The sequence below is a fragment of the Schistocerca gregaria genome, chromosome 5 (assembly GCF_023897955.1).
Source record: "Schistocerca gregaria isolate iqSchGreg1 chromosome 5, iqSchGreg1.2, whole genome shotgun sequence".
NCBI classification, from domain to species: Eukaryota; Metazoa; Arthropoda; class Insecta; order Orthoptera; family Acrididae; genus Schistocerca; species Schistocerca gregaria.
Genome location: NC_064924.1, coordinates 452,453,995 through 452,598,173, shown reverse-complemented (window position 1 = coordinate 452,598,173; position 144,179 = coordinate 452,453,995). Strand labels below are relative to the sequence as shown.

At 43.0% G+C, this 144,179-nt stretch overlaps 1 protein-coding gene across 1 annotated transcript; it reads left to right on the top strand.

Moving 5' to 3' along the window:
- The first annotated feature begins 58,385 nt into the window (after positions 1–58,385).
- LOC126272311 (cuticle protein 19-like) lies at positions 58,386–129,940 on the top strand. The gene is made up of 3 exons (XM_049975091.1): positions 58,386–58,541; positions 79,595–79,891; positions 129,093–129,940. Exons 1-3 carry the CDS (start codon positions 58,527–58,529, stop codon positions 129,402–129,404), a joined length of 624 nt encoding a protein of 207 aa, XP_049831048.1. The 5' UTR covers positions 58,386–58,526; the 3' UTR covers positions 129,405–129,940.
- The last annotated feature ends 14,239 nt before the right edge of the window (positions 129,941–144,179 follow it).

Sequence of the window (144,179 nt, the reverse complement as noted above, 5' to 3'; positions counted from 1 at the left end):
TCGTAGGCTGCGTTGTGTAACAAACGAAGAACAAATGTTCAAGGTGGCCAACTCAGGGAGCTGAACGCTGACGCGGCATCTCAAAGAGCTGAGTGTCGGGCCTGTTTTCCGGTGAACCCATGGGACTACATTTGCTGACCTCGCTTCGAGTTTGAAACAGGACCCCCTATCGACAGATATCAAATTCCACGTTCCAATAAACTTACAAAAATGACAAGTGCAGGGTGTAACAAAAAGAATCACCCGATTAAGAAAAATCACAACTACTATGTTATTTGAGATATTTGCATGAACAACGTAGCGTTGAAAAGAGCAAACTCTCTAGTTTTACATGGCTCCCTCTAGGTAGCAGCAGTGTGCGCCCAATTCAGTTCAAGTAAAAATGGTGTCGGGACAACAGAAAACGGTATGTGTTCTACGCTTTGCGCAGTGGGGATCAGTAATAACTATTCAGCGTGACTCGTACGAGGGATGTTGTGGACCCTGTTGCAGTATAGAGCATTAGACTATAGCATGAACATTCCAAGAAACAAATTGTCTGTGTAAAGGAAAATCGCCCGGCCTTCCCCGAGTGTCTGGCATAGACGCCGAACGCATCCGCCATAGTTTTACAAGGAGTGTGTCGAAATCCGTTCGCCGTGCAGCTCGACAGCTCAACATAACCCCCCCCCCCATCCCCCCCCTTTCCCCCCGACTCCCGTCTGGCGCTTGTTGCGTCGACGATTGCACACGAAACCATACAAAATTCAGCTTTTGAAGCTCTTCGTGAAGTTGACAAACAACAACGTGTAGAGTTCTGTAATTTCGTTGTTGGCAAGATGGAGGATGACTGTTTTCTTCCACGCTTAGTGTTAAGCGACGAGGTAACATTCCATTTACTTGGAAAGGTGAACCGTCATAATATGAGAATATGGAGCACGGAACAACCACATGAAGTTGTGCAACGTGAGAGGGACTCTCCAAAATGTAATATGTTTTGTGCAATTTCACGGGAAAAGGTGTATGGTCAATTTTTCTTTGCCGAGATCACTGTTACAGGAAGGAGGAACTTTCTTTTCCCACAGCTGGACACTAATTCGAACGACTTTATTTAACAACAGGATGGGGCACCATCACACTGACATATGGAAGTGCGGGAATTTTTAAATCAAAGAATTACTAAAGGATGGATTGGTCGCACTAATTCAGATGATTCAGTCTTACATTACTGGCCTCCAAGGTCACCGGACCTGCCTATGTGTTATTATTTGTTGATGGGGTTTTCAGTAACAATGAATTAACTGAGATATCGCATAACAGCGGCTGTGAAGGCTATATCTCAAGTCATGCACGCTGCAGTGTGCGAACAATTTGAATACCGTATTGATATATGCCGTGCATCTCAATGGGGGCATACTGAACACCTATGAAAAGGTATGAAGAAAATACTTTTTGAGTTTCCCATTCATCAAAAAACAAAATTCAGTGTATGTTTATTAGTTTCAGAAAAAAGGCGTTCAGAATCGGATGATTCCTTTTTATACTCCCTGTATATTCATGTAAGTGAGGTAAATCCATTGCCGATTTTCAGAAATTGTACTACGAAAATTCAGTCTGGACAGTTTGCATAAATCAATGCTTACACTAAATACTTGTAAAAATTAACAGTAAACAGAGGCATAAAGTTACATCAAATGCGCTATGTCAACGACAACAGAACGTTTCGTTCTGTATCACCAACCACTTCGAATCACCATCCCAAACACATCAGCACTGCTGGAGAATTCAGTTATGTCTATTTATGACAAACTACGACAGCGAGGAATCCCGCACATAGACATTTTGTAGCTACAATCAATTCCTCTCTCCTAATCTATCAGGTTTGAAATGTATTTAATAGTTGATTAAGCAAGTACTCATTTCGGCCAAGAGTAGAGACGCGTATTATATTGATAGGAAGACATTCATGTAAAATCTGGAAGAAACATTTCAAAGACCTCAAAAAGACGCGCAATCTAAGCAGTCCACATTTGTTTAAAGATAAAGAGTTAATGATGTTTTTATTGTTCAAACGGATGATTATGTATGTTTAATTATCAATTTTATTAACGCCGGCGAGCGGTTATAGGCGCTTCAGTCTGGAAACGCGTGACAGATTCAAATCCTGCCTCGGGCATGGATGTGTGTGATGTCCCTAGGTTAGTTATGTTAAAGTAGTTCTAAGTTCTAGGGGACTGATGACCTCAGATGTTAAGTCCCATAGTACTCAGAGCCATTTTTTGAACCATTTATTACAGTTAATTGACCAGTAGGTATAGGACAAAACTGGAGATTGGAAACTCGACAACGTCGCTTGTTTCAGTGAGATAACTGCTCGAGTGACTAACTGCAAATATTAACGGTAAACCGTTTCAATATTATTCAGCACATTCTTTAGTCGGTCTAATCCGTGTTTATATAGAGCGAGGTAAGTAAGACAGATCACCCAAAATAAATCAAGAAAATAGGTAGAGATGATGGAGTAAGTGCGAACTTTCTGTCATACAAAAGTAATTTTTAGCGTTAACAGGTGCTAAATTAAAACACCTACTTCGAAAATGTCAACGACATAACGTGTGTGGAACTTGATTAACGTAACAGCGCTATGGGTCTGTCTTATGTTAAGTCCAGATTAAACCATCGTGCAGTATCGTCGGCCAAAGACAGCTTTATAACATGTATCATTGTTCAACATCATCATTTTCAGCACTTCATACTAAAATCACATTAGTAAATACTGGTGCAGTAACTAAGTAATGTATCTGGTTCCGAACGGCAGACGTACGTGGGACCTCCCTGACTCTGGGGCAATGGTTTACGTTGCTGTTACCTTCTTGCATGTGATGACGTTCCTCTCCACACATGTTACGGCACAGAAGTCTTTTTCGATATTACCTTCCATTACCACGGAATACAGTATACAGTTTCATTGGAAACATATATCGACAGTTATAAACATTAACATATAATTTGTGTAGGCCACATTGTCTGCTTTAACTTAGCGGAAACCCCATCTCGATATATCGTTCTGGGTACATTTCCGATGGTCAGTCTTACCTGCATTACCCTGCAGACAAGGAATAGGTGTGTTGCTCGCAGTTTTTCGAGCCGGCCACGGTGGCAGAGCGGTTCTAGGCGCTTCAGTCCGGAACCACGCGGCCGCTACGGTCGCAGGTTCGCATCTTGCCTCGGGCACGGATGTGTGATGTCGTTAGGTTAGTTAGGTTTAAGTAGTTCTAAGTTCTAGAGGACTGATGACCTCACCTGTTATGTCCCATAGTGCTCAGAGGCATTGGAGCAGTCTTTCGCAGTTTTCCTCTCGTTGAGGAGGAACCTGTGGCACCCGGTGCAGTCTTCAGTTGATAGGTTAGCAAACTTTTAGATTACCAAAAGGAATGGGTTAGCGACATGCACATATTCAGATGGCGATAGTATCGTATACACTAGGTATAAGAAAATAGTACATTGGCGGAACTTATAGCAATACTGGCTACTATTAAATAATTTGATAGTGATATGCTGACAACGTTATTCCTGTAAGAGGACCTTTCTTTGACCATGACTGTGGGCAATGGAAAGATATCGGACTGTTTCTCGACTCTGGAAAGATAGTTTTTGAGAGGAAACAATAGCAAAACAACAGGACTCAAACCAAGGTTATATTAGTAATGAATTAAACTGTAATTATGTAAGAGAAAATGCTCGTCAACCTAGTTAGGCAAAGTTGTACCCAGTACAAGCATGGTCCATGAAGAAAGTTAGCTGTTAGGACTGACTTTACTTGATGCGGTGCTTCTGTTTTACTGATAAGATACAAGGCAGTAACACAATTTAGCAAGTAATGTACCAGTGATTTGACTTGAACTACACAGGAGGAGTAATAATACGCTTTGGCAACAACTGCATCTCAGCAACGCTTAGTGTCTATAGATTACAGTAGGAAGATAATGACGAGTGTAGGTAAATGACAACCAATGGTGTAGAACTACTGACTTGGACAGATGGTTCTTTTGTCAGTTTAATTATAGGAAATTACTACTATTGACATAGTTATGAAGTGATTCTATCTTTTATACTTCTTATTATTTGCATTCTGAGGGAACATTCACTTACTTATTTAGCTCAAGTGGAACATGTGATACACGGATCTACACTACTAGCCATTAAAATTACTACACCACGACAATGACGTGCTACAGACGCGAAATTTAACCGACAGGGAGAAGATGCTGTGATATGCAAATGATTAGCTACTCATAGCATTCACACAAGGTTGGCGTCGGTGGCGACACCTAAAATGTGCTGACATCAGGAAAGTTTCGAACCGATTTCTCATACACAAACAGCAGTTCACTGGCGTTGCCTTGTGAAACATTGTTATAATGGCTCGTGTAAGGAGGAGAAATGCGTACCATCATGTTTCCGACTTTGATAAAGGTCGGATTGTAGCCTATCGCGATTGCGGTTTATCGTATCGCGACATTGCTGCTCGCTTTGGTCATGATCCAATGACTGTTAGCAGAATACGGAATCGGTGGTTCAGGAGGGTAATTGGAACGCCGTACTGGATCCCAACGGCCTCGTATCACTAGCAGTCGAGATGACAGGCATCTTATCCGCATGGTTGTAACGGATCGTGCAGCCACGTCTCGATCCCCGAGTCAACAGATGGAGACGTTTGCAAGACATCAACCATCTGCACAAACAGTTGGACGACGTTTGCAGCAACATGGATTATCAGCTCCGTGACCATGGCTGCGGTTACCCTTGACGCTTCATCACAGACAGGAGCGCCTGCGACGGTATACTCAACGACGAACCTGGGTGGGGTGCACGAATGGCAAAACGTCATGTTTTCGAATGAATCCAGCTTCTGTTTACGGCATCATGATTGTCGCATCCGTGTTTGGCGACATCCCGGTGAACGCACATTGGAAGCGTGTATTCGTCGTCGCCAGACTGGCGTATCACCCGGCGTGATGATATGGGGCTCCATTAGTTACACGACTCTGTGACATCTTGTTCGCATTGACGGCACTTTGCACAGTGGACGTTACATTTCAGATGTGTAACGACCCTTGGCTCTACCCTTCATTCGATCCCTGCGAAACCCTGCATTTCAGCAGGATAATGTACGACCGCATGTTGCAGGTCCTGTACGGGCCTTTCTGGATACAGAAAATGTTCGACTGCTGCCCTGGCCAGCACATTCTCCAGATCTCTCACCAACTGAAAACGTCTCGCCAATGGTGGCCGAGCAACTGGCTCGTTACAATTCGCCAGGCACTCTTCTTGATGAACTGTGGTACCGTGTTGAAGCTGCATGGGCAGCTGTGCCTGTACACGCCACTCACGCTCTGTTTGACTCAATGCCCGGGCGTACAAAGGCCGTTATTACGGCCAGAGGTGGTTGTTCTGGGTACTGATTTCTCAGGATTTATGCACTCAAAATGCATGAAAATGTAATCACGTGTCAGTTCTAGTATATTATCTTTGCCCAATGAATACCTGTTTATCTTCTGCATTTCTTCTTGGTGTAGCAATTTTAATGGCCAGTAGTGTACTATAGGTCATATATTTGTTGCTTACTGTTGATTGTTGTTTTTCTAATATGACCTTTAAATGTGGCTCAGCTGTTAATATTGGAACCCATAAATTAATCCGTCGATAGACTCGGATCGAGACTGAACACGTTAGTCACAACACAATGTGGAAACGTTGTTATCTACATAACAGACGAAAATGTAAACGCCACTATTTCAGCAAGAAAAATCTTTGAAGTGAATACTTTAAATCTTCTCTTAGTAACTGTACCTTGATGAAACTTTACTATCCATTCATGAGAAGTACGTCGAGTATTTCAAAATTTGTGCTAACTAAGTAATTATGTACTATACAACTCCACAAAGTTTGTTAACTTTTGGTAAAGAAGCTATTTGCTTTTCACTACAGTAAAACAGGATGCTCTGATTCATTGTAACACTTCTTTAGGAGCCTGTCTATGTAAATGACATGGTGGGTCAACACAGGGTTTACAGAACACAAAATTACGATCGAAAACGATACCACGCAACTGGTTCCTGCCGTTATACAATACTCAGCTGACAATTTGCTATGAAGACGATGGCATAGTCGATCGCTTGTGCTATTCAAAAATGTGAGCAAAAGTATCCATGGCTCTTCCTGCACAACAAGCTCTGAAAATTCTCTTCGTAGCGTCGGATTTTCATAGTACGGAGCATATCAAAGTACGTCATGAATAATAATCCGAAATACTTGCACATCCGAGGCTGTATTATATAATCTTGCAGTTCCTCTCACCACTTTCAGTTCACAAGATGCGAACAATTTGCCTGCTAACCACTGTCTGCCTCATATCACAAAAGAGCTTTGCAATTCGACCGCCAAATCTACCTTTCCTATTCCCGCCTAGCCAGTTACGTTGTGGAGGGACTTAGGTCCTGGTTTTACATGGCTACAAACCTACTTTCTCTACACATGAACCAGTATTACAATTGCAGTATTTACTTTTCTTTTACAGCGCACTGTATTTGAAATTACATTCAAATATTATTTACAACTAAATTATCATAAATAATGAATAAAACATTTAAATCGATGTTACATCAAAGAAAATGGTTATACACGAGTCACATTAAGCAAAGACAAACAAAGAAGTCAGATAAAACAGTTATTGGCAATATCGATAGCAGTGTTACTAGCTGCCATTTTTACTCAGGTGATACATGTGAAACGATTTCTGACGTGATTGTAGCCGCAAGACGGGAATTAACAGGCTATGAATGCGGAATGGTAGTTGGAGCTAGACGCATTGAACATTCCATTTCGGAAATCGTTAGAGAATTCAGTATTCTGAGATTCACAGTGTCAAGAGTGAATCGAGAATTCCCAGCTTCAGGTATTACCTGCCACCACAGACTACGCACTGTCTGACGGCCTTCACTTAACGACCGAGAGCAGCGGCGTTTACGTAGAGCTGACAGAGCTAACAGACAAGCAACACTGTGTGAAATAACCTCAGAAATCAACGTGGAACCTACGACGAACGTATCCGTTAGGACAGTGCGGCGAAATAGACGACCGACACGAGTGCCGTTTCTAACAGAACGACATCGCATGTAGCGCCTCTCCTGGGCTCTTGACCATATCGGTCGGACCCTAGACACTGGAAAACCGTGGCCTTATCAGATGAGCCCCGATTTCAGATGATAAGAGCTGATGGTTGGGTGGGAGTGTGGCACAGGCCCAACGAAGTCATGGACCTAACTTGTCAAGAAGGCACTGTTCAAACTGATGGAGGCTCCATAATGGTATACACTACGTTTAAGGGAATAGACTAGGTCCTCTGGCACAACTGAACCGATAACTAACAGGAAATTATTACGTTTGGCTACTTGGAAACCATTTGTTGGGTTTCATGGACTTCATGGACCACCCAGATTGTCCGACATCATCCCCATTTATGAGACATAATCGAGTGGTCAGTTAGTACACAACATCCTACTGCGGCAACAGTATCGCAGTTAAGAAGGACTATAGAGGTAGCAGGGCTCAGCATTTTTGCAGGGGACTTCCAGTGACTTGTTGAATCCATACCACCCCAAACTACTGCACATGCGTCGGGCAAAAGGATGTCGGACACAACATGAGGTGGTATCCCACGACTTTCGTCATTGCAGTGTATGACCACTTGTCAAAACTCGTGCGTGGTTTAGATAATCTAATGTTTCGTGTATGGACTGTAAGACGATGCTGTGAGACATAGAACTGCATTTTAGGGTATTCAGTGTTAGACGTTTTACTGATGTCAGCTGTCATAACATTCTTTAAGTAAACAATAGTTTCAGGGAATCTGCTAGCGCTTATCCACGTACACGAAATCTTAGCGGCACTTGTATTATTTCTTATGTGTAGACAGCGATTTATGAGACCACCATTCAGAAGTTTTATTTCTGTAATCGTATATTTTGTGTTGGCAGTCGTCATTCATCATCCACGATAACTTTCGAATAATCACTATTTGATTTACAGTAGTGGTTGATCACTTGTAAAACTTATCGTTATCTCAACTAAACCAGTTGCAGGACACAAATGTAGTGGCGTACGATCTAATCCTCTGACGATGTAAATAATCTGCTGTAATTCCAGGACGTACATTTGTCCAAACCGTGTTTTTGGGGATAGTTTTAGACCTCATACCACATGACGTGTATTTTCTCAAAGGTTGCTTTTCTTATCACTTTCAGAATGTGTTTAGTTATTCTTAGTAATTAGATAGATAAATATGTTTACAATAAATATGTTTAGAACTCTTGCAAAATTTTTTAAAATTTATATTTACCATACATAACAATACTTATTTCACAGAATTTTAAAGAAGGTTGACAGTAACCCACTTTGAAAAAGTTTGTACCACAAAAATTTGTGCTTTAGCATGTACAAAGTCTATAGCAAATTTCAACTTATTATTTGCTGTGGCTCAGCAAAAGATGTTCCTTACACACCGAAAAATGAAAGTTGGGGTAAATGCCGAAAAAAGATTTTATTAGAATTTATGCAGGAAACAGGTACCTTAATGGTGGCGATTATCATACGATTGCTCTTTTTGGTATTCATTTACATTCTTTTTTCTGGTCTGATTCTTCTGGCATGGCCTTTTGCCAATGTTCTTTATTGACAACTCGAAGCTAGCAAAATGCACATCATGAATCTTCTTCAGTAGGTTTTCACTGAAGCACCCTGCATCAAATCCTATCCTCATAAGGGTTCAGATTTTTCCAATGTTACTGTCACCCAACATCAGACAAGTACTATATGACGAAATTTTGACAGTAGTAGATGAGCAAATGTTGTCTTTGGGCGTCTCTTCTAAGTGAAGTTATTACGGTGCCTCTTCTAAGTGAGGTTGTTCAGGATTTCGTTCAGATTTTGTGTTACATTATGTGTGGTTTTCTTAATAAAATGTAATTAATCATATTCACAAGGATAATCTCGTGTACAGAAGGGATCATGGCACAGCTAATTGGTTGAAACAAAATTGTTTTTACATCATTTGTAGCACGAATGAAAAACTGAAAACTGAAGCCAATGTTTCTAACATACTGCACAACTGTCTGGTGGCAAAAAAATTTGAAACCTTTCGACCAACTTTACATACATCTCCTTAACGTACTTCTGGTTGGCTTCAAATGGCTGTGAGCACTATGCAAATTAACTTCTGAGGTCATCAGTCACCTAGAACTTAGAACTAATTAAACCTATCTAACCTAAGGACATCACACACATCCATGCTCGAGGCATGATTCGAACCTGCGACCGTAGCGGTCTCTCGGCTCCAGACCGTAGTGCGTAAAACCGCACGGCCACTCCGACCGACTTCTGGTTCTGTAGTTTGTTAGAAGTAATCAATTAGCAGACCTTAGGTGGGAACACTACATCATTAAGAGAATTTGTGCGAGGTCAGTGTTAAATGAGATCTTCTAAAACACTAATCATAAGAAGTAATTAAAGCAAAGAACTGTTAAGATGAAAATGGGAATATTCTCAAGGTTCTCGAAAGGAAAAGAAAAGCAATAAATCAACATACACTCTGATGCAGGGACAAATCCCAAGGCTGAAACATAGTGAAACGAACGTCGCTTTACCGTTTTATTCCCCGGAATTAAATAACTGGATTGTATCCAGAAAGAAATGTATTACCGTTACGGTGATGCGAATGATGCACGAAGGACAAACAAACCTTTAGCGTGCACTTCCTCGCTCGGCGCGTTCTGAATTACAGATGCCTGCAGAAATAAACATGGGATCACCGCTGCCGCCGCCGCCTACCGCCTTCCTCCTGCTTACCACCAGGCGCAGTCCGGCGCCCCTTAATGAGGCGTTCGGTCGCTCGTTTGCCTTGCGATAGTCGATTCCCCTCAGAAGCCGTGCGCATATTTACTGCCCACAGCGCATCACCCGCTGTTTTAAGTGCAGTTAAAGTCATCCGCGCTGTTGGTCCGCAGTAACTCCTGAGCGGCTGTTCCCGCGTGTACGATGCCGGCGGCATTCTAAGCAGGTCCCTGGTGTCCAAAAGGGCACTCACTGGACGTAGCGCAAAACCGGTTTCATACTCCCTCATATTATTTATGTATCGCTCATTACCGTTCCGCTATTACTGGAAACATATGTTGCAATGATGTGGTCGGTTAGACCGATCTGCATGACTAAAATACACAACCAGGGCCATTTGGAAAGTAAGGTCCGATTGATGGCGAAATGGAAACGACAGCGAAAATCCGATGAAAGCTCTCACCAGACCCTCACAATCGGCTGGAGACACTTTTTTGTAGACTTTTTATGTGCTCACTGTGCACTCAAAACTGAAAAAAACGACATATATGTTGAGCAGTGTATCTAGTATGCCCATCGATCGCGTCATGTCGTTTTTTTCAGTTTTGAGCGCACAGTGAGCACATAAAATGTCTACAAAAAAGTGTCTCCAGCCGATTGTGAGGGTCTGGTGAGATCTTTCGTCGGAAGCTATTTATACCACATAATGTGTCTGTCATCAGTTTCCTTTTCCGTGACAATTCTCTCCCGCATTCTTCAGGAGCAATGAAGATGCTCCTGCAACGTTTTCGATGGGAAGTGTTTGATTTCCAACAACACAGCCAGTAATTTGCTGCCACTGAGTTTCGTTTCTACTCACATGAACCGTTGGGTATGAGGACAACATTTTGGTACAGACAACTAGCTGTAGACCAGCGTAGACATTTGGCAGAATGCACAGGCGGGTGCCTTTTACGACGAGGGCATTGGAAACTTGGTTCGACGCTACGACAAATGTTTAAGTCTGAACGGTGACTAGGTATAGAAGTAGATGGGAGGTGTAGCTAATTGTATGTAATAAAATAATTTTGAATTTCACAATGGTTTCCAATTAGCGGCTGGTCGGACCTTACTTATCGAACCCGCCAGGTTAGCTGAGAGCGCTAATGCGCTGCTTCCTGGACTCGGGAAGGCGCGACTGCCCCGGATCGAATCCGCCCGCGTTATTACCGACGAGGGCCAGTGTGCCGGCCAGCCTAGATGTGGTTTTTAGGCGGTTTTCCACATCCCTCTAGGTGAATACCGGGCTGATCCCCACGTCCCGCCTCAGTTACACGACTGACAGACATTTGAAACACATCCGCACTTTTCGATGATTTACACTACACGCAGAGAGTTGGGGTACTCTGATTCCGTTCTGGGGGGTACTGGGTGGCAGCAGGAAGGGCATCCGGCTACCCCTTCACATTAACATGCCAAATCTGATTTAACCACGCCAACCCCGTGCAAAATATGGGACAAAGGCGCAAGTGACGAGCGATAGGTAGGACCTTACTTATCGAATAGCCCTCATATTACAGTACGTGTAGTACCTTCATCTTGTATGGTACAGAGCTCATTAGCTTTTCATCATTGTGTGATTTAGTTTCTTCCACAATTAATAGTGGCTTCAAGATTTACTACGTGTAGCAAACAGCCAGTTTCCGTACTTGCACTTAACAAGCTTCAACGCGAGTTGTTGTCTTTAGTTACTCAACCACTAGAACTAAAACTACTTGCAACTAATAACAGCAATTTCTGGTAACCCAGAGTCAAGAAGCATCTTACTATACATCATGTGGCGTTGATAGCTAAGCTTCTCAAGTGCAAAGGATAGGAAACTTTGTAAAAAATGATTAGTTGGTATTCCAAGAGGAGTAAATGGAATTAAATGTGTGCAAAGATTATGAAATGTAATTATAACGGAGAGCGCCTTGTACGAGGACATGATGGAAACTAATGCCTCCGAGTGTTGTATGTGAAAAATCTTAAAGCCTTATAAATACAACAAACTTTATTAATATTAAACAAATCTGTTCTTCACGTCTAGACATCTGCAGACCTTTGCCGTTAGAGGTCTCGTAGTTGTAGCGTGTACCATGACGGTATGTAACGCAATTACGTCATGTCGGAGAGTGAGAAACAGAGTGCCATAATTTGAAGAGTTCGTGCACACATAGAACAACGTAGCCATGACACAAAAACGACGTCTGTATCATTCCGGCACTTTGGATTTACTGTTACCGGTCATCCGCCATAAAGTTCCGACCTGGCTCCATTCTATTTTTATCCGTATCCAGAACTTTCGAGGACTTCACTTTGACAGTGATGAAACGGTGCCAGCTGGGGTAGGTTACGACACCGTCAACAAAGTCAAACATTCTACAGTGACGCTATCAACAAACTAGTCTTTCTTTGGGACAAATGTGTTCGTCCACAGAGTAACTATTTTGAGAAATAAATAATTAGACATGAAAAATACAGATGTGGAATTTAAAAACGTTTGTTTTATTTAGAAACCGTTAAGAATTTTCACGGAGGCATTAGTTTTCACCGCGCCGCCTTGGTGATCTTCCGTGAAATACATATGTGTAGGAAGTTCGCATAATCTGAAACAATTCCGAACCGTACTTAAGTAGAAAATCAACGATCTCTGGGCACAAAAAGAGTGATGGGATGGCGAGGCGCGGCGACTCGAGCGCACTGAGAATTCCCCGAGCCTCTAGTTGTCAAGCATTTCTCGATAAGCTCACGAGAAACTGCTCGGCGGCGTGTGCCGTTGCGCGCCAGTTGGCTGCGACAACATCGCCGCGCCGCTGTTGTTTTATGAACTGAATGCCGCCGCTTGACAAACACACTCGCTGCTCGCTGTGATCGTAACTGGTATGTCTCAGGTTTCATTCGAGTAAAGTTGTTATTGAAATCAATATGCACACTCAAAAACGAACATCATGGTGCTGGCAACACTTTGCAGAGGATGAAGATAACGTTATTTGCAACATTTGTCGTAAAAATCTCCGTAATGTATCAAAAAATACAATGGGCATGATTAGACATCTTAAACTGCACAATTTATCGAGCAATAAAACAGCGACGTCCGTGGATGCAGAGGCTCATTCTTCCAATAGTGCGAGGCAGCAAAATATCCAGGAACGTATGGTACGAAAGTTCGGATAGTGTCCGCAGCGGTCCGCGACGCTTAAAAAACACAGATTTTTTTAATCGTACTCCGATAACATACAACATACCCCAAAATAAAACCTAAACTATCCTAGCTTTTGCACGACACGATACGTAATTTTACTGGACTAGTTGTGGAGCATAAGGTATGCCCTTGCAGGAGCACTGGCCTAAATCTAACGTTTCTCTTCATAGAGGGAAGTAAACGGCAACAACAGCTAGATGAAGCACTAGTGGACATGATAACAGATGATTTTCAACCGCTTTCAATCGTCTAGGACACTGGTTTTCGTCGTTTTTTTTTTTTTCACTGTTGGACCCACAATATTCGACCAAATCGAAGAAAGTTGTGCCTCGTGATTGAGAACAATTACTATAAACAGAAAGAGGCTGTAAACTTGGCCTTGGAAGACTCTATTCGTGTTTATTTAACGACTGATATTTGGACCTCACTTAATAGTGAGGCATATACACTCCTGGAAATGGAAATAAGAACACCGTGAATTCATTGTCCCAGGAAGGGGAAACTTTATTGACACATTCCTGGGGTCAGATACATCACATGATCACACTGACAGAACCACAGGCACATAGACACAGGCAACAGAGCATGCACAATGTCGGCACTAGTACAGTGTATATCCACCTTTCGCAGCAATGCAGGCTGCTATTCTCCCATGGAGACGATCGTAGAGATGCTGGATGTAGTCCTGTGGAACGGCTTGCCATGCCATTTCCACCTGGCGCCTCAGTTGGACCAGCGTTCGTGCTGGACGTGCAGACCGCATGAGACGACGCTTCATCCAGTCCCAAACATGCTCAATGGGGGACAGATCCGGAGATCTTGCTGGCCAGGGTAGTTGACTTACACCTTCTAGAGCACGTTGGGTGGCACGGGATACATGCGGACGTGCATTGTCCTGTTGGAACAGCAAGTTCCCTTGCCGGTCTAGGAATGGTAGAACGATGGGTTCGATGACGGTATGGATGTACCGTGCACTATTCAGTGCCCCCTCGACGATCACCAGAGGTGTACGGCCAGTGTAGGAGATCGCTCCCCACACCATGATGCCGGGTGTTGGCCCTGTGTACCTCGGTCGGATGCAGTCCTGATTGTGGCGCTCACCTGCACGGCGCCAAACACGCATACGACCATCACTGGCACCAAGGCACAAGCGACTCTCATCGCTGAAGACGACACGTCTCCATTCTTCCCTCCATTCACGCCTGTCGCGACTCCACTGGAGGCGGGCTGCACGATGTTGGGGCGTGAGCGGAAGACGGCCTAACGGTGTGCGGGACCGTAGACCAGCTTCATGGAGACGGTTGCGAATGGTCCTCGCCGATACCCCAGGAGCAACAGTGTCCCTGATTTGCTGGGAAGTGGCGGTGCGGTCCCCTACGGCACTGCGTAGGATCCTACGGTCATGGGGTGCATCCATGCGTCGCTGCGGTCCGGTCCCAGATCGACGGGCACGTGCACCTTCCGCCGACCACTGGCGACAACATCGATGTACTGTGGAGACCTCACGCCCCACGTGTTGAGCATTTCGGCGGTACGTCCATCCGGCCTCAGGCATGCCCACTATACGCCCTCGCTCAAAGTCCGTCAACTGCCCATACGGTTCACGTCCACGCTGTCGCGGAATGCTACCAGTGTTAAAGACTGCGATGGAGCTCCGTATGCCACGGCAAACTGGCTGACACTGACGGCGGCGGTGCACAAATGCTGCGCAGCTAGCGCCATTCGACGGCCAACACCGCGGTTCCTGGTGTGTCCGCTGTGCCGTGTGTGTGATCGTTGCTTGTACAGCCCTCTCGCAGTGTCCGGAGCAAGTATGGTGGGTCTGACACACCGGTGTCAATGTGTTCTTTTTTCCATTTCCAGGAGTGTATATATAGGGGAATTTTCAAAAGATACACTACAAATTTAAACGTGTGATAGCTTCCAAACTAATTAATATATTCACACCACGTTAGGCTTATGTGAGAGAAATGGTACACAAACTCAGACTCGGTCACGTCTTTTTCAAACAAAACATCCTGGCGTGCTTTTCGGTGCTCTGCTCGCACAGTGCTCACTGCGCCGAAAAATTTGATACGTTTGAAAATATTCCAATTACGTTAATCACTTGTCAGCAACTAGTGATCTCCCTTCTGTACTCCTAACAGTAATGAGACGGTCATCATTCGCTAAGGCCACCAACTCAGCGACATTTGTGGTCACTCATTTAGATAACGACATTTAATCACAACGTTGTACTTCGGAGCTTTCCTCCAGACACTACACTCAGATCATTATGTAACAGCATGAGCGTTTCTTCTAAAAATGGCGAAATTTAAGAGGCGAACGCTACATTGTAGCGTAAAGTTAGTGTTTATTGCTGCCCTAGCGCCATTCGAGCCCTGCGAATCTCTACATTTCAGTAGGATAATGCACGACCGCATGTTGCAGGTCCTGTACGGGCATTTCTGGATACAGACAATGTTCGACTGCTGCCCTGGCTAGCACATTCTAAAGTTCCCTCGCCAATTGAAAACGTCTGGTCGATGGTGGCCTAGCAAGTGGCTCATCACAATACGCTAGTTACTACTCTTGATGAACTGTGGTATCGTGTTGAATCTTTTATTTAGCTGGCAGTAGTGGCGCTCACTGACTAGCAGTATTTCAAGTAACGAAGATTTTTGGTGAGGTACGTGATTTGTGAAAGGTATAGGTTAATGTTAGTCAGAGCCATTCTTCTGTAGGGATTATTGAAAGTCAGATTGCGTTGCGCTAAAAATATTGTGTGTCAGTTTAAGCACAGTCATGTATAATTTTTCTAATGGGACGTTTCATATGTCGAAACTTAGTCGAGGATGCCTCACTGGAATCTTCTGATTTTTTCTTGTAGTTTGTGTAATTAGTGTAGCTTTTGTTTATTGCTAGCACGTAATTATAGAGAGAATTTCCTTTGTAGTTGTAGTTTTTCATTGTTGTACAGTAAAACATGCATGTAGATTTGCACCAAGTATTTCGCAGCTGCGGTTGCAATTAACTAGATATTATTTGCTATGTTAATGTGTTCTCTTCTTTTTGCTCTTCAAATGGTGTTTTTCCGTGTTGTCGTGTGAAATATTGTGACAATAATGGCATGTGAAAAACGTAATACTAGTCTCCAAAGTAAACTGCGAAATGACAGTGAAGACGAAAGCAGTGTGTTGGCGCCATCGAGTAATGAATTAACTAATGTTCAAAGTAGTAATTTGGTAATTATACATAGGGAAATGGAGCGGGCTGCAAATAATGGTGTAGACAGTGAAACAATTAGTGAACAGGGAAGCATTATCGATCGATCGGTCGGCAACACCTCGCCTCAGGAATCCGAAATTACAGAACACAATCTTGCAAAAACTGTACATTCAGGTTTTGCGACCTCACCGTTTTCTCAAATAAGTCAAGACACATTTTCTGCTTGTCAAAATGTGAATGTTGCCGGTGTAAATGCACTGCCAAAAGCATAGAGGAACAGATTCCAGACATCAGTGCATTGTTATTACAATTAATGCAACAAATGGGACAAAATCTTCAAAAGTTAGACACAATGGAACAAAATCTTCGGAAGTTAGACACCACACGTGAACAAACACGTGAAGATTTAACTACTGAGTTACATAACATTGAATCGAAATGTAATGACGTAAAAACACAAATTTGTGAGCATTTCCGGCCTATTTTTTCGCGGCATGAAAATGCATTACAGAATCACGAATGAGCCATAAAAAAACTGCAAACTATAGTCGTGAAAATCACGACACCTTGCAAGCTAAAATGGACTCAGTCGCATCCACCGATTCGGTTACGCAACTTGCAAGAACTCAGGAAAACTTAAAGGACACAGTAGATTCGATTTCGACACAAATGGACACTCTGAAACTTGGTTCAGAAAACCACACTGAGGAAATAAGTACACTATCGGAAAAGTAGCCGAACTTTCGGATCAGTTCATTAACTAATCTGCAAAGGTAGATGATGATCTGAATGATACACACGAGTGCGAACAAATTAGGAAATTCAAACAAAAACAGAATCAAATTAATACACAACACCAAATAGAAATCCGGCAAGTACAAGATCAGCTGACACATGTAATACAAGAATTACGTATTTCAGAGGACACTCGCGCTCCAACACGGGAAGAGGGACTTAGAAATACGGAAAAGACAGAAAATAATGACACAAGGCATTTCGGAAATTATGAAAGAAATTGGCAAGGTGCACCGAATTTTGAGATGGAACCGCCGACACGACGTAACAATGACCGATATGCTACCCGCCGACACGATGATTTTGACTATAAGCTGTTCATTACTGCCCGTAAATTCAAAACATTTAAGAATTCTGGCAACGACATTCATCCACAAGCGTGGCTCCATCAATTCTCTCATTGTTTTCCTCCCAACTGGTCATTAGAGCACAGATTAGAATTTATGTGTGGCTACTTGGAGACTGAACCAGCCGTAAGAATGCGATCGGTCGTTCACGATTGTCACAGTGAAGGAGAATTTTATCATGGCTTCCTCTCAGCATATTGGTCTCAAGCTACACAAGACCGAGTAAAACATAGCATAATTATGAGGAAACATTTCGAACAATCTGAATTTTCCAGTCTTGTGAAATATTTTGAAGACATGTTACATAAGAACCAGTATCTTTCAAACCCATACAGCCCCTCAGAACTCATCCGCATTTGCTTAATCAAATTACCTGAACATTTGCGACATATTATTTTAGCAGGACGATGCAAAGACGACATTGAAGCTTTTCAGGGATTGTTACAAGAACTGGAAATTGACACTGTCAATCTCGGAACGCGAAAACAGGAGCACAACAATTACAGGTCACATCTGTCACAATTCCGCGATGACAGAAATAATACACGACAAGGCTATTCGTACAACGTAAATCGCGACCAAAACAGACACCACCCATATGACAACCACTGGCAGATTAATAGTTACAGAGAAAGATCGCATTTCCGTAGTAATGTATATGACACAGACAATCATAGAAACAGACAATATGGCAACCAGAACTATTATTATCACGGGAGACAGAATAACTTCAGACACAACAGTCCACCGTGCAGTGATAATTCCGGGAGAAATTCTACACCACTTAACCGACAAGAAAGAAATTACAGGTACTACCGACATGACGACAGATGATATAGTCATAACGACAGACCTGAATTTCATCAGAATTGGCAGGATCCAAACAGGGCTCGGCCCTCTCGGCAAGTGAGGTCTCCTAATCCCAATGACGGAGCGCGCCAACAAAGAGACAGACAATGACTCACACTGCACGCACCCGCGTGCGCCGGCTGGCTCAGAGAAAACTAACTTAGACGCTAACCTTGAGAAAAGTTTTAGCATTCCTTACCGACGTATACAACATGATAATTGCGTTGAAGTTGAAACTTTGCGTACTAGAAAGAGTAAAGGATTGCACCACATTTCACATGTAAAACCGTTTCTTGAGAGATAATCTGCTTTTTAACTTAGCCTCTGCCATAAAATTTTTCGCTTCACATTACTAGTACTCTTTTCTCACACTTACAAACTGTTAACATGCAACAATGTTTAAAATTATCTACCCAGTCTAGAAACTAGGGAACATTTTTAAACAGAAATTACGAATGCATTGTTTTAGTGAACAGACGACACAGTGTTATTGTGTACGTACATTCTTGCTTGTTAGTTGCACGATTACGTAACGACTATAAGGCTTACATACTTAGAACATATACTGTTAATGAGATTGTAATGCAACATTTTGTTTAGTAGAAAAGACATTCTTTATTTGAAGTACTTTCTGTGCGATGAAAGATGACTTAACATTTGGGTTCTTTGATAGCTACACGATTATATCACGACGCTACTAATGTGTGACACAATTTACATTGTGCTTTTGCGGTGTATCTGTTTTATATCTGCACAGTTTTTTCTGAATTCTTCTGGAAAGGAAAACATGTTTTAGTAGTAACTTTGTGGTATAGCTACAATGAGACAGCCTTTTCTGTAGCACAATAATACGTTACAGTACAGTACTTACTTCATCAAGGCAATAAGCGTAGTAACTACGATACCTATACGCAAAGCATTTCACTTTTGTTTATCATGAGATAAGTACATTGACTTCTGCAGAACTTAGCTTTCGGAGGACGAGAACTACGACACTTCCACAGAGATTATCTTACAACAAGACGCACAGTTTAGCGCTACACTACACGTATTTGAGTGATTAATTTTGTACTTAAAACATTTATTTTTAAAGATATTTGAACTACAATGATACAAAGGTTTTCTGTGATACATTTCATTCCATTGCTGTAATCTGAACACCAGAGGATATAATTACATTAATCCTCAGGGGGTACACGCTTACTTTGTGTACCATGTGTTTGGCAAGCACAAGGAGCCCCAGCTAATATGGTATTTGCTTATACAACTTTACACATCGGTACCATATTTCTCTAACACAGAATTACACAGAAATCTGATTATTTAACTAAGAAACATATTTTTTTCTACATCAGTGACACATTTTTTACACAATTACACAGTAGGATCACTTCACACTTATGAAATTGTATTTTGTCTATACTTTGTGAAATGTTCATATTTTTTCGGAAACATTGTGATACTATGACAGCTTTGAATGTCGCATTTGGTATGGGGTCATGATTTTTAAGGTACGTTTGAGGTAGATGACACTTTTGACATGAGCAGAGAATTTTTTGTGTTTTGAAATTATTGAAGGAAGCTACGACGATTTTGAGATTTGGCTGAGGTTTTATGATGTTATGATTACGATGTGTATTACGCTGTTGCGGTATGTTTAAGATCAATTGGCTGGTGCTATGTGAGGAATTTGATTATGCTACGTATTTATTATGATGATATATTGAAGAAGTGTCTATGAATATGTATAATAAGGTAAGGAATAATGAGTAGTGGCTAGGGACTCTGATTTGTGGAAAAGGATGTTGGAAACCAAGAATAGTACTTTAAGAATTATGAAATGTGTGTACATGCGTGAATGTATTACAAAGTTGTCGAAAATTTTTTGAACGCTGTTATTTTTATAGGATTTTATTTTCTACACATTTGTAACGCAAATTCTCAACCTGTGAGAGTATTTTTATATGAGACTACCACTATAGCGGAAACTGGTGTCGTAAATATTTCGGTAAGAAAGTTAAGTGACCCCCTGGACGTAATGCGTCGTGGGCACCCAGCTGCGCGACAGACGCCTGGAGAAAAGCCATTAGTGTGTGCCTTTCAGAGGCACAGGAAAAAAAAGAGGCCATCATCCTCGCTATTGACATTTCTTTGTAGAAAGCATCGTAAATACGACACCCTCAAACATGAAAACAGGATTACACTGTAGGGTTCTTAATTTATGATATTTACTGAAATGAAATGATGAGCAACGTTTCACGTATATGGTCTTGCTAGTTGGAAGATTATTTACTGCATTATGAAATGCCTTATGGCTAGCGAATGACGTTTCACGCCTTGCTTTGCCTATTTTGTTTAATATCTAGTTTCTAGCTGCACTGCAGCATTGGTTACAATAAAATTTAATGGATGTACTAATATGTATATTTTATGCCTACAGATCCAGTAAATAATAACTTTATGATGAACTTAGAAAAACGAAGGAGCACAAAAAGATTTCCCTTCACTGCATACATAATTTTCTTTTCGAGTACTTGGTAGTTTTTATGGTAGAATAACTTCTTGTGGTGCACCACTTTAATGACATAGATATTAATATGTGAATAGACATTTTCCTTTTCTGCATTGTTGTCTTCACTGTAATATTTTTTCTGCTTGGGCTTTGTCATGTTTAGTTACAAGCTATTGCATTTGCTGCTACTGTTTGCCAGGCATAGTGTTACTGAATTTCACTTTGCATTACTCTGTTAAGCCAGTTTTACTACTGATTTATTTTTCTTGTTGCTGTTTATTGCTTCATATTAGTTTTAATGTTGCATTTGTTTTTCTAAGTCTTATATTGCTGCTTTTTTTGCCAATTTGCATTTTCTTGTCATTGGTGTTTGTGTAAATTGTTTTGTGCTGCTGCATTGCTTCGTCCCTTAGTTTAGCATCTGAGCTCAGTAGATTTTAGTTAGCTTAAGAGGGGGTAGACTATATAAGAAACTAACTATGATGAATTGGAAGAAATGCATTGAGAAGTTGTAAGAAAATGGTTTGGCCAAAAAAGTAGTGTACAGTGGAGAAAAACTATTTTTGAAAGAGGATGTGAACAGAACACAGAAAGCATGCTTGTATAGGATTTTCCTTGGCTGGAGCAACTGTTGAAATAAGAGGGATGATCTATGGAATGAAGTTTTGGGTTGGACTGCAGTACCAAATGTTACCCTGAAAACAAACCCTGTCCTTTCCTTTTGTGTTATCCCACTATGTGTTTGTGTACTCTTGTGTATTTGTTTTCTTCCCGTCTCTGTGTACTGTTTCATAGATTTTTTCTCTTCTAATACTAAGCTACATTCACTATGATGAGGAATACTGTTATCCTCAAATATAATTTGCATTAATAACATGTTATTTACTTTGTAAATATGTTTAGAAATTATTTATTATGTTTTGTTTTAATGCTCATGTGTGAAGTTGATGTTTCAAAAGTTATTCTGATCGTTTATGAATTTACTTATGTCATAATTCCCGTAACACTGATGTATATGTTAATTTCTATTGTTTTGTAAAGCCTGTATCACTACCAATGTTATCTGTATTGTTATGTTCTTTAATGATGTGTTTTGTACCTTAGTTATTGTATTCTCGTGTTATAAAATTGTAATTGACACCAGTTCATCAAATTAAGTAACTTGTAAATTACATTTCACTGCACACATTTCTGTTGGTCGTAGTATATGGACAGTATGTGAGGAGTAGGGACTGATTGTATTTACACGTGTGTTACTAATTCAGCAATGGGCTAGTTAACAGCATTGCTGGTTCTAAGGACAATTAGAAAAAAACTTTGTGAGTGCACAAGTGGTGGTTCAAGGACTTGCGATATTGTCTTGAAGACTCTTCAGTGGTGATTGTGCACCTGCACAGTTGCAACAGATGGCTGCTGGCCGTCTCTACAAGGACTATGGTGGGTCTGCAACTTTCATGACCCACCAATACCATTATTTCTACAAGGACTGCAGTGGGTCAGCACCTTTGATGACCCACCAATACCATTATTTTCACAAGGACTCAGTGGGTCTGCACCTCTGGTGGCCCACCAATAACATTATCTCAACAAGGACTACATTGGGTCTGTTCTGTGATAACCAACCTACCAATATTCTTCAAAACTTCGACTGACTCTGCTGTGGATTTGCTCTGTTGTGGCCCATTACCTGTTTGCATGTCAAGAGTCAGCACTGTCTTTCTGTTGGAAGGACAACACTACTTCAAGACTGCATGGAAATCCACTACTTCCGTGTGCATTTTCTTTTACTGCTCAGACTTTGAGAAAAACACTGCTATTTTACTGTGATGAATGATCAGGACTATCTTTATGGACTGTGAGAAAATTTTAGCTTTTGACCAACATTGTATGAATACGTGTGTGCATTTGATTTCTTTGTTATTGTAATTATAATTACGAAAAAAAATTTCAAATCTGTATTGGCCAGTGCCCAAAACAATTTGTAAAATTTTTTGTGGGGAGCGTGGGGGCTATGTGAGTAGGCTGTTTAGGTTTTTTTATTTGTAACACCAACTCTGTATGAAAATCACTGGCTGTGCCGTGTGCAGTCTGTGGCTGGTTTGCATTGTTGTCTGCCATTGTAGTGTTGGGCAGCGGCAGCTGGATGCTAACAGCACGTAGCGTTGCGCAGTTGGAGGTGAGCCGCCAGCAGTGGTGGACGTGGGGAGAGAGATGGCTGAGTTTTGAAATTTGTAAGACTGGATGTCATGAACTGCTATATATATTATGACTATTAAGGTAAATACATCGTTTGTTCTCTATTAAAATCTTTCATTTGCTAACTATGCCTATCAGTAGTTATTGCCTTCAGTAGTTTGAATCTTTTATTTAGCTGACAGTAGTGGCGCTCGCTGTATGGCAGTAGTTCGAGTAACGAAGATTTTTGGTGAGGTAAGTGATTTGTGAAAGGTATAGGTTAACGTTAGTCAGGGCCATTCGTTCGTAGGGATTTTTGAAAGTCAGATTGTGTTGCGCTAAAAATATTGTGTGTCAGTTTAAGCACATTCGTGTATAATAGTTCAAAGAGGACGTTTCAGCTTGTGTCGCCATCATGTCACATGTAGAGGGTTTGCCATTCACGGAAGTAGCTAAGTGCATGTACTTGTTTCAAATTGGTGTGGTGTGGACATGGATTCGGTACACATTGACAGGCAGAGTTGAGGCCTTACACCGCGCAGGCGTCCACGTTCGACAGGTTGCGAGGATGATGGATATCTACGACTTTTGAGTCAAGGAAACTATGGACTGAGTGCTCCAGAACGTCATGTATTGCACCAAATTGTTGGGAGACGTTTGCATGATGCGACTCTCCATTACCAACGACTAATGTGATGACCATGTCGTACACCACATATCAAGCACATCATGTGCGTCCCAGAGAAGCGTTGGGCGTTGTTTCCGAACGAAATTCCGATCTCTTTGTATCCTGATAATCGCAGACAACGAGTTTAGAGGCAACCTGGTACTATCGAAAGTATCTAGCACTACGTCCCACGTGTGCAGCATGGTGATGGTGAAGTGAAGTTCTGGGGTGGCATTACATGGGTCCACCGTACACCTCTTGTGGTTGTTGAGGGCACTTTCAGTACTCTACAGTACCAGGACGAGAATCTGCAACCAATAATGGGAACTATCCGACAACGTTTTGATAGTTTCATTTTGATGAACGAAAACTCGAATGGTTATCGTGCTGGTCTCTTGAACATGTTTCTGCGGCATGTTAGGATCACCAGAATGAATTGGCCTACCTGTTCCCTGGACAAGAAGCGAATCGAACAATTGTAATATCTTTTGAAACGAGCTGTTTTTGGACGTCTATAACGACCACGTACTCTACACGAATTATGCAGAATTTCGATTGAAGTTTGGGGCAATATGGACCAGAGCTTGCATGATGGTCTCATCGATGGTATACCACGACAGATTCAAAGCTGCATCAGAGGAAGAGCTCATTCATTGCTCAGGAATGTTATGAAAAACCGCCCCTGAGTTTTAGACGATTTTATCACTAAACAAATTTTTGTTTTCATGATTCGGTGATTTGGACACACGGTAAATGAATATAAATGCATGACTCACACTTAGTGTTTGGTTTCTGTGCCTTGAATTTCGAAATAAAAGTGTGATATGAAATTTTTGGTGTGTGTAGATCTCTTTACAGGATACGTAAAACGATGATGCTGCAGATGTGAACAGCTATGTTATTGAATGCGAGCGGGATTTTGTAGCTAGTCTGATCATGGATGGCGAGAGAATGCTTTAAAATTCTGGTCCACGAATGCTCAGGACTGAAACTTGTCCGTAAAGCGGTAAGTTGCTTTTTCAATTGGAATGGCAAGTGAAAGAAAAGAATGTAATGTGCTAACCGCTACATCAGCAAAATAAGTTCGTTTTACTTGAATGGAACCGATTACAATTGCAGGGCATTGCTGAAGCCAGTAGCATGTAGCGATCTCGCAAACACGTTTACAGCATTACGAAACGAAATAGCAAACGACTGTGGATGGCGCAGCAGAATAACGCCTACAACAGACGTAACTGGGTCTCACACCTCGCCCAGCTCAGATGAAAGAAAAACCGTTGTGCCACACGGAACTTTTATTAATGCCGCAAGTGCCGGACGTCGTCTAAAATAAAGCCAGAAGTTTCCTATGAGGTGTGTCATATTTACAGCTAGAGCAAAGAACTACAGGAAACCCAGACTGTATTTAAAATTTCCTTTTCCTTGCACCACATGGACGTGTCGTGTACAATGTCATTGGAGAACGTGGCAATTCTTTAAATTTAAAAATATACTTTTATCGACGTTTTTTGCGAACTTCAAACAGCGCTAGGACACTAAAATTTTAACGCCGTTAAGGCAGCATGCAACAAATGTCGCATTTGCATCAATTGTGCTACAGAAAGACGTCCGCTTATTTGAGAACTTCTTCCATTAGATTATAGTCTATCAACTAGATATGGTATTTATCATTTTCATATACCATCTTCACCATTTTATACCCAGATCAATGCCTATGAGAAGTGATCTGTGGAGTATATGCTTTACTTTAACACTGTCTCTCCCTTTATGATCAACAGTCTGTGTCCACAGCTCGTGGACGTGCGGTAACGTACTCGCTTCCCGGTTCCCAGGTTCGATTCCCGGTGGGGTCAGGGGTTTTTTCTGCCTCGTGATGACTGGGTGTTGTGTGATATCCCTAGGTTAGTTAGGTTTAAGTAGTTCTAGGGGACTGATGACAATAGTTGTTAAGTCCCATAGTGGTCAGAGACATTCTTTTCTACAGTCTGTATTTCATGAGCTCTCCCTGTCTTGCATGAAATCCGTTCTGTTAGTTTGGCTGTGGGCTAAGGCGAATTTTCTGCTCTCTCAGAGCTTAGAAAGAGGGCTGAACAACTGGAATGCACAGAACAATAACGAAAGGGGGGGGGGGATATAATCGAAGAACAAGGAGAGAGATGCAGGCAGAGGTAACCAGACCTATCTGTCTGGCAGTACGTGACTGGAGTCACGTAGTTGAAGTCATCGACCCCATCCTGTGCGTGTGTTTCAATTGGTTGCTCGAAGTTTGCAGTAGAAGTTCCAAGATCTTTCGAGGTAGCCTGTCCGTTAAAATGGGCAAAGAAGGAATCCACAGGCCGCGATTTGACGCGAGAAGGTTAGGCTCTCGTTTTGAGCCCAGAATCTAGAGCTGTGATTGGCCGGAAGGTGCACCAAAAAATGTGTCGTCCCGGGGGTGTAGTGGAGCGAACGAGGCAGTTGAAGGCTGGGTAAGCTACAGACTGAACCTGTTGGAGATGCTGTTTGCCAGTGGGGACAAGCTGAGCAACTGTACCACAAGGCAATGATGGTGAAACGCAATGAAACCGCTTGCAGGTTTATCGTAGTTAGCCCGTGGCCAGAGCTGGTTAACAGTCCCAGTTATTTGTACCACACTCTTCCCCAGTTGCTGAACTTTTTGCCACATTTGCCGTAAGCTAATTTTTTTACACCACACTGTTTTAGTTGGAAATAAGAGATACGGCTAAACCTTGTGTTCGTCTCCTTAAGTCCATATTGTGCTGCTTGTTCCCGTTGCGGAATAGTAAAGAAATTGTTTTATCTTTTCAGAGCAGAAATTCCTCCTACTATAATTACCCACACGGAGGCAATTTCAGTTATGGGGTACGACACCTTCATCAGTGTGTGTCATAAGAAGACAATAGGGGGTAGTAGCTGAATATATTCAAGTGTAAGTATTGCATATTTTTTATCAGAAACACAGACTGAGATCACTAGTTTACCGACATAGCATTCCATGCTACCACGTATAGACACACAACTGTCAGAATATACTAAGTACACTTGTATACTTGTGTATGCACATTAGTAGAATTTCAAGCAACCGCCTAAATCAGGTGGGAATAACAATAACTGAAATCTGTACGCAAGGAAACACTACGGAGCACGTTTCTCATTCAGAAATCGCATTTCAATGTTAGTTTTATGTGGGAAGATCGTACTATGCTTCATGTGAGAAGGAGAAAAGTCTCCAGCTCGTTTCGGAATTCGTCTGCAGCAGAATTATGGCCAATCACTCTGGGTTTTTACCGTTCGGCAATATTACTGCTTTCGTTGATAGAGCTCTCACCACTGTTATGCCAATATGGCATGTACTGTTGGAGCTGGGCAATACTGTAGCCATGCACGATATAGCCCTCGAGGGCCAGACATATCATTCCCTCGACTGAGCACAAGTGAGCAGCCACGTCACCTTCTTTACTGCCAGATAAGCATCCACATGGGCAGTGCGACGACTTACGTTGCACTGACGACGGTTAACCAGGAGTCATCGCCGCAACTTGACTTGACCGACAGCATAATGAGGCTCGCTGACAGTGGTGCGCCCAATGACAGCCCTGGCCACAGGAGAGACACCATGTCATCTTTTCAGACGAGTCGAGGCTCTGACTACTACACCGCTATGGATGTATCCATGTCTCATGCTCCTAGGCAACTGACGTTGACAAAATGCAGTCGCTATCCTCATGCAAGTCCAGCACTTAACGTGATGCTGTGGGGTGCCAGTGGGTAGACACAACTACCAACTCTGCCGGCCGCGGTGGTCTCGCGGTTCTAGGCGTGCAGTCCGGAACGGTGCGACTGCTACGGTCGCAGGTTCGAATCCTGCCTCGGGCATGGAAGTGTGTGATGTCCTTAGGTTAGTTAGGTTTAAGTAGTTCTAAGTCCTAGGGAACTAATGACTACAGCAGTTGAGTCCCATAGTGCTCAGAGCCATTTGAACTATTTGAACTACCAACTCTGGTTCTTATAATTCGTAAAATTGAGAGCAGTGGTTACATTCTGCACACGTTAATGTTGGTGGCAGTGCTCTGTTTTGGACACTCCCATGACGCTTTCTTTCAACGACACACGAGACATCCTATTGCCCATGCAGTCCTTAACAGCCTTGATGCAGAGAACGTTCCACGGTTGCCCTGGTCAGCACGTTCTCCATAGTTCTCACCCAGTGAAATCATCTGGTCGTGAGAAATGTTTCTCCTCGTCCGTCGGTTCAGAGTTTCTGCAGCTCCTGGTGAAGTCCTATCGTTCCATCGGTCAGAGTCGACGAACTCTCAGATCGGAAATAGAATTATATTATTACCTTCAGCTGTTGACAGGCGTTGATATATAGCATCGGGGACAAGTGAAAATGTGTCCTCCGACCGGAACTTGAACACGGAATGTCCTGCTTACATGGAAGACGCTCTCCCCATCTGAGCCAACGAGGACGTAGAGGATAGTGCGACTGCAAGGACTATCTCGCGCATGCCTCCCGCGAGACCCACATTCTCACCTTGTATGTCCACACACTACATTCGTAGTGTGCCATCCCAGGACACTCATTACTCATGGAAGACATTCTTACCAAGTTCCGTAAGAGTTTGGGGACATGTCCGAAAGAACAGACACCATATCCATATAAGTATAGAACTCTCAGGACCGTGCATTACGCGAGAGAAATCATGCGACCGTCTGCTCCGCAGGCTTGCACCATAACGTTTTCCGGTAGACCTGTATAATTTCTAGCCCTTGCTACACCTTCCCTATACAGCCAAATAAGGGTTGCCAGCATCGCTTAGTACCGCGAGACACAATACTATTTAGTGCCCTGAAGCCTTCTGAGTGCCATCAAAAGCTCCCAAGTCCGATCACTGAATTGGAGAACAATCACCACAATCACTGCTCCGACACCAATCGCTTTCCTCCGTCACTCCTGTAAACAACACACGACCGCAATTTAAAGTTAAATGGCGTAAGGCCACCCACAAGAACACCACACTTCAAACTCCTATTGCGGCAAATCTCAAGTTGTTCTTCTTCTAGCAATCCTCGCTAAATCAGCTGCTTCGTTCAATGCACAACGCCTGCAGCTAGCCAGCTGCTCTACACTCTGTTAGGCGGCCTCTTCTTCAACATACCGTGTATGCTCGCTAACATCAACACCCTTCTTGAAAACCGGCGACAGTTTAAGACGTTTCCCGCACGCATGAAAAGTAGCGCACTACTAATCACATCTAGAGAACAACCTTACTGGTCTCTGGCTACGAACTTTCGAAACAAGACTCCAGACCAGCCCCAGAGGGATTCAAATCGTCACCTGCAACACCTACTAGGCCGCCAACAGACCAGATGATCTTGCGAGGCGCCCACGGCTCACGACACTCCTTTCACGGCTGACATTTCGGCCAATTAGCCTCCAGAGCAGAAAGTAGACACTAAAATTGGCTATTTCCTGTTCACACTCTTGGTATTATTGTAAAGTGCTGCAGCCTGCTGACACTATCAGTAGTTTGCTTCCCAAAGGACATCAGGAAAGGCCAGCTACTCTGCTGGAAATACCCTCCGCCCTGGCAGATCACCGAAACGGGTCAGGTCAGCACTCGACACCTGAGTTAAGAAACTAAGGAGTAGCCGTAATCCCACAGACACTGAGGTGTCCACTGTCAATCACAATAGCGATCGGCCGCGGACCGTAAATCGTCTGTTAACACGTTGACTGGCGAAAGACTGCCACTACATGAACTCTGTCGTAGAGCTGGAACAGTGATGTCTTGGTGAGGCTCACTGCTCAGTCAGGCTACTACAGCCATCGTTGCTGCCAGAAGTGGAAAATCCACCTATAAAATTTCGCGCTCTGATTACTTCTAAATCACCTACAAATTCCTTCTATATTTGATTCGCAGAATAACTAAATTTTCATTATTTGCTATCGTTCCAGATATTGCGATTTATAATGACAGGCAATGTAGTACTTTCTAACAATTAGTCTCCGATCTATTGTTAATATTAAGTGCAAAACATGTATTTTACTCCGTCTTTTGTATGTATAAATGGTGAAATTCTTTGCAGATTTTAATGTAGATTCTTGAAGATTGAAGATGGATGATTCGAAAAAAACGTTTACGAAACGACAGGGCACATCGGGCATACAACAAGGATCAGTAAACCACGTAGGAAGTGGGGGCCGAAATTTCAATCCGCGGCTTCTACATTGCATTGCAGTTATTTAGTCACGAACTACAAATGGACGCCAAGATTTGTCCAGATGCATCGAGACACGCCCGACATCGACACAGCATTGAACGACGCACCCTCTCAAAGATACCTGGTGTATCTCGAAGACAGCCTCCAGACAACAAGACAACCCACTAAGTCCTCCACAAATGTAACAAGTGTATCTTACTCAAGGTCCTCCAGATACACCTACAGAAAAAAGTCTGTTGGGGACAGGTCGGGTGGTAGTGATGGTAGTGCGACTGCCCAACCTCGACCGATCCAGAGGCCGGGAAAGGTGGCCTCCAGACGTGTCCTCACCTTTCTCCTGAAATGCGCGGAGGCTCTGTAGTGCTGAAATCGAATGCGGTAACAAATAGGTACGGGAACATCATCATCATGCAACGTGTCCGGTAGAACCTCACAAGAATAAGAATCAAACCGGTTCGGGAAAATGTATTACCCGATTAAACAGTCGGTTTCAGCCCACACTTAAAGGGTACATTTGTGTTGTTAGGCAAGCGTATGTGTAGCACGTGCATTCACATCCACTCATCTATGCACGTAGAGAGTTTTCGTCACACCCTCGAGTGAGAACGCAACCTCATCGGTGAAGAGGACACTCGGTGTGAAGCTTTGTTCTCGTGACCGTAGCGCCCTCTCGCGGCTGTTGTGTCCCCCGGTTCTATGTGGTTACTGATCATTATTGTATGCCCAATGTGTCATGTCAGTGCGTGTTTTTTTTTTTTTAGTCACCCTGTATATGTGAAACAGAGGACGATTAATAACTTAATCTGGGATTGTGACGAGAAGACATAAAAAGAAGTATATAGACTAACTGTCCCTTTTTGAAAATGTTGAACGCAGAATTTACTCCGCTGAAGAGTAAGAAAAAAATGCATTTGATATCGTGGATCAACATTCCACAGACGACATCTATATAAATATGTACAGAAGGATTTTGATATTTGTAGAAGGATTTTGCTGTTTAGGTGAATCGTGGTGTTATTTGTCCGACTAAGATGGAAGCAACTTCGTCTAAATGAGACAGTGGCGTACATAAGGCGAGAAATAGTCGAACTGGGCGTTACGTCTCGCTCGTGGCGTGGATTCGAAGTCACGTAACATGCATTCCTGGAAGCATCAGTAAATATTTATATGGTAGAAGCTATAAATATACCGGGTACATTAAATGTGAAAGAATTTTCATCACTCACATGAGAGAATTGTAGTCCGTATCGGCTGTATACCATCGAAGTTCTTCGGAAGTAGGCTACAGGGGCAGATTTTGCGAAAACGTAAGGGTTCGGTAAATCTGAACACAAAGATCTGACTCCTTGTTCAATCTCTCACAATGATATTCCTCGTTTCGAAAAAGAATTTTTACTTAAAAACGCTTCAAGTCTAATCTGACACTGTCCTTTACTGAAAACAATAATTATGGACTCATGTATCAGGAGGAAACTATTATCCAGAAGATATTGAGAATTTGTAAGGTATGTAAGACAACTATTTTGGAAGTATATCAGAAAAAGCTTTCTGAACTAGAGAACACAATAAAAAAATTATTACTATTCATACAGCAACGGAACCTGAATTATGATTTTTTTGAAACCGCAATTTATTTACAGTAATTGTGCACATAAAACCTATTACAAATAACATGCACGAGCTGACGTCAACAACTGGTTCGTGCTAGAATAATTCTGTCTGCTTTCCTCCAACTTGGGAGACAACCTGCATTGTTATGAGGTTTCCATGAAATTTAGAAAGGCAAGGAAATTTCTCTGCCCATGAAAAAGCTGGTTTTCAATAACATGTTAACTAGGTACCAGTCTGAAAATCAGGGAAATTGCCCATAAGACTTCAGCAACTATTCAAAAGGAAACTAGAGGTGGGCAGTGCTGTTTCAGTTATATGTAAGACCAATTAATGTGACGGCTGAGGATAAGTCCAATTACTATTTTAAAAATATTTTCAATTATTTTATTTATACTTTTTGGCAGTCTTCGAGCTTTTTAAAAGAGACTAGAATTTTGCTTCGTCGACGTTACAGTCAAAGGAGATAGGACACTTGCTCACAATAGGATGTGTGGAGCAGGGATTGTGAAGGGATTTCTTCCAACTAATTTAAGGAAAACGAAGGAAACTAAATCACGATTGCTGGACGTCCCTGTTCCTCAAGAACACGCTTCTTGTGAGTTGTCTAATGCAGTGCCTTGTTCGACTTCAGAGGAAAAGTAGGGGCGGCCACTAGTTCTTTCAGTCACTGACGTAAGGGGATAGGGGCGAAGTTTAAGTTATCAGTTGTTCCAGTTCCCCAGACTGATGTTTCTATTGTTATTTTCATAAACTTCCTTCTCAATGAAATGAAATCCTTGACACCTTACACCCCGGTAAAATCATTTTTATTTGGGTACAACGATACATATAAATCAAAATAGAAGGTGTTTCCTTTAAAATCCAAAATGTCATTTACCGTTATTGTGGTTCAAACATTTCTTGGAACGAATAAAAACAAATTAATTCGGTTTACCAATAATTTCACGTCAAAAAGGGAACACTGCTGGGCCGCTTCAGGCTATGTAAGGCGTCAGAGTTTGCTCTCGACAAGAACAGCGGGGAAGGAAAGAAACTAATGGACACTTTCGTTGGTACTTTTGACACTGTACCTTTCCAGCAACACTACGTTACATTTCACGTAAATACTCCTACAATAGTCTCCCCACCTGTACAAACGATTTGGAAGTATATTGTAAAGCTATCTACTGCAGCAGGAAGCAAACGGCACGAACTACCATAAGTTTTTCGTACAGTCTTTCGTGTGCTGTCACCACCTTAAAAAAAGAGGGGGTTTGTCTGACAATTATTTACGACGTTGTGTAGCAACCTGGCGAAATTTGGAGAGCGAAGTTATTGCTGTGTATGAGAAAACGAGCAAGACAGCATGTACGGTGAGCCAAACGTGGTTTTCATCATTATCCTAAAATCATGCCTTCAGTATGGCCATAAAGACTCTCAGTAACTGTAATCGTGGTTTGGGAAAGCTAGCTTGAACCCTTTCAACATTCCAAATTGTGTGGCTGCACGGAAATCATCTGAAGGTCAGTATCACGAGGGAAGAGATGGCTATTTGAGTTACTGCAGTGTAAGCATTGTAAATTAAATAAACGCGCAACATAATTTTCATTTAGCCAGTATGAAGGCGATTGAATTAAGTCCTTGAACGCTCTGAAAAACCTCCGGCAGTCTTGAAGTTTCACTTTTTCTCTTGCTATGAGGAACTGTATTGTTACAAAGGAACATTTGATCGCGATATATCCGGTGACTTCTTCCTGGTTAGACACACAAGTATGAGTGAGATACTTATTGCTGTTGCTCTTGTAATATTTCTGCTTTCAGTCTTGGTTCCCCATTTTCTGAACAAAAATAACATATTTGAATGGGGTTAATTTTTCGTCAGTCGTAGTGAATTATTGTTTTTCTAGATGAGGAAAAATACATTAATTGCTTTGACATATTTGTCCCTTCATTTTTAAGCACGTCTTCAGTGACGTACGTAATAATTATGATGATGTAGCTCCGTGCAGTACGTCAATACGAATTTCGTAAATCTTACGTGACATGATAAGCTCGAAGTAAAAAAGAAATTTAACTTATCTTTCAACATATTAGTTGCTCCCGCATACATCTCGAGAAATGATTATGACGACAAAATTCGAGAAAATGCACCTAACAAAGAGGTTTCCCGACAATTATTCTTCCCACGCACCATTCGCAAGTGTAACAGGGAAGGGAGGACCTGTTAGTTGTACCAGAAATACCCTCCGCCACGCGCCGTCAGTGGCTTGCGTAGTACTAGCGTGGATGTAAATTAAGAGGTACTTAAGAAACATCTGTAAGACTGAATAGTTATATCGGTCATACAGAAAATGTACGAATTGTCATCTTCATGAATGGTTATCTTCTATAGCAACCGAAATTTATAGTGTATTACAGACTGACGCAGTCATGAATTCATGACATTTTCTGAAACTAATTCTCTCTTTAGTATAATCTGTAATGTTTCGTCCGATATTGAATAAAGATCATTCACCCCCTTTCGTGTTAGCTATTAATTTCTGTGTCAGTAAAGCCACTCTCAGGTATCTCTTCGTTTATCGATGATGAATTTCGCATGCAGACTTGACTCCTAAGCTTCTTCTGTACACCCACCTACTCTTCGGCCTTGCCCTAGACCGTTCGTTATCATTAGTATTTCCGTAAGCAATCTTCTTCCATCAGTTCGTTTAGGTATATGCTCAGACTAATAATATTTCACTTTGTTAAGAATCAGTACGACATCGTCTGCTTTTACTCATATCAATTTATTTGTTTTCCTGGCTTTATTCCGAATACGCCTTTTTCCTTTTCATTGTTTGCAATTCTCAGTTTCTGTCAAATCTGAAATAAACTTCCACGTAGCTGGGATACAAACTAGAAAGTATTTGTTTGTTTTTTTCTTTTGTTGCATGTACGTCGTTGGGCTCTAGTGCGGCATGGGGTTATCACGTCATCGCATTCGTTATATTCCTAGCCGACAATCAGTCCACCTTTATAAGCCAGAAGCTCTGCCCCATCTCTTGTGAAGATAATGATGATGCCATAAACATAACTGAAACAAAAGGAAAGTAACGAATGTAATTTATATGGCACACAGTCTCTTCTTGGCCACGATAATATCAAGTTCACTTTCAGTTAATGATTTAAGATTTTTAATATGCGTATCATTTTAATCTCTGATGGTACATAAATCCTATTCATATGAATGTGAAAATAATGTATAAGTAATTCATTTCACTTGATTACGAAGAAGTGGTGTACCCGTGGTCTAAGGGTCCCCCGGGCCTCATCGACACCCTACGGCGTCTTTGGACCGCAGCCAGCTCACACGTCCTGGTCAATGGAAGGACGGTAGGACCAGTACCCATTAAGAGGTCTCTACGACAGGGTTGTTCCCTTTCTACCTACCTTTATGTCATCGCACTCGAGCTACTCCTAGGGGGCCTTAACCACCGCCTATCTGGCATCACGCTGCGGGACGTCACCTTTCGCTATAGGACATACGCTGACGACCTGCTACTGCTGGTTCGTTCCAATGACGAAGTTCAAAGCGTACTAACCTGGATTGAGCGATACGGACAGGCCGCAGGCAGTCTTCTGAACATCAACAAGTCGGCGGCGTTGGATATTGGGCGTGGTCTCGGACCGGAAGCCCTCGCTCCCCTCCCACCAGTTTCTGATCTGCGATATTTGGGAATCACTTTCAAGAAAGATGAACGTAAAACAGCTGCAGCAAACTACCGACGGTTATTACAGATCATACGCGCAATGGTGCGACAGAACCTGCTCCGGGACTTGAATCAGCTACAACGTGTTGAATACCTGAATCTCTACGTGGCATCAAAACTCAACCACGTGGCACAAGTCCTCCCACTACCGATGCAGATAGGTCGCCGGTTTCAGGCGGCCTTCAGTTACTACGTTTCCGCAGGTCATATCTTTAAAGTACGATACGACACTCTTACCCTCCCAGTGCACAAAGGAGGGCTGGGATTGGTCAACGTCAGGGCGAGAGCAGCTAACCTTTTCATGAGCAACATGAGGAAACGATGGAAAAGTCAGTATACCTCTCTCACGGGTCGTTTACTACAGTTTCTGAGGCCAGTCTCTAACGTCCCGCCGGTGTCGGTTGCGCACGTCGCACCACATCTCTCCCATGTGTCGACCTTCATTCTTGATTACAGCTATGTCAGCTCGAACCTCTCCGCCACGCGTCCACCAAAGGCGAAAGATTTTTATAGCAACCTTCTGCGTGCTGTTCCCCATAACGTGGTGGAAAACAAGTACCCTACGGTTCACTGGCCAAGAGTGTGGAAAACGATACACCACAACTTTCTGTCCTCCACGGTGCGTTCGAAGTGGTATCAGATCGCCAACAAAAAATATGCCACACTACAGCGACTTCACACTATTGGACTGGCAGACTCCCCTTATTGCCCAGATTGTCATCTTTTGGATACTGATGAACATCGTTTTACTTGCGCATCATCGTTCGGAGTTTGGCGACTAACACAGAAGATATTGGCTTGTTACCTCCGGGTGACACCTGATATGATTGACCCTCAGACCCTACTCTGTCCCGATGGAACTTACTTTCCGTCTGCAAAATATCATGCGCTTACATGGTTCAAAGGACTTACCGTCGCCTATATCTTTAGCGACGGAGAGAAAGAGCAGCTTGATTACTGGTGGTTCCTGCAAAATGCTCACAATGCCCTCGAACGCCCACCGAAATACCGTACGCTCTTCGCAAATTATTTACGCAGCGTTTTCGTTAACCCCCCACTCAGCTGGGGAGTGCCGAGCTGCGGTTAATGTTCTGTGCCGCATCACACAAACGGCTGAACGTTCTGCCTTGTCAGTCATGAGCGAAGGAAGAGACAAGCTGCTGCAAGGATGCTGTTTTCCTTGAGGCACTAGCGACGCTGAATGCGTCCGTTGCAGATGCCCTTGAAAGGCGCAATTGGAGATATCAGATAACGATGACGAGGCTCCAAGTGGAACCAGTTACATTATTGAAGAACCTTTTAGTTGGAATTACATCAGTGATTTATGTTTTTATTTCTGGATTACTCTTTTATGCCACCTTTGTTGTTGTAACACTTACTTGTAATACTTAGTTACTAGAATTCTCATTTGTACACGTTCCCTAAATGTAACCATGTAAAAAAAAAAAAAAAGAGTGGCAAAGGATAGCCCTAACCTTGATTTTCCATATTTCCCCTGATATATAGGCACCTCTCTGGGATGGGTTTACTCAGGAGCCAACGCCTGAAGTGGATCAGATTTTTTGTTATAGGATGAAAAGTGGCGGTGGCACTTAGGGTTTTTTTAGTTCCATTTTCCTAAGGGGCTTTTTAAGGGAAATTACTAAAAAAAGTATTAAAAAGGGGTAGTAAAGAAAAACAAAAAAAGACAAAAAATAATAAAAAAAGAAAATAAAAAACAAAGAAATAAAGGGGAAAAAATAAAAAACAAAAAAAGAAAGAAAAAAAGAGTAGTGTCTAAAAACAAAAAAAATAAAAAAAGAGGGTAGCGTCTTTGATTCATAATCAAAATGTCTTCAGTCCCGGGTTCGATCCCCCCCCCCCCCCACTGCCTAAATTTTGATAAATAATCAGAATTGGCGGTCGAAGACTTCCGGCATAAGAAGTCAGCCTCATTCTGCCAACGGCCTTGTCAAAGAGGGCGGAGGAGCGGATAGAGGTTCAGGGCACTCTCTTGTCCTAGGGGTGGGAAAATTACCCTTAAAGGCGGAAGAATTAGCAATGATCAACGACATGAGGATGCAGAAGGCAATGGAAACCACTGCATTAAAGACACGTAACGTGTATCCACAGGACATGTGGCCTGTAGTTGAAGAAGTGTCATGATGATCTCTCCATTGACAAAAGATTCCGGAATAGTCCCCCATTCGGATCTCCGGGAGGGGACTGCCAAGGGGGAGGTTACCATGAGAAAATGATTGAATAATCAACGAAAGGATAATGTTCTACGAGTCGGGGCGTGGAATGTCAGAAGCTTGAACGTGGTAGGGAAGCTAGAAAATCTGAAAAGGGGAAATGCAAAGGCTCAATCTAGATATAGTAGGGGTCAGTGAAGTGAAGTGGAAGGAAGACAAGGATTTCTGGTCAGATGAATAGCGGGTAATATCAACAGCAGCAGAAAATGGTATAACAGGTGTGGGATTCGTTATGAATAGGAAGGTAGGGCAGAGGGTGTGTTAGTGTAAACAGTTCAGTGACCGGGTTGTTCTAATGAGAATCGACAGCAGACTAACACCGACAACGAAAGTTCAGGTATACATGCCGACGTCGCAAGCTGAAGATGAACAGATAGAGTGTATGAGGATATTGAAAGGGTAATGCAGTATGTAAGGGGGGACGAAAATCTAATAGTCATGGGCGACTGGAATGCAGTTGTAGGGGAAGGAGTAGAAGAAAAGGTTAAAGGAGAATATGGGCTTGGGACAAGGAATGAAAGAGGAGAAAGACTAATTGAGTTCTGTAACAAGTTTCAGCTAGTAATAGCGAATACCCTGTTCAAGAATCACAAGAGGAGAAGGTATACTTGGAAATGGCCAGGAGATACGGGAAGATTTCAATTAGATTACATCATGGTCAGACAGAGATTCCGAAATCAGATACTGGATTGTAAGGCGTACCCAGGAGCAGATATAGACTCAGATCACAATATAGTAGTGATGAAGAGTAGGCTGAAGTTCAAGACATTAGTCAGGAAGAATCAATACGCAAAGAAGTGGGTTACGGGAGTTCTAAGGAATGACGAGATACGTTTGAAGTTCTCTAACGGTGTAGATACAGCAGTAAGGAATAGCGCAGTAGGCAGTACAGTTGACGAGGTATGGACATCTCTAAAAAGGGCTATCACAGAAGTTGGGAAGGAAAACATAGGTACAAAGAAGGTAGCTGCTAAGAAACCACGGGTAAGAGAAGAAATACTTCAGTTGATTGATGAAAGAAGGAAGTACAAACATGTTCCGGGAAAATCACGAATACAGAAATACAAGTCGCTGAGAAATGTAATAAATAGCAAGTGCAGGGAAGCTAAGATGAAATGGCTGCAGGAAAAATGTGAAGAAATCGAAAAAGATATGATTGTCGGAAGGACACTCAGCATACAGGAAAGTCAAAACAACCTTTGGTGACATTAAAAGCACAGAATCGAAGAGGAAAGGAATATGTGGAAAACACTGAAAAGGAGAAGGGACAGGATGATAGGACATCTGCTAAGACATGCTGGAATGAGTTCCATGGTACTAGAGGGAACTGTAGAGAGTAAAAACTGTAGAGGAAGACAGAGATGGGAATACGTCAAGCAAATAATTGAGGACGTAGGTTGCAAGTGCTACTCTGAGATGAAAAAACAGCAACGTATAATCCTCGGCAGGATTACAGTGCACTGGTGAATATATTGTTAAAAAAAGGACTTTTGTGGGGGTTTCTGAGGAAGGAAACCTTTAGAATGAATTACCTGGTAACCATGTTGGGGATCGTGCACTGGGACAGCTCCACATTCACATGAAAAAATTGAAAATGCTAAAAAACTTAATAATATGCATCGTAGAAACTGGAATCTTGGACGATGAACTGGAGAAGAAGAAAGGAGAGTGATATTTGGATACTGGAATGTGTAAGGTATCTGCACAAAACTGAATATATTTCCAACAGAACTTGACAGACCCAAAACGAAAGTTGTCGTACTCTCTGAGCCCAAGACGAATGGCAAAGGAGAAGATGAACTTGGTAATTATGTATATATTTGGAGTGGTGTGTTCAAAGTGATAACAGCCAAAGCAGAATTCTGCATTATCATAAAACAATCATGGAAAAAGAGAATCACAAATAGTAACTTTATTAATGAGCGTATTATCCTGGTAGAAATGACTATTTGTCTTGGAGGTTGTAATTATTGGTGTATATGGACCCACGAATTATGCAAGAGACCAGGAGAAATATATTTTCTGGACAATCCTTAGGGAGATCACAGAAAAAATCGCTAGGAGGATGGGAATGACTATCATGGTGGTCATGAACGGAAGAACAGGAATTAGAGACTCATAGCGGGAAAACACGGAGACGTACAGTATAATGACAATGGTGAACAATTTATTGAAATTTGTAAACAGTTTAATCTGAAAATAGTCTATGTATTTTTTTTTTCACGGGTAGTTTCAAGGAAGCAGATGTCAGATCTTGTAGAGGATCCTAGTGTGGATCATACCATTAGATAATAAAGGTGGAGAGTTTTTGGCCATGGAAGAACGTAAATAATGATTCTAACGACATTAAAACGAATTTTGCTGAGAAAGCTCAAAATCTACACTCCGGTATCGACAGCCTACAGGATAAAAGTATACGAACATTCCTTGCTGCCGTAATTGAAAGAACATTGGCAGTATCATTTCAAGGAATAGTAGGGGATGTACATGAATACATAAAATCCGGTGTTATAAATATAGCAACAGATGTGCTGTACAGAAGGGGAAACAACCACAGCCGTACAGCACAATGGTGGACGGAGGAAATAGTGGTGACAGTTAAAGAAAAGAGAAACGCATTCAACTAATGTTTGAACGATAAATCGGAATTAACAAGAACAATCTACAAGGAAAAGAAGAATGAAGTGGCAAAAAATAAGGATAGTAAAGAATGAAGCATGCGAAAGGACGTGTGCCAATGTCAATAGCAAATTAGGGTTTGGGAGAGCGAAAGAAGCATGGTCAGTATTAAGAGGGCTTCGACAAGGGACAAGAGCAACTGATAACAACAGAGGAATGACAAGAAAATTTCCGGGAATTATTAAATTAGGTTAGAGAAGAGTATCTATACAGTGGAAGAAAAGGGACAGGAACAGGAGGAGATCCGAATTTTAGAAAGCGAGGTGAGTAAGGTATTAAGGACAGGGAAGACTGACAAATCACATGGACCAGACAGTATCAATCTGGAGTTCTTAAGATATGCTGGTGACAAAACTGTGAATCTAATAACACGGTTATTCAGTAAAATGTTATATGGAGATTCAGTACCCATGGAAATGAAGCTGGGCTATATCAATACCACATTTAAGAAAGGAAATCGCAAAAGCTGCTCGCAGTATCGAGGAATTTGTGTTAACACATTAATTTGAATTTCTGTGAAAATAATTACAGATACACTGGTAATAAATTTTAAAACCCAGGAAGAACAATATGGTTTCACAGCTGATGGATCATGTGAAGACCAAATTTTCACATTGCAACAGATCTTAGAAAAACGTAGAGAAATATCAAAACACTTAGGATTAATTTTCATAGGTTTAGAAAAAGAATATGATACAGTTTCGAGAAAACTACATTGCAGAGCATTACACATGCCGAACATAAAGGGCGCTCAAATTAAAATAATACAAGAAATATACAAAGACAAAACACGTCAAACGAAACCTTGTAGTGTACTTCCACAGATATTTGGAACAAGCAAGGTCTGTTACGTGGCTGTCCCATGTCACCTACATTATTTAAAATCTAAATAGACATAAGTCTTAAGACATCGTCTCGTAACGGCAATGCGATCTGGCTAGAAATTAGAGAAGGAGTTTATTTACTCCATAAACTATTTGCTGATGATCGAGTAGTCATAGCACAAGATAGGGAGGATGCAAATTATATTCGTAGCCAGTTAGCAATGGTATTACAGAAACTGGGAATTAAAGATTAATTATCAGGAAACACAATACTTCACCAATGATACGGATAAGTTATACATAGAGGGAACGAAAATTAAGTAGGTCAATACTTTCGCTTATTTGGGATCCATTTTAGAGCTGAATGGAAAATCAGGGGGAGAAATTATTAAAAAAAAATAGCAGTGGAAGGAAGGTCTTTGGGATGCTCCACTCAGTCTTGTGGAGCAGAAATGTAATAAACCGAACCAAAAGAATCGTATGAATATCGATAGTAGAGAGCATAGTAATGCATGGAGTGAAGACATGAGCTCCTACTCTAAAACAAAAGAAAAACCTGTCAGCTGTAGAAAAAGACTTCTGGAGAAGATCAGCAAGAATTTATAGGAAAAAGAAAATAAGAATCGACGATATAATAAAGAGAATGGAAGTAAGGGAAAGAATACATGACGTAATGGATAGAAGGAAGCTACAATGATACGGGCTCGTTAGAAGAATGGAGGAAACCGGAATACCGACAAGATCTAAACACCTGAAGGGATATGCTGAGGAGATAAATTAAGGTCTTTTGTAACAGATGTCATAATTTCGGGGCATTTGTTATGTTGGAGAAAACCTTTGTATAGAGGAAAATCTCAATAAATAAAAAATTCTGTTGATAATAACTAAATTTACGTTATTTGTTTACCACTCTGGAGTCGCATCCTGGAGTAGTGTAACATAAACAGAATAATGGAAAATGTACAACGGTGTTAGGCTGAACCGTCAAAATTGTAAGTACTTCAGAATTTCCAGATCTAAGTCACATGTTTACTCCTTCGGCTGTTCGCGCTGCGCCATTCCAATGGCCGAATTACTCACGGCAATCGTCAGAGCAGGAATTCCTCCATCCACAATTGTCACAAACTGTTCTCGACAATCGAAAATATATGACCATATCATTAGATATTTTAAAGAAACGAACATTCCACTGCAAATCTGAAGGTGACAAGACTCCGTGACTGAGACCGAAAGACCTAATTTTGTCGAAGAAAAATAATCAGAATTATCGGATTACTGTACGATTATTTGCAAGGAATTATTTCTTCCGAGACAAGGAGGACCCTGACATTGTTTGAGTGTACATGTAAATTGAAAAGAGTGGAATCGTATTTTCTGTGGTGTGAACAGGTGATGATTACTGACGTTGCAGATGTCTTGTAATTACAGGTCGTTATAGTCTGGCAAATAAAGTATGGCCATCTGTTTGTCACATAAATCAAAGCTCGTGAAGAAATATGCAGTTCTCTAATGATGTTTCTCGTTTATTAAGTACACATGTTAGTGGGAGACAATCATTACGGTCCGCTAAACGATCTGGTGATGAAATGATGAAAACGATGAACGAAAACGTGTCCCTGACATTCAGACACAAGGACTGGACCGCTCTCGAAAAACATGGGTTAAATTGGCTGTGTAATTTGCGGTCTGGTTAGTGAAGCTCGTTTTCTCCTAATTCAATCTGATACGACATGTGAGAGAGGAAGAAGGCAGACGCATGGCCTTCACTCCTTAACAGTTAGCGGATGCGCGATGAGTTAGTGACGCACGCAGAACACAGACTGACGAGAGACAACGCTGACAACCGCACAGCTAAAGACCCTCATTTGACGACTTCCACTCGTAAGGGACTTTCACTGTCAAGTCCAATAACAGTTTATTTATTTATTTATTTACTTATTGATCCGTGGGACCAAATTAAGGAGAAGTCTCCATGGTTATGAAATTATAACACGATAGTAGAAACAGATAAAACGAAATTTAAGAAACATATTCAGGCGACAAGCCGTAAGTTAAAATAAAGAAAATCAACAATGTAACAGTGGAATTTGCTTCATTTTTTTAGCTCTTCCAGGAGCTCCTCGACAGAATAGAAGGAGTGAGCCATGAGGAAACTCTTCAGTTTAGACTTAAAAGAGTTTGGGCTACTGCTAAGATTTTTGAGTTCTTGTTGTAGTTTATTGAAAATGGATGCAGCAGAATACTTCACTCCTTTCCGCATAAGAGTCAAGGAAGTGCAATCCACGTACATATTTGATTTCTGCCTAGCACTAACTGAGTGAAAGCTGCTAACTCTCGGGAATAAGCTAATATTGCTAAGAACAAACGACATTAAAGAAAATATATACTGTGAGGGCAATGTCAGAATTCCCAGACTATTGAATAGGGGTCGACAAGAGGTCCTCGAACTTACACCACATATAGCTCGAACAGCCCGTTTTGAGCCAAAACTACCCTTTTTGAATCAGAAGAATTACTCCAAAAGATAATACCACACGACATAAGCGTATGAAAATATGCGAAGTAGACTACTTTTCGTGTTGAACTGTCACTTATTTCAGGTACTGTTCTAATGGTAAATAAAGCAGCATTTAGTTTCTGAACAATATCCTGGACATAGGCTTTCCACGACAGCTTACTATCTATCCGAACGCTTAGGAACTTGAACTGTTCCGTCTCGCTTATAATATGCCCATTCTGTCTGATCTAAATATCGGTTCTTGTTGAATTGTGAGTTAGAAACTGTAAAAACTGAGTCTTACTGTGATTTAGCAACTAACTATTTTCCACAGGCCTCGAACTTATTTTATGAACTACATTACTTGATACTGTTTCACTATTACACACAAGATCCCTCACTACCAAGGTGGTATCATTCGAAAACAGAAATGTTTTAGAATCACCTGTAATACTAGAAGGCATATCATTTATGTAAATAAGAAACAGCAGTGGCCCCAGCACCGACCCTTGGGGAATGCCCCACTTAACAGTGCTCCATTGGGACTGGACATTACTACCAGTCTTAATATTGCGGCCAACTACCTTCTGCTTTCTGTTCTTAAAGTAAGAGGCGAACTAATTGTAAGCTACTCCTCTTACAACATTTTGTTCAGAACCGGGACTCGAACGCGGAACCCTGAAGCTGTGATGACTGGGTGTGGAAGTGATCAGACAACTCATTCGGAAATAGCAATGCCCGCGATATGGAAGGTTCTGGGTATAGTTTTGATCTGTCAGGTAGCTTTCAAACAGTACACAAACTATTTATACATTGAAAAATTCATTCTGGAGACAATAATATCTCAAAAGAGGAACGGTGAACTGTGGATAGTATCTAAAGAGCAAAAATCATCTACGCCAATAAGAAACGCTGATTTAATGTCCTCCATATCAGTCCATAGGAGTAACTGGACGTTGTTAAGAGAAGGCTGTCGATCATTGGTTGTTGTTGGTGGTGATACGTAATGCCTGAAATGTGGTATTCTAACTTTTGACACTTTGAATTTCCTCACGATTTCCAAAATTAAATGTCCCATGTGTTTAGTTCCAGCTACCACTCTTCGTTCAGTGTCTGTTAATTCCCGTCGTACGGCCATAATCACGATGTAAATCTTTTTTTTTTTTGTGTAAGCGATACAACCGCCATCTGTATATGTGCATATCGGCATCCCATGACCTTTGTCCCCTGAGTGAATACTATCGCGTTTCGTGCAAACTGTTAACGGCAGTATAAGAGTTCGTGAGTAGTTTGTATTAGGGCCTATACTAAGTGTCTCACCTATATAGCAACTATAATACAAAACAAAAATACGTACTGTAAAGAAAAAAAAAACCAAAAGGAGAAAGGAGGAGGTAGCAAATTGTAAAACGTCTAAAACGCTGCATATTGTCGTACTCGGTGAGCAGTAAATTGAGGGCCATAATTATTTCAAGTTGTGTGTTTCGGTTACTTTTTGTTCCTACTCATATAACACAATGATCAGCATACTAGCTTGCGAGACAAGAAGGTGGGCCGTATCCGGAGAGGATCCGCGTGTTGGGTTATGGGTCCAGTCTCCTTAATCACACCATAATATAATAGATCCTTGTGACTTTGTTTTTTAAGAGACTAATGAAGCACATAATATAAATAATTCTGCACAATATTTATTGATTCTTTGACAACACTTTCTAATATTTTAAAGAAAGCGAATCATCATTAAACCTCAAAGCTGAGGAGTTAAACTTGCTCTGACCATAATAAGGTATGAACATGGTGGAAGTCCTGCTACCTACAAATATTGTCTTGAATAAAAATACAAAGCATTTTATTGATCTGTACGTTATTTCAAGCTGATGGAATGCATTATGAGCGCACTAGTAAAGATACATTTCTGGAATTTGACTGAGCTACTCCTCGGGCATGAACGTACGGAATAACAAGCCATTATTTTATTTTCATTAATTCATTAGTTACTGCAGAAAACGTGACCAAAAACACACGACACAACTATATTTTTGTTTCATTAGCCGCCATTTTAATATTTTTTTATATTTCAAAAAACTGCGCAATTAAGTGCTCGTGTCCACTATCCCATATATGAAGAAAATAGTTTGTTCTTTGATTTCAGGTAAGCTTCGCAGATTGCAGGACTTCCGTCATGGATACATTTCGTTTTGGACACAGAAACTTCAACGCTGTGGATTGGGGCTTAATGAACACCGAGTTTCTTTTAAGAAAATCAGAAAATGTTGTCCAAGACTCAAAGTAATGTGAAAAAACATTTAAGTTGACTGCTTCATTAGTTTTTTCCCCCAAAAATCGTGAAACCCGCTTATTTTACAAGCTGACTGTGGAGAATGGATCCTTAAGGACCATTGGCCTGGTACTCTGGGACGCCTGAATATGGTTTCTACTAAGTTTCCAGCATTCATTATGCTCGCTACCATCTACGATACACAAACAATTGAAATACAAGAAATTATAGATCGTAGTACACGGTTTTCAGATAGGTGGTGCAATTTGGCGACTGGAAGAACATCTGCGGGGCGGAGAAAAAAAATGCCGCACCATGAAACGGCGGATACTATATGATGGTATTAATACTGGCTAAGAGAAAAAAAGCCATTAACTTATATATGAAATGGAGGGGATGCTAGAAAACAGGCTATTCTACAACTGAATTTTTGAAACGTAGGACTTGAAATGAACGCTTGTGATGGGTTGATTCAGGAGTGCTTTATTGATGAACTACGGATAAATATTTGTGGTTATCATTACTAAAACCAAAGGCGCGCTAACTGAAGAGTGGTCCCGTGTTCCTGGTGAGGGTGGGAGGTTTGAGGGGTGGGGCAGGGGGAGTGTGACGCATAGGGCTGAGAACACCATCGACCCATCGACACGTAGCCTATTTGTTAATCTGTACTCAAAGTTACTCTAGTACTAATTATATTCTACAGAAAAAGGGCAGCAGAACACGTCAGTCATGTCCAAAGTGCTCAGTCAGGATTTCATTCATTTTGTGGGTCATAAAATTGAAAATGAAATTATTCAGTTATGGGGAAAAGAATCTTGAAAATGTTATTGTTTTTTATTTGAAACAATTCAAACATTTTTTTATTATTTTAGATTGCCTACTTGACTTCGGAGATGAACAGATTTCAATTTCAAATGTTCGATGGTTTTTCTTAATTTCTTCACAGATAAATATAAACCAAAGAACTGAAATTCTGTGGAAGACCCTAAATGCAAAAGATAGCGGATAACGCTTGGATGGTGGCAGATGACGTCGTCGGACAACAAAAGGAAAATTACTGAATGAATCTACCACAACCAACCATCAAGCATTCCAGAATGGACCAGCAAAATCGATGTGTAAGCGTTGCCAAAGGGATGTGGCTTTTGGCCATGCAAAGAATTTCCGCGGTGGTGCTGATTATTGTTCGGCACACACCATGCAAGAGAGCACATATTCGTAATCGCGGCATCGATTCCGAACCAAGTACAGTGCTGACGAGCAAGTTGTGTCGTTCTCAGTACACCCCAATATCCTTGGTGGAGAAGCTGTAAGACAGAGGACTGTAGCGAACGTGGCACCACGACCCTGGACTGATCATTATCAGAACGCAACAGCAAAACACCACGTCGTACAAAAAGTCTGTCCTTGTGAGCAAAAAATCGGCGAACCAACGGGTCCCCGATCCGTGTCTTTGACAAGGGCCATTGCGTAGCAACAAAACGCAGAACGGGAGAAAGGACAGGGTCGGCAGATGTGGCTGTAGCTACACGACGAAAATCAATCGGAAACGATTCGACCACATCATCGGTTTCCGCATCAATGAACATGCAAGCAAGTTCGGAGGAATCGAATGCCCTATCCTCAGCAACAGGCAAGCGGGACAACGCATCGGCGTTTCCGTGCTTAGCAGTGGACCGATACAAGATGTCGTAGCGGTACTGCGAGAGGAAAATAGACCAGCGAATGAATTTCAGCGCTGTACGTGGAGGTACAGGATTGGTCGGATGAAAAAGCGAAATCAAAGGTTTGTGGTCTGTGATTATGATAAAGTGACGACCATACAAGAAATCGTGAAACTTTGTAACACCAAATACGAGAGCCAATGCTTTTTTCTCGATCTGTGAATAATTTCTTTGAGCAGACGAGACCAATTTGGACGCAAAGGCAATAGGGCGATCGTGCGATCCATCTTTGTGCGCAAGCACAGCACCGATCCCGAAATCCGATACATCCACCATCAACAAGAGGGGCTTCTGGGCATCGAATGGCGTAAGGCAAGTATTGGAAAGCAACGCTGATTTCAACTGGCGAAAGGCGCGTTCGCATTCCGTCGTCCAGACGAACGGAACACCTTTACGGTGTAAGCGATGAAGCGGAGCTGAAATGGAAGAGGCGTGTGGAAATCATTTATGATAATAGTTCATTTTCCCAGCACACTCTGTAGCTGCTTCAAATTCTGCGGCGACGGCAAGTTTTGTATGGCACGGAGGTGCTCGGGACTGGGATGTATGCCTTGGGCATTGAGTACATGTCCCAAGTATGGCAAGTCCCGAGCAAAAAAGACACATTTGTCCTTCCGCAAGCCAAGATCTGAAATAATTTTCTGAGGTTGGCCAAATGTTCTTCTTCCGTCTTTCCGGCGATCACAATATCGTCCAGATAATTTGCTGCAGTTGGGACCGACGCACAACCAGTTTGTAGATATTGCTGAAACAATGCAGGGGCGACGCACACCCGAATGGCAGTCACTTGAATCGATACAAACCAAGATGTGTGTTAACCACCAAAACGCGCTGCGATTCTTCATCCACGGGTATTTGCAAGCACGCATCTGCGAGGTCCAACTTTGAAATATATTTACCCGGCCACAGTTTGTCAAAAAGATCTTCCGGGCGGGGTAAAGGAAAATTCTGCAATCACTAGTTGTGGATTCACTGTTGCCTTGAAGTCCACACCAAGTCTCAACTTTCCGGAAGATTTTGGCAAAAGTACTAAGGGTGATGCCCACAGAGAAGCCTGCACACGTTCAATTACACCTTGTGATTCCTAATCGTGTAATGTTTTTGCGACCTCATCACGCAATGCGTGGGGAACATTGCGCGCTCTGAAAAATTTCGGTTGCATGTTTACTTTCAGTTCCAAATGTGCTTCGCACGCGTGGGTTCGAATCCCATCCTCGTCGCCAATGTTGTGGTTGGCAGGAGAGCCAACACCGTTTTATTAAAGAAGGCCGAAATGCACGCGTTTAGCTCACGCAGGCTGGCGTGAGGTCTGGAACATGACAACGGAATTAGAATTGAGAAAAACAGACGCAGCTGGTTGAATAAATAACTTTAATCCATTAATGACGAACGTCGCTCTTGACATTATACGATTTACAATATCAATAGAAACTGATCATAGCGCCTTGCTAGGTCGTAGCAAATAACGTAGCTGAAGGCTATGCTAACTATCGGCTCGGCCAATGAGAGCGTAATTTGTCTGTGAACCATCGCTAGCGAAGTCGGCTGTACAACTGGGGCGAGTGCTAGAAAGTCACTCTAGACCTGCCGTGTGGCTGCGCTCGGTCTGCAATCACTGATAGTGGCGACACGCGGGTCTGACGTATACTACCGGACCGCGGCCGATTTAAAGGCTACCACCTAGCAAGTGTGGTGTCTGGCGGTGACACCACAATACCTACAACCGTGAAACCACAATGGAGGGGTAGCACGCAGGCCATAGAAACCTTTGGTTCCTGAAGATATGCAGCGACATTTTCAATAGTTGCGGGGCAACAGTCTGGATGACTAACTGATGTGGCCCCGTAACATCAACCAAGTGCGAACGACTGAAAGCAAGCGGAAACCAAAAACGCTATATTTTCCGAGGACATGTAGCATTAACTCTAGGGCTTAACGATGCTGGCGTCCTCTTCGGTAAAGTCTTCCAGAAGTAACGACGTGAAATGGGTAGTGTTTTGAAAATAGCCCATCAACATCAACGAAAGTAAAATAGGGATAATGGAATTTAGTCGAATTAAATCAGGAGACGCTGTGGGAATTGGGACACTGATAGTCGTAGATGAGTTTCGTTATTTGGTCAGCAAAATTTCTAATAATGGCCGAAGTGTCGATAGGTCGTTGCATGAAAAGCCTTTCTGAAGAAGAGAATTCTGTTAACATGGAACGCAAATGTAAATGCTAGGAATATTTTCTGAAGATATTGGTCTGGTGTGTAGCCTTTTTATGGAAAAGAAACTTGGACGACAAACAGTTCAGACAGCAAGAGAACAGAAGCTTTTGAAATGTGGTGCTGTGGAGGTATACTGAAGAACAGATGGGTACGTCGATAGAGATGATACATCCAGAGGCGCCATGAAATCGCCTGTCAATGGGGACGTTTGTGGGCAAAAATTGTAAAGAAATTCCAGGCCTGAGTGTAGTAAGCAGATTCAAGTGGATGTAGGTTGCAGTGGTTATGAAAACAGGAGAAAGTGAGACGAAGAACGGTAGACAGCCTACGGAGTTTAGGTACGTGAAATACGTAAGTGACGGGCAACAAACTGTCATATACTTGTGTAAGGGATGTGACATCTACATCTACATCTACATTGATACTCTGCAAATCACATTTAAGTGTCTGGTAGAGGGTTCACCGAACCACCTTCACAATTCTCTAGTATTCCAATGTAGTACAGCGCACGGAGAGAAAGAGCACCTATATCTTTCCGTAAGAGCTCTGATTTTCCTTATTTCGTCGTGGTGATCGACTCTCCCTATGTGGGTCGGTGTCAACAAAATATTTTCGCATTCGCAGGAGAAAGTTGGTGATTGGAATTCCGTCGCAACGAAAAACGTCTTTCTTTTAATGATGTCCAGCCCAAATCCTGTTCCATTTCTGTGACACACTCTCCCATATTTCGCGATGATTCAAAAGGTGCGGGCCTTCTTTGAACTTTTTAGATATACTCCGTCAGTCCTATCTGGCAACGATCCCATACCACGCAGCAGTATTCTAAAAGAATGCGGACAGGCGGGGTGTCGCCAGTCTCCTTAGTAGATCTGTTACGTTTTCTAAGTGTCCTGACAATAAAACGCAGTGTTTGGTTAGCCTTCCCCATAACATTTTCTATGTGTTACTTCCAATTTAACTTGTTCATAATTGTAATACTTAGGTATTTAATTGAATTTACGGGTTTTAGATTAGACTGATTTATCGTGTAAACTAAGTTTAACGAATTCCTTTCAGCACTCATGTGGATGACCTCACACTTTTCGCTATTTTGGGCCAACTGCCAATTTTCGCATCATTTAGATATCTATTCTAGGTAGTTTTCCAATTTGTTTTGATCTTCTGATGACTTTATTAGTTGATAAACGACAGCGTCATCTGCAAACAAGCGATGACGGCTGCTCAGATTGTCCCCCAAATCGTTAATATCGATGAGGAACAGCAAAGGGCCTATAAAACTACCTTGGGGAACGCAAGATATCACTTCTGTTTTACTACTAACTGTGAACTCTCTGACAGGAAATCACTAATCCAGTCACGTAACTGACACGACATTCCATAAGCACCCAATTTTGTGTGGTGCAGTGTAAAAAGCCTTCCGGAAATGCAGACAGTCGGAATCGATATGAAATCAGGAAACGTATTCAGAAAGGCTGTGATCTGGAAAATCTGGAAAACTCGGTCCCTCCTATAGCTATGCAGGTGTTTGCATGCTGAGAAATCATAGATATACAAGAACGATCATAATTAATAGGGAAAACCGACACCGGCGAAACTATTCCACAATATTCGAAAAGAACGGTGTAGCGAAGAAGGGTCCCGAGACGAACCTTTTGCGGAATAACTGTGAAGTGTGGTTACATTCAGCCATTGACTTCAATATGAAGATGTGTCTTACTGCACATGACACGAAATCTAAAGTTGTCGATTAAGTCCCCATCTAATTGGGCTCAAATTTCTCTCTGGGCCCATCTTGCTGAATGTCTTAAATGCGTGATAGGGCAGTGACATATTTTCCTGCTGTTTAAAGACGAAATCTTACGTTTCAACATTGAACAACATGTATAGGTCATGCAGGGCCTGCAACCTACCTCCCCTCCTCCCCCTCCCCCTCCCCCCCCCCCCCCCCCCAAGATCACCTGCCAGTAACCAAATGTTTCAAATGGCTCAGAACACTATGGGACTTAACATCTGACGTCAGTAGTCCCCTAGAACTTAGAACTACTTAAACCTAACTAACCTAAGCAGGATTCGAACCTGCGACCGAAGCGGTCGCACGGATCCAGACTGAAGCGCCTAGAACCGCTCGGCCACACCAACCGGCTGCCCGTAATCCTCTGGATTTTTCTGGGTGGGGTGATTGCAGAAAGTGAGAAAGTGAAATGTGCAGTGCACTCCAGTTGGTAAAATGGAGGAACTGTAGCAACGAATTATACAGTCTTCTCAAGACCTATGGGATACTACGGGAGTGTTTAAAATTACCGGTGACTAGCTGTAGAGAAGAGCATCCAAATAAAGGGATGATATGTCAAAACAACTCGTTTAAGAAGTACGCGTAATGGCGCGACTGCTACGGTCGCAGGTTCGAATCCTGCCTCGGGCATGGATGTGTGTGATATCCTTAGGTTACCAGAATGAGATTTTCACTCTGCAGCGGAGTGAGCGCTGATATGAAACTTCCTGGCAGATTAAAACTGTGTGCCGGACCGAGACTCGGACTCGGGACCTTTGCCTTTCGCGGGCAAGTGCTCTACCATCTGAGCTACCCAAGCACGATTCACGCCCCGTCCTCGCAGCTTTACTTCTGCCAGTACCTCGTCTATTACCTTCCAAACAGTACAGAAGCTCTCCTGCGAATCTTGCAGAACTAGCACTCCTGAAAGATGGAAGGACGGGGCGCGAGTCGTGCTTGGGTAGCTCAGTTGGTAGAGCACTTGCCCGCGAAAGGCAAAGGTCCCGAGTTCGAGTCTCGGGCCGGCACACAGTTTTAATCTGCCAGGAAGTTTCATATCAGCACACACTCTACTGCAGAGTAAAAATCTCATTCTGGAAACTTCCCCCAGGCTGTGGCTAAGGCCGGTATTACCCTATCAAATTTCTTTGTCAAAGATTTGATCAAAGATGTGATCAAATATTCCTTCAAATATATTTAACAAAGATCTTTGACGTAGCAATAGAAGGGGTATTACACTGTCATCGAATTTTTCGTCAAAGTTCAAGATGGCTGACAACTTGTTATTAACCGCAACACTTGCACGTACCGCAATTGCATTGTGTGCACCTGCGGTAAAGAAGTGGGGGAAAAAAAGGAACCTTACATACGAAGTTGACAGTTAAATTTACAACTTGATAATAAATTCAGTTGAGAGGAGCACACCACAGAACTGCAGAAACGCCTTCACAAATCTGTATTTGCAATTCGAGTGTTAGCAGACAGGCAACATAAAAATGAAAAAGCTTGCATACTTTCCCTACTTTCATTACATGATGGCATTTGGGATAATATTTTGGGGTAAATCTTCAAGACAAACAAAAGTTTTCAGAGTCCAAAAGCGTGTAATACGTATTATTTGTGGAGTAAATTCACGGACGTCCTGCAGAAACCTCTTCAAAGAACTGGGTATACTAACTACTGCCTCTCAGTATATTTACTCCTTAATGAAATTTGCCCTAAATAATATATCTCTTTTTCCAACAAACAGCTCAGTTCATACATACAATACCAGGAACAAAAATGATCTGCACAAGGACTTAAAAGCACTTACTTTAGTTCAAAAAGGGGTCCACTACTCAGAAACACTCGTCTTCGATAATTTGCCAGCAAACATAAAAAATTTAGTTATAAATAAAGATCAGTTTAAAAGGAGCCTGAAACACTTACTAGTGGCCAAATCCTTCTATTCCAATAACGAAATTTTTAATAGAAACAAATGACGTATTGTATTTATTCATTCTATTAGTATTGTTATTTCAGCTTAAAAAAATTGACATGTTCCACATCCACCAGGATCTCCTCAGCACGGTTTTATGGAACGAAAACTAATCTAATCTGGGTGAAGCCGTGGGTTTTACGACGACACGAAAAAAGCATTCAACAAAACTTGTTACGTGAGCTTACAGTGGAAGACGCCAAGTCGTACATCAATTACTTAAGAATGGATGAGCATACATTTCTGTATGTGTTCAGTGATGTGTATTCTCATATCACAAAGCACAATATTCACTTAAGAACTGCTACATCTTCAGAAGACAGGCTAACTGTAACACTCCGATTCCTTGCTACGGGAGAGGGTTATGTTATGTTAGGTTAGGTCTCCAATATTCTTAATCTATTTTTGTATTCAGGGTGCCTCACGTTGTAAAGCGCCTCATCAGCTTCATACATCTCCATTAATTTTTACACATCAATTCTATTTACAGGCAATGTTTATAAAAGCACTACAGACGACAGAACGCTGCAGCGACGCTAGCGCTCCATGTGGTAACATGTCACATTGCAGTGAACAGAAGACAAGCGATTTCTTTGATCAAATCTACAGCGAGGCCCTAGATTTGATCAAATAGTAGACGACACTTGACAAAGTCCCTATTACACCAACAAATATCTTTGGCAACAAAGATATTGGACAAAGAATTTTGATAGTGTAATACCCGCCCAAGCCATGTCTCCGCAATATCCTTTCTTTCAGGAGTGCTAGTTCTGCAGGGTTCGCTGGAGAACTTCTGTATAGTTTGGAAGGTAGGAGACGAGGTACTGGACGGGGCGTGAGTCGTGCTTGGGTAGCTCAGTTGGCAGAACACTTGCCCGCGAAAGGCAAAGGTCCGGAGTTCGAGTCTCGCCCTGGCACACAGTTTTAATCTGCCAGGAAGTTTCATCTTTAGGTTACTTAGGTTTAACTAGTTCTACGTTCTAGGGGACTGATGACCTCAGATGTTAAGTTCCATAGTGCTCTGAATCATTTGTACAAGTGTGGATGAACACTAAATTACAAAAATGTAACTTGCTGAAATAGTACTGCATGTCTTGTTAAGGTGGGACAAAGGTGAAAACAGAGACCAATCAGATGGAGACTCAATAGGAAAGTTTGCGGACCTGTCTTTACTGCTACAATTTTTCTGTCATCATATACTTTAATCTGTTAAAATTTTCGCTATTTATTTTAATTCTCCCTGAACAGACGGTGGACAAAAATATGAAAATGCCAAAGTCACAACACATTACCAAGCGCAATGCCGTGTAATAAAACCCTTTCCATTCCAAACAGCTTCCAGTCGTCTAGGAATGGATATACACAGGTATTGTGTTCAAAAATGGTTCAAATGGCTCTGGGCACTATGTGACTTAACAGCTGAGGTCATCAGTCCTTTAGAACTTAGAACTACTTAAACCTTACTAACCTAAGGACATCACATACATCCATTCCCGAGGCAGGATTCGAACCTGCGGCTGTAGATGTCGCGCGGTTCCAGACTGAAACGCCTAGAACCGCTCGGCCACTTCGGCCGGCAGGTATTGTGTGGTTTTCTTCCTGCAATATAGTGGCAAGTTCACGTAACAATGGATGCAGTTGGATAGCTACTACGCATTCTTCTCTCCAAAGTAGACCACAAAGCTTCAATAGTACCGAGATCTGGTGACCATGGTGGCCAGCTGAGACGTGATAATTCAGTCTCGTCCTCACAAAACGAGTCTTGGACAATGCGAATCGGTATGAACAAGGGCCTTATCGTCTTTGGGCAAAGCATCACCATTGGGAAACAACCATTGTACAAGACAACTGAAACGGTCACATAATCTTTCGCAACAATGCGACATTGCAGCGTACCCTTGGAGTCTATGGAATGCTACGACATGGCTGCCCGAATCATCAACGAACCCCCATCATTATTCACTGTTGCGAAAGAAACTCGGTCAGAAGTTGGAAACAGCGCGTGACAAGACTCATACAATCAAATAACTTTCTTCCTTTGGTCTACGGTACAGTCCGTGTTTTCTAACTTAGGCACCAAGTCTTCCCGTTACGGGCAGTTGCAACACTGATGAGTGAGTCTGGAATTCCAGTTCGCCCGGAAATTCCCTGCTTACGGAGCTCCTTTCCAGTTCTTTTGTTGTTGACAGGGTTCACGAGTGTGACATTCAGTCCTACAATGACTTTAACAACTATTGTCCCCTCATTTTTAGTCAATAACTGTCCGTCATGATCAGTCAACACACACCTTCGTCCGCGTTGACATAGCGGATGATATCTTTTCGCTTTTGCTGCATGTGGAGTAAATGTTCGATTTCGGCTACCTTGGTAACGGAAGCGCCTTTACACGTACAACAACACTTTCACCACTTAGCCCCGATGTAATCCACTCCCAACTGCACAGAAAACTGTGTTGACCACAACGAGACTTGAAACATATTAAAGATATTGCACAAGTGCCGTTCGTGGTCAGTTACGACAGCAGGCTTATCTATTACCTACATTTCTGTGCAAGCAATCATTTTTAGCGATGTTTTCTTATTTTAGTGTTCTTGTGCATATACAGGTCGTGCGTATTTTTGTGATCATGTGGAGAGTATTTTTTAACCTGCTGTGGCCCATTCACTTCCGTGAATGAGAAAAGTCACACCCCTAAGAATCCTAGATGATCAAGAGACTACTGTCGTGGCAGAAGAAATTAACTTGCCACAAAAAAAAAAAAGGTTCAAATGGCCCTGAGCAGTATGGGACTTTAATTCCGAGGTCATCAGTCCCCTAGAACTTAGAACTACTTAGACCTAACTAACCTAAGGACATCACACACATCCATGCCCGGGGAAGGATTCGAACCTGCGACCGTAGCGGTCGCGCGGTTACAGACTGCAGCGCCTAGAACCGATCGGCCACCCTGGCCGGAAACGTGTCGCAGATAACAGTTTACTATCTGACGAAAGGATGCACACAAGGCTCTGTTTGTGGATCTGGCTTTTATGTCGTTGCCGTCGACCAACTGCTTGGAAAGCTAGAAGCAATGTGACTAGCTAAATGATGTAGTGCATATGCAGGGAACCCTTACGTTGAGCGTGCGAGGGGTGATCATAAAATTTCAATTCACACATAGGTCAGAGTAAGCACGTAATTAATTTTTTGTTCACATTCCCCGATGTTATTCAATCTGTATATTGAGCAAGCAGTAAAGGAAACAAAAGAAAAATTCGTAGTGGGTGTCAAAATCCATGGAGAAGAAATAAAAACTTTGACGTTCGCCGATGACATTGTAATTCTGTCAGACACAGCAAAGGACTTGGAAGAGCAGTTGAAAGGAATGGATAGTGTCTTGAAAGTAGGATATAAGATGAACATCAACAAAAGCAAAACGAGGATAATGGAATGTAGTCGAATTGAGTCTGGTGATGCTGAGGGAATTAGATTAGGAAATGAGACACTTAAAGTAGTAAAGGAGTTTTGCTATTTGGGTAGCAAAATAACTGATGATGGTCGAAGTAGAGAGGATATAAAACGTAGACTGGCTATGGCAAGGAAAGCGTTTCTGGAGAAGAGAAATTTGTTAACATCGAATATAGATTTAAGTGTCAGGAAGTCGTTTCTGAAAGTATTTGTATGGAGTGTAGCCATGTATGGAAGTGAAACATGGACGATTAATAGTTTAGACAAGAAGAGAATAGAAGCTTTCGACATATGGTGCTACAGAATACTGCTGAGGATTAGATTGGTAGATCACATAACTAATGAGGAGGTACTGAATAGAATTCGGGAGAAGAGGAGTTTGTGGCACAACTTGACAAGAAGAAGGGACCGGTTGGTAGGACATGCTCTGAGGCATCAAGGGATCACATATTTAGCATTGGAGGGCAGAGTGGAGGGTAAAAATCGTAGAGGGAGACCAAGAGATGAATACACTAAGCAGATTCAGAAGGATTTAGGTAGCAGTAGGTACTGGGAGATGAAGAAGCTTGCACAGGATAGGGTAGCGTGGAGAGCTGCTTCAAAACAGTCTCAAGACTGAAGACCACAACAACAACGTTTAAATGCCTATAATCCCGGTACACACCGAAAACCCGCGCTTCAATATCGCAGCACTTCGTTATAAGAGCCAAAACGACATGAAATCTCCATTTCATAAATGAACTGCTACGCTACTTTCGCACGGGAATTCCAGTGCATGCCACTTTATGACTAGCCTCCTACGGCGTGAGGAAACTAGAAAGCAACTGCAATTAAGTGTGATGTACGCTGCAATAAACCGCAGAGAAAAAAAGTCTGTAGTTGACCGCCCGCAACACAACGTACATTTACATGAGATGTCAATTATAGCTGTAGAAATCATGTTCCGGCACCCTTAGAACTCTTTTATTTGGTATCGAATCCCAGTTGGTCTAAGGGTCCGATAGCAGCTGTACTGGACGTGTGGGAAGAGCGTCTTCGGAAGCTAGACTCGGGCGCTGCCTGCGCCGCGCTCGCACAACGGGAACGGTTGTAAGGTCAGTGGGTGAAGAAGGCGCCCCCGCAGCCGCGAGGAAACGGAACAAGCGGGATGAAAGCGAGAGCGCAGAGCGTGGTTGCTCTCACGTCACCAGCAGCGGCGGGACGGGCCGAGAGGCGTAGAGAAGAACGCAGGTAGAGGGGAGGGGAGGCCGGGCCGGCAACGGGACGCAGCTGCGTTGCGTCACGGCGTCGCGTGCTCCACCCTCCCACCCCACCATCGCGCGCTCCCCCGCCCATCTCTGCAGCCGCCACATCCTCGCCACTTCGCGACTCCGCTGCCACTGGATGCCGATCTTCCTCAGTCCGTCTATCCTTCTCGCCTCGCCTTCCTCCTCCTCCTCCTCCTCATCCTTCATCGCTACTCCTCCCCAACCCCCACCCCCGGACTGGTGTTGGGCGTGAAGGAAAAGGGGCGAGCGCGCATGTGGGCCCTCGAGAGCAGCGGAAGGATTTTCGGCTGCCGCAGGGACCACCCCAGCAGAGTATATAAGACACCGCGGAGACGCCGGCGAGTCACCAGTTGTGTGTGAAATTGTGTTGGGAGAGGTAGACGGGCAGCTCAACGTATCGTGGCGATGAATCTGCTCAAGGTGTGTTTTTATGTATGCTCTCTGGTGGTGGATCTTGTGACGCGCAGTGTAACGATTGATTATCCGATCCAAATATTAGACGTATTTCTGGAGCAGTTCACTGTTTGGTGCATGACTGCGTTTTCCATTTGGTGTTATCTCCATTGGACATCCTCGCGTAAAAATTTTTGAGAAGTTACCGAACACACTCAACCATGAAACGTTTGGGGTGAAATGCATGGACTTCATATAACTGAATTGCTTCCACTAATAAACTATATCTTACAACTACATTTCTTTTTCTCTGATGATTCTTTTGGTAATTATCAAGCTTATAACGAACGTGACACTTGTGTTACATTCTTAATGGATTAGGACTATATTTCATTATATCAGCATGTTTCTTAAAAAAATTAATTGCCTTGATTGCAGTAATACATTAATTTACAATTTTTTTGAATACTATTTTGGGTTGCTACACCATCATCTTCAGATCAGTGTTGCTTGAGATTCAGTATCTATATGCTTGCAGGCTACAAAATCATCATCAGTAATGTTCTGTAGCTTACATGTAAATAGAAACTGACTCTCCGGTAAGACCCTGATAGTGGTTGTCTAGCAACAGAAACTAGTAAAGAACAAATTCCAAATTAATGTAGTAATGCACTCAAGACAATTAAAATTTTTGAAGAAATATATCACATGCATTATCTCCATCACCTGACGATGTCAAGTCTTACAAAGATCTGCACGTGTTAAATAAAAGAGGTTCCTATGCAGTTAAGTAAGGCACCAAACCGGCTTTGGCATCTGATGCATCTTCACAACGAATCGGTGATGATTAACAACAAAAGTAGACTCACTGTTGATTTCCCGGGTTCTAAAGTAAATTATATTACAATTAAGTATACAGGAGGGAAGACAAGATTATTAAATCTCCTAATAATCGAATCACGTTTTAGTTTCAAAATGTATTACGTTCTTTTCAAATGTGGGACACTTGGCAGAATATATCATTTAAACACTTAAGCGTACATTGATTCTTAATTATAGGAATAAAAGATGCAAGACAGGACGTTGTCAAAAATGCTATATCGCACATTCTAGTTTCAGGCCAGACTACTAATGCTCATTCCTCGTTAACTCTACCGCTAAGACTACTAACCAATACTATTAAAACCATTAATATTGGTTGGTGCTGTCTTTATTATGGGTGTCCTTGAATATCCATAATTTACAAACACTCATGAAGAATCCTACATTGCAGCATAGATGTGTGTAAGATAATTTATGACTCTAGTTGCGGATTACATGTTGTGTCAACAATCAATAGCCCCAATGTGACGCCGGACACTGGAAGTTCCATGTACAAAGTACTATGAACTTACTTGTTTCTGCAAAGTATACTCAGAATAAGTTATGACGTTATAACTTCAATTATGACGTTAGGACTTTTACGTTCTAACCAATAGCTGTCGATTTTGTGAGGAAAAGCTGATGTTGCTGATAATGACAGTATCGACAATGAACTTATTTCTGCACACTGAACTAGTATGGTTCAGAAATCTTCCAAACAATTAGATATTGGATAATAATGAGTGAAACATTTTTCAGTCTGAGGAATTAACCGTTTCCATATATTAATAAAGAAACGGAGCAAAAATTATTTTCGTGTCATTATTGCCAAAACAAGATACACGAGTAAATTTAAGGCTACTTTTTAATACATGTTAGCGAGACAGAGGCGGTAAATGGTATATTACATTCCGATCACATCTTCCTCTTCTTCTCTTATCTACAAAGTTGGATGAAAGGTAATTTAACTGTGACTGTTTCTTTCAGCACGAAAAGAGACTACTCGATTCAGTGTAGGATAATTAAGACGAAGCATGCGTAGAGAAAAACCACAGAAAACATTCTTCTAGTGTCTTGAATGAATCACACTAAAGAAGGAAGAATTAATTCATCTCAGAGACATATCCAGTACCGAACAAATTTTGGCACTATCACATTCAAGTCAACACCTCGGCGTTTTGAAAGAGTATTAGAATAGGCAAAAATAAGGAAACCAATAAACATTTATTGAGATATACCTGCCAATTAATAATTTCTGATATGTATTTTGACGACATAATGTCTACAAAACGCAAGAACGTTTCGTATACGCTCAGCAAACTTCAGAGAGACGCTACAAGAGAGGCATTGTGCACCACGGAGAGGTTTACTATCGAAGTTCCGAGAGAGAGCCTATCAGGAACATTTGGGCAACGTATTATTTCCTCTCAAATAGCTCTCGTAAAATAAGCACGACGAGATTGTTAGATAAATTATAAGTTATATGGAAACTTATCAATAGTCTTTCACCCACGCACCATCGCGAATGAAGCAGAAAATGGAGAGAAATGATAGGGGTCAAGAAAGTACCCTCCACCAGAGGCCCTAAGCTCGTGATATATAGATTAAGAGCATATACGAGAAGCTCGACTGTCGTTATTCGCATAATATCTGATGCCGAACCTAACGAGATGACGTAGTGATCAGACTGAGTACGACAGAAACTGAAATCCCCGACCGACCATCCAGATTTAGGTTTATCTTGGGTTTTATAAATCAGTGAATGCCAGGATGGTTTCCTTGAAGCTCACCAACGATTTACTTCCCCAATCCAAGCTCGGCCTCTAATGACCTCCTTGCGGATAGGACGTTTAAATCTAGTATGCAGACTTTCTGCCACCTGTCTACTGAACAAAAGCGGGTGATGATACCCTTATGAGATGGATTTCGTAGTAATAATTTTTAAATTTACATGGTTATCATTTCTTTTCAACGTGCGCAGTCCTTGGCTCTTTCCTTGGTTATCGTACATGATCCGATTACCTTATATCGATCAACTGAATATATTTAGTGTTGAAATCAGTTCCAGAAGCAATTGACTACTTTTCAGACAAGACGTCAGAATGAAGATTCATAGACGTAATTAGAGAGGGAGCACGAACTGAATTAGACAACAGTGGGGCAACGAACTGAGTGTTGCCTTTTCGTCACATCCAACCCGTTATTCGTTTACGCCTACCAGGGGCACACGGCCAGCATGTTATCTGACGTCTTCTCCTCCAGAACACGAATCGAATGTCATAATGACAGTGTCACCGTACTTGGATACCTTATAGCCGATCTTTCACGAGCAAGAGAAGAACAGTTACATAAACAAGCAATTGGGCGCATAATTCCAACGGACTGTCTTCACACATCACGTTTCGAGCACGTACCTGTCGTGCGGTTGAAGGCTTCGCGCCGCTTTCTGCTGATGTAGTCTCATTAGTCAAAATGAAAACGAACGCCTCAGGTGGAGGTCATCAGCCGCGTACTTCTTTTCTCTCACTATTAATATGAACGCTCAAGGCTCTTCCTGGCTCCTAATCATAGTCTGCCAATGTGCAGTACGTCATCCTGCTTCTTGCAGCGTCACCATTTTGTATGACGTACGAATCTTTCCAAGGAGGGCCAGCAGTTATCACAGTAGGCAATTCTGACACTCGGTGCTGCAGGCCAGTTGTAATACCTCTTAGGAAAGGGCACCAAAGATCCTTGAGCAACCTTCGCCTCGAGTGGTGATATTTTTATTTACAGAAAATAATGCAATAAAAATTTATAAAATTACATATTTTTAGCCCCACTTTTCACTGATAATTCTATTCATCAGACAGCAGCTTTGTCTTTTATTTCTTATGACGACATACTTGCAAAATGGAGTTCAGAGCCGGCCGGGGTGACCGAGCGATTCTAGGCGCTGCAGACTGGAACCGCGCGACCGTTACGGTCGCAGGTTCGAATCCTGTCTAGGGCATGGATGTGTGTGATGTCCTTAAGTTAGTTAGGTTTAAGTAGTTGTAAGTTCTAGGGATCTGATGACCTCAGAAGTTAAGTCTCATAGTGCTCAGAGTAATTTGAATCATTTTGGAATTCAGACGACCAGGAAACGAGAAAGAGTGGAAGCATTTGGAACTTGTTGCAGAAGGAAAATGAAAGTGAGCAGTTACGGAATGCAATGAATATTTAGGTATCACCAAAATAAGGTAAAGCTGTTACGCTATCTAAGACTTTATGTATGTGTCAGACCAGTAGAGGAAAGGAGTACATAGTGGGAACAATATGGAATAAAACAAAATTTGCAATAAACAGCACAGATTAATGACAATGTTCGGTAATGTATGTACACAGGGATGAAGAATTTTCTAGTGAATTGGTGAAACTCGAAGTCGACGCTAAAACAGTCTAAAAAGTTTTCAGTAAAAAGAATATCTACGTCGATAGGAGTTACATTTAGTTATCTATTTAAAAACACAACTCTGCTGAAAGAAGTAAAAAAGTAGAACGTTAGTATCAATTCATGTCTTCTGCAAAAATCTTTCCTTATCACAAACACTGGAATGACTAACTGAGCAGGGAAGGATGGAAACCTCAGAAATGGTCAGCGAACCAGCCTGAGTGCGAGGAAAAGAGGGGATTGGACGTCAGCTCTACATGACATACTGTCCCCTTTCACTCGGAACATTTCTTTATGTACTATTCAGAGAGCTCGCTTTAGCACAAAGGCTCCAGTTAAGTTGATTATTGTGAGCATTAATGTTAACAGAAGAAGCAATAAAAAATTTGTGGGAACTGCACAATATTCTTCTTCAAATCCTTTAACTCGTACTACTTCCTAACAGCGCTGGCTTGAATCTCGATCGCTGAATGGAGTGCAGAATATGAATATTCAGTTCGCGAAGCATTTACACTCATTAGATTGACAGTAAGGTCTCCATTAGCGACAGAAATTTAATAATCGGAATCTCCAGTGCGTAACCATAAATGAAAAGCCATACGCAAAAGAGACCGTAAAGTAAATGCATAAAATCATTCCTCTGGTGTATTAAAATGAAGTGCAGATTCTAAACATAGTAACGAATACACAAGTGTTGTTATCTGCAGTTCCTTTGTCAACCCTTAGGATATTCTGTGGCAATTTCTGTATTAACTATGCTTTATGGCGTTGATATATCGATAGTTTACGACAAAAAACTAGAAAATTAGAAATTCTTTATTAACATCAGAAATACGTACGTTAGTTTCGCACTTTTACAGTGGGATAAGACAAGTTGTGCATGCCAATAATAAGATGAGTTGTAAGGCTATATACTATCCCCCCCCCCCCCCTCCGCCCCCTTCTGAGTTTGGAGTCCTCCCTCGGGCACGGGTGTGTGTGATGTCGTTAGCTTAAGTTAGTTAGATTAAGTAGTGTGTAAGTCTAGGGGCCGATAACCTCAGCAGCTTGATCCCATAGTCTTTACTACAAATTTCCGTAAGGTCACAGAGCGTCCTAAACTAGTAAAGTATACAAATAAACTCTGGTAGATCTTTAACTCCCAAGACCGATAAAGTGGAAGGTCTTTGGTGTCTTTCTGCTGACAGCACATGGATTTTTATCATTTTCATAACAGAGTCTACTACGGTCTCCTTTATGGAACTGCAAGTACGGACGGCTCACCTGTTCTTAATCTGGCTTCCTGCCGTTCTCGAATCACTTCAAGTGAATTCCCGGATGGATTCTTTTCAGTAATGGACCACTCCCACTGTGACACTTGTCCGACTAATATTAGGGTCTGCCTAATGATCTCAGTACAACAATAGCGTTAATTCACTTTTGCAATGAAACTGAAACCTCGTGGAGACAGTTAAGGGTCATATATCAGGCTACAGGGATGTGCCATACTGTTCGAAGTATTTCCCCCGCCCCCCCCTCCCCCACTGAAAATCTCGTCTCGCATCCTACGTTAACACCTCAGACATAATACTGCACTCGATTCTTACCAATCACTTCTCTTCAAATAGCTGTACATCAAGTGGTCTCGTGATGATTGTGATAAGGTTCTATGCTACTATGGATCTCAAGCTATTTATATTGACGGCTTTATTTCTCAAATGTGTCATCAATCAGCCGGTTTAGCGAACACCCTCGGTTACTTACAATCGTTAAATGCTCAACTGTAATGGTCAAGCTAGTACCCATGGTACTTCGTCCGCCGCTACATTCACGAGAGTGTGGCGCAGAACAAACCTATAGCTATAATATCTCTGAGTCAACGGTTCCGGACATTTCACAAGGTATACGAGTATGTGGGAGGAAGTAATGCGTAGCATGACTGTTATTTGAAGGTATGAACGATGAATTTCAACAGAAAACCTATACGCGATGCAACAACGTCTTCCTTGTAACATCTGCCACTGCAATTGGATGAATACCCTCATACTTAGAAAATGAAATCGTGACAAAACGTGCAGTGCTTCTTTCGATCATCTGCATTTCCTCTATAAATTCTACATGGAAAATATCCCAGACTATAGTTAATTATCGGCTGAAACTGAATTTTGTAAGAAACATATTAAGTGAATGAATTACAGTCCATTAAGACTCTTCATTCGAATCTGTCTACGGAGACCACATTTACTGTAGCTAGTTATTTATAGTCGCTTCACTATAAATTTTTGCACACATTAACTATTTATTGACTACAACTTTTCACACTCACTGATAGCCAATCGTGTAATTATTCATTAGTATATCCTTCCTAGAATTTATGCGTAGCAAGTGTTCATACTGTAAGTTGACTGCTAATCTCTGCACCCAGCGTCTGTCCTTACCAAGGTTACAAGCGTTTGTGAAGAATTTTCTGGAGCTGCTACGACATCGTCCGCGAGTCGCTTCGTCGATCTTCCGACTTGATCAGCCAAATCTTTTACATTTGCAGTGAACAATAATGGTCCTTTAGAGGATTCCGAGGTATGTGACATCTGTCGATTGCACCACGTTTAGTTCTATTTACTAAGACATCCTGAGTCCGTCATAGGGCCGGTCCAGTACTTCATAAGTTTTAGTTTGTTCACTAGACTGCTGTATCACATACTTTGGGCAGGAAAGGAGCGCAGAATCAGCATGGGCGCCGCCATCTGAGGTCTTCATGTTGTCTTGGGAGCACATAGTGAAGCGGATTTCACAATATCACTGTTTGCCTAATTCATGTTGAGGCCTTCGGAGGATATTGCTGGTCTCCGGGAAAATCATTCCACACCATCAAAGAGTTAGTTCCGTAGTTCTGCAAGAAGTCAAACGCCAGTGGTACAGGCCTATATTTGTAGTTAGGCAATACACCTCTTCAAATCGAAAAACGGCTAAGCACTGTGTAGTCTTTTTTTTCTCTCAAGACGTGATTTAAATATGAAATGTAATACTTAAGTTCATTGGACTAAATAACTTCAGAAGTTTTTACAGAGGACGTGATAGGAGTGAAGATTTGTAATTAGAAATGGACTTAGTTCAGCGAAACTTATTTTCCTTCGCCGAGACAAGAGACAGGGAGGAATACTGTTACGTATAATGTAGGGCTGCAATGAAATCCCTCTTACTTATTGTTTTTGACGATATGTTGGTCGTTTGACGGTGAAGTGCGATCTCCACGGGCAGCAGAAGAGATCTCGTCCTTCCCCAGCTGCAAAGTCATTACGCAAGACAATTTCGCCCCGGAGGCTGAAATTGAAGCGGCCTCAGTAGTGATGTAGGGCGCTTTCGCCCGTGAGGAACAGTTATCTCGGTCTCGGGACGGCACTGGTTTCCGCCTCAATAGCACTCAGTCATGCCCTTTCATTCTCCATTTCTCTCACAGTGCCGAGTGCAATCCGGTGTCGACATTCCAAGCACTTTTGCTGTTAGAGTTCACAACGAGCCACACTTGAACTAACAGATTGGCCTTTCAGCTGAAAACATGTTTACCTTTAATTTGTCTAACTTCTTAACGGGGAAGGTCGACGTGTGGAAGCAAGAAATTAATGCGAGAAGAGCAGTCCTAAACCATGGATTTTTCGGCAAAGTATGTATTGGGCCATATATGCAATTTTCAATACATACCTAGCCTTAATTTTTACTACAGCAAATGTATGACATGCCTTCTGTATTACGTCACGAAATAGGCAATGCAACTATTACATTAGAAGAAGTCTGTATGTAATACATCGGCCTTTAGTCTCCACCAACACTAAGAAATGTGGAATCCATCTAATCGTCCTTAGTCATCCGTAAATCTTTTATGGCACTTTCTAGCTTACTGCTTACTTACATACGTACTTGCCTGTTTAGTATCAGTGTCCCATCAACATTTTATCACTGGCGTGTACGGGAACAGTTCCTATTGCGGCAAGCATCCCGAGCGTGTATACAAAAGAAGATAAATAATATGCTTCATATATATTGCAGCACATTTTGCCTTTGAACGAATGTTCACGCTACATGTGCACCTGATTGTGATCCATTCGGGCCGGCCCGTGTGACCGTGCGGTTCTAGGCGCTACAGTCTGGAACCGCGTGACCGCTACGGTCGCAGGTTCGAATCCTACCTCGGGCATGGAGGTGTGTGATGTCCTTAGGTTAGTTAGGTTTAAGTAGTTCTAAGTTCTAGGGGACTGATGACCACAGATGTTAAGTCCCATAGTGTTCAGAGCCATTTGAACCATTTGATACACTCGGAACTATCTCGCAGTGGGGACATGTGTCCGTCAACGAGTCGTCATATCCCATTTCCAAGAGAGTAACAACCGAAACTCATAGAACTGACGCATCTTTTACAGCAGTTGATGGTGTTTTGAAATTTATAGGAATACTTTCATAGATTGGTATAGCGCTTTATAGCAAAACAGTATTCTCTCTCATCACAAGAAAAGGTTTTCAGACAGGAACCAGAACCTTAAGTAGATTTTAATCCTCAATGGCTTCGATCGCAAGTAAGACATAAAATTTCCTATCCATAACTAACGCAAATAGGGAAGAAGTGCAGTAGTTGTTTTATCAAAATCATATGCACTAGGCCGTCATGGAACTAAGTATTGCATTAAAATATGCGATGCCTCACAGACCGAACTACTCATTGCTGCGGCAAGCAACGTGTCGTGATACTAACGCAGACACGTATTTTTCTCTGATGTCGAAGGTTAAATACATTTTAATAGTGTGAAATACATTTTTCTATGAAACGCTGCATCTAAGAAAAGCATACAAGATTGAAGTCTATGATCATGTCGACGATCTCATACAAATAATGACACGTGCATGAGTAGCTCCGAGAGGAGTGGAGCAGGAAAGCCGGTATGTCTCGTTTTAGGAAGCGTCCCGAAAATAGTCTCAAGTCATCTCGGGAAACCAGTACAAAGGGAATCAAGATGGGCGAAGAATATTTTGAAACAACACACCTCTCTATTGCGACACCAGTGGTGGACCATAACAAGTAACAGAAATTCGTATTAGCGGCTGCTAATGATTGATGCAAGGAAGATTTTTAGTCTCGTGTAACGATAGATTCACCAAAAATTACCAAAACGCAAGTCTTGTGCCTTGGAATTTGGTGAGCATGTGAAGACGCAGTGAGAACGTGCCTAAAACCAGGTAAAGGATTTTGAACTGTAATGAAGCGACGTACTATCGAAACCATACACCAATTAGATTGATGATAGTTTGCTTTTCCCAAGTAACATGACATCATCGTCTTCTTGCTTAAAAACGCAGTTGTTTTCAGAATCATCCTAAAATGATTTTTCACCGAATTTTGGAAATTTTCTGTCTCATTCCCTTTTTCCGAACAGTTGCGGAAAAACGTCCACTCATAGAATACAGACAAGCTATCCATTTCAGTGTATCTCAGAAAACAAAAGGAGCTAAGTAACATTTCTGTAGGCTTTAAGGGTGAAACATTTTACAGACCAATTCAATATGTTTCTGCACTTGAATGACTGTCGATACATCGCACGATATCCTCACCAACTGCAGAAACTTGAATTTCCGCCTTTATCTAGGTCCTATGAGGGCAAAGGAAATGTATCAGAAATGCAAATTATAGTCTTTCGTTCACATTTCGTATACGAAATAGCAAGTAGCTGCACAGAGCTTCACATTTCAGTAGTTCAAGACGCTCTATCTGAACTGTATGAGACAAATAAAATTGCATAATTTGTTAGTTTTAATCAAAATGGTTGAAATGCTCTGAGCACTATGCGACTTAGCTTCTGAGGTCATCAGTCCCCTAGAACTTAGAACTACTTAAACCTAACTAAGCTAAGGGCATCACACACATCCATGCCAGGGCCAGGATTCGAACTTGCGACAGTAGAGTTGGTTTTAATTGTGTAAGACTAGAGCCAAAGATATATTTACCGATGTTAAATATTCATATTGGATAAAAATGATGAAGACGTCGACACGTATCATGCATTTGTGTGAATATCTGTGACACTGATTACATGATAACGAATATTTCAGATTGTCACGTGCATTGTCAGGAACAGGAAACATATCACCAGCCCAGTGATGCACGATTGAAATTCATTTAAATGTTAGACGGTACATTCTACCGGAACGTTCATGAAAAATTATTTATGTAGTGATATTAACGTAATGTATAAATTAATGCTTCCAAGCATTTTAAATGAAGCTTTGTTTAGATGACGACTTGTTCAGGCTACCAGGAGCTTCAGTACTGAATTTGTACTAATCAGGCGCTTATGCTGCACTGTCAAAGTTTTGCACCGTTAGACGTCACAGTATTATTAGTCAGTACTTCAGCGGCGTAAAACAGAAAGCTTTTTGCTAATACCATAAATTCCCGAATGTTTCCTGCCAATCGTTTGTGCGACACGATTCAAAATATATAACTTTCAAAGCAGTGAGATGGAGAGCACTAGATTTTTATATCTTAAACACACTCCTTGTCGTATCGTCAACAACTTGTCACACAACATCTCGTCAGTTCAAATCGTAGAAATGTAGCAGCATCCATAGTATTTGAGCAACTTCACTAGTTTTCAAAACATAACGACACTTCCTTACACCACCAAATATTGCTAGTGATCTGGGTGTAGGTGACGACTGCTGTGAAGAGAGGTTTTAAAGACCAAAGAAATCAAAACCGGAAAAGGAATATAAAAATGTGTGTCACAGTAAGTCAAACGCAGCAGTAGTCGAGACGCATCCTCGTGAAGCGTTGCGTGCTGCCGAGAAGTAAAAGACACAAAGGACGGCTTCGACAAAGGCTGTGGAGCGCAGTCCCAGTTCCGCTGTGAGAATAACAAGGTCGCAGCGACACACACAGCAGCTGCAGCGGCCACCGTGCTAGAACGGACCGCACGCTCCGTCGGAAGCCGGCCGGGTACTAACTAATCTAAAAGGCGAGCTAACTGGAGCAGCGGCCGCGACACCAGCGCCAGAGGTGGGCGTGGCCATGGGCGGCGGGTTCAGCGGCCTTCTGCTTGCACTCGTTTCCCGCCACCAGGAGCAGATCAAGGCCGCCAGCCAGCTGGCGAGCACGAGAGACTACACAGTGTTGTTAGTTCATTCTCCTCCGGTGCGGAGGCCAACGACCCGTAGAGAATCTATCCACTTAAGAGAAACCAGCGATGCTGTAGCGAACTCTTTGCACTGTTGACGACGACTCCATCAAGAATCTTACTCACTACCTGGTTTGTCTTCAAAGTGGCTCTGAGCACTATGAGACTTAATATCTGAGGTTATCAGTCCCCACGAACTCAGAACTACTTAACCCTTACTAATCTAAGGACATCACATACATCCATGCCCGAGGCCGGATTCGAGCCTGCGACCGTAGCGGTCGCGCCGTTCCAGACTGAAACGCCTAGAACCGCTTGGCCACACCGGCCAGCCTGGTTTGTGTGGTAGAGTTGATAGCAAAAAGGAATGAAATACAGGGTCATTCCACTGTGATATTAAAAATTTTCAGGAATGTTGGAGAAGAGTAAACGTATCAATTAGAGGGAAAGCACACTGATCCAGAAACGACCGACTCAAATCTTGCATGCTAAAATTATTCTGATATGACTGACAGTGGAACACATGTACAGGTACTGTTGTTGCTAGAACTGTAGAGTAGGTAACTTTCAGAGGACCAAAAGAAGGCAACATGGCCGGTAAACATGGGTTCTAAAACATGTACCTTAAGAGCTAGGAGCACTTGATCAGTAAAAGATATCTCTTTCACAGTACCAAAGATGAACAAGTGCTCACAGCTTCTCATGTGTGCATTTTAGAGGTTATATTCACTAGAATTTTTTTTCTTGTTTTGGTCCACACTGCCGTCTCTCAAAGTTGCCTACCTTTCAATCTTAGCAAGAACGGTACCGGTGCACGTAGAATCACCCTGTATATCTACAGTGAATGGAGACATAGGTTATTCGTATTTTTTAAAAGTACAGATACAGTATAAACATTACAAAGTAAGGTCTTTTATAGATTCATCCTGTTGACACTCATTTAAGAATTTTACTGGTGTCTTACTCTCAACAGTATTTAATTTAGGTGGAATTCACACTCATAACGAAACTGATTAAAACTTCCCAAACATTCCGCAGTTACATGTTACCAATGTCCGCGTTTTCCTTCCCATCACTTCAAATATGTGGGCGAGGGATGTCCTAACCTAGATAGTCGGCGCTATCTCTACTAAAGTAGGTTGAAATTTCTACATGCCCTCCAGAGTTATGCTTTTCCTTTTTTTTCCTCCCACCCTCATCATTAGGTATTTTAGGAGTATCTTGACACCAAAGTATATTTTCATCTAGTAATTCATAGGTGAAGTAAGTTTGGTAAAAATTACTCAGTGCGTTCCAAAGCTGTGCTTATTGTTCCATCCTTTCCTAGGGTCAACATCACCCCAGAGGATTAAATGACATTGGGACTATCATCCCAACAACCCCGAGTTATAATGGAGATTAGTGCAGTTCGTATTCACCTATTTTTCCATGTCGTGTTTTCACGCTCTCACCCGACTCCCGAGAATGTAACGGTGTCTTATAAGCTCACATCCGGCATTCTGGCCTTAGATGGGGCAATGGAGACAGATCTCCGGTCATGTCATCCTCAGCCAATGACGTCATTAGGATGTGGTATGGAAGGCCGTGTAGTCCGCAAACCGCTCTTCCAGCTGTACAGACCTCTGCGCCGATTCTGCTCGGTCATGTAGCTCCTCAGTTGGTATCTCGAGGCTCAGTCGCCCCTGTTCTGGCCCTCCAACAAGGAAAAATCCTTAGCTGTTGTGGCAATTAATTCTGGCTCCTCCGTATGGCAGTCAGCCACTCTGGGCACTCAGCTACTCAGATAGAAGTGTGTTATTCTAGCAATATAGTCAGATAACAGGTCATATCTAAGTCACATGCTGGAATGTTTTGTTGTTCTCAATTCCATTAATATTTTTCGATAAGCATTCCCTTCTTGCAACACCAAACTATTGAAAGCACCTTATTGTAACTTTTGAATACATTGTGGGAGTGACAGTGATCAATATGTTACAAATATTTACTATTAAAAACAGTTTTGACTACAAATTATTTAGTATGGTAACCGGTTCTGGTCTGGTAATGATTCTCTAGGTCAAGGAGTTTCTTACTCATTGGTCTGAAGATGACCACAGTAGTGGTCGAAACCGGTCACCATACTAAATAATTTGTGGTCAAGACTGTTTTTAATAGTAAACCTTATTGTGAGACTGTAAAATATTAACAAGCAAACAAGCTTTAAAGGACGTTAGCATTATGAGTTTGCTTTGAGAGCGGCTGCGCTGTGGAAAGGAGACAAAGTCATCATGTAACTCATAGGTAAACCAACGTCACCGATAACATACAGAATCGGAGCAGCCGTGCATATGTTAGTAATGTAGGTTGATAGGGTATGGTCTCTATGGGTCATGACTCGGTAAGCGACATGATGGTCAGTGGCGCTAGTAGCGATTAGAACATTGAGGATGTGGGTATTGAACAAAGGTATAGTGGCGAAACCCTGAAAAATTGTCAGTTACCAAGTAAAATAATTAGTTGCTTTAATAATATTTGCGTATAGTTTCTACCAACAGCCTTACTTCTTACGTAACAGCACAAGAGGTAAACAGTACTGTCCCCTCAAACATGCATTTCTTCTTGTGTGCATTCTAGTAAACTACATAATTACGGTAACTCACTGTCGATTGAATTGTTTGGGGGAAGAGACCAAACAGCGAGGTCATCGGTCTCATCGGATTAGGGAAGGACGGGGAAGGAAGTCGGCCGTGCACTTTCAAAGGAACCATCCCGGCATTTGCCTAGAGCGATTTAGGGAAATCACAGAAAACCTAAATCAGGATGGCCGGACGTTGGTTTGAACCGTCGTCCTCCCGAATGAGAGTCCAGTGTGCTGCTAACCACTGCGCCACCTCGCTCGGTAAACTCTCTGTGGATAGTCAAACATAGAGACTAGGTGAGTTTATGTAAGCACATTCTGATGCGATTTCTGGTTTATTTTGATTTAATACACTCCCTTTTGCATCACTACTCTGTTCTTCGCAGTTAGTAAATGCGGTGTGGGGTGAAGCACAGGAAACATTTTCTGAATTTCAGCCTCCGACAGTTGCCTAGAGATCAAAGAAGGAAAGTGAAACATTAGAAATAGCAGGTGTACACCCCTGTGAAGAATAGATTTAGTCTGAGAGGAATGCACACGTCTTATCAAATGAATGATGTAGGTTTTAGTTGCTAGGAACGAAGCGTTATCAAATGAAATCAATGGTCTGGTAAGCAGAACAAATTAGAAGTGATTTAGGACGGTGTGTTGTATCTGCGCTACGTTAATCAGCGCTAATATACCTCACGTGTAGGAGCCGGTAGTGGTGGGACGCGAAGAGACCCTCAGGGACACTTATTTCTCGTACATTGCGCAACTGGTTTGAGGGCGGACGTCTGTTTGTGGCTTGCTATGCCTTGCAGGCAGCTGGACACCGCCCACCATCCCAGGAAAGCTTTAAATTGCAAATCTACCACTCTGGCATTGGTACTTTCAGTTGAAGTGGCATTTAGCGTCCATTCAGAAACACACAAGGTGATTCAGAGCAAAGAGCATTTGAATGGATGGTCTGCAAACAATGCTTACAGAATTCCACCAGTGGTATTCGCCTTAAAGTCAACAGAAAACTTCATTTCCAATGCTATACCACGCTCACTATTGCTACTAGCTGAATAAGAAAATAACCGTCGACTGGAGTTTTGTAATCATCCATAGCCACAAGACAGCAGGCCAAAACGGATAGGAATGTTGTAAAGTAGTTCCAAGTGAGCCGTTGATATATACGAGTAAGCATTTACATTGAGCGACTAAGACACTGAACATGAGAAACTCACGCAAAAGATTAGAAAAACGAATTATTATCGAATGTAGAGGGTAAGTGTTCCAAATAACAATACACTGGATTACGTTGGTCATTAAAGGAACCTCCACATGATTTACTCTACGTTCATGTCTGTTACGTAGTTAGTCCTAGGTTCGGATAACTTACCTCATGATCAGATGTTTTAATTCTATCCTCAGATAAATCTTTAGTCTATGACAATTATTACTTATCAATAAGGCAGCTGGTTCTGACACCTTTGGAAGAAAATCAGCGCTTTTCCTGCATCGAGCGGACGTTACTGGAACAGCGAAAAATGGAGGACAGAGATGAAGTTTAAAAATTTCAGTGAATGGACTGCATCCAGCTTGTCAGAGAAAGCAACTACCTACCGACTGGCACGAATCACAGACAGCAAAAGACGCGTATCTCAAACTGGAACACATCGCAACATTGTAGGCTATGGGGTGCATGTCGCTAAAGGCAAAAGGGTTTTTAGAAATATAGGAAATATAAATGAAAGAAGAGAATAAGTTCGTGCCAAACAAATAATAGAAACAGAAAAGAGTATAGAGAAACTGAATAAGGTCCATGGCTTTCAGGCTTTTCTTTTGACTTTAAGGCGAATACCACACTGGTGTAATTCTGTATGCATGTTTGCAGACAATTCATTCAAATGCTCTTTGCAACGAATCACCTTGTGTCTTTCTGAATGGACACTAAATGCCACTTCAACTGAAAACAAAGGAAGTAGGTTACAGTACACTTGTTCGCCTACTGCTTGAATATTGTTCACCAATGTGGGACCCGTACCAGATAGGGTTGATAGAAGAAACAGAGAAGACCCAACGGAGAGCAGCGCGCTTCGTTACAGGATCATTTAGTACTCGCGAAAGCGATACGGAGATGATAAACTCCAGTGGAAGACTCTGCAGGAGAGACGCTCAGTAGCTCGATACGGGCTTTTGTTGAAGTTTCGAGAACATACCTTCACCGAGGAGTCAAGCAGTATATTGCTCCCTCCTACGTATATCTCGCGAAGAGACCATGAGGATAAAATCAGATAGATTAGAGCCCACACAGAGGCATACCGACAATCTTTCTTTCCACGAACAATACGAGACTGGAATAGAAGGGAAAACCGATAGAGGTACTCAAGGTACCCTCCGCCACACACCGTCAGGCGGCTTGCCGAGTATGGCTGTAGATGTAGACGTATGATCGTTAATGAAATAGGTACTCCCTGCTCAAAAGAAACGAAGGAGCACCTCCGAGACAAAATGTGATAATAATAATCAAGGTTAGTAGTTGAAATAACAGGAGTACTATCCGAAAGAAGACGACGTTAAAAAGAAACGTAATTATTCCATTTTTTCTGGGTTGCACATTATTTTACCTGAGGTGGCCTACAACTCATAGTACTCTATAAAATGATGAAAGTCATCTGAACAATGGTACCTCATTTTACATTTACCTGAAGAATTTTATGAAAACTGGCTCCGAACGCGAAACCTACGAAATTGCATCAAGAAGGATTTTGCTGAAATAAGGAGTGTGTCGTTACGAAAGACAGAATGTTATGGTGCACCGAATCCGTACCTTTTACCCTGGATCTTATTGTGCCTCATCCGAAGGCTAGGCTCACTAATTCGCATGCTGGTAAACTGTTGCAGTGACAGTGGTGTCGTGAACGTCATGTATAGAGTTTCAGTGTCCTATTGACACGAATCTGGACAGGTAACGTTTAGGAACATCACAAAAAAGTCAGAAACAAAACTAAGAGCAAGCGACTTACATCACGATTCTACGGAACAACTAATACACAGCACAAACTCTATTCCATTTTAAATCTTATCCAAGTACGACAGAGGAACATCACAAAAAAGTCAGAAACAAAACTAAGAGCAAGCGACTTACATCATGATTCTGCGAAACAACTAACAAACAGCACAAACTCTATTCCATATTAAGTCCTATCTAAGCAGTACGACAGATTCTAAAGAGCGATTTAGGAGATGTTACGTACTACTGGGAATGCGATGCCACATTCTGCACTGGAACTAAAAATTGACGTATGTTGTTATTTCGTAGTGGCAACATTGTGTCAAATCGCTTATAATACCGGGTGATCAAAAAGTCAGTATAAATTTGAAAACTGAATAAACCACGGGAAAATGTAGACAGAGAGGTACAAATTGACACACATGCTTGGAATGACATGGGGTTTTATTAGAGCAAAAAAAAAAAAAAAAAAAAAAAAAAAATTCTAAAAAATGTCCAACACGTGGCGCATCTTATCAGCATAGCAATAATTAGCATAACAAAGTAAGACAAATCAAAGGTGATGTTATTTATAGGAAATGCCCAATATGTCCAACATCATTCCTCAAAAATAGCTGCAGTCGAGGAATAATGTTGTGAACCGCACTGTGAAGCGTGCCCGGAGTTATGGTTAATCATTGGCGTCGGATGTTGTGTTTCAGCATCCCTAGAGTTGTTGGTCGATCACGATACACTTGCGACTTCAGGTAACCCCCCAATAATCGCACGGACTGAGGTCTGGGGACCTGGGAGGCCAAGCATGACGAAAATGGCGGCTGAGCACACGATCATCACCAAACGACGCTTGTAAGTAATCTTTCACGCGTCTAGCAATATGGGGTGGAGCGTCATCCGGCATTTTGGTTCTAATAAAACCCCATGTCATTCCAAGCATGTGTGTGTGTAAATTTTTACCTCTCTATCTACATTATTACGTGGTTCATTAAGTTTTCAAATTTATACTGACTTCTTCATCACCAAGTATAGTATAACAAACCCAACCCGACAAATTTCCTATTCAACGTTACATAAACTATAACCTATGGTGCAGACCATAGACCTTAGTTGAGCAGCTTGTTCGCATTCGTAACAATGCATCAAGCTGCGAGACTGGCACAGACACGATTCTGAAAGGAAACGGTGAGTCCGTAATGCTGGCAACGGTTAGCCCCAGGCCCGCATGCAGAAGGCTGCGGAGGCCGTAATGAGCGAGAGGATGGCAACCAGCGCCCAGGCGGCTTATCGGATCACACGGATAATTTTCTGCAGTGTGCATCTCCTCGGGAGTCCGCAGTGTGTGCAGACGGTAAACAGCGACAGACTACATGCGGGAGAGAGGGGGGGGGGGGGGGGGGGGGGAGGAGGGTGGAGGGCGGAGGAGCGGAGGCTGCAGCCTTGCATTCCAGCAACGCCTATCTCTCTCTCGTCCTCTCGGCGTGCAGGCCTTCTTGACGAATGTGTTCCCTGGAGAACCCCGCCACAGTGCGGGCCGCGTGACTCCGCGAACGCGTCACCGCCTGAAAATATAGCGTCTGCGCGGAAGAGGTTTAAGGACTTCCGCACAAGATGACAGTAAGGAAGGAGTGCTCCATCTACTCACTGTAGTACTGCGTCCGTATTAAAGTCATTTTCCTTTCATTTACCGAAAATATTAAAAAAAGCTTCACGTACCTATAATTTGCTGTATCACCGTAATAATCGTACCCAATTTATACTACTACCGTAGGTGATTATACAGGGTGAGTCACCTAACATTACCGCTGGATATATTTCGTAAACCACATCAAATACTGACGAATCGATTCCACAGACCGAACGTGAGGAGAGGGGCTAGTGTAATTGGTTAATACAAACCATTAAAAAATGCACGAATGTATGTTTTTTAACACAAACCTACGTTTTTTAAAATGGAACCCCGTTAGTTTTGTTAGCACTTCTGAACATATAAACAAATTCGTAGTCAGTGCTGTTTGTTGCATTGTAAAATGTTAATTACATCCGGAGATATTGTAACCTGAAGTTGACGCTTGAGTACTACTCCTCCGCTGATCGATCGTGTGTATCGGAGAGCACCGAATTACGTAGGGATCGAAAGGGAACGGTGATGGACCTTAGGTACAGAAGAGACTGGAACAGCACATTACGTCCACATGTTAAACACCTTTTTGTTGGTCTTTTTCACTTTTCCACCTAGAATAACTTCGAAAGTATGTTAAGTGCTCAAACTCTTGTGGGACAAAAGTTGCATAGGACAACGGGGACCATAATATGATATTGGTTTCTTGTTGATAGGTGGGGTTGCTTCAGAGATATGAAGGTGAACTTTGTTTTCTTAAATGGGATGCTACAGTTTGGTACTTATTTTCTGATAGAGGCTATAGAGACGAATCCAATGATGTGTAACAGTAGGGTCTTTGAACTCAACTAAGGTCACAAAGGTGGCATGAACGTCGAATCTTACCATTGATATACTTTCACCTTAAATTTTAATTCCGCTCTCGAACCTTTCTTTTACTTGTGAAATTGCTTCTTCGATATAATGATTGAACATTATGGATAAAGAACGAAATTCCTATCTTATACCCTTTCTCATCCAAGCACTTCGTTCTTCGTCTCCCACCCCTCCTGTACCCTCTTGGGCTTTCTACTTTTTTTATATTACCCGTCTTTTCCTCTAGCTTACCCCTGTTTTCCACAGAATTTCGAACATCTTGCACTATTTGTCATTGTCGAAGGCTTTTACCAGATCGGCATATCTTATATGTGTGTCCTGATTTTTCTTTAGTTTTGCTTCCTTTATCAAGGTTACTAATTCATAATAAGATCGATGAGACAGAGCATTATGACCACCTACCTAATAACCGGTGAACCCACTTTTGGCACGGATAACAGCGGCGACGCGTCATGACATGGAAGCAATGAGGCACTGGTAGGTCACTGGAGGGAGTCTGCACCACACCTGGACACGCAAGGCACCTAATTCCCTTAAATTCCTTGGAGGCGGGCCATGAGCTCTGACACCCCAATCATATTCCAGATGTGTTCGATATTGTTCAGATATGGCGAGTATGGGGGAAGCAGATCACTTGGAACTCGCCACTGCGTTCCTCGAACTACTCCATCACACTCCTGGGCTTGTGACATGGTGTTAAAAAATGCAACTGCGTCGGGAAACATGATCGTCACGAAGAGGTGTACGTCGTCTGCAACCATTGTACAATACTCATTGCCCGTCATGGTCTTCCACGAGTTCCAGCAGACCCATGGATGCCCACGTGAATGGATGCCAAATGAAGCCACCGTCGCCTTGTCCCCGTCCCGCAGAACAGGTGTCATGGACGTGTCCCCTGGACGACAACGGGTTCGCGTTCTCCCTCAAGCAATGTGAAGAAGATATCGGGATTCTTCAGACCATACGCCACCGTCCAGTACGTGCCCATATTAGTCCTAGTCGTCGACGTCTTGTTAAGATTGGTACAGGTAAGGGTTGTCGGCAGCAGAGGCCCATCGTTGAGAGTCTTTGGCTCACTGTGTGATCTGATACACTTGTACTCGGTCTAGCATTGAAGTCTAGTATCAGTTCCGCCACAGTTCGTAGCCTGTCCTGTTTTTGCCTAGCCTACGAGGTCCGACACTAAGGAAGGGTGGCCGCCGAACCCCACCACGTCTGGACGTGGTTTCACCTTCGTTTCGCCACGTGCAGTTTCAGAAATGCTTGTCCCGAACCACCAGGCCATCACAATCTACCATCGATCAGACTCAGATAGATCGCGCACCTTACCCATTCTACAAGCGGACTTCGTGCTCTCTGATACTATCTGCACAGCACGTGTGTCTGACTAGCCGTCATTCCTCGCCATGTGACGCTACTATAGCCTGGACGGGTTTATATCACCAGTAGGTTGGTAGTTATAACGTTATGGCGGATCAGTGTATGCGGCCCAAGATGCCGCCCCAATTTGTCAGTACTGTCACTGGAGAAAATGAGTTTCGCAAGCACTGCGCTCCACGGACCGCCGTCTGTTCCAGAGCGTGTGGGTGGCAGTCGCGGTGGCTGCAGTGGCGGTGGCGGAGCCGGCGCTGCCGGGCCAGTTCCAGTACCTGCCGCCGGACCGCGGCTACAACTACCCGACGCCAAAGGTGCCGTTCACGACGCCGACGACGCCAGGCTACCGGCCGCCGCAGACGACGCCCTCGTACGGCACGCCGCCGCCGCCCACGAGGCCCACCTACCCCCAGCCGCCCGTCACCTACCCGGTCGGCCCGCCGGTCACTACGCCGCCCTATGGACGGCCCACCCCGCCACCAACCTATGGCCCACCACCGGTACGTACACTAATCTAAACTGTTTCCTGCCCCGAGCGTAGATCTAGCTACACAGTGCCGATCCATCAGGGGTGCTACACTATGTGATCAAAAGTATCCGGGCACCTGGCTGAAAATGACTTACAAGTTCGTGGGGCCCTTCATCGGTAATGGTGGAAGTCAATATGGTGTTGGCCCACCTCAGCCTTCATGGCAGCTTCCATTCTCGCAGGCATACGGTCAATCAGGTGCTGGAAGGTTTCTTGGGGAACGGCAGCTCATTCTTCACGGAGTGTTGCACTGAGGAGAAGTATCGATGTCGGTCGGTGAGGCCAGGCACGAAGTCGGCGTTCCAAACCATCCCAAAGGTGTTCTGTAGGTTTCAGGTCAGGACTCTGTGCACGCCGGTCCTTTACAGGAATGTTATTGTCGTGTAACCACACCGCCACAGGCCATTCATTATGAACAGGTGTTCCATCGAGATGAAAGATGCAAGCGCCATCGCCGAATAGGTCTCCAACAGTGCGAAGCAAGAAGGTGTTTAAAACATCAACGTACCCCTGTGCTGTGATGGTGCCATGCAAAACAACAAGGGATGAAAGCCCTCTCTATGAAAAACGCGACCACACCATAACACCACCACCTCCGAATTTTACTGTTGGTACTACGCACGCTGCAGATGACGTTCACCCGGAATTCACAATACCCACACCCTGTACCACACTGTGTAAGGTGATTCGTCAGTTCATACAACGTATCTCCACTATTTAGTCGCACAATGTTTGCACTCCTTACACCAAGCGAGGCGTCGTTTGGGATTTATTGGGGTGATGTGTGGCTTATTAGCATCCGCTCGACCATGAATTCCAAGTTTTCTCACCTCCCGCCTAACTGTCATAGTACTTGCAGTGGATCCAGAGGCAGTTTAGAATTCGTGTATGATGGTCTGGATAGATGTGACCCTATTACACATTACGAACCTCTTCAACTGTCGGCGGTCTCTGTCAGTCAGCAGACGAAGTCGACCTGTACACTTTTCTGCTGTACGTGTCCCTTCACGTTTCCACTTCACTATGACATCGGTAACAGTGGACATAGGGATGATAAAGGGGTGTGGAAATCTAGTGTACAGAAATAGACAAAAGTGACACCCCATCAGCTGACCACAATCGAAGTCCGTGAGTCCCGCGGAGCGCCCCATTCTGCTCTCTCAAGATGTCTAATGACAACTGACGTCGCTGATATGGAGTACTTGGCAGTAGGTGGTAACAGAATGCACCGAATAAGAAAAAAGTATGTTTTTGTGGTTGCTGGATACTTTTGACCACATAGTGTAGATTAGCATCCTATTCATCCCACTGCCAATAATTACAGGGTCCTTGCTACGGACACAACCACACCGCAAAGTATTGGTCAAGTCTATGCGTCATCATGAATATCCACGAAACACAATTTCTAGGGTTGATAAAGGCCTCTATTCGACAAGAAATACAGGTCACAAAAGGGTGAAACATTGCTGTAAACGAAGATTATAAATTTAATTGTCCCTTGTTTGAGTCACAACTGTTTAAACTGTGCTAGAATCTGCAAAACAAGGACAGCGTCGCAATCACATGATATATTAAAAAACGCAGTAAAATAGTTCGCTGCTCTGTGTTAGTACGCAATCGATCTGTGTGAGCACACCGAGTAACTGGATCAATATTTCTTTGATTACTTCGTTGTAGGAGGTTGGTGGACCAATATTTTCTTAATTAAATCATAAGAGGAGGTAGGTGGATCAATGTCTTTTAAATAAATATTGGGAAGATGCATGTGGAATAACGCTTTATTTAATTAAATCATTGGTAGAAGGTAGGTGGATCAATGTTTATTAATAAATCGGACGTGCGACTCTATTACGCATAAGCATTGATCCGCCTGCCTTCTGACATGATTTAATTTAAAAAAAACATTAGTCCACATACTCAATGTGCTCGGGTAGATCGATCGCGTATTCGTTTCCCCACCACATTAGATACATTTTCGCGTCTCTGCAATTAACCCATGAGACATGCACGAACGTCAGTCCACTATATAGCACTCGCTGCCATAATAATCACAGATGCACCGAAAAATACCAAACAAGACAATGGTTTAAATTTCAGCACTAGAAATACATTCCCACTCTGGTCGATTATCATTGGTTATGCCAAAGAATCATCCCAATGACTACGCGAAACCGACGCGTTGCCGACCTATGAGCAGTCGATAAGCACCTCCGTGACTGCCGCTTGCCCTGATCTAGACTTTAGCCCTCCTACAGGGCTACCAAAATGTGGAGACGTTGACTGCTACGTTTACCCGCTATTCGAAATAGGATGCCAGCAAAACCACTCTCAAAGATGAGGTCATTTTAGTGAGAAGTGAACTGAAAGGTAGGGGTTTATGTGAGCAACATTTGATATCATATTCAGAGCAAACGAAGCACACAGGTCAAAGCAAGCGGTGTCCAAACAGTTGCATCAATACACAGTGCACCTTTTTTTGGCGGCAACGCAGTTGTTTATTCTCACACGGAAACCATAATGAAACTGCCGAACGTTCCGAATGACATTCTGCGTTATATTGTACAGGGTGACTCGAAAGAATAGGAAATTTTGGAATGTAGTTTAATGGATGAGCACATTTACTTTACACATATTTATTTATGTCAGTTTATAGCACAGAATATGCCATTACTGATTGTCACAACCATTTATATTTGTTGACTACCATGCTACAGATGAGCTTCCCCCTAGCGCACATATTCCTGCAACCTGGCAAAAACATTGTACATGGCCTGACTTAACATTTCAATAGGAATCCTGGAGATTTGCTTTCGTACTCTTGCTTTAAGTTCTTCGTTGGTAGCAGTAAGTTAAGCCTCGGTGTTGAGCTGACCCCACAAGAAAAAGTCACACGCTGTCAGTTCAGGCGGTCTTGGGGTCCATGCAACGTGACGATCTTTTGCACTGACACGGCTGTCAAATAATCGTCGATCAGCTCCTATCGATAACTCTGCTGCATATGTCGCTGCTCTGTAATGCTGAAACCAGCAGTTGGCAGTAAAACGGGCAGTTCACTGTCCGTGGTGGCAGCGTACTGAACGCACGTTACAGCGGTTGTGCACCCACCGTTATCTTCAAAAAGGTAGTAGTCTATAACGCCACTCGATGACATGGCGCGTGGAACACCACCATGCAGCTCGATATTGATATGAAGCCGAAATTCTCAAGGTGCGGCCTCTACACTTCCATTCCTGTAATGGGCTTTTGCCGCAAAGACTCGCTGCGCACCGTTCCACAGTTCCGTGCTATTTACTAAATGGCTATACAGTGAGAGCAGCATTCTATATGTGAATTGGCACCATTTACCTCACAGTGTTCCCACAAGTTCCCAAATTTCCATTCTTTCCAGTCATGTTGTGCCAAGTACCTTGCGCCTTTTACTGCAATTCGGGAATGATTCTCGTGGGACCTGGATGACAAATAAGTTCCCATACCCGTTCAACTGGCGAGAGAGCTGAAGATCGTGCTGGCCAGTGCTATTGTTTTACTCCAAAAAGAGCACTTAGAGTCGCAGCTTGTGTATGTGGACGTGCATTTTCCTGCTGAAAAGCACATCCCTCTTGTGTCTAATAAATTGGTAAAAAAAAATGTTCAAATGGCTCTGAGCACTATGGGCCTTTACATCTGAGAATATCAGTCCCCTAGAACCTAGAACTACTTAAACCTAACTAACCTTTGGAAATCATACACATCCACGCCCTAGGCAGCATTTTAACCCGCCACCGTAGCAGTCGTGCGGTTTCGGGCTGAAGCGCCTAGAACCGCTTGGGCACAGCAGCCGGCGTGAGCTGTAAGTGAAGAAGCTCGATACCATGATGCCTTGGATGCGTCCTGTGTGTCGTGGCGAACGTATTCTGCAGTAGGCGGCTCACTACGTCTACGCCACACACACGTATGTGCTTCACTCCATTACAGACACACCATACTTTCATCACTGAACACAACAGAGAGCCATTCTACTCTCGAGTCAGCTCTCTAATGGCACCAGAGTAGAAAGAGCCGGCATACTGTGGTGTCCGTGGTAACCTGGCCAGATGCACAGGCGGTGTTAATGCTGCTGCAGACAGACAGTACTCAGTGGTCACTGGCGACAGATCATGGGCAGTACGCGGCCAGATATCGTCCCTGGATGATATTCGGTCGTCGATCGTTTCCCACACAATGCTTTGATCTTGACATGCGTCTCTACTAAGTGGAGGTCCAGAACCCGATCTATAGGTGTGGGAAGGTTCCACAGACTACTGTTAACACACCACTGACGCCGGCGGGAGTGGCCGAGCGGTTCTAAGCAATACATTCTGGAACCTGCCTTTGGCATGGGTGTGTGTGATGTCCTTAGGCTAGTTAGGTTGACGTAGTTCTAAGTTCTATGCGACTGATAACCTCAGAAATTAAGTCCTATAGTACTCAGAACCATTTGAAACATTTTGAACACCTCTGTCACACTGTGACCAATATGTGGAGCAATGCGGCGGTATATCCGTCTAGCTTCCTGCAGGACCACAATGCGACCCCATTCATATGGCTCAAGCTGTTCAACTTGAGTAGATACTCGTCGGTGTGGTATGGTTTTCCACTAGAGTGAAAGCTGCAAACATTGTTCACCTTTGAACTCAGCTCAGGTATTGCCAGCTCAGTCAAAACGGGGTGGTGCACAGACAGGCCCCGAGCGCCCTGTGAGCACTGACGTTGTCGTCTTGGAAAACAGCAGCTTCCACAGCACGAGTCGGTCCGTCATGGAATGGTAACACATTCCCGAAACAATACAGAACTACACCCGTCCTGCATCTTAGTTACTGGCCTGTTTCTGTGTTACATGAAATTTATTCGCAGTTGTGAATCTGGAGAACCATCAGCCATATAATGGAAAGCCGACAACGAAAATTTGTGCCGAAATGGGACTCAAACCCGGATTTCCTACTTATTACGAGCGGTTGCCTTATCTTTACTTTATTCAAGCACGATCCACAGTCACACCCAAGCTTCCATATGTCATCAACCACAATTTGACTACTACATTCATCATTTATATTCCTGAGAAGGGGAGGCATATTGATTGCAATTAGATTGCCCAGTGTCGGCGGACATATACGATATTGCATTGCCTCGGTTGTTCAGGAGTATAATGCACGTTTGGGTCTGGCCATGGAGCCTGACCGTATAGCCTAACTGTAAGGAGACCACTTGCGATAAGCGGGAAATGCAGGTTCCACTCCTCATTCGGCATAAATTTCCATTGTCGTCTTTCCAGTCTACAGCTGATTGTTGTCCATATTGGCAGCAGCAAATACATTTCATGTATTTCTTAACGGCGGTAGGTGCCACAGTGCCTGTTCCTTAGGACATCCTTGCATGTCCGAAGAAATATTGCACCGTACAATACAGGCACTGCAATATCGTGTTTCTGTGTTGTATGGACTAATAACGACGTGCCGCCGACAATAATGGGCTTTTGGGAGGCGCCCGACTCCAAATCTCCATTTCACGCAGCTGCCTTCGCAATGTTCGCGTGTTAACTGTATGAGATAGTCACGCATTCACTAGCAGAAGCTGTTCCTGTCACTTTTGAAAATGAGTAGCATCAACAGGGCGTGATGCTCGCGCCCAGATCATGTCGATTGGACATCTTTACGACCAATATTCTTATGCCGTGTTACCGTGTAACATAGCTGCAAGTGATAAACCATTCCTTACAGACACGCCCGACAGTCGGCGGTGATACACCATCAGATCGGGTAGCTTCATTCACAATGTCATAAAGCAGGTAGGCCAGTCTTAATTGGTGTCTCGATAGCTCAGCCGGTAACGGTAATGCCCCCGATAGGCAAGGTTCTGGGTTCGAATCCTTATTTATAGGCAGTATAAGATACGTGGAAGTTTCAAAACTGCACAAAATCCTGTGTAGAGCGAAAGATTTATTCAACAATAGACACTGACGAAGCAAACAAGTTCCTTACATTCAAAGCACTTGGAGCAGAGTTTCATCCACACGGTAAGTAGCGAGCGCAGACCTCAAACAGCGCTAGATTTCTAACTAGTTTTACACGTTATACAACTACACGAAATATAAACTGCAACTCCGGGTCAGGTCAGGTATGGAGCCGGAAGCGATGTGAAGTGAGCCATCAAAGCAACGGCCGGAGTGAAAGCTTCATTCTAGCACGGCACTCACCTGTTACTGTTCTGCACAGTTGGGCACAGCTTCTGGAGATAACATTACATGCTTTCCCTAGCTTTAAAACCAGGAACTGTCTCATGTTTCGTTGATGATTATCGCTACGGACCTGACATGTGAATTTCTCCCAGCTTTCTCTTGGTTCGGACTACGTGTACCAAATTCAAATTTCACGTTCCTTTACGTTCACTTTCATTTCCTCGTATGAAATTCTTGACTTCTGATTGACGAAACATGGATCTCGGAATGTATATGATCTGATGGAATCTCGTATGGTTTTGTTAGTTGCCTATGTAATTTTCATTCTGAGAGTCAGAAAAAAAGTGTTGAGTACAAGCAGAGTCGTTGTAGCAACCCAAGTTTCTATAATGACAAAAAAAGTTGCAATACCAAGAAGGAGTTGTTCATTATAAATGAAAGTTGCTACATGCGTGTATTCCCGGAGGGGTTAGGGATTTTCTCTGCTTCGTGATGACTAGGTGTTGTGTGATGTCCTTAGGTTAGTTACGTTTAAGTAGTTATAAGTTCTAGGGGACTGATGACCATAGATGTAAAGTCCCATAGCGCACAGAGCCATATTTTTGCTACATGTGCTTCTACATCTGAAAGACGATGTCTATTCGAATTACGTGCTAGTTGTATAAGAGTGGCGCAAATAGCACCCCTATGAGGATGCATATCAGGTTTGCTGTAAATACACGCTGTAACGGTCGTGGGACTTAATCACGTTTGAGACTGGGAAAGGTGAATTGATTGTAGTCAAGAATGCGTTGAAGGCGACAAACAAGCCATTATCAACACCTCATCGAGTTAGAACGAAGTAGTGTTATATGGCTACGAGAAAGTGGATGTTTCTTCTGTGATATTGCAGGAAGACTTGGCAGGAATGTAGCACTGTACATTGTGGCGGCACTGGTGGTCACCAGAATGTACGGTCGGAAGAACGCCGGGCGCCTGACGACCAAGTGGCTCTGGCGCACGGTACTGCATATACAGTACGAATATGAGTAGCAGCTCGCACCGCAGTGACACAAAGGAGAGTTACAAATCTATTACTTCAAGGACAGATCCGGGACAGTTGCCCTGCAGCGTGCATTCCACTGATCCCAGACCACCACCATTTGAGGCTCCAGTGGTGGCAAGTGAGAGCTCATTGGAGGGCAGGGTGGTGGTCAGTTGTGTTCCCTGATGAAATCTCGTTCTGCCTCGGTGCCAGTGATGATCGTGTGTCGATTAGAAAGAAGACAATTGAAGACCTGCAACCAACCTGTCTTCCTATTAGGCACACTGGACCTATACCTGCAGTTACTGTCTGGGGTGCCATTCCGTATGACAGCACGAGCCCTCTCGCGGCCATTGCACGTACCCTGACTGCAAATTTCTACGTCAATCTAATGATTTTTGAGGTTGCTCCACACACCCTGGCTGTAAATCTGCACGTCATAGCGGTGATTCGATCGTTGTGTCTACATGTTTCCTTAGCCTGTTCGATCACCATATCTGTTTCCAGTCGGCACATATGGGACATCATCGAACGACAACTCTAGAGTCGTCCCAACCAACATTAACCATCCATGTACTGACCGACCAAGTGGAACAGGCACAGAACTCCGTACTACAAAGTGACTTCCGGCACCTGTACAGCACAACGCATGCACTTAATCACTTAAGTATGTTATCTAGAGAAATGTATTCCCGTAATATACTTACTCTATTTTTAACTGTTTTTTTTATTGTTGCGATTTTTTCCGTCAGTGTTTTTAGTTTCTGAGAAATAGAAAATCCCCTTGGAAAGGAGATAAAACCGAGTCGAATAACTGCAGGGGAAATTTACTGTTCCCTGTTGCGTACAAAATTCTTACATAAAAGCTCTGTTATCTTGACTGGGAAACAGGTGGACTCATTAACAGGAGAGTATGAAACAGGATTTCGCAAAGGGTGATCATGTACAGAAAAGAAATGGTAACTAAGGAGCGTTCTGCAAATAAGGAGAGGTACAAATACTGTGATAACTTATGTTGACTTCAAGAAACCTCATGATTCGTTGATTTCAAAAAAATCTTATGATTCGATAGATATGCACAATTTATAGGAATAAAAAGCTGACAGAAAATAAGCAAAACTATCCAACAGACTTTAAAAACCAGCAAAATTAAATTCATGGGCTGAACTTCAGAATTACTTAAAATCCTCACAGGTGTTCGCCTAGGAGATGTTCTCTTCCCCCTCCCATTAAACATATTTCTGCAAAAAATTGTGAAGACCTTGGAAAGGAAGCAAAGGGAGTGCAACACTTGGATAACAAAGAGCAGAGAATGAATCTAAAGTGTCTGCCTTTCAAAGGCGATCTCGCTGGCGTAACAAAAAATAGGGGAGATTCTTTACAAAATCTCACAGAAAGCCAGTCTACAAACCTCCTACGACAAAACTCAGTACACATGATTTCCCCTTGTAACTCTGGACGAGTTTACGCAACCATCAGGATTTAGCACAACAGCCAATCAACAGACAATCTCAAAACTGTAAAAACCATTTAAGTTTACCTGGAGTAAACTGCAATTAAGAGATCTACCTCTGCTAATGCAGAATTAAGACATTACAACTCCAGAAGTTCTCTACGTTGCAGAAACTACGGCGATTCACGGTCAACAAAAATAACAGATACAAAAGCAGGAAAAGAAAATTCTCGGGAAAACATTTCGTGAAGAAATATGAATAAGGAGGCTGTGGGGAGAGATCTACAAACAGACAGAAACAATAACAGATATCTTTAGAAGAAGAAGGATGAAATGTAATGCTCACACCCAAAGAATGAACAAGCACGTGCTCACAAGGGACACTTTCGACGTAGCAAAAACAAGACAAAATGGAAGAAAATATTAAAGAAGTGGTAATTACACAAGATATTATCAGCAGTCGGAAACAGATCAAAAAATTCACAAAATACATACATTTAAACAAAAGCACATGGGAAAGAGAACAGGGAAGAAATGTTCAGAAGAACACGACAAAAAACGCAGAGTGTCTATGAACATAATTTTGAAGAACGAAGGAACAAGAAAAATACAATTGCTCAAATTCAAACGCACTTTTAAAAGGGAATATTCGTAAATAATATACATAGGGTGTATCATAAGTGATATCGTAAGCGCATACAGTTGAAAGTACACGAAGCAAGAAGCAAAAATGTCTCAGTAAACCATGAGCTACAAAAGGTATAACTTACGCAGTTTGAGCACCTCTTCATCTTTGATACTGTGTAACAAATCTATTCTGCTGCAAACTGTTTGCGTTACATATTTTGAAATGTATTAATATGTACGATAACATGTCGAAAGGTCCAGTAAACACGCGCTCTAAAATGCATTAGTAAGAGCTATGAGGTTGTGGAAGAGATGAGTTTCAGAATAGCGAAGATGAAAAACTGCTCATAGTTCTGAGGAATGTATTTTAGAGCCCATGTTTACTGGACTTTGTTCTTGTTTTGGTCCATGCCACCATCTCTCAAAATATTGGAAGCAAATAGGGTGCAGTATAGGCGATTTTTTTCGCAGTCTCAAAGATGAAGAAGTGCTCATAGCTAATACCGTATCCATTTTAGATCCTATGTTTAGTGGGACTTTCTTTGCTTCCAGTATCGTGTACTTTCAGCTGTACGCGTTGACGCCATCAATTGTGAAACGCTCAGTATATTCAACGATGATCTGCATTTAAACGTTTCTGTAACAAGGCTGGATACTTGCAAAGAAATGGACAGTCTGTTCCGATGGAAGAACCACAAAAACGCTACCGTTGTGTACTCCGTGTGGTTTATTCGAGACGTGGTGGATCGTCTTGTAAAAATTCCACTACGGTCAGTAAAGTTTGCTTATTCATTCGACAAAGTTCCACTGTTCTACGTCAGCACAATTTGGACTATCAGTTTGCGGACATCGACAGACAGTGGGATTTCCCGCCCCCCTTCCCCCGCAATATTTCAATCACGAGCCGTACCCTGAAGGCAGCGCTCTCTATTGCAGCTTCAAGTGGCCTTGACACACGGCGAGACCGGCGTGACTGGTAGGTAACATTTATGCAACGGCTACAACGCCAGGCGTGAGGCGGGTGTCGGAAGACAGGGACGGCTGATCCCCTCCAGATTAGTTTACGATGTGCCTGGTAGCTGGGTGCGGGACGTACTGCTAAGGCCGCTCGTCTGGCGCCGCCGCCAGCAGTGATTCGCCTGCGAGGGACGCGCCCCAGGCAACGCGGCAGATTCGCCGATAGGACGGCGCGTTCCGATGGGAACGGAACGCCTCGCGGCCGCTTGCCACAGACGCAGAACAGCGTTGTGTCGTCACTAGGGTAGCGTGGTAGAGGGAGAGAGAGAGGGAAGGGGAGGGAATGGGGGGGGGGGGGCGAGACCTCCGCCAGGCCACTTCAGTCTCACGACGTTTACTGTTCACCTTCCACACATTTCGACGCTTTAGCCGAGCTTTCGAACGTTGAGCGTGCCGATTTTCTGACGTCATAGCGTGGAAAATGCACGTTCGGGCTCTTTCCGAACGTGCAGAGCAATATCTAGCATGACAGATATTCTGAACGAACGTTTTAATGTTAACCAATGAGATGTATGAACGCCACCTACGTCACATGCCTACAGAGTCGCGGCAGGCCATTCTGGCTTTCAGTTGAAGCCCGTACATATATGTATGCCGTTTGTAAGCATCAATCAGTTGAGAATCTCTTGAAAACCCGTCATTAAGTGTATGATTCGTAGTAATAAAATGACGGGAAACATCATACTGATGGTGGAACAACTATTGCAACTTGCGTGTAATGAAAGGACGCCGTTTCGAGGCGACGGTGCACTGAGCGTCCACCAAATAATGCAACTGTCTTTCCACAATATTTGATATTAGCCGGTACGGTAGCTCACGGTGTTCAGTCGGATGGTTACCTGCCCTCTACAATAATAACAAAATTGAGTGCATGGATCAACAATGAGCCGGCCGCCGTGGTCTCGCGGTTCTAGGCGCGCAATCCGGAACCGTGCGACTGCTACGGTCGCAGATTCGAATCCTGCCTTGGGCATGGATGTGTGTGATGTCCTTAGGTTAGTTAGGTTTAAGTAGTTCTGACTTCTAGGGGACTGATGACCACAGCTGTTAAGTCCCATAGTGCTCAGAGCCATAGCCATCTACAATGAACAGTTGTCTTGGGACGTCAGCCCCGAACAAATGGAACGAACAACAAAGATCAAAAGAAAGTACGTTTGTAAAATTGTAAGACACCAGGTGTTGTGTTGCTAGTCCGCGTCTCAGTACTACCAAAATTTTTATGCAGGGTGGTCCATTGATAGTGACCGGGCCAAATATCTCACGAAATAAGCAGCAAACGAAAAAACTACAAAGAACGAAAACTCGTATAGCTTGAAGGGGGAAACCCGATGGCTCTATGGTTGGCCCGCTAGATGGCGCTGCCATAGGTCAAACGTATATCAACTGCACTTTTTTAAATAGGAACCCAGATTTTTTGTTACATATTCGTGTAGGGCGTAAAGAAATATGAATGGTTTAGTTGGACCACTTTTTTCACTTTGTGATAGATGGCACTGTAATAGTCACAAACTTATAAATACGTGGTTTCACGTATCATTCCATCAGTGCGGACGGTATATGCTTCGTGATACATTACCCGTGTTAAAATGGACTATTTACCAATTGCGGAAGAGGTAGATATCGTTTTGATTTATGGCTATTGTGATCAAAATGTCCAACGGGCGTGTGATATGTATGCTGTTCGGTATCCTGGACGACATCATCCAAGTGTCCGGACTGTTCGCCGGATAGTTACGTTATTTAAGAAAACAGGAAGGGTTTAGCCACATGTGAAACGTAAACCACAACCTGCAACAAATGATGATGCCCAAGTAGCTATTTTAGCTTCGGTCGCGGACAAATTGCAGTAGCAGACAAATTGCGCGAGAATCGGGAATCTCAAAACCGTCGGTGTTGAGAATGTTTCATCAAGATCGATTGCACCCGTACCATATATCTGTGCACCAGGAATTACACGGTGACGACTTTGAACGTCGTGTACAGGTCTGCCACTGGGCACAAGAGAAATTACAAGACGATGACAGACTTTTTGCACGTGTTTTATTTAGCGACGAAGCGTCATTCACCAACAGCGGTAAAGTAACCCGGCATAATATGTGCTATTGGGCAACGGAAAATCCACGATGGCTGCGACAAGTGGAAATCAGTGACCTTGGCGGGTTAATGTATGTTGCGGCGTTTGGGAGGAAGGATAATTGGCCCCCATTTTATCGATGGCAATGTAAATGGTACATTGTATTCTGATGACCTACGTAATGATCTACCGATGTTACTACAAGATGTTTCACTGCATGACAGAATAGCGATGTACTTCCAACATGATGGATGTCCGGTACATAGCTCGCGTGCGATTGAAGCGGTATTGAAGACCGTATTTCATGACAGGTGGATTGGTCGTCGAAGGACCAATCCATGGCCCGCACGGTCACCGGATCTGACGTTCCCGGATTTCTTTCTATGGGGAAAGGTGAAGGATATTTGCTATCGTGATCCACCGACAACGCCTGACAACATGCGTCAGCGCATTGTCAGTGCATGTGCGAACATTACAGAAGGCGAACTACTCACTGTTGAGAGGAATGTCGTTACACGTATTGCCAAATGCATTTAGATTGACGGACATCATTTTGAGCATTTATTGCATTAATGTGGTATTTACAGATAATCACTCTGTAACAGCATGCCTTCTCAGAAATGATAAGTTTCCAAAGGTACATGTATCGCATTGGAACAATCAATTTTCAACCGTACGTACGTTCTGTATTTTAATTTAAAAAACCTGCCTGTTAGCAACTGTTCGTATAAAACTGTGAGCCATATGTTTGTGACTATTACAGCGCCATCTATCACAAAGCGAAAAAAGTGGTCCAACTAAAACATTCATATTTCATTACGTGCTACACGAATACGTAATAAAAAATGTGAGTTCCTGTTTAAAAAAACGCAGTTGATATCCGTTTGACCTATGGCAGCGCCATCTAGCGTGCCAACCATAGCGCCATGTGCCGCCGCCAGCCGCCCCCCCCCCCCCCCCAAGCTAGACAAGTTTCGTTCTTTGTAGTTTTTTCGTTTGACGCTTATTTCGTGAGGCATTTGCCCCGGTCATGATCAATGGACCACCCTGTATTAGCCAACGCGTTTTCTAATAGATTCTAATACTTTTATTAGTTTAATAAAAGTTTAATGTAAGTATTTTACATAATATTCGATTTTACGTAAATATAAGTGCACTCTTTGTGAGGAGTGAGTTTGTTCGATTCGCTTCATCTACAAGACAGCTTCCACTATTTTAAGTTGGATATTTTGCACTTCCATGTTGTAAGTTTCGTATTTCACATGCTGTAAAGATTCTGCTGCTGAAAAAGAACGGTGGTCAAGTAAGAATGGCCTTACGATTTTACTAAAAAGTGAGGATGATGAAATAATTTTTATCCTAAGTTGAGAACTATTGTAAATTTGAATCGCTGTATTAACAATGGAACTTCAATAAGCGGATACTTTCCTTTTTGCTTTATAACATGTCTACAGTTATTGAAGTATTTATTCATGTGTACTACGGACAGAAAAACATGACTAGCATATTGACAGTGGAGGAAATGTTCGTTTTAATAATGCTAACGTAAGAATTTATCGCCTGGCCAGTTCGTAAACAGTGTTATTTGCGTGCTACACGCAGCCGACAACTGCCGCGTATACCACGTTAAGGCACACGGATAGTATGCTCCAGGCGCATCGTTTCTGAGCGTTCACCAGTACGTTGAACTCGCTACGCTCAACGTTTACGATCGACAGCTCTGTCCGTGTGCCGACGGTTTTTGCAGCGAAGAAATTACTATAGTAGCAGCAGTTTACCATAATTCGCTAGACGAACGTAGTGTTCCCAGTAATTAGAAAAATGTGCCGATTTTTCACGCTTGCGACAAGGGTCGTCGAGCAGACACACACAACTAAAGGCTCACCGGTGCAACACGGACATAAATCTGTTATAGACCTTCGGAATAAATTTTATGCTCGTTTATTATGACGTTTGAGCAGGCAGAAAATTTCTATAAAGATCAACTTGGATTCCGTGAACAACCATCGTGTTCGTCCACGAGAGCCTGAAAACAGTAGATACTGCGTTGCTTGACTTCTGGTAGGAGTCTGATAAACTTCGGCACTGTCGCCTAATTAACAACATCTATATCTACGTCTTTACGGAAGGTACTTTGTGTATCAATGTCATTTCCTTCTTTTCCATTTCCAGTCGCATCTTTCGCGGGAAGAATTATTACTTGTAAGCCTCTGTGTGGGCTTTAATTTCTCTAACTTTACCTTCATGGTCTTTTCGCGAAATATATTTAGGGTGAAGAAATGTATTGGTTAACTCTTCTTGGAAAGTGGACTCTCGTAATTTCAGCAGTAGACAATATAATGATCTAGAACGCGCTTCTCGTGAACGTCCGCCATTGGAATTCACTGAGCATCTCCGTGACACTTACGCGATAACTACATGAACCTGTAACGAAATGAGCTGCTCTTTTTTGGATCTTCACTATTTCTTGTATCAATACTATCTGATATGGGAATACTCAAGTATTGGGGAACAAGTGTTTTGTAAGCTACTTCCTAAGTTTTCTTCCAGAGAACCTGAGTCTAGCACTTCCTAAAGTTTCTTTCAGTGAATCTGAGGCTGGCATCTGTCTTACCCGCGATTAATTTATGTGGTCGTTCCACTACGCGTATCCCTATATATTTTTCTGCAACGTGTAATCATACAATAAAGAGTCTTTCTGCCTATGCATACCCAATAAGTTACTTTTCTATATAAAGAAAGCCTCAGATACGAAGATTTTGTTCCCTTGATCGTATGTGAGTAGACTGGATTATTAGTGTCAGCAGTACTAAACTGCCATCTTCACTTCCTCAGTGTAGAGGATATGAAACCATGCTGCTGTGCGATAAACCAGAATCATTTCATAACCTGTACGCTCAGGATCTGAATATGGCAGCTTAGCCCTGCCGAAACTAGTAATCCAGTGTACCTACATGCGATCAAGGAAATAAAAACTTCATGTCTGAATCTTTTTCTACACTGATTCATGATAACTCTCCAGCTGACAATGTCAGATGTTTGTTACTTTTGTTTATGCTGAGAATCACCTGCCACGTCCTGCACCAACCATCGGTCATCTGCAGGTCTACAATTTTCTAGCCTGGCGACTTCTCTGTATGCAACACCATCATCCACGAAACGCCACATGGAACTTCCGTCTAGATTGGAGCCCACAGAATATCAGACAAGCCTTGTGATTCAACTGCGGAATTCTTAGAAAGTGGAACACAGCATGCCATTCTTAGGGGAGTGAACGCTTGAGGCGTAAAAATGGCTTCAGGTGTACGCCCAGGTAATGTTACATGATCATTGTTGTTCACCGTATGTATACGTAACCTGGCGGATAACTTCGGAATACATGAGACACTTCGCACATGATACTGTTAAATACTGAGAAGTCATAACGCAAGAAATGGTAGGAAATGTAAAAAGTCGTGCACTGGATCTTGATACAATGACAGGGTGTTGATCCTCAACTTAAACAAATGTTAACATACTCCGAATAAACATGCGAAAATGTCCTTTAAGGTAAGACTACTGCCGAACCGTCACTGGAAGCAGTCGTATCCATGAAATAGCTGGGACTTAGCATGTGGAACATTTTAAAGGGGAACAATTACTTAAAACTTACCTTGGTAAAGGCAAGAGAATTCTCAGTGAGCCTAGTCCACCCACGAAGGATGTTGTCTACAAAATCATCGTTCGGCTGATACTTTTGAATACCGCGTGTCAGTTTGGGACCCTTGCCGCATAGCACTGTTAGCGGAAATAGAGAATATCCAAAGACAGGTTTGCTTAGCAAATGCTAAAGCGTCAGCATAACAGAGATATGCTTTTAACTCTAGTGACAGCCACTACTAGACAGGTGTTGTGAACCACGGTCCGCGGTAAGTCTACTATTAATTTTCCGAGAGCGTACTTTCCTAGAAGATTCAACCAGTACATTGTTTCCTCCCACAGATATCTTGTGAAAAGATTATGAAAGTGAAATAAGATAGATTCTAGCTCACGTGAAGACTTACCAACAATTGGTCCTTCCACGGACCATCTTCGACTGAAACTGAAAAAGGAAGGAGTGACAGTGATAAACATCGCACCCTCTGCCACACACCATAAGGTAGCTTTAGAAATAAATATGATAAGTAGATTTAATGTAAAATAGTCCCTAATGACAGAAATTCCAGGGGCAAATTATTCAGGGCGGTCAGAAACAGCCCGAAAAGCTTGTAAGGGTGTTGCAAGGAAGGTCGTGCTGAGAAATAATTATTGAGAAAAAAATTCGATAGGTTACGTCGTTGATGAGTTATTTAGCATCCGTTGGATGCGCAAATTTAAGGAACAGAGCCGGTGTTGCCAAAGGTATTCTTCATTTGGTTAGCTAGGGAAAAAAAAACACACACACACATACAAACACGGAGGGGAAATTATTGGACGTTAAATATTATTGAACTCACAGTTATTACGCTGTGGATCTTTTTTTACGAATAATCGATGACAGCTCGAGATATCACGTGATATCCTATTGCCTTAAAAATAATATCACTGCACAGTGTGGTGGTGTAGAATAGCCGTTGAGGCTCATTCGTAACTTGCAGAAGATTGAGGGCTTCAATATACTGAGCTTATTTCAAATTTTTGTTTGTATTTCATTATCGAAATGATTTTGATTATTATTTGTATGTAATTAATTGCTTTAAACGTAATGGTTTTATATCTATTTCTAACATCAAGTTAATTGTTCTAGTAGTGTATCATTTTTCTTCACTTTCTCTTCATATCATTGTTTTACCTATTGGAATCTTTGTGCAAGTTATATAGAGTATTTTTATTAATTGTCACAATGCCCAAACATTTTAAATTGGTGATCTATCGGTTAAAAGTCAAAATACGAAATAATCTATTTGTACTGACTATGCAATGGCGTCAAAAATGCATTTTTCAATACAAGATGAGGATATTGTGGATGCCAATCGTCACACAAATATTTAAAATATGAAGTCGTGTTGTACCATGGAATCAATGACGCAGATGAATATGTGAACAAAAGAAGGGATTTTAAGTAAAACCACAATGAGGACCGACCGAGATGGCGCAGTGGTTAGCACCCCGGACTCGCTTTCGGGAGGAGGACGTGATTTAGGTTTTCCGTTATTTCCCTAAATCGCTTCAGGTAAATACTGGGATGGTTCCTTTGAAAGGGCACGACCAACTTCCTCGCCCATCCTTCCCTAACCCGATGGAACCGATTACCTCGCTGTTTGGCTCCCTCCCCCATATCAATCAACCACAATGAGGAATAGAATAATGAAAGCTGTAACATGGACAGAAACGTAAGCTGTTCAAACAGACTAAGTGAAATCGATGTTAATACAGAAAAACAATCGAAACACTACGAACAAAGATCGCAAGTGAGAAAAGAATGATAGGAAATCGATGTTAATACAGAAAAACAATGAAAACACCATGAACAAAGATCGCAAGTGAGAAAAGAACGATAGGAAGTAACATTCAGAGCAAATGAAAAAGTTCATAGGTCGATTATAATCACGTGACAAAGGAACAGATATAAATATTGTATTTAGTCCATGTAATTGAAAAAACATGATGATCAAAGTAGTTTCGATACAGATTTTAATGTTAACGATGTTAAAGCACCCAATAAGATTCGAACCCACAGACTTCTGCAAGGGAACGTTTTCTTTTTATCAGAAAATTCTGATTGTTTCAAAACGTGAAGCCAGTCCTTGTCAGTCAACAATCATAAACGCAACCAAAACCGGGAAAAAATCGATCATATAACAACAAAATAACTAAAAACGAAAAGCAGCAATAATTATTCAGAACAGCTCCTCTTATCTGAATGCACGCACTGAACATGGAGTCCAAATGTTTTCCGAAATCTTAGGTTTCCCTGATTTCATCAAAGGCTAAAATTATTCTCAGAACAAGTATTTCTGCGGTGTGTACTGGAGTCGACTCCACAGGTAAAGTTGTAACGTCTGGCGAACGAGCGGCCAGTGAACTGGATCACCTCTGTGCATACAATGCATCTAAATACTTCCGTACCGCAACAGCGAAGTGCTGTGGTACCACATTACCTGACGATAAGTCTTAAAAAAACAACGGAAGGGCGTTTACATGGAACAGTATATACGTCCGTCCGATTAAACTGGAAGAGGGACGTGACCCAAAAAACCGTTGCCTACGATACCCATCCAAATGTTTACGCCAAACTTACGCCGATCTGCCATCAAATACGTGTCAGTCGTATTTCCGTTGTTACGAATGTGGCTGTTTCGAGAGCTGACTGACCCTTCTCTGGTGAAAGACGTCTCTCCTGTCCACAACGCCCTTCATACGAAATTATGAATTTCGATGCATTGATTTAAGTACCATAGGGTATAGTGAACCCACAGCCCTCGTCCACCAAAACTTGCCTTTTCCATAAATGATACAGAAATAGGTTTTTGTCATGTAGGACTTCCAGTACTACAGAGTGCGAAATATGTAGCGACAAACAAACGAATAAATTTTACCATTTGTAGTTTTCACACATTATTTAATAACTTTGCTTACTTGCACTAATTATCAACTGTCCAGAGTTGGTAGTAGGATTTGCATTTACCACATCACGGACGTTTCCTTCAAACTGAATGATCGCCAAGTGGCGTTGTCGTCCAGTGTAAATTTGCTCACAAGGAAACTTCCCAACTGTCTACAAACTTATTCGGACATTGAATAACGTGATTTGGAAATCTTGCATTGTAAACTGTGCTGGCGTCCAGTGCATTTTGACCTGCAGCACCTTATGGTAAATGTATACTGACGTATTCGTCGAAAGAATACCGATGACGCGCCATGGTACCACGACGTTCCATGCTGTGAAAGTGTGTTGCCACGTCAACCTCCGTCGTTGTCCCTTGGCTCCTCTTTCAGTGTACATTCGTAGCTAAACGAACACTTCCGTCAAGTATCAACTGCCTGAACACGATTTCCTAGATAACCGAATGATTGCCAGACAAAAGTCTGCTACACAAGCTGATAACAGTAATGTCATTTGTTCTCATAGGGTAGACGGAAGCGCACGAGACTCGTGACCCATTGGCTTGGGTTTTATGCCTGCTACCGTCAACTGTTTAATTTTGGAATTGGTCTCTTTTTGATCTGAGGGCACAAAACATCACCACAGGCAGACTGTTAGAATTTGCGCGCTCGGCGACCTGATTGGCTAACTTTAAAGCTTTTTTTCCTCAACATTTCTTTATTAGCGTATCTTCCCCTGCAACACCCTTTCAAGCTTTTCGGACTATTTCTTACCGCCTTGAACACGTTGTAAGCGACATCTTGGCAAACAAGTGACACACCAGTAGACTGCTTGTCTGGGACAACGTCATTAGTACTTTGTATAGCTTTCTCTGCTTACAACAGAGCGCTACAACTGTGTACATAGACGATCACATAGGATATCATCAAGGAAGACAGCATCCAATGCCTCTATCTGCTGTCGCCAATAGTCAATGATGATGGTCATAATGTAAACCAGGCCATGCATCAAACCTCATGAACTATACATATTCAGGCACGAAGTTCGAGAGAGCAGACGAACATCTTGAACTGGAGGTGGGAAACGATCTGTACTGAAATAATACTGCTTCCTGTGGCATCACGTATCGATATCATCCCACGGGTGCCACAATTACGGAATAGAGAGTTTCAGCATGCTGCTGATAACGGCCACGCAGAACCTGGCAGACCACACAGGTCTTGGCAGATCCTATGGTGCACGTCCACTGACCAACCCTCCAGCAGCTCTGTACCTCGAGCGCCCTCTGCTGCCACAATACGGGAAGGTTAGAGGTAGCCACTAGGCGCATATGTGCTCGGAGCCACTTCGCAAGGAGATGCTAACGCAGAAGCCTTGTCTGTGCTTTATTAAAAATACTATTCCTTGTGGACATTGTGATAGCAAGACTTTCTTCTGCTGTATTTGTAATCAGTCTTCGTTTCCTGGGAGAAAAAAGTAAATCTTGCGTTTACTGTGTTAACCCGTTCGCCAATCATTTTTGCTTCTGCCCAGCTATCCTACAATGACAGTTGCCTCACAGTTGATAAAGTCAGATACATATTTCTTTTATAGACCAATAGCGACGGGATCGTCGAGGGTTTGCAACTGTACCAGATAAAGAAACATTTATAACACTTATAAAATAACTGATCTGAAGATGTTCCTGCCACAGGATCTTGGCGAGATGCTCCTCAAGAATGCGGAGAAAGTAAAAAATTTACAGAAAATATTACTGTGAGTCCATAGTGTACGTACTGTTGCGGCTCGCAGAATGTTGAGGTAATGTAGCAGCCCGCGTAGCGGCTGGAATAGGCTAGGACGCGAGCGCCCTGCCTCTGGGTCAGGGTCGCAACAGCGCGGAACACGACACAGCGACGCGCAACAATGGCGGGATGCGCCAGAGGGACGGCAGTGCCAGCAGCTCTCCTTGTAGGCTCCCGCCGGCGTTGCCGCCCAGTGGCCTTGGGGACCGCTGCATTCCTCGTCTGCCGGCCCGTGTCCGTGTCGTATGCGAAGAGAGTTACGCTGCCGCGGCTTACCTAGCTCCACGGACGCACATACATCTGTGTGCGAGCATGCCGCGTAATTTCCTAACGTGCCCCCAAGCATTTACTCGGCTACTTGCTTCAGTAAAGTGCCACCAGAGATAGGACTGAAACGAGGGAGAGTGCGACAGCTCGCAGTATTTCTTGACTTGCGTATTTCCTGAACAAAAAGAAAATCAGGAATCTCGCAGCATCCGACCATTTGACTACAACCATAATTAAGATCGTTAGCAGGAGACATTTGAAAATCTACTGCTGAATACGAACTCTTCCGGACATCTCTGCACATTCAGCTTAGTTTACACGACGACGCTAGGTTGCAGGCAAATGCATTACCGGCCACTGAGGATGCGCGCCGCGCGTTTGCGCAGCTCGTTGGTGAAACTGATCACTCTCGGCGAGTTCCAACTTTGGCGTCATTAGTTTTGAGGTTACGTGTGTTCATAGAGTGAAATATGAAGTGAGGGACGGAGAATAATGTTCGCTTTATGGATATCTATGATTTGCGTAGGTTTTTGTGAGACTGATTACAGAACATATTGCCGGCCGCTGTGGCCGAGCGGTTCTAGGCACTTCAGTCCGGAACAGCGTGACCGCTACGGTTGCAGATGGATGTGTGTGATGTCCTTAGGTTAGTTAGGTTTAAGTAGTTCTAAGTTCTAGGGGACTGATGACCTCAGATGTTAAGTCCCACAGTGCTCAGAGCCATTTTTGAAGAAACGTATTCCTGCTCCTGAGAACATCATGTGTGATCAGAACATATATGGTTTGACAAGATCTGAGCTGCAGGGCACAATTTATTGAATTAGGAGCACATGTATAACTGAATTAAGAAAAATACAAGCAGGTGTAACTATAGCTGTGGAAATGCTCTCATCTACAAGACTAAAATCCCACCGTTCGACTTGGGTGACTCTTTGTTATGGAATATTGTTGACAGCAGGAAATACTACAGAAATCAAGAAGCTGCATTGTTAATTCAATATTTCTCTGTTGTCGCAGTGGTGCTCCCCATTCACATGTATTTGAATTTTGGAATATTGCCACTGTACAGACCTATTTTCAAAAGAGTAGTTTGTAAACCATTCTCTTCATAAAGCGGTCTGCTTCGATTAGTTATTGCTGTTAATGTTACTGTTAATATGTCAATTATTGGTGTTAATAAAACAACGTCATCACCAACTAAAACCGCTTCTTCTAGCATATCGAGTGTTCTCGATTTCAATGCACGCAACATAATATGTAATTTCAGTTCTGGTGACAGTGCTTCAGACATTACAGTATCTTTATTCCTTATAGCTTAACTAACTCAATTTATAAGAAACGTGAACACTTCTGGTGACAATCTACGATAATTAAAAGAACTTCTTGGGTCTTCCATTATAAATTGTTTCAGCAAGGATGCTGAGCAACCGAGCTGACGCCTTTTCTTCATCTAGCAACGCATCGAAACACGTTTCTTATTTTTTTCCTTATGCAGCGATTCTACGCAACACTTTTTAACTCCATCACAATTCGTATGACGCGCAGCTGTCAAAACTTTGATTTTAGACACGATTCAGAAACCTACAAAACGACGAAACTGAAGTGTATACTCGTGTCACCGTGTCTTTACAGTCTTCAGTTATATGCATCTACACTGATGGAAAAAAATCGCTACACCAAAAACGAAATCTCGGGAATATATCTGTCTTGCTAACATATGTTAGTGATTGCCATTGCAAGATCAATGTAAGCGCGAGATAAGCCAATGTTAGTGTGGTACATTAATAACGGAAATAACCACCAGAATGTTGAATTCAAGAAAACAAACGTGCATGTATTGTGTTGTATACTTTCCGGATATCAGTTTGTGGGGTGCAGATCCACGCCTGCTGCACTTGGTTTGATGGTTAATGCAGTTTGTGGATGACGCTAGAGTTGGCGTCCGATGATGTCCGGTATCTGCTCGGTTGGAGACAGATCTGGTCATAGAGCAGGCCAAGGCATCATGTTTCAACAGCGTTATGTGGGCCACCGTTAATCTGTTGGAAAACATCCCCTTGTATGTTGTTCATGAATGGCAGCACAATAAGTCGAATCACCAGACCTACGCAAAAATTGCTCTCAAGGTGCGTGGGATAACCACGAGAGTGCTCCTGCTGTCAAACAAAGTACCACACCAGACCATAACTCCAGGTGTAGGTCCAGTGTGTCTAACAATTCACCAATTGCCTCCATGTTTTCATTGTTAGCAAGTACCATTTACATTTTTATGTGTAGATTTCACATTTTTAGTCACAGTACAAGGAAACTGGAGGGCTGTTTGGAATCATACTCGGTTAACTTCTTCCAGAGGTGTTGAAGATCGTCCTTAACAGGGTCTAACAGTGCAACGTCCGCAGTAAAATTAAGGTGGTCATTAAGCACATATTTCATCTTCTTTCTCCAACTTTAGAAAGTGGAAAGCTTCCAGTAGGCCTGGTCTACTAATTTTGGTTATAAAGGAATCTCCTTGCCTATCTCCTTCAATTACAAACCCTACACTATTGTGATGACTCATAATTTACGCTGCTGCATTGTTGATATATATCCAGATAAAACTATAAATCTGCTCATTATCTGTACTAAAATTTCATTCACTATTTGCAAATGGGTGATTTATCTGTACCCGCTTCTAAACTCAACCTGCTCATTGCTTTGGATAAAGCGCAGATTTCTTACATTGCTCATAAGAGTCTTTTACTGTGACTTAAAGAAATTTTGTGATCAAAACCGAATACTTCGTTTCCGCCAAAAGTGGTCGCCGAATTCTACAAGGAATTACCAGCCTTCTTACAGCTGCTAACAGCAAATGTGAAACAGCCTGTACAGCTGACGCAGCACATGCGTAGTTAAGCAAACTTTAAAAAAAATGGGTTTAAGGATTGGTCCAAACACTTAAGCAACTCAAACGGCAAGTAGAATATAGCTGCAAACTACCTACACCAGTCCGAAATAGTAGCATTGTTTTGCTTAAGTGCCCTTACTTGAAGCAGGAGGATAAACATCTTTCATAGAAACATCGTTAGTCCTGTACTCTATTAGCTTAGTCCAATACTCGCACTTTCAAGGACACGTTGCTTTCAACAGGGGGCATATACTTGCATGACTTGACGACCTCTACCTCCTCTCTCTATTTTCTTTCTGGCGAATGTGCAATTTTCTGAGAGATGATTCCTTGCTGCTGGTAATCTCTCGTAATTTACCCTCATAGTGACGTGTATTTTGTCTGTTGTGCCCTCTTCACCGAGGGGAGGCGGTTCTGAGAAAGATAACGAATTCGTTTTACTTCATGATTGGCATCGGTCCCGACAGGAATGCTATGTTGCGCCTTTGGCCTCCACCAAGGAACAAAGCTGTCTGCAACCTGAGTCAAGAGATGTTTGAAAAGATTCAACATATTCTCACAAATAATATGTTAACGAGATATATGTTTGATACAAATAATGTTGATTACTATTGTATTATAGAAGTAACTTTGTTTCAGGTCGTTCATACGTTATCATAGACACTTTGCCAAGGAAGTCTAGTCGTTTCCCACTTTCCCTCCACCTTCGCATCTTTCCCTTCCCCCCCTTTCCGGGATCACTCGAACCCTTCTCGAAGTACTTACGTCCCATGACATTTTATACAAAGAAATAAATGTTTTGGCCCAGTTATGTGCTACAGTGTTCTTCTGTTTAGAACCCTCTTGTGGTGAAAAAGCAGTTGATGCGTTAGTTATTTCCAGTATTCTTTTTCTGTTTAAATTAACCACTTTTTCATATTGATATTTTATTTATTTGATGAGACAGTCATGTTACCACTAACAAAGTTTATCATCAACGAATGTACATGATAGAGCAGATGGATTGTGAAAAGAAGGAAACTTATCGTTCTTAGAACTAACTTAAAATCTACAGCTTACGACAACAGAACACAGTACAATGGGCTTTTATCTACTTCTTAAGAAGAGGTATAAAAATGGACGTCCTCAAAATTGATATTTAAGAGTGAAGAATGGAATTTTGCAAAGTATGTCTACTATAATGCAGCTTTCAAATCAAATCTCATGGTATACACGCCACAGGGACATTCGGAACAATGATTAGAAAACATTTGCGCCTAGTAATAGGTAAATATCTGATTATTACGTGAGACTATCAGGCAATGTTACAAATTGATCGAGTAAAGTGTTTCAGCGTAACATATCTTCTCTTTTCCATTCTGTACATAAGGAAAGTAAGCCTTCCGTACTTATGGAGCACCGTCTGGCAAATGTCTTGACTTTGTTATATGAACATTTTCTTTTAGTTTCATTGTAAGGATAGATTTACTACATTCCTCTAAGAAGCACATAACGGTGGTGCTGACGTCTACAAGGAAGACATAAAGTTGTAAGACAAGGAGTGTACACATTGTTTCTCTGACGTTTGACCTTATCCATATATAACTCGCATACTACCCTGATGATTATCAAAGTGTGAAATCGTTAACTTCTAATGTTATGATAGCGAACTACGTATCTCTACCATCTAACGAACAGGTACAAATTATATCACTATCACATAAAGGTACAGGGCGTTACATTATCTCTTTGCTGTAGAACAACTGAAATCACTCTCACTCCGTTTACAAGCTATCTCCCATGAAAATTAATATTACTCCAAGCAAACAGTTTATGTTTGACACTGAAAACTTAACACCTATAATTCTAAAGGTATGTTTGTACGGCAATTAAGTACAAGGTGAGGAAAGAAATACTCATAATTTTTAGAATAGACCAGGGGGGTCGAGTCGAGTACTGACACGTTTCATGGTGAATCTGTGTTGGCAAACTGACTGCATTTATCATCAGCTTGCATCGTTGTTACCATAAAACTATGCCAGTCAATTTTTAATTGTTGTCCTTCTATTATCTATTAAATCCATAAAATACTTTAAGAGGAGATATTGATCCCGTCCGACAGCCGCTGCAATACCCACATTGAAAATAGGAGAATTTCATTTCTCACGACAATAAAAATAGCGTTAACTTTGACGACTTAATAAATTAATCAGCATGTTATGCTTGTATTGTCACCGCATTAAATATACAATGATAGTTCATGTAAAAAATTGCCTTGATCATTGGGCGAGAGATAAGAAAAGAAACAGACCACGTAATTTTAGGCATTCGCCTAAGTGATTAAGAAAAGAGTAGCAACGTAAACCTGAGCCTCAGTTTTAAGCCCACTCCTCGAGATGGCACGTCCAGTGCTTTGAAAACTACGATACTGCACTCGGATCACGCGTCTCAGTCATGGTAGCACAGTTCCACAGGTACAAAAGCACGAAGCGACACTGCCGCCGACAGCAGCTAAGCGAATACAGCCGGTGAAGTGTCATGAGCAAGTGAAAAATAATATGTCTTCTAGCGAACGATGTCTTAGGCCCACATTCTCAATCTAATATATCTGTAGTTTATTCATTACTCTTTCCGGATAATTACATACTATAATTATAAATAAGAATTTAAGTTCAGTGAACTGAAAACAAAGTGACTGTGTAAGGTTATGCTTTTAAAAGTGGAATTTAATACTCGTATATAGGAGTATTACGTGCACTGGTGCGAGGATCTAACGAGTTTTAATCAACTCCCCTTATATGAATAACATATAACTATTTCAGCTTGTGCGGGAACTGGCAACAGTTCGCCTTTAAAATTACTTCATTATTATTAAGTCCTTAAACTGAATTAAAATCTTTCAATGATAATAATACGCTTATTCTATTAATGATCATCTTACGGTTGGTTTTTAGAGTGTTAGCCTTTAAGTATTGAGACAAACAGAACATTATCAGATGACTGTGTGTGACACTACCTGTAGCTGTTGTTTGCATGACCGAACCCTGGAAGGGACTGGGCAAGGCTTTTGCCAGCAGCAAATCCACCTGACCACTTACATTTGTACCCAAAGTCTTCAGGAATTTTCTTATAGAAGCTGAAATGAAATGACTGTATTGCAACTCTTCTGTTTGATGCCCCTTCAGAGACTTGCTTGTCTTTGTGATAAACACGAGATGCAGTGATTACGACAAAACAAACACCCAGTCCCCGAGTGAATATCATCTGCGACCCGGCCAGAATCGAACCCGGAATCCTGCGATCTACAGGCAGTGACGCTAATCAGTAGACCAGCATCTGCGGAGAGACATGAAAATCTCTCACATCATGTATATCTCGAATTATGCTTAATTTATCACTATACCCATTGTAAACCCACTGTCCTGTTGCGGCGCACTGCTTATGCCCCATATTAAAAGTAAAGTCGCGTCCAGTGTACATTGTTGGCATTGATCTGCAGTCCGAAATTTGGAGAGATTCCTCCTACATCTACATGGCACTCATGTTCCTATTGCAACTACAAGGTACTCGTAAGTTAGACGGGAGTGTCGTTGCTTTCGCCGGCCGCGGTGGTCTCGCGGTTCTAGGCGCGCAGTCCGGAACCGTGCGACTGCAACGGTCGCAGGTTCGAATCCTGCCTCGGTCATGGATATGTGTGATGTCCTTAGGTTAGTTAGGTTTAAGTAGTTCTAAGTTCTAGGGGACTGATGGCCTAAGCATTTGATTCCCATAGTGCTCAGAGCCATTTTTTTGTCGTTGCTTTCTGTATGTCAACATGCATATCCACGTAGCGACACACTGTTGTTATTTGTATTCTTGTAGTACTGTAACAGTTTCTGTAGCGTTCATTTTCTCTAGAAAGGTGCGGCAATGCTCCAATTTCTATCTCTAGCCGACTCTCTCGCGGACGTAACACGCCAGATTTGCCTGGATTCAACTGCTTTCCTTCATCAGCACCTTCTCGTGACTATGTCTCTTCGCTACAACCTCTCCCCCATCCCCTCCAGTTTCATGCTGTACACTTCTTGATAACTTTGGCACTTTGTTAATTCGAACAGATTTTCGATTGCTTCCTTTCTTGGACTCCTCCTGATTTTCTTTCCCAGAATTTTTTGTCCAATATATGAGTCGAAAATTATTTTGACTCAATAAATGTCAAAACGATTTGTTTCCTGTAAATAAAGGTACACGCTTTGAGGGGTAGTATCAGTAATTCTGAAAAAAATAAACTTCATCTGGATGTATGTCCTATTTCGAATGGTTTCCGAGATGGAATACATTTAATATCACTATTGTACGTTTTTCGTGAATAACTCGAAAACTGCGCCCTCCAGCGAAAACGTGACGCAGAACAAAATGAAACTACATAAAAGTTCCTACAAAAAAAAGGTCCTATTCATTTGTTTCTCTATAACTAATGGTTTGTGCGAAGACAGCTCGAGAATGTTGAAAATCTCGCTCGACGAGCTTGCTCTGTAGCTTAAGTACTTTTTGTAGGCCAGTTTGAGGCGGTTTCCCTACTTGATAGACCACAAGTGTCCCGTATCCAACTGTTGTTCTCAACTTGCTCTATACCTCGAATAGGACTACAAAAACTACGAAAGCTATAGGACATGCTCGTCGAGACAGTTTTTCAACATTATCGCGCTCTCTTCGCACAAGCTATTAGTTTTAGAGAAACAAATTAATAGGGCCTTTTTTGTAGGAAATTGAAAATAGTTTAACTTTGTACTGCGACACGTTTTCACTGGAGTTTACGGTTTTCGAGTTATTCAAGAAAAGGTACAAAATTGACATTAAATGTATTCTATCGGGGAAACCATTCGGAATACGGCATACGTCCATACGTTCATAATCACCCTTCAAAGCACGTACCTTGGCTCCTGACTCACCTGTACATACACACATCGAAAAAAAGTTTTGCGTCATCCCGGATTCCAGAACTCGTGAAGATAGACGTCAGCTTTCGATATTGTAATACAGACACAGTCCATATGACTGTTCAGATGTCACTAAACCCACCCAAAGATGTAAACAACCATACATGAGCAGCGTCTATTGGACGGAGGGGTCCGACAGCCGATCAGTTAGTGTTATTCCACCAAGAAGGAGATACACAGCTCGTGATGTCTGTAGTTCAGTCATGCCTAGGCGGTCAACACCGCGGTTCGATCGCGTCCGCATTGTGCCAGGAACGGCTCTCAACAAGGGAAGTGTCCAGGTGTCTCGGAGTGAGCCAAAGCGATGTTGTTCGGACATGGAAGAGACACAGAGAGACAGGCTCAGAAGAACACTGGCAGCAAAGTCACCATGTTGAATAATGCTTTTCGTGCAGCCACAGGACGTCGTATTACGACTCAGTCTGTCTGCAATAGGCTGCATGGTGGGCAACTTGACTCCTGACGTGACCCATGTTTGCAACCACTACACCATGCACCGGGATACAGATGGGCGCAACAACATGCCGAATGGACCGCTCAGGATGGCTTCACGTTCTCTTCACCGATGAATGTCGCATACGCCTTCAACCAGAAAATCGCCAGAGACGTGTTTGGAGGCAATAAGGCAGGTCGAACGCCTTGGACACACTGTCCAGCGTGTGCAGCAAGGTGCAGGTTCCCTGATGTTATGTGGTGGCATTAGGTGGGGCCGACGTACGCCGCTAGTGGTCACGGAAGGCGCGGTAAAGGCTGTACGATACGTGAATGCCATCCTCCTACCGATAGTGCAACCATATCGGCAGCATACGGGCGAGGCATTCGTCTTCATCGACGAAAATTCACGCCCCCATCTTCAGGATAACGACATCCCCCGACTAGTGGTCAACATGTTCCCAGACATGAACCCTTTCGAACATGCCTGGGATAGATTGAAAAGGACTGTTTACGGTCGACATGACCCACCATCAACTCTGAGATATCTAAGCCGATTCGCCTTTGAGGAGTGGGACAATCTAGACCAAAAGTGAATTGAATAAATTATTGATAGTATGCCACGAGGAATGCAGGCATGTATCAGTGCAAGAGGACGTGCTAGAGGGTATTAGAGGCACCGGTATGAACAGCAATCTGGACCACCACTTCTGAAGGTCTCGCTGTATGGTGGTACAACATGCAATGTGTGGTTTCCATGAGCAATAATAAGGGCGGAAATGATTTTCATGTTGATCTCTATTTCTATTTTCTGTACCTATTTCGGAATTATCAGAACCGAGGTGATGTGAAATTTTTTTTTTGATGTGTGTGCATTGGTTTTTCTTTCTGTCCAGTAGGTTCTCGTTAGCCTTCTCCGAAGTCAGATTTCCACCTTTTCTGGGTGTTTTATGCCTGTTTTCATCTACATCTACATCTACATCCATACTCCACAAGCCACCTGACGGTGTGTGGCGGAGGGTACCCTGAGTACCTCTATCGGTTCTCGCTTCTATTCCAGTCTCGTATTGTACGTGGAAAGAAGGATTGTCGGTATGCTTCTGTGTGGGCTCTAATCTCTCTGATTTTATCCTCATGGTCTCTTCGCGAGATATACGTAGGAGCGAGCAATATACTGCTTGACTCTTCGGTGAAGGTATGTTCTCGAAACTTTAACAAAAGCCCGTACCGAGCTACTGAGCGTCTCTCCTGCAGAGTCTTCCACTGGAGTTTATCTATCATCTCCGTAACGCTTTCGCAATTACTAAATGATCCTGTAACGAAGCGCGCTGCTCTCCGTTGGATCTTCTCTATCTCTTCTATCAACCCTACCTGGTGCGGATCCCACACTGCTGAGCAGTATTCAAGCATTGGGCGAACAAGCGTACTGTAACCTACTTCCTTTGTTGTCGGATTGCATTTCCTTAGGATTGCTCCAATGAATCTCAGTCTGGCATCTGCTTTACCGACGATCAACTTTATATGATCATTCCATTTTAAATCACTCCTAATGGGTACTCCCAGATAATTTATGGAATTAACTGCTTCCAGTTGCTGACCTGCTATTTTGTAGCTAAATGATAAGGGACCTATCTTTCTATGTATTCGCATCACATTACACTTGTCTACATTGAGATTCAATTGCCATTCCGTGCACCATGTGTCAATTCGCTGCAGATCCTCCTGCATTTCAGTCCAATTTTCCATTGTTGCAACCTCTCGATACACCACAGCATCATCTGCAAAAAGCCTCAGTGAACTTCCGATGTCATCCACCAGGTCATTTATGTATATTGTGAATAGCAACGGTCCTATGACACTCCCCTGCGGCACACCTGAAATCACTCTTACTTCGGAAGACTTCACTCCATTGAGAATGACATGCTGCGTTCTGTTATCTAGGAACTCCTCAATCCAATCACACAATTGATCTGATAGTCCGTATGCTCTTACTTTGTTCATTAAACGACTGTGGGGAACTGTGTCAAACGCCTTGCGGAAGTCAAGAAACACGGCATCTACCTGTGAACCCGTGTCTAAGGCCCTCTGAGTCTCGTGGACGAATAGCGCGAGCTGGGTTTCACACGACCGTCTTTTTCGAAACCCATGCTGATTCCTACAGAGTAGATTTCTAGTCTCCAGAAAAGACATTATACTCGATATTCATCAGTAGCTTCCACAGCCATCCTTGATGGGTCACGACAGCCTGCGTGTTTGACTTTTTTCGGTACAAATTTTCAACTTGCGCCACTGATTTTGGCCGAGCGGTTCTAGATCTTTGTTGGTATTTCCTTCTCTCCAGCAGGTCGTCGTTAGCTTTCTCCAAAGGCACAGTAGCACCTCTTCTGGGCGCTTTCTGCCTGTTTTCAACAGGTGGGAACAGCCTGCATGTTTGACTTTAAGGCGTTTGTTAGTAAACAGGCTGAGTGGCTAGGGAAACAGGCGTATAGCCTTGAGAGCGGTGTCCTGTGGGACGGAATTCCTGCAGATCGAGGCAACGCCCGCTGCTGCGGCGCTGACTCCATGCGCCGGCTCGCAGTGGGCGTAGCCACAGGTCGGCATTTGCGGCCGCCGCGCCGTGCGGCGAGCTGTGAGCGCGCCGGGGTGTTCCCAGCGCAGCGGCCGCCGGCGCTCGATTCGCCACGAGCCGCGAGTCGGCACTCGGTCTGCGAAAGGTCGGCGCCGGCGGGTCAAGGTAGTCTGAGATCACCTGCCGCTCCTCGGCGCTCTCGTGGCCCGGTATTAATACTAATGCTAGCCGGCCGCCGCCTCGGAGAGGGCACACGTCTAACACTCTGGTATTTCCCCAGCGTCCGCCAACATGTCTCATCTCAGTAGGGAGTTTACCGATTCAGAGTCAAGGACAGATCGCTCCAAGGTGTTGCTGTTAATTTCTTCTGTGAAAAACTTCATAAAAATACCAGGCCACCACAAAGAAAGTTATCAACATGTTGTCCTGCAGAATGCAAAGCCGTTCTTAAAGTCCTCGTCTTTACGTCTGTTTGTTAATTTCCGCCTTACTAAGAAATTACACATGGCGTCTATGGAGCCTATTACTTGATCGTGTCATAATCACAACGTCAGTTACTACAATACACTGAATGGCAGAAGTCACAGGATGCCTCCCAATATCACGTCAGATTCCCTTTTTTCCCAGCATGCTGCGGCATGTAGATTGTCATCGAGTCAACAAGTCGTTGGATGTCCCCTTCAGAAATACTGACCCATGCTGCCTCTGTGGACGTCCATAACTGAGAGCCTGTTGCCGGTGCAGGATATTTTACACGAACTTATCTCTCGATTATCTCGCGTAAATATGCGATGGGATTCGTGTCGGGCTATCCGGGTGGCCAAATATCCGCTCGCGTTGTGCCGACTGTTCTTCAGACTTATCATGAACAGCTCTTGTCTGGTAACACAGCTCATCGTCATCCATAAAATCTCCACCATTGTTTGGTAACATGAATCCCATGCAAGGCTGCAAAAATGGTTCAAATGTATCTGAGCACTAACGGACTTAACATCTGAGGTCATTAGTCCCCTAGAACTTAGAGCTGCTTAAACCTAATTAACTTAAGGACAATATATACATCCTTGCTCGAGGCAGGATTCGAACCTGCGACCGTAGCGGTCGCGCAGGTCCAGACTGAAGCGCCTAGAACCACTCGGCCACTTCGGCCGGCGCATGGCTGCAAGTGGTCTGCAAGTAGCCGAATATAACAATTTCCAGTCAACAATCGGTGTAGTAGGACCAGAGGACCCAGTCCATTCCATGTAAGCACAGCTGATGTCATTATGAAGACACCACCAGCTTGCACAGTACCTAGGGTCCAAGGCTCCGAGGGATCTGCGCCTTACTCGAAACCTTCCATCAGCTATTACCAGCTAAAATCGAGACTCATCTCACCAGGCCACGGTTTTCCTGTCGCCTAGGGTCCAACCGATAAGGTCACGAGCCCTGGAGAGGCGCTGCAGGCGATGCCGTGCTATTAGCAGTGGCACTCGCGTCGCTCGTCTACTACCGTAGCCCATTAACGCCAAATTTCTTAGCACTGTCCTAACTGATACGTTCGTCGTACGTCTCATATTGATACCTGCGGTTAATTCACACAGTGTTGTTTGTTAGCTCTGTGACCTCTATGGAAACGCGGCTGACTTCGGTTAAGGGCAGCGGTGGCCGTGCGGTTCTAGGCGCTGCAGTCCGGAACCGCTGGACTGCTTCGGTCGCAGGTTCGAATCCTGCCTCGGACATGGATGTGTGTGATGTCCTTAGGTTAGTTAGGTTTAAGTAGTTCTAAGTTGTAGGGGACTGATGACCTAAAATGTTATGTCCCATAGTGCTCAGAGCCATTTGAACCATTTGATCTCGGTTGTTAAGTGAAGGCCGTCTTCCAGTGCTTTGTCTGTTGCCTTTTTTTTAAGTTCATGTCAGTCCCTACTACCTCCTCTCAAAATAAGGAAAGAGAAGAACCTGTAATAGAAAAGGTCCAGTGTCAGAGGTACAACTCTGGACTCGGCCTTTTTCTTTTTTTTTCACAAGAGGGTCTCTTACCTGAAAGCGATACATTTACCCTTTTCCATCATACCTAACAGTTTGTAATATATTCACTGAATCATCCTCTGCAACTATCACTAATAGAAAAATCACTAGCCTCTTTCCGCTCTATCTTTGAATGAAAATCTGGTTTCGATATCTACAACTGTTAAGGAAGTTACCAGTGTTCATTTTTCGGGGTATCGGGACATTATGTAAAAGTATTGTTTGGATATTTATTCCATGAAATATAAAGGCAGATATAAATGATGGTCGCCAAACTTTATTCAGCACCCTAGGTAGCAGTTCCAGGTGTGGAGTGGGGACCTCTATCACCATAGGTGATGTCCTAACCTCAACCACTATGCTGCTGTTCTATTTAAGAAAAGTGTATGTGTCGTCATCGGAATTTACTTTCACTCAATTTTCCCATAGGATCTCAACACTACGCTGAAAAAAATACTCATTGCAGGTATCCACTGACATACTTGTATGCCAACCAGCCGAAGAGCGAGACTGGATGGGTAACGGCGCATTTAAGATATGCCAAGCCAGCTTAGTTGCCTTTTCCTTCACTGAAGAGGTGTGCAGTACCAACATTGAAAGCCCACGTTAGAAAGTTGTTCTCTTGCTGGTGCTAGGATCATCTCCAAGTCCCACTGTCTCTGAAGAACAAAAAGGTACAATGTTTCCTTCTGTGACTCCAGCAAATTTGCCGTGATGAATGTGTCTCAGTAGCTGGGGTTAGTTTCGTTCTCTTCAAAGGAAGCACACTTAGATAACCAGCTGATGTAGTTGTGGCGGAACAGATTTTCACCATCAGTATTTGCGGGCAAGAGGAAGAGAGGTTTCGGTGTAAAATTCATGGTCACCATGTTTTTCACCACTATCCTGGGCTAAACTCCAATCGTTTCAGTAGGGGAATGAGGCCCTGTAATAGATCGGTGAACCCTTTGGTGTTATTGGAGAGGAATAGGTCGTGCAATGAAATTAGACTTCTTGTTCGCCCTTTTATCTTCCCTTATATGAGGAACCATAGAGCGATAAAGTTCAAAGAAGAGCAGAGCGTTTTGTATTATCGACAAATAGGGAGAGATTATCACAGACATGATACAGGATTTGGGGTGGACTTCATTGAAACAAAGGAGTTTCTCGTTGCGGCGGGATCTTCTCACGATATTTCAATCACCAACTTTCTCCTTCGAATGCGAGAACATTTTGTTGACGCTATCCTACATAAGGAGAAACGGTCATCATCTAACAGTCGAGCTTGGATGGCTCAGTAGGTAGCACGTACCCACGAAAGGGAAAGGTCCCAAGTTCGAGTGTTGGTCTGGCACACAGTTTTAATCTGCCAGGATGTTTCAGTTTCCATCAGCTTTGCAACCGAAGTCAGAATTGTGTTGTAGACAATGGTGACTCCTTCGAATACCAGTGAAGGTAGTTTGTTTGTAACTCTTATTTCCTTTATTTCTTGGGACCATTCACTGAAAAGATGCAACTCACCAGAGACCTAAGGTGTCTCATCCAAAACATTCAGATAATATCCCTGTGCAACCTCTGAAATTTTGAGGTGGGATTCGGGATCGTGGTAGATCAGTTCATGGGACCATTGACGAAGCTAACTTTGTACTTGTTTTACGTACCGAAAAGCAGAAGAAACAGTGAGAATTTTCGTCATTTCAGTAATTAATAAATTTTGTTCCCACACTTTGAGCAGGTCATCTTCTGCTTCTTGAAGGCATTTTGACATGCTCCGCACACCTGCTACACCGGAAGCCGTATGTCGCTGATGGCAAAAAGGAGAATAAGCGTGCAGTTACGTGGGAATCCGTGGTCTGAAGCGTGGGAAGTTATTGCTGTCGTTCTGACGGACGCGCGACCTGATCTCCCGATCTTAGAACGTACAGCGACTTCTTCAGCAGGCCGATAATGTCAAGGCTGTTTTCGAAGGATGCAAGACGCATGTATGCCAGATTACTTCTCTTACTTTCCAATAAAAACAAACCGTCAAGAGACTTGATTATATCTGTCTTACAGTTAAACCAACAGCGTCGGTAGTTAGCATAGTTTTCACCTTGGGATGAAATTATTTTCAAAACTTTTTTTTCATTCCCGTTAGCTTAACCGTCTCATACTTCGTTGAAAGATGTTACTATATTGTTTATTTGGAAAATTAAAACGAGTATATTGGATAATAAACTAGTTGTAGCAGAATAGGAGGCTAAGCGGGAAATACGATTAGGATTTGAGACCAAGTCGATGAGGTGGTTCACCAGACAGACCCTTAACTCGTACTGAAGAGCGATTCGGCCGTAAAATATGGCGACCTCTTCAGTGGACTCACTTCGCCGTTCACCTGATTTAGTGAAACCAAAGAGTAGGAGTCAAGTCCCGCACTTACTTACGGAAGTGAACAGACTTGCAGGGATTCAAGCAAACAACCGTAAGGTACTCATCTTCTGATACTGAATCATTCAGTTTTACAAGTCTACAAACGTGAACATTCATAAAGTGACTCCGTTCTTGTAACAATTATATTAGTACACTTTGCGGGAGACAAGTAAACACTGCGAAATGCAAATTCCAAGCCACTTATCACGAAATTTACCTTTTTTTATACGAAATCTGCTTCAATGTGTTAGCCAAGATAATCTGTCTTTTTATTACTCTCAGTTGTACACATTCTCAGTATATATCCTCGTCAACAGGTACCTTCTTAAGGTATTTTTCCCGTGTGCGTTTCGTGTCGTATATGATATATTAAGAGCCGAAGGTTATTAGTTATATTCTTATGAGTGCAAAGGGCATACACAGCAAAGCTCATTTCAAATCCTCAGACGCAGCGGGATGTCGCAATGGTAAGAAACTGGATTCGCACTCGGGAGGATGACGGTTCGAAGTCCAATCCGGCCATCTCCATACAGGATTTCCGGGGTTTCCTTAAACCACTTGACGCAAATGCCTAGATGTTACCTTTGGAAAGCAAATAGTCGATTTCCTACCTCAATCCGAGATCGTTTTCTCTTCCTAATGACAGTGAGTTCAATGAAATTCTTCCTTTTTTAAAACCTTTCACTGCTACTGAGGTATGACGTTGAGGTTACTCAGTGACCTATAGTTTACGAAGTATTTTTTCCTTCACGTGCTACAGACACCGGCATACGACATGGGCGTACAGCGCGTGTATTTTTTTACGATGTACTGCAGGCGTTGGAAGGACTATATTCTCTCCTCAGGATTGGTCGTGAGCGTACATAAACCTGGATAATCCGGGACCAGACCGAGAGACCGACAAGCTAGAAGCACGAGAGCGTCAATTGCTTCTCTGCCACGGTTACGCGGTCACGGAGATACGCTGAACGCTATACTTACGACTGGAAATAGATTCTGCACGGCGCATAGCTACCTTGACATTTAACGGGATTTCATAGGGAACTATATCTGGAGGTTGTAATGCGAGGTGCACCGCCGTAACACTTTTACATGGTCGTCTTCTTGAAATTGCACTGGTATCACAGATAGCAGAAAATTAGAGGTTGCTTCCACGCCTGTGTATCAACGATGCATAGTTCACATAAGCTATTCAGTATCCTAGTTAAACCAGTCATCGCTACTTAATATGGTTAAACAGTTTACTAACGACCTAACGAGATAGGTTAGCAACATAAAATGAGCTAATCCGACATTACAAGGGGGAGATGGGTTCTACAAGGCTGTTCCTTCAATTGCTCCTTAAAATATTACATTGAACCACATACCGTAGATTAAAGATTTTACACACATAACCAATAATAGACTCTTATGGGCGAAGGGGATAGAAGGGAAGATCTGATCATGACTTTCATTACAATATTATGGTCGTAGAAGATACGTTGTGAGATGAGTGTCCGCTGGGAGCTAGAAATTAATTGGTTGGCGAGGTCATCTGTCCCGTCGGATTAGGGAACGATGGAGAAGGAAGTCGACCGTGTCCTTTCAAAGGAACCATTCTGGCATATGTCCCAAGCGATTTAGGGAAATCATGGGAAAACTAAACCATGACGGCCGAATGCAGGATTCAATAACGATTCCAGGGGCTAACCACTGCGCCACCTCACTCGGTGAGCTATAAATGAACATCAAACATCTTTAATGTGTAGAAAGATTAATTTTTCTTAACTGTTTTCCTTATTAAGAGAAATAACACACAGAAGCAACGCTCTTGACAACGGGTCAATGTTACAAGAAGTGGCTTAAGCGCGCCGTCAGACTTTCGCTATCTGCGATTTTTCTTACTATCATCTTCGATCATACCATATTTACATGATGAATCAGGAGGAAAGGTGCATGCTTTGAAGGGGGTTACCATTGATGATTTTGAACAGAAAAATTCAAATGGACGTATGTACTTTTGTGAACAGTATCCGGCATACAGCTGTTTGAAAATCACGGGCGCCAATCGCATGTGCTTCACCAGCACTCACATGCGAATGCAATCAAAGCCACATTCGGCCACATAGTGTTGCCTTTACTGACCATTTCAATGAGCATTTCACTTGTGCATTGTGGGGCAGCGAGTCCTACAAGTGAACTCGTTCTTTACCTCACGTCTCAGTGCTACACTGCTTGCACCAGTATACTACAGTGCGGTTACATATACAGACAAAACAGTTCAGTCAGTGTAGTGAAAATGCCACATGTCTTCAGAAATGTGCTGTGCGATGACACGATATCTCTGTTGACGGGATCTGCAATGGTAATTCCAGAGCCGTTGTAAAAGACCGTACGTAAGAGCTCAGATGAGTACCTCACCAGCTGTCTACAACAGCTGCAAAATGCACTGCAATTGACTGTGAACTTTTTGAACGTTTTTTGTGAGGAAATTTGCGCAATTACACAAAACATTAGATCACAATGTTTCATTTACGCTCACTTGCATTTACCCTGTTCACCAATGTTTTCATTAGTTTCCTCGGAAGTTGTTAAGAATGGGACATGCGTTCTTTTGACCTTTTTCTGTTCAGAATCACTAATACCATCACCCCTAAAAGCATGAAAGTCCCCTCCTGGCTCATCCTGTATGTGTAAACAGTGCGATCTGAGTCGGTCGAACCCATACCTTGTGCTTCCCATTGTAAATGGAGATATTACGAGTGTAAGACGTTAGTCAAATTTTAGATGCAGAGGACTTTTTCTCACTCACCTGAATACATCTGCCAGGCTTATTGCGCATGCCAAAGGTTTTTTTGCGCTACAACCTGACAGGCCCGAGAACGATTCGCTGTTGATGTCGACTGTGCTCATTTGAGCTCGCTGTATTTCTTCAGTCCTCATAGACTTCAATGTACTGAAAAGTGAAATGATGACTTCAAATTCTACAAGTGGGTTTTTCAGACGCGTACTTCGGAAATAAAATAAGACAGAAGAAAAAGTGATTGGCGCAATAAAGAGGATTATTTTTTATTTTAGAGAGAGTATATAGGTTTTAGTACAAATGATTCAGGCATTTATTATTGGACGATAGCAAGATAAGGGCTGAAGGATGGACTGGATTTGCCTAGTTCACTTTGCTTCTTGTCATATAGTCGTCTTTCACGTGGTTCCTAGCTTTTACTATTTCTCAGTAAATACTAATCAATCGTAAGCACAAACTTCAAGCAGGCCGGAGTATCTTTTAAGCCAGAACCTTCTGAGCAGCAATCTTTTAACACTGTTGCCACGCTCAATTGTCAATTAAATGGTGTAAATTACTCCACATGGCATCACTACTCAATGTATGTCACTATGTAGGAGACACATAGCTAGGCAACAATCTCTTTCTTAGCGCCTACTCTTCATCCTTCCACATTTTGTTACCTTCTGTGACTAAAAGGTTGCTCGAAAGATCTACAGGGCTGCTTCTGAGACGGTAGTCTGCTGAACACTGCGCAAAGCTCCCACATCCCAGGAAGCATACAAACGTCTCAAGCAGACATCCTTTATTAAAGGCACACACAACAACAAAAGTATACACATCATTTTGTCACTACTATTTTAGCGAGTACGATGGCACTGCGGTAGCTCCCTACTCGTCTACTCGTTCCCCCTTACTGAAGCGTGCAGTGGCGTGAGGCAATTCAAGACTTAGGACAGAAGCCCCGTGCACGATCTTGCGTTAAAAGTAGCACTGGCAAGGCGAAGTGATCGATTGTCGATATCAGACAGCCTTTAATGAAGCTCTGTTTTGTGAGGCCGTGAAGGGTGCAAGACGAAAATGTATTCCATTGCCGGCCAGAGTGGCCGAGCGGTTCTAGGCGCTACAGTATGGAACCGCGCGACCGCTACGGTCGCAGGTTCGAATCCTGCCTCGGGCATGGACGTGTGTGACGTCCTTAGGTTAGTTAGGTTTAAGTAGTTCTTAGTTCTAGGAGACTGATGACCTCAGATGTTAAGTCCCATAGTGCCCAGAGCCATTTGAACCATTTTTTGTATTCCATTACAGGAACGGTGAGGTCTTGATTACCGGTAAGTTCCATGTTATAGTCCACGCTTCAGACGGAAAACATTAATTTTATATATATATATATATATATATATATATATATATATATATATATATATATATATATATGCTTAACAGCTATGAGCACTTCTTCGTCTTCGATACTGTGAAACAAATTCATCTACTTGAGATGTGCTTATATAGACCAAAGCGAGAAACAAATGTCTAGTAAACATGGGGCTCTAATGATTCAAATGGCTCTGAGCACTATGGGACTTAATTTCTGAGGTCATCGGTCCCCTAGAACTTAGAACTACTTAAACCTAACTAACCTAATGACATCACACACGTCCATGCCCGAGGCAGGATTCGAACCTGCGACCGTAGCAGTCGTGCGGTTCCGAACTGAAGCGCCTAGAACCGCTCGGCCACCGAAGCTGGCGCTTACACAGTTTGTTCAACATGAGCAACGGAGACGTCCACGAGATGCTGCTGTACAACGCCAGATTTCCACCTGGTGGCCAAAATTTTAACTATTCTTTCTTTCGGCGTGAAACGGTTCCACACTAGCGCATTAGCATGTCTACCAAGTTGCGGTGCCATAACTACAGCACACAGTCGACCTCCCTGAGTAGGTGCATTGTAATTATAACCACTGGATTGTAATATTTATAAATATAGTTACAGCGGCCAGTCATTATGTTGGTATACAACCATCGTCATGCCTAGTGGTCCTTATATAGTGGCAATGTCGCTCTCCTCGCTACTCTCGTCCACTTTAACCCGAAAAGACTCAGTCGTCGAGTTTGCGGTTAAATGGGCAATGTGGCGGAGGCTGGTGAGTCGGCTCTCAGAACGTACAGGGACGGAGAGTCATAGAACCCGTTGGTTACTTTAAAGTGAGTGTGCTGAGCTCACTCCTTATCTCTAGATAAGGATTAATCGCTTATTAATATAACTACGTTTTAATTGTTGCCTTGATGGGAAAGTTCCATCCGTTTCAAAGAAAATTGACATACATCTGACCCAATTTAAAATTTAGGATAGGTTTTTGATATCCTTAGACCCTTTCAACATATATATATTCCATACGTGAATTCAAATTATTTTAATGATTTTTTGTAGGCAATAGGGACTTTAAAGAAAGTTTCTATCATAGCGGAGCCTACAGAAAATACTTGTTGCAAATTCGGACATTGAGCGTCACATGTCAATTAATATAAATCATACAGCGGGAAGGCAATATTTTGCAGCTGGGCAATATCATTGAATTTTGGCTCTCATAGGGTGAAAAGGAACGCAGGGAAGGGCTGTACCAACATAACTCGCCTCAACCTTAGCAGGCTTCCTTCTGAGTTACAGTACCTGTTCTATACAAACCCCCACCCTCGAATCTTTAAATAATCGTGTTCCCATTACATTAAAAGCTTCAAACGTCTGGTTATTTTACAAATGAGTTAATGTGTTAAAAACTGGCCATTTTAAGAAAAGCTAGTTTTTCACACATTTCAATGTTTATGTCTTACAATGATAAAATTTCGCTTTGTACATTCAATCTTATATGTGTATTTGTCTGCAAAATGTGTTGCGAGTGGAGTTAGTAGCGAGGAAGTAATAAATTAACACTTAATACTAGGTGCAGAAGTTTTACGGCACGAGCAGCGAAACTGTACTAAGCGCTTAACTTTTTCATTTCATCAGTTTTGTGAGAGAGGGTTCCTCGTCGAGAAAAAGCTTCGAAAAGGCTCGAAATTATGTTACAGTTTGTTCCAAGTGGCTACGTGCTCACACTCTCAAAAACTGACTGAATGTAATCTGCACGCTGTGAGTTACGCTGTAATAACTTCAATCCTGACTTTAATATTTGACTTATTGTGTTAAACCTTCAACGTAAGGTTGCACTTCTGAATTAATAATTCATGATTGCATTTTACATTTTGAATTTTTAAATTGGGGCCAATATTATAAACTAGCTTAGTGCCCACTGATTTGTTCATATAGACTGTGCGGTCTGCACAGTCTTTTCTTTGTCGAATTTTTAAGTTGTACACAAACTGCAACACCTTCTAAACTTTTCAAGCCAATTAAAGCCGTAGAAGCATGGTCTTTCCCGAGTGTACGTCTGACCAAAAAGCTATTCCGGCAGCTGGCGTCCAAGGTATTTGTTAATCATGCCTTAAGCATTTTTGTGGTGATATTTCCATACAAACTTTCATCCCATAACATATATTTCTTTATGTGTAATAGAGAAATGAGTCCCCGGTTTTCCTATATTTAGCTTTTTTTTAATATAACGAAATATTTTCTTAAAATTATTCACCCTCTGTTTCACCCTCTTGGGGGTCTAATTTAGAAAAACACTGAAACAAGCATTCTTCTTCATTTCTAACAAAGAATCCAAATACAATTTTTTTATACATTGAGGTTTTAAAATGCTTTCATAATGAAATAAGTTCATACAACTTTTCATCCCCTGCGTCTCCTACTTAAGAATGAAATTTCGAACAAAATATTCAAATGTATGTTAATTCATAAGGGACTGAACTTCTGAGGTCATCGATCCCTAAACTTACACACTACTTAAACTAACTTAAGCTAAGAAGAACACACACGCCCATGCCCAAGGCAGGACTCGAACCGCCGGCGGGAGAGGCCGTGCAATCCGTGACACAGGGCCTCAAACCACAGGGCCACTTCGCGCGGCGAAATTTCGAACATTCCCTTCCTAAATTATGCGTGAAGTGTAAGATCAACACTGTCTCCTACTTTCAAGTTTCTCTCCTCAGTAGTTTTTTTGCGTGATGATGGTTCTAATTCACCCCGTTGGCGATTGAACTTCCATAAAAAAATGTAACACGTATTTTTTTTTCATTTCTAACTGAGAAACCAATACCCGTTTTCAAAGATTGAGCTGTAAAAGTGATTTGAAAATGAAAAATTTTCACAAGATATTTCACCTCCTATTTCACTCCCTTAGGGGTTCGATTTCCAAAAACAGTGAAATTCACTCCGTCTTCAGGCCACAAGTGGCCTATCGTGACCATCCGACCTCCGTATCATCCTCAGATGAGGAGGCGGATAGGAGGGGCGTGTTGTCAGCACATCACTCTCCCGGTCGTTATGATGGTTTTCTTTGATCGGAGCCGCAACTGGTCGATGGAGTAGCCCCTCAATTGGCATCACGAGGCTGAGTGCACCCCGAAAAATGGTAACAGCACATGACGGACCAGATGGGCATTCATCCAAGTGCCGGCCACGCTTAACTGCGGTGATCTGACGGGAACCGGTGTATCCGCTACGGCAAGGCCGTTGAAAAAAAACACTGAAATGCGTACTTTTTAATTCTAAGAGAGAAGCAAAATTCAAATTTTCATGCCTTTAACTTCGAAAATGTTTGCATAATGAAATGTTTCCATCAAAAGTTTCATCCCCTACTTCACCCATTAGTGGTTAATTTTCCAAAGACAGTGGAACACTTAACGTTGTTGATAGTTTTTCCGGGTTATATGGCCGTGGTCCATGGAATACCTCTATTCTTAACGTTTCGTCCAATACTACGTTGGACATCCTCAGAGGTGTGGCTGGTCCTGTTGAGTCCTGCCGGCTGACGAATCGGGCGTAGGAGAGCGGCCTAAATACTGAGGAAAGTGGGCGTGGTTTAGCTTGCACATAGTAGCAGAGAGAAAAATAGTCAAGATAAAATGTAACTATCGATAATAGTCCATCAAAGATAAAAATCACTTATCGATTCTGTAACGCCACTGTCCATATCTCGCTTAATTTCAAGGCCTCTTCTTTTCTATTAAAATTGTCTTCATGTTTATAAATTCCAATAGCCTCCCTATACAGTCGTGGATAAAAGTTCGTGGTAGCACTTAAAACTGTAGTTTCAGAAAAATTAACTACATGGTCACCGGATTGAAGTGCATGTTCCGCAGCGGCTGATTTATCTATTCTACCCAGTCAGCAAAGACTTTTATGCTCCTTTACTCTCGTATTCACACATCCCTTCGTAGTACCAATATAGACTTTACCACAGGTACACGGAATTTTATACACACCGCTGGTTTAATAGTGACCTTCTATCTTTTACAGAACGAAGTACTTGTCCTATTTTTCTGGTAGGTTTGAATACCGGTTTCACTTTATGTTTCAGCAAAATTTTGCCGATTCGATCAGTAACCTTACTAGGACCAGCCATACCTCTGAGGATGTCCAACGTAGTATTGGACGAAACGTTAGGAATAGAAGAATTCCATGGACCACGGCCATATAACGCGGAAGAATTATCAACAACAGTACCATCGGGTCGTGAAAGCCTTCATTGATTCGAACACATAATGTTTTTATTTTCAACCTGGAAGGCAGATCCATACTGCAACAAATTTCGCTTTAAAACGCTTTCATAATGAAGTATCTTCAAAAAACTTTTCACTGCACATTTCACTCGCTTAGGAATGGAATTTCCAAAAATCCTTTCTTAAACGACGCCTATAGTATACCATCAACACCCACTCCAAATTTCAAGCTTCCATCCGTACTGTTTTGGGCTGGGAGAAGATGACTCAGCGGCTCAGTCAGTCAGTCGGGACATTGTCTTTTATACAGGGTGTTACAAAAAGGTACGCCCAAACTTTCAGAAAACATTCCTCACACACATATAAAGAAATGATGTTACGTGTACATGTGTCCGGAAACGCTTAATTTCCATGTTAGAGCTCATTTTAGCTTCGTCAGTATGTACTGTACTTCCTCGATTCACCGCCAGTTGGCCCAATTGAAGGAAGGTAATGTTGACTTCGGGGCCTGTGTTGACATGCGACTAATTGCTCTACAGTACTAGCATCAAGCACATCAGTACGTAGGATCAACAGGTTAATATTCATCACGAACGTGGTTTAGCAGTCAGTGCAATGTTTACAAATGCGGAGTTGGCACAGGCCCATTTGATGTATGGATTAGCACGGGGCAATAGCCGTGGCGCGGTACGTTTGTATCAAGACAGATTTCCAGAACGAATGTGTCCCGACAGGAAGACGTTCGAAGCAATTGATCGGCGTCTTAGGGAGCACAGAATATTCCAGCGTACGACTCGCGACTGGCGAAGACCTAGAACGACGAGGACACCTGCAATGGACGAGGCAATTCTTCGTGCAGTTGACGATAACCCTAATATCAGCGTCAGAGAAGTTGCTGCTGTACAAGGTAACGTTGACCACGTCACAGTATGGAGAGTGCTACCGCAGAACCTGTTGTTTCCGTACCGTGTACAGCGTGTGCAGGCACTATCAGCAGCTGATTGGCATCCACGGGTACACTTCTGCGAATGGTTCATCCAATAATGTGTCAATCCTCATTTCAGTGCATATCATCTCTTTACGGATGATTCTTCATTCAAACGTGAGCTAATTGAAAATTTTCACAATCAACATGTGTGGGCTGACGAGAATCCGCACGCAATTGTGCAATCACGTCATCAACACAGATTTTCTGTGAACGTTTGGGCAGGCATTGTTGGTGATGTCTTTATTGGGCCCCATGTCCTTCCACCTACGCTCAATGGAGCAGTTTATCATGATTTCATAAATTATACTCTACCTGTGCTGCTAGAACATGTGCCTTTACAAGTATGACACAACATGTGGTTCATGCACGATGAAGCTCCTGCACATTTCAGTCGAAGTGTCCGTACGCTTCTCAACAACAGATTCGGTGACCGATGCATTTGTAGAGGCGGATCAATTCCATGGTCTCCACGCTCTCCTGACCTCAATCCTCTTGACTTTCATTTATGGGGGCATTTCAATGCACTTGTCTACTCAGTCCCGGTACCAAATGTTGAGACTCTTCGTGCTCATATTGTGGACGGCTGTGATACAATACGCCATTCTCTAGGGCTGCATCAGCGCATCAGGGATGCGACGGAGGGTGGATGCATGTATCCTCGCGAACGGAGGACATTTTGAACATTTCCTGTAACAAAGTGTTTGAAGTCACGCTGGTACGTTCTGTTGCTATGTGTTTCCATTCCATGATTAACGTGATTTGAAGAGACGTAATAAAATGAGCTCTAACATGGAAAGTAAGCGTTTCTGGACACATGTCAACATAACATACACTCCTGGAAATTGATATACGAACACCGTGAATTCATTGTCCCAGGAAGGGGAAACTTTATTGACACATTCCTGGGGTCAGATACATCACATGATCACACTGACAGAACCACAAGCACATCGACACAGGCAACAGAGCATGCACAATGTCGGCACTAGTACAGTGTATATCCACCTTTCGCAGCAATGCAGGCTGCTATTCTCCCATGGAGACGATCGTAGAGATGCTGGATGTAGTCCTGTGGAACGGCTTGCCATCCCATTTCCACCTGGCGCCTCAGTTGGACCAGCGTTCGTGCTGGACGTGCAGACCGCGTGAGACGACGCTTCATCCAGTCCCAAACATGCTCAATGGGGGACAGATCCGGAGATCTTGCTGGCCAGGGTAGTTGACTTACACCTTCTACAGCACGTTGGGTGGCACGGGATACATGCGGACGTGTATTGTCCTGTTGGAACAGCAAGTTCCCTTGCCGGTCTAGGAATGGTATAACGATGGGTTCGATGACGATGTACCGTGCACTATTCAGTGTCCCCTCGAAGTTCACCAGAGGTGTACGGCCAGTGTAGGAGATCGCTCCCCACACCATGATGCCGGGTGTTGGCCCTGTGTGCCTCGGTCGTATGCAGTTCTGATTGTGGCGCTCACCTGCACGGCGCCAAACACGCATACGACCATCATTGGCACCAAGGCAGAAGCGACTCTCATCGCTGAAGACGACACGTCTCCATTCGTCCCTCCATTCACGCCTGTCGCGACACCACTGGAGGCGGGCTGCACTATGTTGGGGCGTGAGCGGAAGACGGCCTAACGGTGTGCGGGACCGTAGCCCAGCTTCATGGAGACGGTTGCGAATGGTCCTCGACGATACCCCAGGAGCAACAGTGTCCCTAATTTGCTGGGAAGCGGCGGTGCGGTCCCCTACGGCACTGCGTAGGATCCTACGGTCTCGGCGTGCATCCGTGCGTCGCTGCGGTCCGGTCCCAGGTCGACGGGCACGTGTACCTTCCGCCGACCACTGGCGACAACATCGATGTACCGTGGAGACCTCACGCCCCGCGTGTTGAGCAATTCGGCGGTACGTCCACCCGGCCTCCCGCATGCCCACTATACGCCCTCGCTCAAAGTCCGTCAACTGCACATACGGTTCACGTCCACGCTGTCGCGGCATGCTACCAGTGTTAAAGACTGCGATGGAGCTCCGTATGCCACGGCAAACTGGCTGACACTGACGGCGGCGGTGCACAAATGCTGCGCAGCTAGCGCCATTCGACGGCCAACACCGCGATTCCTGGTGTGTCCGCTATGCCGTGCGTGTGATCATTGCTTGTACAGCCCTCTCGCAGTGTCCGGAGCAAGTATGGTGGATCTGACACACCGGTGTCAATGTGTTCTTTTTTCCATTTTCAAGAGTGTATTTTCTTTCTTTGTGTGTGTGGATTGTTTCCTGAAAGTTTGGCCGTACCTTTTTGTGACACCCTGTACCATACCAAAAAACAGCAAAAGACCTTGGAATAATCTTGGATGAACACCTAAACTGGGAAGAACAAACAGTCACAGATTGCCGGAAATCGCTCTCCTCCATACACGCAGTTCAAAAATTTAGAAAAATATTTCCAACCCATGCTAAACAAAAATCAGTCCAAACACTAGTGTTTCCTAATCTTTACTACTGTGATGTAGTTCAACACGGAACAATTAGTGAAAATTCGAGATGAATGCTTGCGTTAGATACGTGTGCAATATACGGTTGTATGATCATATCAGTCCATACTACCAGCTAGATTGGATACGCCCACATAAGGCACGCGATCTCCACACGATGTGCTTACTTCATCGATTTCTTAGCCACTGGTGCCCCCAGTACTTATCTTCTCACACTAAACACCTATCATCATTCCACAACCTCAATACCAGATCGGATACGACTAGCATCTTTGCTGTACCTTTACATGACACAAAATCTTTCTCCGTGTCATTCTCCATCTCTGCCATACGACTATGGAACGCGCTCCCCTGTGATCTGCGTCTTATCCAGAACCACTCAGCATTCAAGATGGAACTCAAATCTTACATATTAGGGGCGGTATAGCCACCATTGTTGAGCCCCTCTCATCTCTTTCTTTCTCCTCTCCATCATAGCTTCGAATTTTACCATTCTATTTCTCTTCCTCTAACCTATCTACCTCTTCTACATGTCTTTAACCCCATTCTATCGTCTTATGTCTCTGCTCGATGAGAATAACTCACAAACTGCAAGAATATAAGGAGAAAATTCCCAACTAGCAATAGAACTGACATTCATAAAAGAAAAGTATGTTTACTTTCATATTCATAGCCTACTACTGTTATTATTATTATTATTATTATTATTATTATTATTATTGATTGTTATAATTATTTTTTGATTGTTATAATTATCATTGTACTACTGTTATGATCTCTATTTTTTTTCTTTAAGATTAATACTGTATAACACCTAATATGTCCTTAATGTTCTGTAGAAACTGAAATTTGTTCGATATGAGTATGCCTGGTTAGGTGTAAGAGAGGGCCTGAGGGCCCTAATCTTGCCAGGTAAAATAAGTGCATAATAGCATAAATAAATATATAGGGATTGAAAATCAAAGTTCTGTTGCCACTGAAAGCAGTCAGATAGGCAACATGGAAGTGGGTTTGGGTGGCAATGACCCACAGTAATATAGTCAGTCGACTGACATGGGTTTCTGCGGGTGTTGCAGGGTGACCACCACCACGACCACGTCCACGTGCCCGGCATGCCCTTCGACTTCGAGTACGCGGTGAAGGACGACGCCCACGGCGCCGACTACTCGCACCGCGCCAACAGCAACGGCGACGTGGTGCAGGGCGAGTACCGCAACCTGCTGCCCGACGGCCGCGTGCAGGTGGTGCGCTACACCGCCGACTGGGCCACCGGCTTCCACGCGGAGGTCTCGTACCAGGGCGAGGCGAGCTACCCGGCGCCCGCGCCTCAGGGCGCCTACGGGCCGCCCCAGCAGCAGCAGCAGCCGCCGCAGCAGACCGGATACTGACCACCGCCCGCACACACGACGACTCAGCCACCGCCGGGGGCGCGCCCGTCTCTCAAACTCCGCCCCCACTGCGCTCTATTGTAGCCCCCCAAAACAGCCACCCTGCCAGGCTGAATGTTACAACCTGCCAACTCAGCAGTTCCACACACTACGAAACGGCAAAAACACCTACGTCCACGAATCTGTTAGTATTGCAATAGAACTGCAGTGGGAAAATGTCCAGTTACCTACGGCATTTGTACTGCCGTCGGGGACTATTATTTGCGTCCACCCGGTGGTGGCGAAAGCTAATATTTATGTGTACGAGAGAGAGTGAGAGAGAGAATGAGAGAGCTCCGTCCGGAGACGGTCGCGCCGCCGGCCCGAGCAAAAAGACGATGGCAGGCAGCCTTGCCAGCACATTTGGTGCGCTTCGCTCGTTAGCGCGTTAACCGAGTGCGCCACCAGTGTTGCGTCAGATAATCTGTGCGAGTGTGTTAATGTCACGTACTGCTCTTTTCATAATGTACAAAAAATAAACATACTACTCAACTAAACCTAGTTTCTTTTCTATTGTGTGTTTCAAAGAACCTATTGCCGCACTTGCCATCACTTGTGCCACCTTGAAACCTCCCCTTAGAAAAATTTATGAACGATTGTGCTGATAAACCCCTTACGTTATTTGATTTTCAAACAGCTGAGCAAAACTGAACGTGCACAGACATTTATCTCTTTACTTATTCAGATCATCAATAAACTGACACAATATTTTTAGCGCAAGGCAATCTGATTCTCAATAATCCCTACAAAAGAATGGCTGTGACTAACAATAAGCTATACCTTTCATGAATCACTCACCTCGCAAAAATCTTCCTTACTCGAACTACTGCAATACAACAGCGCCCATACTGCCAGGTAAATAAAAGATTCTAACTACTGACTATATATATATATATATATATATATATATATATATATATATATATATATATATCAGTTCTTGACATCCAGTCTTACAAATTTACTGTCTCTGATGGACATACGTCTAGATCATACGCTCTCAAAACCTCGCCATCTCTCTCCCCACATCCACCACTGCTGGCGGCTCACCTCCAACTGCCCAACCCTACAATAGCGAATATTACAACAATGCCAACCAGCCACAGACTGCACACAGCACAGCCAGTGATTTTCATACAGAGCGCTACGTGACGTTACGAATGTAAAAACCTAAACAGCGTATTTGCAACCTGAAGTAAATTTTCCACAGAATAGTGTACGCATTTTGATCAGAGGTACGGAGTGAATGCTTTTATAAGAGAAGTTCTTGGTCTTTTTAAAAATTTATTTGCTGTTTGTGTGTTAGATATTTAACACATCCCTTAGGCCCCTTTTTTGATCATTGCTTTGAAGCTTGGGCTGCTTGTCAATTGCAAAGGAACAACTGCTCCTTGATAAGGAACAACTGCCAATAACTACGCAATAACCGACAGTTGCTAAGGACCACCTGACAAAAAAAAATACTAAAAGAAAATGTTGAGCAGCGAATTTTGTGCACGAACGCTCTGTATGTATTCGACAGTTCATGCGGTAAAGTGTCTGTCGAAGCCTGTTTTGGAACAAATTAGCGCGACGTTATGTATGATATGGCAACACGTCTGCAAGACGTCATTTGAGCGCCTACGATCGTGGATGAACAGATGGACGGTTCGAAGCCGCTGTGTCACTCACTACTGTGCTTATAGTTAATGGGTGTGTCCAGAAGAGTCAACATGCGATTAACAAATGCCCCTGAAGGTGGGAATGTTATGTGGAAGCATTCCGGTGGTCGCCGATGGACCACAACACAGCAATGTGGTCGATACGTAAATCTAGTGAAGAAAAGGATCAGACATTTCACTCCTAGAGAGATCGCTGCAGACCTTGAAAACCTCTACCGGTACACGTGATTTTGCCAGAACCATTTCGTAGCGCTAAATCAGGTTGGTTTGTTTGCTCAGAAGCCTGATAAATGCAGCCCACTTCAAAAAAACCATCATCGAGATGGATTTCGTTGGTACAGGGAGCACAAGTAGTACAGAGTGAGACTCTCTGACGAATCCTTTTTCTCTCTCTTCTCTTTAGCACTTGAGTCTAGCCACTAGTTGTAAAATGCGGTAAGGAGCTGGTGTTGAGTGGAAAGGTACTGGGCCATAATGAATTTATTAATGTTTCTAAACACACTAATGAATTTATTCAATAACACAACTGATAGCAAACACCTCAAAACGGCAACAGTATAAAATCACTTCCTTTTAGTAAAGAACATATAACGAACTAGAAACACATTTACACTACAAACAACAAAATATGTGATCAAATGAGTATATAAAAAATATCAACCATCGGCTATTGCCAGTAATTATCAAAACACCATGTCCTTTGAGGTAGCCAAAATGACTGACAAATGTGTTTCAAATTTATTATGAAAGAGGCGGTGGCAGAGGCAACGACAGTATCAGTAATTATTCCTTCTCTACTAACATAGAACGGCAGTTGCCGCTACCACAGTATTAGAAACCTTCATTAAAAATTTCGATCATGGTACACAGGCTTCTATAACTAGACCACAGCTAAAAAGACATACAATCACGTATCCTGTAACACAGAGACCACTCATTAATTATGTAGTAAAAATTAAACGTACTGCAAATGCAGAAAAGTACGAACGTTATACAGGAAACTCTGACTTGACTACTGAGGCATAAAATTTTGCTTTAGTTTTTTTTTTTTTTTTGTAGATGAAAATAATTTAGTAAGCAGCTCGAACTCGTGATACCAGCCAACAGGTAACTAAAAACACGACTCAGAAATAAGGAAGCTAGATTGAACAATTTTCACTGACTATAAAGTACAATTCGTAAATCAGAAGAATTAGACCTGCATTCTATACCCTTAGATTCCAAAATCAATTTGGAATAGTGACAGCCACAAGCCCACACACACTGACAGAACTGAACTCAAGTAGTACCAGACAAAACCTTCATAAATAACACTTTTATTTGTGCAAGAACAGACAACCAGGATATTTATTTATATAAGAACGGGCAAATCAGCAAAATAAGCCATCACGCTACACAAAGTGACGTGCACACTAATCGCATGTTCACCTTGGTTTCTCGTAAAATCCAGCGCAGCATTGACAAACGCTTGCTTAGCGATCGCTCAGGGAAGGATGTAACGAAGATTACTCGTAGTCGGAAACTCAAGAGTATCATCCAGCAGACGCCACCGCGTCCAATACTTGTAAAGGTAGACCGGACTCCAACCCAGCACCACAATGGACACAAACTCCTTGCAACTTCAGTTGCAGGGGACACGCCGTATACTGTGCGTTCTGCCAAAGTAGCTTTTAACGAGCAATGTTCACGGCTGCGACCAACACTCTGCCAAAAACCGCAGTGAGCAAAGGCACCACGCTCGCCAACGGGCCACGGCAGACGCTTGGCCACAATAACATTCAACCTCACTTGCGCTCTTGGCCGCACGTGTCAGACTCCCCTTTTCTTTAGGTCGTCGCAGCGCTTGGCTATCTTCTTCTCCGACCTGCCCTCTACTGGCGACAGTAACGCTCCATGCACTCTTTCTGCCAAAGGGACTCCAAATTCGCGGGAATTACGCGAAATTAAACGCGGGGTCACGGCACAAGTTCGTGTGGAGTGAAAGGATAACACGTTACACACCACAGAATGTTCATGAACGTTATCGATATTACCTAGGTGGTATGGTGCGGGCATGTATAAAAGCACAACGGCTGAACACCGCTGCATATCTCAGCGCGAGGTACCGTTACTGCACAGCGGTACTACAAAGATATTACTCTGGATCATGTCTGTCTACTTAGGTCCGGTTAGTCCCGACTTTCCTTTATGGACAACAATGCCCGCCCGCACAGTACAGCTGAAAGTGAAGATACTGAACGTATGGAATGACCCCCGTACTCCCCGGAGCCAATCACTATAGAGCATTCCTGGAGTGTTGTTAGCCGATGTGTTTTTCAACGAGCAGCCCCCTCCCTCCCTTTCCCTGAACCTTGCATAAACTGAAAACCGGCTCGAGAGAGGACTGGGGTAATATCCCTCAGGGATTCCTCAACAATTGGTAGCCAACATGAATAACAGGGGCAAAAGGTGCCATATTCATTACTGAGAGTCCGATATCGACCTTTTTGCTGAGAGTCGAACCTATGTCAAACGTGACCGTTATTTATGTCTGTTTTTCCGTTTTCCCATGGGATGAGATCTCTTCAATTTTTCGTTATAAATACACCCTTCTACCTCTGTTACGTATGTATTGTTTTTCATGTAGTCCATCATTGCCTGTGATTATTCCTGTCCAATAATGTCTCTGTTCTTTAACAATTTTCAAGCAGTGTATATTCCACTCTAGGGAGGTTAACAGCGGCCACATAGTAGTCGTTCTACAGCCACCGATTACGATACTTAAAAATACTCTGGCTCGAGTATAAACCTGTATCTTAATTTGAGGCAATGGTGATGAATTTGTCGTGAAACTGAAGGATATTGGCGGGAGGTGTAGAGACAACAAGTAGGTGGTGGGAGGCAGGTAGGATTCTAGCTGCTGTGGTAAAGGGTGGAATAGAACCTTCATTTTGAAAAGGAACGGGTAAAGTAGATTATAGTTTAGAGTAATGACTCAGCTCGTGACAGTTACGTTACTGATAAATTACAGTGATGTCCAGTGATCACATATCACTTTGTAACAGCTAAGCATTCTTTATGATCACTATTGACTTATAGCTGTAATGCGGAATGTCACTAAGAGAGAGGTAACCAGTTATGACCGAGTTTGGATAAAGGATATGGAGCTGAGATCCCTTAGTTCTTCAACTCCAAGATGTTCACCAATATCGTCTTTTGAATTCCAAATATTCTTGCGGTACCTTTCATATCATGTATCTACAACACTGTTGATATTATGATGGAGACATATGCTCGGTCAATTTACTGCGCTTTGAGTGGGATGAAAGCGATTCGGCCTCTCGACATCTGACTCTTTAAAGGCCAGCCGCTGAAATCCATGTCTCCCTTCCTTATATTACAAGCACGCAATAAAGGCATTGCATTCTATCAGCTCCTCACTCTCATTTACACGATTCATTTGCGTGATACATGAGCCACATATAGAAAAAAGCAAAATCAAGATACCTCAACTAATTTCCCGCCCTGTTTAGTTCAAAATTGGTTCAAATGGCTCTGAGCACTATGATGGTTCAAATGGCTCTGAACACTATGAGACTTAACATCTGAGGTCATCAGTCCCCTAGAAATACTTAAACCTAACTAACCTAAGGACATCACACACATCCATGCCAGAGATAGGATTCGAACCTGCGACCGTAGCGGTCTCGCGGTTCCGGACTGAAGCTCCTAGAACAGCTCGGCCACCACGGAAGGCGCTGTACAGTTGTTCAAGATTCCCAACATCAGACCGCCCACTAATGAGAAAAGAAATACTTTTAAGGTTCCAAATAAGGACTACCAGTGGCGCAAACTGGCTTTGCAAGGCCACTATCTACGGCAGGACGCCTTGTCTGACGTAGCGATAATGAATAACATACAAAAGCTCTCCTTGTGAGCAGTTCTACCTATTAAGAAGAAACGAATCAGAATCCTCACAGTATTTCCTGAGATTAGCCTTCGCTTCCAGATACAAAAAAGAAGCAGGTGACTATAACTTTAGATACACTATGTGATCAAAAGTATCCGAAACCTAGCTGAAAATTACTTACAACTTTGTGGCACCCTCTATCGATAATGCTGGAACTCAATATGGTGTTGGCTCACCCTTAGTTTTGATGACAGCTTCCACTCTCGCAGGCATACGTTCAATCAGGTGCTGGAAGGTTTGTTGGGGAATGGCAGCCCATTCCTCACGGAGTGCTGCACTGAGGAGAGGTATCGATGTCGGTCGGTGAGGCGTGACACGAAGTCTGCGTTCCAAAACATCACAGAGATGTTCTACAGCATTCAGGTCAGGACACTGGGCAGGCCAGTCCATTACAGGGACGTTATTGTCGCGTAACCACTCCACCACAGGCCGTGCATTATAAACAGGTGCTCGATCGTGTTGAAAGTTGTAATCGCCATCCCAGAATTACTCTTCAACATCGGGAAGCAAGAAGGTGCTCAAAACATCAATTTAGGCCTGTGCTGTGATAGTGCCACGCAAAACAACAAGGGGTGCAAGCCCTCTCTATGAAAAACACGACCACACCATACTATCAACGCCTCTGAATTTTACTGTTGGCACTACACACGCTGGCAGATGACGTTCACTGGGCATTCGCCCCACACCCTGCCATCTGATCGCCACAACGTGTACCGGGATTCGTATTTCCAAAACAACGTTTTTCTTCTGTTCAATCGTCCAATGTTTGCGCTCCTTACATCAAGCGTGGCGTCGTTTGGCATTAAGCGGCGTGATGTGTGGTTTATGAGCAGCTGCTCGACCATGAAATCCTAGTTTTTTCACCTCCCGCCTAACTGTCATAGTACTTACTGTGAATCCTGATGCAGGTTGGAATTCTTTTGTGATGGTCTGGATAGATGCTTGCGTATTACACTTTACGACCCTCTTCAGTTGTCGGCGGTCTCTGTCAGTCAACAGACGAGGTCGGCCTGTATGCTTTTGTGCTGTACGTATCCCTTGACGCTTCTACTTCACCATCACATCGGAAACAGTAGACCTATGGATGTTGAGGAGTGTGGAAATCTCGCATACAGACGTATGACATAAGTGACACACAATCACCTGACCACGTTCGGAGGCCGTGAGTTCCTAATGACTACTGCGGTCGATGATATAGAGTACCTGGCAGTAGGTGTCAGCACAATGCATCTAATGTGAAAAACGTATTTTTTCCGGGGTGTCCGGACACTTTTGATCACATAGTGTATGTATAGTTAATATCAGTGTATATATTTTAAACCTAGGGAAGGAGGAACAAAGAAAGTTATTGCTGAACCCTGCCAGGTAAATTCCTATAGTTATTTACGTTCCTTCTCTATACATACGTGAAAAGGGTTTTATACTGAGGCATCATGTATTTTTATTTGTGGAGGATCTAATTGGGCTTGAAAGACATCTACTTGGCGTTTCTCTTGTTACAGCTACGCTGTTGACAATATCCAGATGGAAAAATTACGTCGGCGTCAAACTTGTCTGCCGAGCTTGCCTTGCAACGGATTCTCACTAATAATTTATAAACTGCGCAACAGAATTAAAGAGTTGCTTGTTTGAGATCTCGTTATTTCTTCCTATTGCGACACTGGCGTTCAAAATTTGGCACGAAGATGCGTACAGCGTCCCTCTGTAACGGTTCCAAAGACTGGCACCCTGCTACGGACTCGGCGACGCTTAAAACAGCAAGGTGTCGGCACATACGAGAGGAGGGCCAGGGCTCAGAAGTTCATGGGAGATGTAAAATGGATTCATGATGTCCTTTAGCCCCAAACTGCATCACAATTTTGTTCAGCACCATCATGGACATATCACACGATGGGAAGGTCGTCACACTCCTTTTGTCCCATATATCATCCCTTCTCTTGGTGTTTCTGCGATGGAGGTTAGAACCGCGACGCACAGCCTTGAAATAGCCGGGTTTTCTTAGGGGGTGGCCGAGAAAAACATATCAGACACACCGATACTCACAATCGACATGAAAAGGTCTCAAGAGGTGTCATGAAGTACAAGAATGAAGCCACGCCTTGTCTTGGAACGTTCTTTTCACACATTTAACGGCCCAAAAAGACAATTTTCAGTGCGATGTGCTACAGGACGACTTTCTTGACAAACTTGGGCATAATGACACCCCATGGTACTCCAAACCTTCTAAAAGGACATTGCTTGTCTGTAGTTCCGTAGAACGTGGTATCGTCTCTTTGGACTGTAGCGTGACTGGAACTATTCTAAAAAATTTTAACATGATGTGAAGCAAGAAAGGATGTTTATGCCTCTTCACCCCCTCCTTATTCGCATCCTCTTGCTGCAGGTGGGGGAAGGGGGTTTCAACATAAAATGGCAAAAATTCCTTCTACAACGCCCCTGTTCGGCAGTATCCGCAGTGCCACCTGTACAGCTTTGCTGATCGTGTTAATAATGTCCTTGTGCAAAGATAACCGTTCACCTGTTTCTAGGTGCAAGCGAGATAGGCAACCCTTTTGACACCCGTCAGACTTCGCATGCAGTCAGCAAGGGCAGGTGTAACAGCATATAGCACTGCGCAACTGTTTTGTTTTGATGCACAACTAAATCATTCCCCACTCAGCTTTTGGACTATGTGATGTGTTTCTTTCACGTGTTATAGGCATTGTTCGCAGTACGCTATAAGGATTCTGGAATAACAATGTGTGGCTTGAGCTTTCGTTCATCTGAGCCAAGAGGAATTGGAAAGTCTGTTTTGTCTTACAGAATTGTGGTATCCCAATGAGGTTAGCCAAGCTGTATGCAGGTGGATAATCACAGTGATACATAGCAAAACATATTAGCCATATGACAGGCTGTGGTAAGAAGACATAAGGAGAAAGGCCTTATAACACAACTTCCATGTCAAGGCCATCGCTGTTGGACCACACTGCAGCAAGATAATGCTACTGGGTGCAGACAGTCTGGGACCAATGGGGGACATAGTGAATCCTAGCCATTCATAATGGTGGAGCTACTGGTCGAGTGATGTTAATGCAGATACGTCCTTGCGACTCAATGAAGGTGCTCGACACACTTACATCAAGTGGCGGGTTGCAGTTTACTAGACAGTACAAGCAATGCGATACAGCGCTTTGCCACTGTGTGCTCTTCACAGGGAAATCACTTTTCTACAGCGAGGGTCATGATGGCAGGATCCGTGGTTCGCGTCACAAAGTGTAGGAGAGGAAGAACCCGGACGTCATTTTCTCACAGACTCCATTATCAAGATGATCTGTCATGATTTGGTGAGGCATCAAGCTAAAGAGACTGAACGCCCAGGGCCAAGGGGATCATCATTACAGAAGTTTCAGTAGTTTAATCGTGCCTCACGCTGATGCAGGACGGCGCTCATCCTCATATCACCCGGTCGTCCCAGATAGTCTCAATGTGACTATTGTGACTATTGTAATGGTCTGCCAACAGCTCGGAATCAAACCATGTGTGCTATTTCATGTGTCGAAAGCAAGGATGCAAAAATCCCGAGCCAGAAATAGTTCAAGAGTTGGCAGATGTATTACAAAATATCTAGAACTACATCCCTCAGTCCGACAAAAATTCAACACCACTGCGCTAGCGCTTATTGACAGCATGTGAAATCTGATGGGTGAAGAAAAGACTGTCTAACCCAGCTCCGCCTAAAAGTCGGCGACTGGTAGCCTCTGTAAAGGCACTGGGCAATTTTAGACGGACTTTTTTTTAATTCACATGTGTGACAATAACACTTGTGTAACACCGCAAGAAGAGCGAAGAAGGGGGATGAAAACGCATAAACATCTTTTTCTGCTTGTAATCGCGGTAAAATTTTGTAGATTGGGTTTTAACGGATTTTGGTGGTTCCACCCTATAAACCAGGCAAAAATTGCAGTCGCACTACTCACCAAAGACGTGAGGTCACTTTCAGTGGCGTTGCAAACCTGCAATATCCTCTGAGAAGGATAGATTCGTGCTGAGGGGTTACAGCAGCAAACAGATTGATAAGGACGTACTCCTGTTTATCGCCATGCAAAACTGACCATTTCGACCACGAAGCGTATGAACATGAACGCTCCAAGGGAAAAGGTTGTTTCAGTCACGCCATTTATGACACCTCTTGACTAATTTTCGTGTCGATGCTGAGCGGCGGTGTGTCGAAACGTTTTCCTGAGTCATTCCATAAAAGTGGAAGGTTTCAGCGCAGGAAGTCACAGTTTTGAACTCATTAGCACCGACATGGCGTTGGGCAGAATAGTGGTGAAATGTGAAGCCAATGAGACATTATAAACCCACATTACACCTCACGAGAACTTCCAAGTTCTGGCCTTTCATTTGTATGTGTCAGCACCTCGCTACTTAAGCGTTGCTGAGCCTTACGATGACATCGCGGGGCGTCACGCTCCCTCTCCATTACAGAAATATGCTGTAGGTATATTCGAGCCAGATATCGAAGTTAAAATGGGGGAAATTGACGACTTTTCAAAGATAAATAGTACTGTTTTGAAGTTTATTTGTTTTTTGTCTTTCCCCATTAAGAAAACTTAATCCATAAACTGAGCTCAATTCTTTGAGAGCTGAACACTGAAGGAAAACCAATAACGAGAACAAGAAACTTCAGGTACAATATTGAATCAAAATCCAATAAGCAGAACAGCGTTATTGATAGTAGCTCATGAAACGGCCTTTACCAGCGTGAATCACGGCTGCCTATCTGGCACTGCTGGTGTGAGCAGCTAAAAGCAAATGACATGACATGTAATCGCAACCTGCAACGCGTCTGAGTCGCGATCAATACTGGCCGTTAAAGAGGTATTACTTCTGCCCCCTCCCCACCCGTCTTAAATCGGCACGTGTCCTGTCTTATGCCAATATCGGTGGCAGGAGGAGGGAAGTGGTTTGCAGAACAGCCTTTCAATGGATCCTGAACGATGGTGCATGTAGTGGCCAATCCCGGCACTTTTCCGAGGACTGCAGAACTGGTGGTGTACAGACTGCGCTGGTAGGACGGTGGTGAAAGAAGTTCAGTGAGGAGCGAGTGGATCCACCTCCACAGCCTCCTGTACTGTGATACACTCATTAATCCTATGGGTCTTGGGAGCACGGGGCAAGGCTCTTACTGGGGTGTGGCAGGTGCGTGGTGAGGGCGAGAGTCAAGGCTGGTAGTGACCCTGGTGCCAGGCACGTGGGTCGGAGGTGACAGTGATGGAGGGGACTTGGGTGCTGATCGTGACTGTGATCGTCATCCTCACTTCTTGTAGTGCTGGGTCAAATGGACAAATATGTTCACAACGTCAAATTAATGACGTTCCATGTGTGTGATGACGACACCTTTCTTCCATCCTGGAAGCGGCTCGAATATGCATGTCCAGAGACAGACTGCCCATTTGAGGGTGGGCCTGTAGACAAGCTGGTCACGCTGCAGAGGATGTAGCCGGTGTAACAGGTTGTGATGGCGGCACCTGTGCAGTATTTTGGCTGGACTGATTCCATTCATGGGGGTGGAGTGTTAAGTTGTAAGGAGGCTGGGAAGGACTTCCTCAGTAGACGACATATGGAGGGATTTCTGCATCTGTATTATGAATGTATGGACCATCTAGTTCCCATATTGGGGGCTGGGGGTCAGGTGTTCAATGTCATTATGGCAAAAGAGGACCTCGATCTGTGTTGGTAGTGAACAGCACCCACGCCATAAAGGCAAATTTGAGAAGGTGTCCACCACCAACAGGCACATAAGTCCCTGAAATGACCCAGAAAAATTAAGATGGACACTCTTCCACTAGTGACCAGTGCGAGACAATGTCGAATACGTTACACGTGGGCCACCTGATTGAGAGTAGGCATGAGAGTAGTGACATGCGCATTCACTGTCGACTTCAATGCCAGGACGTAGACGTGCCGTTCGGCACACTGCCTTCATGGTCATCACCCCCCAATGTGACGCATTAATCAGCTGGAGGATTCGAAGATGAAGCAGGGCTGGAAAGATGACCCAATATTCAACGTCTTCTGTGGCTAACGATAAGATGCCAAATGAACTAATACTGCAGAGCATAGTAATTGCATAAAGCCTGGTCAGTCTGGTTGGAAACATGGCCTGCGGACTCCTTCTCTACTACAGACGTAACTTCGCACAGCACCATGCCGCGATACGACATTGTGGCTACCTTGTGCGCTGTCAGCGGGAATTCGCCCACAGTATGTTGTACTTTCTGGTCCAGGGTAAAAAAAAAATGGTTGGTTTCGAGATGGAGCCAGCAAAGGGCGTCTACGCTGGAGTGTTGGATGTTTGGGTGAAAGTGGATTTCAGAGTGGCACATACTTCAAATCAACGCCTAGCACCGTGGATGCTGTACTGCCTTTCAGGGAGCTTAGAACGATAGTCAAACAACGTGTCAACAAATGTAATTTGCTGCCATGCAAATACACATGAATTTCGTGACCTTCTAAATGATTGCTAAAGCCTCCTTATGTATGTTACAACAGCTGAGCTACAACACAGTCATCGTTGTGGAGACAAAGATGACCGGAAAATCGGAACCATCCGACAACTTATGAGACAAAAACCCCACAATCCTGTACCATATGTCCCTCGCGAATGTCCATGTCAGGAAGGTATATTTAGCATCCTACATGGCTCCGCCTTGAAATCATCCTCTAAGACCTTGAAAAACATACTGGCAGACGGCCGACCACGCAGATCTCATGCCCTTCTTGAGCAGCTGACTGACTGGGTTTGCGATTTGTGCCATTTGGGGAATAAACTTGGAATGGTTGTAAGGTGTCAGGCAAATCCAACACCTTCCATGAAAACCCTGATATGATAAGCAAATCCAGTAGTATGTCATATAGCTCCGAATAAATCGTGACATTCAATTAACCAAAGTAATACGAGTAACGAGTGAGCAAATGGAATACCACAGACTAACACAAGAATGCCTAAATGCATGTCGTACCTTCCCACCGTGAGACCGACGCAGTTCCGAGGGTAGAAACGAGAACAGAAGCCGAGAGCAGAACCGTGTTAAGCTAGAAGGCCCTACGATAAGGGACGGACTGGACAACCGCGTCGCCAGCTAACCACTAGAGCCACACAACCCGCACGTTTTAGAGTGAGACTTTTTCGCGTCTCTGTTACGTCAAGGATCACCCCCCAGCCCATGTTAAAAGCTAGAGCCCTCCAGAAAAACATTATAGATCTTACGATAACAGAAAATGGGCTACTACCAACCGCAAGTTTTAGCGTGAGCATTTTCGCATGTCTATTACATTAGGACCATCCCCCAGCCCGTGTTAAAAGATAGAGCCCTCCAGAAGAACAGTATAGATCTTAGGATAACGCTAAAAGGACCACACCAGCTGCAGGTTTTAGCGTGAGACTTTTTAGCGTCTCTGTTATGTTGCAATCTTTAAAAACATTGCCCCACCACGAAAAGTTTATCGTTTCTCATTGGATAGACAGAATTTTTGTAGGCGGAGCTTAAGGTTAACAATGAAACCCTGATTGGTCAGATGAAAACACAGCCAGATAGTTTTTTTAAATCAACTTTCGTAAATTGTAGTAAGGAGAAGTTAGGAGAGAGTTGGTTCCGAGATGGCGAGATGAGCGGAGCTGTGCTGCTCGCCGCTGCCCTGACGCTGCCTAAACACCTACAAGGCAATGAACGGACGCGATGCCGCATTTTTGAGCGCATAAGGCTTCACTCAGAACTGCAGAAGTCTCATCTGTTACACCCCCTCTTTTTGCGTAATACTAGTGTCGATCGTTAATTAAAACTCATGGTGTTCACATTTGCCACTTGAAAAACAGATATGAAACGCGATGATTTTTCTTTTATATAGTTATTGAAAAGCCACATCAGCCACTGTAATTTACGACAAGTTAGATAAGTAATTAAAGATAATTGAGGGTCACTGTAGACCATTTTGATAGTTTTCTCTTTTGTGAAACTTTAATTTAACCTAGATTATAGATGTGATATGGCATAGGTCATCCTTCGATCGATTGTAGAACTTGGAAACCCATTCAGGGAATATTCGTTCACATTTTTGTTGAATGCAGTTGGTTTTTACCATCCTGTATTAAAACATTTCCTTTTATCAACAGTGCAATTTATAAACGATGTTTTGTGAGTAGAATAAAATTTCCAATGATAAACTTAACTGATTTTCGACGTTATTTTACCAGCTAACTAAAAATAGAAAAGCCTTGAACCCTTTCCACTAAATTTAGTTAGTATTAAGATTCTTTTACAGGGAGTGCAGTGAAGCTGACGCTGAGATGATTTAGTACTTGGTTATATCATCGCTAGTCTCACTGAACTCTTCTGAATTCTACATGTCATGTGTGGTCTGGCGTCTCCTTAGCAGCAACAGGTCCCAGGTTCAAATTAGTCAGTTCCCTAAAAAACACGCTCAGAGCGTCGTTGCGCGAAAGTTGTAGGGAGACACGATATAGAACAGACACCACCATGAATGTTAAATGGTATATGATTTTAGCAACGAATGACTGTATCTGTTTAAGGTCAGTAGGTGTTGGCATAAAGTGATAGCATCGAAGTAGGCATGTTTGAGCATGCTAGTCTTGTGTCTAAGAATCTGCCCCCTGTAAATGCATTTTTACGACTGACAGTAAAAGCCATTTCCCTGGGGCTATGTGAAATGGAATTCAAAGTTCCTGCAATATTCGGCATGTGTCGTCCCCACAACAATGATATCATTCAAATTATTAACACAGTAGAAATACCGGGAATCAATTGTTCTAAATACTTCTGTAAAATGGCAAATGCGCTGGAAACCCTAAACGGTAAGTGAATGTACCCGTGTAAATCTGACGGCATATTTCAAACTGACAGATGACACGATGCATCATCAGGCGACAATTGTAAATATGTTTCCTTTACATATATCTTTGAAAAATAGTGGCCCTTGGCAACTATTGACAAATACTCAGGGCGGGGTGTAGAACAGAAATCAGTGTCGGATTTAAAAATGCCAAAAATGCGGAATGACCCTTTACGTAAGCTGTGCAAGTTTCGCTTGAATATTCTCTGTAACCAGAAACGACATCACATGAGC

Excerpts from the sequence above, each read along its gene's own strand:
- LOC126272311 (XM_049975091.1), top strand. Across the intron at positions 79,892-129,092 it reads CAACCTATGGCCCACCACCG|GGTGACCACCACCACGACCA; the intron begins GTACGTACACTA and ends CGGGTGTTGCAG.